At 46.0% G+C, this 144,179-nt stretch overlaps 1 protein-coding gene and 1 pseudogene across 3 annotated transcripts; both read right to left on the bottom strand.

The window, feature by feature from the left end:
- Nucleotides 1–62,855: 62,855 nt before the first annotated feature.
- LOC147096267 (butyrophilin subfamily 3 member A3-like) lies at nt 62,856–105,823 on the bottom strand. 2 transcript variants are annotated; one of them, XM_085975124.1, is made up of 9 exons: nt 105,619–105,714; nt 104,562–104,649; nt 99,047–99,394; nt 94,315–94,599; nt 82,433–82,552; nt 81,222–81,254; nt 77,975–78,001; nt 71,418–71,444; nt 62,856–64,388 (listed from the first exon to the last, which is right to left on the bottom strand). In XM_085975124.1, the coding sequence occupies exons 2-9, from the start codon at nt 104,617–104,619 to the stop codon at nt 63,865–63,867; spliced, it is 1,422 nt and encodes a 473-aa protein (XP_085831250.1). In that variant the 5' UTR covers nt 104,620–104,649; nt 105,619–105,714; the 3' UTR covers nt 62,856–63,864. The 2 variants fall into 2 exon arrangements, with proteins under 2 accessions (XP_085831250.1, XP_085831249.1); XM_085975123.1 differs by lacking the exon at nt 104,562–104,649 and having other exon boundaries at nt 105,619–105,823.
- Nucleotides 105,824–111,469: 5,646 nt separating this feature from the next.
- LOC147096266 (butyrophilin-like protein 2) lies at nt 111,470–143,958 on the bottom strand (annotated as a pseudogene). Its single transcript, XR_015074882.1, has 7 exons — nt 142,993–143,958; nt 129,248–129,351; nt 126,140–126,243; nt 122,674–122,761; nt 116,968–117,315; nt 112,494–112,781; nt 111,470–111,860 (listed from the first exon to the last, which is right to left on the bottom strand). The product of XR_015074882.1 is annotated as a butyrophilin-like protein 2 (transcript).
- Nucleotides 143,959–144,179: the final 221 nt, after the last annotated feature.

Genomic DNA, 144,179 nt, shown 5'->3' with positions numbered 1-144,179 from the left:
TATGTCTTTCCACCAGTCCTGCGGATTGTGGATGATAACTGCAGTGAAAATGCTGGTTAATCTGCAAAGCTTTACATAGTTCTTTTATAATTGCTCCAGTGAAATGCGATCCTCTGTCGCTTGAAAGCTGCATAGGTATTCCAAACCTTGGTATGATTTCTTTTAACAAGCACTTTGCTACTGTTACAGCATCATTCTTTTTACATGGGAAAGCTTCAACCCATCTTGAAAACATATCTATAATTACTAACACATACTTAAATCCTAAACATGGAGGTAATTCAATAAAATCCATTTGTAAATGTACAAAAGGGCCTGATGGATTTGGGCGGGAGGCAGCCTGTACTTTCTCTGTCTTGCCTGGATTCATTTCCTGGCAAATGGTGCACCTTTCACTAATTTGTTTTGCAATTGCCGAAATACCTGGTGCATACCATGTTTGATTAATATAGTCTGCCATCCCCCCTTTGCCCGCATGCGTGAACACATGAACGCATCGGGCAATCCATGGGAGTAAAGATTTAGGCGCCACCATGCGGCCGTCATGGTGAACCCATACCCCTTCAGGCGTTTTAAAGCAAGAATCCCTTGCCCAAGCTAACACTTCGTCCGGGTTAGCCTGTGACTGAAAGGCTAAAACATCATTAATAGAAGGTGGGTCATTATCTGATTTTTGTTGACGCAAAACAAAGGCTGAGACCATTGGCCCTGTATCTGACAGAGCGGCTGATTTAGCAGCTCTATCTGATCGCTCGTTACCCAAGGATATCTGATCCTGACTACCTATATGAGCCTGACATTTAATAACTGAAATCTTAGTGGGACACACTAGAGCCTTTAAAAGATTATTGATTTGCTCAGCATTCTCAATAGTTGATCCTGAGGAAGTTAGAAACCCCCTTAATTTCCAGATCTGTCCATAATCGTGAGCAACTCCAAAAGCATACCTGGAGTCAGTATAAATGTTAACAGTTTGATCAGTAGCCAATATACAAGCTCTGGTAAGAGCGAAGAGTTCTGCTTGTTGCGCTGAAAAGGATTGAGGTAGTGAGAGTGCCTCCACAAATCGAGTGATCATCTGATATGGCATATCCAGCCCTAGGTGATCCCTTGTCATCCCTAAAGGCTGACCCGTCTACGTAGTACGCTAAGTCACTATTGGAGATAGGAGTTTCTGATAAATTTGTTCGGGGCTTAGTCACCAATTGGGTGATCATTTCGCAGCAATGTGGAGTTCCGTCTTCTTCTGTGGGTAGCAGCGTGGCTGGATTCAAGGCCGAGCATCTTTGAATTAGGAGATTAGAGTTGGATAATAACTCAACCTCATATTTACTGCTACGGGCTGACGTTAGATGCTGAGTGGCGTATTTTGATAACAGAACTTCCACTGAATGTGGTACAAACAAAACAGTTCGGTGATTAAGCGTGATGCCTTGAGCCTGTTGTACAGTGTAATAGGCAGCAGTTAGAATTGGCAGGCATCCAGGCAGGCCGCATGCAACGGGATCCAATTGAGTAACTGTCTTTTATAGTCGTGTCTTTTCCCGTGCCTTCATAAAAAAGCAGTGCAATGCAGATTCATGTGCCAGCTGTTCTTGTAAAAGGCACATAGTACATCTATCGGTCGGAACGTGTATCTGCAGTCCCTTTTCTGAACAAATTATTGTTGCCTGCATTTTGCACAACAAGTCTCTCCCTAAAAGGTTCATGGGGGCGTCGTCTGATAACAAAAAAGCATGTTGGCCAGAAAAATTATCTGCTCGTATTTGTAACGGTTGTGACCATGTCAGAGTCTGTGAGACACCAGAAAGTCCTATGCAGGTAACATCCTTGTCAGTGCATGGAATTCCTGTAGCGTATTGTTTTGTCAATAGTGAGGTTGTGGCTCCTGTGTCGACGAGAAAAGGGACTTTCTTGCCTTGCATATTTATGGATAGATATGGCTCATCTCTAGAATTTAGTGATACTAAGGGTAACTGCAGGAGGTGGGTAACGTCTGAGACTGCGTCTCTGCGTCATGCTGAATAATTTTGCACTGGCATTCCGGATTGTCCTTCCGTAATCTGACCTCCCCAAGGATCCCCTGTTGTAAAGCCTGCTTGTGGACGAGTGTGAACCTGGGCTTGGGTATTTGTATTTACTGGGGCACCTCCCCAGCCTTGATTTTGCTGTTTGGGGAACGGGCAATTGGACTTCCAGTGTCCGATCTGACCACAGTTAAAACACGGAGAGTTTGTGCCTCTTCCGTTCCACTGGCCTCTGCCAGTCCCTCCTCTACTATTTCCTCTAAATCCGCCTCTGTTATATCCTCTACCTCGTCCCCTGTTCTGACCCTGGTAGTAAATAGTAGTCTGGGCGGTCGGGGCTGGAGAAGCTGCCTGCTCCATTAACAAAGAAATTTTACTCTGATCTTTATTCCTTTCCTGTATTCCTTTCAAGATTTGTGTCAATTCAGGAATGGTTTTATGTCTCCAGTCAAGGCAAACTAAAGTCAACGGTTCCTTAAGTTCTGTTCTGAGGCTGTTTACAAGGGCGTTAATTAAAGGGATTTGGTAATTTTAATAATTTTGTCATACCCGAATGCTGTCCCATAACTGCTTCTATTCTTTCTATATAATCCTCAACGTCTTCATCCCTTTTCTGAGTTGTCTCAATTATCTTATCTAGTGTTGATTATATTCTCCTGACTTACAGCACTGGGGTCGGGTGATTCACCAGCTGCTGCGGCTGGTTGTTGTGCTTCGTAGTCAGGAGGCGTGGCTGGTCTTCTGAACCATCCCTCATCCTCGTCATTACTGGAATGAGTCGTGGGAATGGGAGGATATTCACAAGGAGAGGCGGTAGGCTTCGGGTTTTGTCTTAAAGGCATTAGCGTAACCTTTTCTTGTTTAATCAATTTATTCATTAGATCTTTTTTTCTTATTTTTGTTCTCAATTTTGCTAGTTAATATGCTGCATTCCTTACGTTTTTCTGCTTCCCTTTTCCAGTCTGAGAAGGCAGACCAATTTACTGATTTTGCACCCCTTCTATGTGGGTCTCTGCCTGCTAGGCAGTTTTCTAGACACGTGATTCTATCTAGATTGAATGTACCATCCAAGGGGAAAGGGTGTCTGTCTTTCTTTGTCCATTTAGCCCACTTAGGTAAATCATTTGTAGATATCTGACCATAGTAGGTAAAGACATAAGAAGCGGGAGTTCCCTTTTCTGGGATCTTGCTCTGTGCAGCTCCCATCTTAGTCTGTTTGGTGTTGTTTTTTTTTTAAACTAGGCTCTCTTCTTCTAGATCGCAAGTTTCACCCCTTACCCCCTTACGATTATTACTGACTGTCCAAAGGACCACAAGTGATGAAAAATAACAAGTAATAACAACAGTCAAAGAAATGATAAGCAATGCAGCTGCCCAAACAGGCAAACAGACCAAATATACAGACATTTATCTTATACTTTAAACTAAACAAATAGTCAATTCTCAGTTTGCGTTATACGCCACTACAAACTGAGTCCTTAACGTTTAACTTATACTTTATGTGAGAGTTTTCTGTCTTAATGCTGTCAATAGTCAACAAAAAAAATGGAAAACAATAGAATCCTTATGCTTTAATGCGAGGGGCTTGAACCCTCGTAGAAGGTATCTCAACGGAGAAAAATCCTGAACCTGATAATACAGATCTTAAAAAATTACAGTGACAATTCTCAAACGATACTTTCTGCCGCGGGACTCAGCCCCGGCTCAAGGGACCCACCCTTGATCAAGGGACCCACCCTTGATACTGCAGTTTTAACTTGGTACCTTATGGGACTCAGCCCTGTCGACTTTCCTCTTGCCTTCTTTGCCCGATACTTTTTTCTTTAAAGACTTGAGTTGTCAGTATTCTCCTGCTTTCAGTGGTCAACAATAAAAGAAGCAAAAGTTACAGGATTCAACTCAAGTCTAAAACATGAGTCTTAACTAGATCGCAGTACTCCCGTCGGAAGAAACAGACCACACCAACTTAATATCTAATGAGAAATCCTTTTATGTGATAAAGCATCACTGTGGCCATTCAGGATCTGTCATTAGAGATTCACGATGCCCTTGTCCGTGACTTACCGAAAGGCAGCAAGCGATCTCGGTGGAACCTCCAAGTAACTGTCGAAGTCTCGACTCCCTAGTAAGACTCTTAAACACAAAGTATCGTTAAAGACAGGCTTTATTTGCTTGCAAGGGAAGAGTTGTGTAGACAAGGGCTACATCAGACCTCTTCAAAGTAATACAGAAATTGTAACATATTTATACAGTAAAAAGCAAAACAGGCTTTCTATGCCACATGACATAGTATTGAATCATAACTGATTACAAAGGCACAGACCTTGCGAATTATTGAAACAACGTATTCCGGGCTGCGTTAGAATAACGAACGGAAATACCTTGGGATAAGATTAACTAATCCTTTATTATGGGATCTCTCTGTTCCCTCTGTTCTCTCACTGTACCAACTGGACCCGTGGGCCAATATTTACCTTATCATGTCCTTGGCTGTTTGTTTGGTAACTGAGGCTCCTTGTTAAGCTTGTCACAGATAAGGAGTATATATGTCTCATCCCCTTGCCTTTAGTGAATCATGCTGTCGGCCATTTGAGTTTTTATTCTATGCCTAGGAAGCCATTTTGTGTCTAAGTGAGAAACTGTACTTCCACAGTACGCGCCTCTAATTTCCCATTTAATGCCATCCCCAACCTCCGCATTACTGTTTGGAGGTCTGTATACCACTCCCACTAATGTTTTCTGCCCCTTGGTATTTCTCAGTCCTACCCATACAGATTCCACATCATCAGAGCTAATATCCTTCCTTTCAATTGTGTTAATCCCCTCTTTAACCAGCAATACTACCCCACCTCCTTTTCGCCTATCTTTCCTGAATATTGAATATCCCTGGATGTTGAGTTCCAGCCTTGGTCACCCTGGAGCCATGTTTCCGTAATCCCAATCATATCATATCCGTTTACCTCTATATGCGCAGCTAATTCATCCACCTTATTACGAATGCTCCTCGCATTAAGACACAAGGCCTTCAGGCTTGTTTTTTTAACACTCTTACACCTTTTAGAATTATTATTTACTGTGGCCATGTTTAATTTAAACCCTTGGGCCTGGAAATTCAGTTGGCTGCGCACCCGTTAGCACCTTAAGAGGGCGCTAAGTGGGTCGCAAGCCACTGGCCAGGCCTCCCGCTAAATTCCATGGGACGCTAGTGGTGGCGCTAGCCGTTAGTGCTGCGCCGCTACCGATGATGTCATCGGTGTGCGCAGCGCCCCACTGACACCCTGGCCACGATATTTAGAAGCGCCCCCTGATTTAACGCTGGACTCTATGTGCGACCGGTTCAGGGGGGCCTACCTGTGGCAGTGGAGGCGCAAATTAAAGGTGTGGCGCTGCGGCACGTTGCGCGACGATATTCAGTTGCAGCGCCCCAAGAGGGATGCGGGGCGCCTCCAGTAGCGCCATGCTTCCCTTTGGGGCACTCCAACTGAATTTCCGGCGGGCGGCCGCGAATGCTTCCGGGGCGCTACTTATAGCGCCCTGGCGAGGCTGGCGCCCCAAACAGGGCGCTACTGAATTTCTAGGCCTTGATTTCTCTGACTGCCACCTTTGTTTTTCTCCTTCCTTTCTTTTGCTTCTATCCTTGTTTCCCTTTCCTTTGTCTCCCTGCTCAGGTTCCCAACCCCCTGCCATTTTAGTTTAAACCCTCCCCCAGAGCACTAGCAAACTCTCCCTCTAGGACATCAGTCCTGGTCCTGCCCAGGTGCTCACCGTCCAGTTTGAACTGGTCCCACCTCCCCCAGAACCTGTTCCAATGTCCCAGGGATTGGAATCCCTCCCCCTTGCACCATTCCTCTAGCCACATATTCAGCTGAAATATCCTTCTATTTCTACCCTGACTAGCACGTGGCACTGGTAGCAATCCTGAGATTACTACCTCTGAGGTCCTATTTTTTTAATTTACCTCCTAACTCCCTATATTCAGCTTTTAGGATCTCATCCCGTTTTTTACCTATATCGTTGGTACCTATATGCACCACAACAACTGGGTTTTCACCCTCCCCTTTCAAAATGTTCTGCAGCCGTTCTGAGACATCCTTGACCCTTGCAACATACCATCCTGGAGTCATGTTTGCAGCTGCAGAAACGCCTATCTATTCCCCTGGTGAGAGACCAGGAACTGTGAAGCTGCAAAGGGATTTGGGTGTCCATGCACATAAATCACTAAAAGCTAATGCACAGGTACAAAATGCACTCAAAAAGGCTAATGAAATGTTGGCTTTCATCTCAAGAGGGTTAGAATACAAAATGGAGGAAGTGATGCTTCATTTGTAGAGTGTTGGTCAGACCCCATCTGGAGCACTACATTGAGTTTTGGGCACTGCGCCTCAGGAAAGATATCTTGGCCTGGGGGTTGGGGTAGATCGCAGATTCACTAGAATGACACGGGGGCTTAAAGGGGTAAATTATGAGGACAGGTTGTATAAACTTCGTTTGCATTCCCTGGAGTTCAGAAGGTTGAAGGCTGATCTAATCAAGATGTTTAAAAGGATTTGGAATTCAATAGCATAGATACAGAGAAACTATTTTCTCTGGTTGAAGAATCTATGAAGACGAGGATATAATCTTAAAATAAGAGCTAGGCCATTTAGGACTGAAATCCGGAAGCAATTAGCCACACAAAGTGTATTGGAAGTCTGGAACTCTCCCCAAAAGCTTGTGATGCTCAGAAAATTTAAAATTTCAAGACCTCGTTTAATAGACTTTTGTTAGGTAAAGGTATTGAGGGATATGTGTGGTGTATGTAACCTGTTCCACCTTAAGAGAACTACCTTAAGAGATGTACTACTTTCTCTTGGCTACTGTATACTGTAATACCGGTGGTGACCACACCAGTATATAAGCGTTGTGTAGTAATTTGCTGGGCAGTCGAATAGTAAAGACCTGTTAAATGTTATTCTTGTTGTCTGTGTCCAGTGATTTAGAATAAGTATAACTGGGACAAACAGACTCAACAGTGGCGACGAGTCCGATCTTACCCTGCGGCAGTTTTACATCCACGGCAGCTTCGTCCTCAGAACGGGCGTCGAGAAGAGGCATCCACCCTCATCATCCTGCTGAGCACCACATCGCATGGGAGGCATCGAGAACCCGGATTGGAAAAGAAAAATTCTGAACACGAAGCCCTCCATCAGCGACAGGCAGCGATCATCCCTTCTACCACGGTGGTGGGTAAGCCGATCAGCGACACGAGCAGAAAGTCGGCCGCGTTGGCTGTAGAGAAGGGGAGGGAAAACGGAGGAAAAAGGGCGGAGAACTCGACCGCGGCCGGTGAAAAGGGCCGGGCTGCAATCGGGGCTGAAAGGCGCAGCGACTGGGGCAGCATTGAGGCCACGAGAACCGCGGAGAACTCGACCGCAGCCGGTGTAAAGGACCGGCCTGCAAGCGGGGCTGAGAGGCGCAACAGCAGGGGAAGCGTGAATGCCCACGGGAACCGCGGGGGAGCAAAAGCAGCGTCGGGGAAATTGAGAACCGCTGGGGAGGCGAGAACGGCAGCAGTACGGCAATCGCCATTGCAGCCAGCGGGGGAAGAAGGCAAACGCGGGAAGCCGCCATTGTAGTCGGCGGGGGAAGAAGACGAGCGCGGGAAAAACCGCCATTTTGAGAAAAAGAAAATTTTAAGAAACTTGCAAGGATGCCTAAACATGGTAACATCAATGCTTTTGATAGTGATGTCGAAGATTGGGCCACGTATGTAGAACGCATTGAGGTTTATTGTAAAGCAAATGAGGTATCAAATGATAAGAAAGCACTAACCTTATTAAACTCAATGGGTGCAAAGACGTATGGGCTATTGAAGCACCTTGTATCACCAGATAAACCGGCGGATCAGACTTTCGAGAATATTGTTACTGTCCTGAAAGATCATTTAAATCCCACGCCGCTGCTGATAGCGGAACAATTTAAATTTTATAGAAGAACGCAACACTGAATTCTTAGTTGAACTGCGTAAGCTATCAAAGTACTGTCAGTTTGGAACAGGACTAGCAGATGCGCTGAGAGATAAATTTGTGTGTGGATTGTTAAAAGAAGGAACACAAAAGTGACTGCTAGAGGAGAATGATCTTACGCTTGATAAAGCTGTCACCATTGCAGCATCGCACGAAGCCGCAGCGAGAGGCACTGTGGAAATGCAGCTAAGGTCATCGGAACTCAGCACCAATCAAATGGCTTTGGGTGCTGTAAAGTGTTATCGTTGTGGAAAGACAACGCACGATCAGAACCAGGGCTGGTTCAAAAATCAGGAATGCAGAAAATGTGGCAGGCTTGGTCACATAGCTAAAGTATGCCGGTCAGGAAAGACGACCAGCAACAAAAAGTCACCGCAGGAAAAGTGCAAAAAAGTACACAAGGTGACAGAGAGCAGTTCGGACGAACAGAAGACAGATTCAGACTCCAGCAGTAAGGAACTGGGTTGTCTAAGAGTACACAGTGTGGATAACACAGCAGACCACCAAACTATCTGGGTCACACTTCGGATAGCAGGAGTCCAAGTGAAGATGGAATTGGACACCGGATCGGCATTGACGGTCATGAATAAGCAAGATTACAAAAGGTTATTCCCACATATTCCCCTACGGGATACGGAGATTGTGTTGAAAACATACACGGGGCAAAGAGTATACCCCATCGGAAAGATAAAGGTAAAGGTGGTCCACAAGGGCAAAGAAAGCCGAGGAATGGACTTATATGTGCTACCTGAGGGAGGTCCACCACTACTGGGAGTGGATCAGGAGAATGAATATGGACTGGCATTCCTTAAAAGCACTAACGGTAGATTCCGATAAAAAAGATGTCAAACCTAAACGATTGTCCAGAATATTGGACGATGCTAAAGAGGTGTTCCAACAGGGACTGGGAACACTGAGAGGAATTACGGCAAACATCAAGGTTGAAGAACATGCAAACCCGAAATTTTTCAAAGCCAGACCGGTACCTTATGCGATACAACCTGCTGTGGAAGCTGAGCTGGAAGGGCTAGAGCGTTCAGGAGTACTGTCTAAGGTGGACTGGAGTGAGTGGGCCACGCCCATTGTTCCCGTCATGAAGCATTCATCGAGCAACAAGCCGGGGGAACCGGGGAAGGTTCGCATCTGTGGAGATTTCAAGATCACTGTTAATCCGGTGCTTCACACGGTGCAATATCCGCTTCCGCGGATTGAGGATATCTTCGCTTCGTTGTCTGGCGGGAAACACTTCACCAAGGTAGACCTGGCGCAGGCGTACTTACAGATGGAAGTTGAGGAAGAGTCACGCCAGTATCTCACGATCAACACGCATAAAGGCTTGTATCGGTATAATAGACTGGTTTTTGGAGTGGCATCGGCTCCAGCGATTTGGCAGAGGGCCATGGAGCAGGTATTACAGGGAATTCCAGGCACACAATGTTACCTGGACGATATTCTGATTACAGGAGATGATGACGAGGAGCACCTTGCAAACTTGGAACTGGTGCTCACCAGATTGAAAGAATATGGACTTCGAGTTAATCGCCAGAAATGTGAGTTCTTTCAGAAGCGGATCTCGTACTGTGGTCATGTCATTGACCAGGAGGGGCTTCATAAGTCTCCTGACAAGATCGAAGCTGTTGTGAAGGCTCCCGCTCCAGATAATGTATCCCAGTTGAGGTCGTTCCTAGGGTTGATTAACTATTACCATAAGTTTCTGCCAAATTTATCCACGGTGCTGCACCCGCTGAACGCTCTTTTGCAGAAGGGAGTACCATGGAAGTGGAGCGAGGACTGTAAGAGGGCCTTTAGCAAAAGCAAGGCATTGATCACCTCAGAGGAAGTGTTGGCTCACTTCAACCCAACGCTGCCTATTCATTTGGCTTGTGATGCTTCTCCATATGGTATTGGGGCAGTACTCTCACACAAGTTGCCAAATGGCATGGAGAGACCAGTCGCGTTCGCATCCAGATCATTGACCTCCGCTGAGCGCAACTATGCTCAGATAGATAGGGAGGCTCTCAGCCTTGTGTGGGGAGTAAAGAAGTTTAATCATTACCTGCAGGGCCAAAAGTTTACGCTACTGACAAACCACCAGCCGTTGGTATCCATTTTTAACCCTAAGAAGGGTGTTTCAGTGATGACAGCACAGAGGCTCCAGAGATGGTCCCTTTTCCTAGGGGCACATCAATATCAGATTGAATTCAAAAGGTACAAGGCAGCATGGTAATGCTGATGGGCTGTCGCGCCTGCCACTACCTACAGCGGAGGAGGCACTGACGGTTGACCCTGTTGAGCTATTTCACTCGACCATCATCGAATGTTTACCAGTCACCAATGCAAGTATTGAAAGAGAAACCAGGAACGACCCGACACTGTCCCGGGTCTACGAAATGACAGTGAAGGGATGGCCAGCACATGGTGATCCACTGTTACCGGCATTCTCAGCAAGACGAGAACAGCTGTCCGTCTGTCAAGGAACATTGATGTATGGAACAAGGGTGATTATTCCTCCTAAGTTAAGAGAGAGAGTTCTAAAGGAACTGCATGAAGGTCATCTGGGGGGAGTCAAGATGAAAAGCCTTGCTAGGGCTTATGTGTGGTGGCCGGGTATCGACCAACAGATAGAGGATCTGATGAAAAGCTGCTCAGGGTGCCAAAAAGTTCAAAATGCACCTCCGATTGCACCGCTGCATCCATGGGAATGGCCTTCAACCCCATGGCAACGAGTACATATTGACTTTGCTGGTCCATTCATGGACTCCATGTTTTTAATTGCGGTGGACGCACATTCTAAATGGCCAGAAGTGATTAAGATGACTACCACTACCTCGGAAAAGACGATCGCGGTGCTAAGAACGATATTTGCAAGAAATGGATTGCCAGAACAAATATGTTCAGACAACGGACCGCAGTTCGTGTCAGAAGAATTCCAGAAATTCATGAAGAAGAATGGGGTGAAACATTATACCTCTGCCCCATATCATCCGGCTACAAACGGGTTGGCCGAGAGATTTGTACAAACGTTCAAAAAAGCAATAAAGGCCATGAGCGAAGATCAGATTCCACTACAACACAAGGTGGACAATTTCCTACTGGCATATCGAAACGCCACTCATGCAGTGACAAATCAAAGCCCTGCCATGATGTTCTACAACAGGAGGTTGCGGTCCAGGTTGGACTTGTTAAAACCAAATGTGCGGAGGGAAGTCGAAAACAAACAGTTCCAGCATATAAACAACAAGACCACTCGGAGTTTCGAAATAGGATAACCAGTGTTAGCCCGGGACTATAAAAATGAGAAATGGCAATCTGGAACAATTCGGGCCAGACAAGGACCCCTGATGTACACGGTAGATATTGGTGAAAATGTAATACGACGTCATGCTGACCAACTTGTAGAATCGAGAACAAGGGTTGAACCCATGGTTACGGCAGAGACAACCGTGGAAGAAGTTGGTGAACCTGAAGCATCTACCTCAGACGTGAATGTACCTGATGATGTCCAATCCATAAGAGATCAACTAGATGAGTCACCCCAGCAACGAGAATCAGAGACCCCTGAAAGGCGTTATCCAACTCGGATCAGGAGGCCTCCTCAGAGACTGAACCTTTGAACTGTTTTGCATGAAGTTGTATATATATGTTATCATGTTATGTTTAAATTGGGATATACACTGTTAAGCTAAAAAGGGAGGATTGTGGTGTATGTAACCTGTTCCACCTTAAGAGAACTACCTTAAGAGATGTACTACTTTCTCTTGGCTACTGTATACTGTAATACCGGTGGTGACCACACCGGTATATAAGCGTTGTGTAGTAATTTGCTGGGCAGTTCAGCCCTGACCTTCGAATAGTAAAGACCTGTTAAATGTTATTCTTGTTGTCTATGTCCAGTGATTTAGAATAAGTATAACTGGGACACACAGACTCAACAATATGGAGCAAAGACAGTTAAAGGGAGTTGAGGTACAGATCAGCCATGATCTAACAGAATGGCGGCAAGCTCGAGGGGCTGATTGTCCTACTCCTGTTTCTATGTTGAACATTGGCTCACACTCCACAAACACGCCATTCACTGTATTTCATGCTTTAAATATTCCTGAATGAAAGAAAACATGCCAGGGAGAGAAGATCAATAGCACACACACCTGGCAATAACTATGGAGAGTTGAAACAACTTAAAATGTTGGAAACACTCAGCAGGTCAGGCAGCATCGTGGAGAGAGAAATAGAGTTAACATTTCAGGTTGATGACTTTCATCAGAACTGGAAAAAGTTGGAGAAGTAACAGATTTTTAAGCAAGTGTGGGGCAGGGGGAGGAGAGGAAAGAACAAAGGGAAAGCCTGTGATAAGATGAAAGGCAGGAGATTAAAAGACAAAAGGGATGATGGTGCAAGGCAAAAGGAGATGGTAATGGGACAAGTTAAGAAAAAAAAGATGATTCTAGATGAGGTGTAAATGGCAATGGCAGAATCATCAACAGCTGCCATGCGAGAGAAAAAAGAAAATATAGGGGCCGAGGTTATAGGCTGAAATTGTTGAACTTGATGTTGAGTCCAGAAGGCTGTAAAGTGCCTAATCGAAAGATGAGGTGCTGTTCCTTGAGCTTACGTTGAACATAAGAAATAGGAGCAGGAATAGGCCACTTGGCCCCTCAAGCCTGCTCCATCATTCAATAAGATCATGGCTGATCTAGGGCTCAAAGCCACTTTCCAGCCCGCTCCCCATAACCCTTCACGCCCTTATCTTGCAAAATGTGTCTATCTCCACTTTAAATGTATTTAATGACCCAGCCTCCTCAGCTCTCTGGGGCAGAGAATTCCACAAATTTACGACCGTCTGACAGAAGAAATTCCTCTTCATCTCAGTTCTAAAAGGGCGACCCTTTATTCTGAGACTGTGCCCCCGAGTTCTAGATTTCCCCATGAGGGGAAACATCCTCTCTGCATCTACCCTGTCGAGCCCCCTCAGTATCTTGTATGTTTTGATAAGATCACCTCTCATTCTTCTAAATTCCAATGAGTATAGGCCCAGCCTGCTCAACTTTTCCTCATAAGTCAAACCCCTCATCTCTGGAATTAACCTAGTGAAACGTCTCTGAACTGCCTCCAATGCAAGTATATCCTTCCTTAAGTAAGGAGACCAAAACTGTACGCAGTACTCAAGGTGTGGTCTCACCAATACCTTGTACAGTTGTAGCAGGATATCCCTGCTTTTATACTCCAACCCCTTGAAATAAAGGCCAACATTCCATTTGCCTTTTTGATTACTTGCTGTACCTGCATGCTAACTTTTTGTGTTTCATGCACAAGGACCTCCAGGTCCCTCTGAACTGTAGCATTTTGTAATCTCTCGCCATTTAAATAATAGTTTGCTTTTTTATTTTTCCTGCCAAAGTGGATAACCTCACACTTTCCCACATTATACTCCAACTGTCAAATGTTTGTCCACTCACCTAGCCTGTCTATATCCCTTTGCAGATTCTTTGAGTCCTCTGCACAACTTGCTTCCCCACCCATCTTTGTGTCATCCGCACACTTGGCTACATTACACTCGATCCCTTCATCCAAGTCATTAATGTAGATTGTAAATAGTTGGGGCCCCAGCACCAATCCTTGCGGCACTCCACTAGTTACCGTTTGCCAACCAGAAAATGACACATTTATCCCGACTCTCTGCTTTCTGTTAGTTAGCCAATTCTCTATCCATGCTAATATATTACCCCCAATTCTGTGAGCTCTTATGCTGTAACCTTTTATGTGGCACCTTATCGAATGCCTTCTGGAAATCCAAATACGCCACATCCACTGGCTCACCCTTGTCCACCCTGCTTGTTACCTCCTCAAAGAACTCCAGCAAAGTTGTTAAACATGATTTCCCTTTCCTAAAACCATGCTGACTCTGTTTGACTGCAGTATGTTTTTCTAAATGCCCTGCTACTGCTTCCTTAATGAAGGACTCCAGCATTTTCCCAACGACAGATGTTAGGCTAACTGGTCTATAGTTTCCTGCTTTCTGTCTCCCTCCTTTCTTAAATAGGGGTGTCACATTAGCGGTTTTCCAATCCGCTGGGACCTCTCCAGAGTCCAGGGAATTTTGGTATATTGCAACCAATGCATCCACAATCTCTGCAGCCACTTCTTTTAAGACCCTGGGATGCAGGGGAGTGGTCATCTTTTAGTCCCATTATTTTACCGAATACTATTTCCTTAGTGATAGTGATAGTCTTTAGTTCCCCACTCCCTGTGTCCCTTTGATTATCCATTATTGGGATGTTGTTCGTGTCTTCTACAGTTGAGCTTCATTGGAACAGTGTAAGAGGCAGAGGACAGAGAGGTCAGGATGGGAGTGGAGCGGAGAATTAAAGTGACAAGTGACCGGGAGCTCGGGGTCACCCTTATGGTCTGAACGGAGGTGTTCCGCAAAGCGGTCGCCCAATCTGCATTTGGTCTCCCCAATGTAGAGGAGACCGCATCGTGAGCAGTGGATACAGTATACTAAATTGCAAGAATTACAATTGTTGTGTATGTACCTTTAAGAGAGAACTGATTTTATACTGTAGTACCGGCAGTGACCACACCTGTATATAAAGCCATAGCAGGCTTCTGTACTTTCAGTTTAAGCTTACCCTCTGTTCAGTAAATACCTGTTATTACCGTTCTCCTGCAGTCCGTGTATTATTGATACGCGGACACTACACTGACGACGAGCAGGTTCGAACTCACCTGCAGTACAGCATCACCTCACGGGGATCTTTCCCTGAAAAGAAGCTTCTTGGAGGTCGAAGTCAGAGCAACGGGCGTCGACTGTGGGCAACCGCCCAGGGATCCATTGGAGTTCGGAGAATTGCAGGGGAGGCTGTGGAGAGCTGGGCTTGGCTCCCCAGTCAAGGTGTTCCAGTAAATCGTGCTGGTAGCAGGTAGTGCGCTGACCCTTCCGGACTGCGGTGGGCTCGAGCTCGATCGAGCGGCTCTGCAAAGGGGCCGTGCAGCGTCGTCGGGAGGAAAAGAGAGAGAGAGAGGGTGGAGTGCACAGGGCGCGGTCGGTGCTCAAGAACCGGGCAGCGTAGAGAAAATAAAACAAGGGGAAGGAAAAGTAAGACGCGCCAAAGCCGCAGGTCGCCGCCATTACCCTGTAGAACACTAGGAGCAGCGTGGCAGCAAGGGGAAGAAGGAAAAGCGCGGGAGGCACCATTTTATTCCATTGGGGAAGAAGGAAAAGCACGGGAGGCGCCATTTTAATCCATTGGGGAAGAAGGAAAAGCGCGGGATGCGCCATTTTAAACCACCCAAGATGCCGAAGAGTGGCAGTATCACTGCTTTCGACAACGAGGTAGAAGACTGGACCACGTATGTGGAAAGAATTGAAGTGTACTGCAAGGCAAATGAGGTGGCTGATGGAAAGGCGGCGTCGGTATTATTAAATTTGATGGGCGCGGGAACGTACGGCCTATTGCGGAATTTAATTACCCCAGCTAAACCAATGGAGAAAAGTTTTGAATAGATTGTTAATATCTTACAGGAACACCTAAACCCTACACCGCTGCTGATAGCAGAAAGATTCAAGTTCCATAAAACAAACCAGCACAAAGATGAGAGCAATGCTGACTATCTTACGGAACTACGCAAGCTATCGAAGCACTGCCAGTTCGGAGCAGGACTGGCAGACACCTTAAGGGATAAGTTTGTCTGCGGGCTCCAGAGTGAAGGAACCCAGAAACGACTACTTTCGGAAAAGGACCTGACGCTAGAACAGGCTTTCAGCGTGGCAGTATCCTACGAAGCAGCAGCACGGGGAGCTGCGGAAATACAACAGAAACCACAAGAATACAACGCTAACGAAATGGCGTATGGAGCAGAAAAGTGCTATCGCTGCGGCTGAACAACCCATGATCAGAAGGACTGCTGGTTTAAGGACAAAGTATGCAGGCAATGCGGGAAAATGGGACACATAGCAAGAGTCTGCAGGTCGGGAAAGAAAACCAACACTAAAAGAACTACTAAGGAAAAGTACAAGGAAGTAAAAAAAATGACAGACGGTAGTTCAGAATATCAGGAGAGTGATAATGACTCCGGGAGCAGGAGACTAAGTTGTCTAAAGTTACGCAACGTGATCGCAAAGGAGGATCACTGAACCATTTGGGGTCACCCTCATAATAGAAGGGCACCAATAAAGATGGAATTGGACACAGGATCAGCCCTAACTGTCATGAATCGACGAGACTATGAGCGGCTATTCTCACACATACCCTTGAAAGACACGTCCATTGTATTGAAGACATACACGGGGCAAAAAGTCTACCCCAGAGGAAAAATAAGGGTGCCAGTTAAATACAACGGCAAGGAAACACAGAAACTGTATCTATATATACTACAAGATGGAGGACCACCATTATTGGGACGTGAATGGATCCAAAAAATACAATTGGATTGGCATTCCATTCAGGCGCTAACTGTGACTGACAAAAAGGATGACGACGTCACACCTGGCCGACTGTCAAAAATTCTAACTGACGCGAAAGAGGTGTTCCAACAAGGACTTGGGACTCTAAAAGGAGTAACGGCAACGATAAAAATCGAAGATAACGCAAACCCAAATTTTTTTACGGCCAGATCGGTACCGTACGCGATCCGCCCAGCCGTTGAAGCAGAGCTGGAGAGTCTGGAGCGTTCGGGTGTGCTGTCCAAGGTGGACTGGAGCGAGTGGGCCACACCCATCATTCCTGTAATGAAGAAATCATTGAGCAGCACGCCTGGGGAGCCAAAGAAAGTTCGCATCTGTGGGGACTTCAAGGTAACTGTGAACCCAGTCCTGCACACAGTACAATATCCCTCACTATCTGGAGGGAAACGCTTTACGAAGATTGATCTGGCCCAAGCGTATCTACAAATGGAGCTGGAAGAAGCATCTAGGAAATACCTCATGATAAACACTCACAAAGGTCTTTACCAGTACAACTGACTGGTATTCGGGGTAGCATCAGCCCTGGCTATTTGGCAGAGGGCGATGGAACAAGTCCTGTAAGGGATCCCGGGGACGCAGTGTTATTTGGACGACATCCTGGTTACGGGTGAAAATGACAGTGAACACCTTGCCAACCTGGAGCAGGTGCTCACTAGATTACAAGAACATGGGCTACGAGCCAACTGCCCCAAATGCGAGTTCTTCAGGAGACAAATCTCATATTGTGGCCACATGATTGATGAGGAAGGGTTGCATAAGTCCCCAGACAAGATTGAGGCAGTAGTCAAGGCTCCAGCACCGGAAAAAGTGTCGCAACTGAGGTCGTTCCTCGGGTTGGTGAACTACTACCATAAGTTCTTGCCGAATTTATCTACAATTCTGCACCCACTGAACGCCCTGCTGCAAACTGGAGTAACATGGAAATGGAGTGATGAGTGTAAGCGTGCCTTTCAGAAATGTAAATGCCTAATCACTTCAAAAGAAGTATTGGTCCACTACAATCCAACACTACCGATTCGGTTGGCATGTGATGCGTCTCCCTACGGCATTGGAGCGGTGCTGTCACACAAATTCCTTGACGGTTCAGAGAGGCCAATAGCCTTTGCGTCGCGCTCGTTAACCTCAGTCGAGCGTCACTATGCCCAGATTGACAGGGAGGCCCTCAGCCTGGTGTGGGGGGTGAAGAAGTTCAATCACTATCTGCACGGGCAGAAATTCACCCTACTGACTGATCATCAGTCTCTGGTCTCCATTTTTAACCCAAAGAAGGGCGTTCCGGTGATGACGGCGCAACGGCTTCAAAGATGGTCACTTTTTCTAGGGGCACATCAGTACGACATAGAGTACAAGGGTACGAAACAGCATGGAAACGCTGATGGGCTGTCATGCCTACCGTTGCCTACAGTGGAGGAAGCACCTGCAGTGGACCCTGTTGAGATATTCCATTCGACCATAGTTGAATGTCTACCTGTTACAAACTCAAATATAGAGAAGGAAACCCGAAATGACCCGACACTCTCTCAAGGCGATGTATAATGATGACATACCACTACAACACAAGGTGGATAATTTCTTGTTTGCTTACCGGAATGCGACACATGCAGTCACCAACCAAGCTCCAGCCATAATGTTCTTCAACCGAAGGTTAAGATGTCACCTGGATTTGCTCAAACCAAACATAAGACGAGATGTTGAGGATAAGCAATTCCAGCACATCAATGAGAAGCCAACCAGAAGCTTCAAGATAGGGCAACCAGTCTTGGCCCGCGACTACCGAACAGAAAAATGGCAGCCAGGAACGATATGCACACAGCAGGGACCACTAATGTACACAGTGGACGTTGGAGAGAGCATCGTGAGACGCCATGCTGACCAGATTCTAGAGTCACAGGAACAAGCCAAACCCATACCACGAGCATGTGCACCTGGTAATGAACCCGAAGTACAGATTGCGTCTACCTCAGAATCAGTGGTATTGGAAGCTGACGAACCAACCAATGACAATGAGCCAGAATCGACTCCGCCGCAAGAACAGGATACTCGAGAAAGGCTCTATCCAGTCAGGATCAGGAAGCCTCCTCAAAGACTGAACTTATAAATGATTATTTCAGTTGATGTATGTAGTACAGAGAAAATTGTAATTGTAATTAGTTATTATTTAATTGTTAAATGAATGTTATGTACTTTTTATCTAAAAGGGGAGGAATTGTTGTGTATGTACCTTTAAGAGAGAACTGATTTTATACTGTAGTACCGGCAGTGGCCACACGTGTATATAAAGCCATAGCAGGCTTCTGTACTTTCTGTTTGTGGTAAACCACTGTTATTGTTGTTCACCGTTGTTGTTGTTGTTGCACACTGTTGTATCTATGCATGCCTCAGCTGGCTCCGCCCCTGGCTCCACCCACATGCCCAGGTATAAAGGTGACTGCTCTGCAGCCCCCTGCCTTCTTGGAAACCAGTCAACCACGAGAGGCATGCTCTGTTCTTTGTTAATAAAAGCCTTTTAGTTACTCTCCTAACTCTCCGTCTTTTATGAGTAATTGATAGCGCATCAATTTTATTAACAAAAACAAAATGTCGGTGTTAAGTCTGTGTGTTTCAGTTGTATTAAGATTAATTACTGACACAGACTACAAGAATAAAGTTCAACAGGTCTTTACTAGTTGGAGGTCAGGACTATACTAAATACAATATCACTACACAATACTTATATACCGGTGGTCACCACCGGTATTACGTATACAGCAGCCAGAGAAAGTAGTACATCTCTTAAGGTGGAACAGGCTTAAGTTCTCTTAAGGTGGAACAGGTTACATACACCACAGTCGGCACCAAACGCTGAGCAGCAGGCGCTGCAGCAAATGACAGCACCAAACGCTGAGCAGCAGGCGCTGCTGCATGCCCTCAGACCAACATGCCTGGACCTAGACCCTCAAGAGGCGGGTTCGTCCACCAAGTTCGCACAATGGCTGCATTGCTTCGAAGCTTACCTGGAAGCCTCAGCCTTGACACTAGATGGAAACAAACTAAAAATCCTGGCCTCCAAGGTGGGCCACCAAGTCTACACGCTCATCCAGGACGCGACTACCTACGCGGCGGCTATCGATCTGCTAAAAGGACAATACACATGCCCGGTAAATACGGTTTATGCAAGACACCTCCTGAGATCCCGCAAACAGCAGTCCGGGGAATCGGTGGAGGCATTCCTACGGGCACTACAGATACTCGACCGAGCCTGCGATTGTAAAGAGGTATCGGCCGCGACACACACGGAGGGACTTATCCGAGATGCTTTCGTTGCGGGCCTCAAGTCCGACTACTCCCGGCAGAGACTGTTGGAGAAGGGCGAAATCGACCTGAAGAATGCAGTGTCCCTCGCGCTCTCACTAGACGCGGCCCACCGGAATATGGACGCATTCTCCCCTAACCGCTCCGCACCGTGGACGCCGCAACCTTGGGTCATGGGACCGCCACCCCCGGCACCAACTGCTGCAGCGATGTCCAAGGGCCCGAAATGTTACTTTTGTGGTCAGGCAAAACACCCCAGAGCACGCTGCCCGGCGAAAAACGCTACCTGCTCTGGCTGCGGGAAGAAAGGACACTATGTCAGCGCCTGCAAAGGTAAAACCGCTAATGCCAGCAGCGCCGCGTGTGAACCGTGGGGGCAGCCATCTTGTCCGCCATCTTGGACACCTCCAGCCGCGTGGGGATCGGGATCATGGGCGCAGCCATTTTGTCCGCCATCTTGGACGCTTCCAACTCCAATCGCGGGTGACCCGGACTCAACCACCGCCTCGTCTGACGACCACAGCGACTCGCTCGACCATACGCTGGCCTCCGTGACGCTGGACCAATCTCTCCCTCACCAACTGTTCAGGTCCATGATGGACATTACGGTAAACGGCCGCGCCACTACCTGCCTTTTCGACAGCGGGAGCACGGAGAGTTTTATCCACCCCGACACGGTGCGCAGTTACTCTCTCCCGGTCCTGCCAACGCGCTATCGGATCTCTATGGCTTCCAAATCCCATTCAGCAGACGTCGGTGGCTACTGTGTAGTGACCCTTTCAGTAAGGGGCACAGAATACAAAAATTTTAAACTTCTTGTCCTGCCCCATCTCTGCGCTGCCGTTCTACTGGGGTTGGATTTTCAGTGCCACCTTAAAAGTGTCACATTAGCGTACGGCGGACCTCTCCCCCCACTCACAGTCTGCAGCCAGCAGCTTTTAAATCGCCCGCCGTGCACCATTTGCAGCCTCTCCACGCTTAAAGTCTCCCCCCCCACCTTGTTCGCTAACCTCACCCGCGACTGTAAGCCCATCGCTACCAAAAGCAGGCGGTACAGTGCCGGGGATAGGAGCTACATTAAATCCGAAGTAGCAAGACTCCTGAAGGAAGGGATTATTGAGGGTAGCACTAGCCCATGGTGAGCACAAGTGGTGGTAGTGAAGGCTGGCGAAAAACAGCGCCTAGTTATTGACTACAGCCAGACGATCAATCGCTACACCCAGTTAGATGCATACCCACTCCCCCGCATATCTGACATGGTCAATCAGATAGCACAATACCGGGTGTTCTCGACGATTGATCTGAAGTCGGCATACCACCAGCTCCCCATCAGGGCTGAGGACCGCCAGTACACAGCTTTTGAAGCTGACGGTCATCTCTACCACTTCCTCCGAGTCCCCTTCGGCGTCACCAACGGGGTTTTGGTCTTCCAAAGGGAGATGGACCGAATGGTTGACCAGAACGCGCTGCAGGCCACCTTCCCCTATCTAGACAACGTCACCATCTGCGGCCATGACCAGCAGGACCATGACGTTAACCTAGAGAAATTCCTCCGTACGGCCCAGCGGCTGAATCTAACATACAACAAGGACAAATGTATGTTTCGCATCACGCGCCTCGCCATTCTTGGCTGCGTAGTGGAGAACGGCGTCATCGGCCCCGACCCCGATAGAATGCGCCCCCTTATGGAGCTCCCCCTCCCCCACTGCCAAAAAGCACTGAAGAGATGCCTAGGGTTTTTCTCTTACTATGCTCAGTGGGTGCCCAACTATGTGGACAAAGCCAGACCCCTCATCAAGTCCACCTCCTTCCCCCTGACAGCAGAGGCATGTGCAGCCTTCACTCTCATAAAAAGAGATATTGCGAAGGCCACAATGCACGCAGTGGATGAGTCCATCCCTTTCCAAGTGGAGAGCGACGCATCCGACTTCGCCCTAGCTGCAACCCTTAACCAGGCGGGGAGACCCGTGGCCTTTTTCTCAAGGACCCTCCAGGGCCCCGAGACTCGACACTCCTCTGAAAAGGAGGCCCAGGCCATTGTGGAAGCGGTGCGACATTGGAGGCATTACCTGGCCGGAAAACGATTTACCCTGCTCACTGACCAGCGTTCAGTAGCTTTTATGTTTAATAATAAGCAGAGGGGCAAAATCAAGAACGACAAGATCTTGAGGTGGAGAATTGAACTCTCCACCTACAATTACGATATCTTGTACCGGCCCGGGAAACTCAATGAGCCCCCAGATGCCCTATCACGTGGTACATGCGCCAACGTGCAGGTTGATAGACTGCAGACCCTCCACAATGACCTCTGCCACCCGGGGGTCACCAGGTTCTTCCATTTCATCAAATCCCGTAACCTGCCCTACTCCATCGAGGAGGTCAGGACCATGACCAGGAACTGCCAAATCTGTGCCGAGTGCAAACCGCATTTTTATAGGCCAGACAGAGCAAGCCTGATCAAGGCCACTCGCCCCTTCGAGCGCCTGAGCGTCGATTTTAAAGGGCCCCTCCCCTCCTCTGACCACAACGTGTACTTCCTCAACATAATTGATGAGTACTCCCATTTCCCGTTTGCCATCCCTTGCCCAGACATGACCAGTACCACGGTCATTAAATGTCTGAATGACCTTTTTGCCTTGTTCGGCTTCCCTAGCTATATCCATAGCGACTGGGGCTCATCCTTTATGAGCGACGAACTCCGTCAGTACCTGCTCACGAGAGGTATTGCTACAAGCAGAACCACCAGCTACAACCCCCGGGGGAACGGCCAGGTGGAAAGAGAGAACGCGACGGTTTGGAAGGCCGTCCTCTTAAACTTAAAATCTAAGGGCCTTCCGACCTCTCGCTGGCAGGAGGTCCTCCCTGCTGCGCTCCACTCCATTCGGTCACTGCTTTGTACGGCCACCAATGCCACCCCCCATGAAAAAATGTTCACTTTCCCCAGGAAGTCCACATCGGGGACCTCGCTACCGACATGGCTGACGTCTCCAGGACCCGTCCTACTGCGGAAGCACGTGAGGTCCCATAAAACTGACCCCCTGGTCGAGAGGGTGAGCCTCCTCCACGCCAACCCCCAGTATGCTTACGTGGCGTACCCGGACGGGCGGGAGGACACAGTCTCCATACGAGACCTCGCACCTTCGGGTGCCCCTGAAACACTACCATTGCCATCCACCACTACCCACAACCCAACCCCTGTAGACGGCATGCCGCAGCCCCAGGACCCGTCATTGACCACCCAACCACTCAATGAGACGCCAGATTCAACGTTGGATGCTGCACCACCACCGCCGCCACCACGACGATCAGGACGGCATACAAGGCCACCTGATAGATTTACTTACACGAACCTTTAGTACACTTCACCCCGTCGGACTCAATTTCAAACAAGGGGTGAATGTGGTAAACCACTGTTATTGTTGTTCACCGTTGTTGTTGTTGTTGCACACTGTTGTATCTATGCATGCCTCAGCTGGCTCCGCCCCTGGCTCCACCCACATGCCCAGGTATAAAGGTGACTGCTCTGCAGCCCCCTGCCTTCTTGGAAACCAGTCAACCACGAGAGGCATGCTCTGTTCTTTGTTAATAAAAGCCTTTTAGTTACTCTCCTAACTCTCCGTCTTTTATGAGTAATTGATAGCGCATCACTGTTTAAGCTTACCCTCTGTTCAGTAAATACCTGTTATTATTGTTCTCCTGCAGTCCGTGTATTATTGATACGCGGACACTACAACAAGTAAATCGCTGTTTCACCTGGAAGGAGTGTTTGAGGCCCTGGACAGTGGGAAGGGAGGAGGTAAAAGGAGAGGTGTTGCTTCTCCTGTGCTTGCACGGGAAGGTGCTGTGGGAAGGGGAAGGGCTGTTGGAGGCCATAGAGGAGTGGACCAGGGTGTCACGGATGGAGTGGTCCCTTCGGAATGCTGAAAGGGGAGGGGAGGAGAAGATGCGTTTGGTGGTGGGATCATGCTGAAGGTAGCGGAAATGGCGGAGGATGATCCGTTGAATGTGAAGGCTGGTGGGGTGAAAGGTGAGGACAAAGGAAACCCTATCGTGGTTCTGGGAGGGAGGGGAAGGGGTGAGAGCAGAAGTGCGGGAAATGGAACGGACACGGTCGAGGGCCATGTCAACCACGGTAGAGGAGAATTCTCGGTTGTGGAAAAAAGACATATCGGAAGCACTAGTGTGGAAAGTGGCCTCATCAGAACAGATGCGGCGGAGACGGAAAAACTGGGAGAATGGAATAGAGTCCTTACAGGAAGCGGGGTGGGAGGAAGTGTAGTCCAGGTAGCTATGGGAGTCAGTGGGCTTATAGTGGATGTTTGTCGATAGCCTATCCCCAGAAATGGAGACACAGAAGTCGAGGAAAGGAAGGGAAGAGTCGGAGGTCGACCATGTGAAGGTGAGAAAAGGGTGAAAATTGGAAGCAAAGTGAATGAAACCTTCCATACTAGTGCTTCCGATATTTCTTCCTTTTTCCTGAACCGAGGATTCCCCTCTACCGTGGTTGACATGTGTCCGTTCCATTTCCCGCACTTCTGCTCTCAGCCCTTCCCCTCCCTCCCAGAACCACGATCGGGTTCCACTTGTCCTCACCTTTCACCCTACCAGCCTCCACATTCAATGGATCATCCTTCGCCATTTCCGCCACCTCCAGCATGATCCCACCACTAAACACATCTTCCCCTCCCCCCCTCTTCAGCATTCCGAAGTGACCGCTTGCTCCACGAAACCCTGGTCCACTCCTCTATCACCCCCAACACACCTTCCCCTTCCCACAGCACCCTCCCGTGCAAGAGCAGGAAACGCTACATTGGGGAGACCAAACGCAGGTTGGGTGACCGCTTTGCAGAACACATTCGTTCGATCCGCAAGCATGACCCCGAGCTTCCGGTCACCCGTCACTTTCACTCCACTCCCACACTGATCTCCCCGCCCTCGGCCTCTTACACTGTTCCAACGAAGATCAATGTAAGCTCGAGGAACAGCACCTCATCTTTCGATTAGGCACTTTACAGCCTCTGATCTCAACACTGAGTTCAACAATTTCAGACTATAACCTCGGCCCCTATGTTTTCTTTTTGCTCTCACATGGCAGCTGTTGATGATTCTGCCATTGCCATTTACACCTCATCTAGAATCATCTTTTGTTTCTTTACTTGTCCCATTACCATCTCCTTTTGCCTTGCACCATCATCCCTTTTGTCTTTTAATCTCGCCTGCCTTCCATCCTATTACAGACCTTCCCTTTGTTCTTTCCTGCCCCATACTTGCTTAAAAATCTGTTACTTCTCCACCTTTTTCCAGTTCTGACGAAGGGTCATCGACCTGAAACCTTAACTCTGTTTCTCTCTCCACGATGCTGCCTGAGCTGCTGAGTGTTTGCAGCATTTTCTGTTGTTTCAGATTTCCAGCATCCGCAGTATTTTGCTGTTGAACCATGGAGAGTTGTCTTCCCAGGGTCTGGGTGAGCAGAGAATCAGATGTAAGGACACCTGCAGTTAACATGCAATGTAGGACTGGTACAGCCAGAGGCAGTAACTGTCAGAAGCAGCCTCAAGTCTGTCTCTATCTGCTTCCACGTATACTGCAACACTGTTGTCATATATTTGGGATTTTATACTAGATATTTTCCCAGGTTCAATATACCCACCCTCCCATATGTGGACTTTTGTGTCCCCTACAATCCAAAGCATAGTTTTTTTCTTTCATGAATGAGAGCTAAAATAAAAGGGAATCCAAAGGTCTGGCCAAGATAAAAGGGAATCCAAAGGTCTGGCCAAGATAAAAGGGAATCCAAAGGTCTGGCCAAGATAAAAGGGAATCCAAAGGCCTGGCCAAGATAAAAGGGAATCCAAAGGTCTGGCCAAGATAAAAGGGAGTCCAAAGGTCTTTTATAGGCATATGAACAGTAGAAGGATTGCCAGAGGAGCAGTGGGGCCGATTTGGTACCAAAATAGAGAACTACTGGTGGAGGCAGAAGGCATGGCCGAGGAACTAAATGAGCACTTTGCATCGGTGTTTATCAAGGAAGAGGAGTTTGCCAAAGCTATGGTAAATGAGGAGGTTGCTGGGATACTGGATGAGGTAAAAAAAAGATAAAGAAGAGGTACTAGAAAGGCTCATGGTATTAAAGTGGATAAGTCACCCAGTCCAGATGGGATGCATCCTAGGTTGCTGAGGGAAGTAAGGGTAGGAATTGCAGAGGTGCTGGCCACAATCTTGCAAGCCTCCTTAGATACAGGGGTGGTGCCAAAGAACTGGAACATTGCAAATGTTACACCCTTGTTCAAAGAAGGGTAGAAGGATAAACCTGGCAATTATAGGCTAATCAGTTTAACATCGGTGGCGGGGAAGCTTTTAGAAACAATGGGGCCGATTTTCCCAGCCCCAAGGAGGTGGGTTTGGAGGTGGGACAGTTGGCAAAATCTGAGGGCGGGTTCGGAATCCGCCTCCAAACTGCCTCCACGCAATTTTGCCGGAGGCGGGTTTGATGGGTGCGATTTGGTCCCCACTCCATCTGTCAAGAGAGGTAGTTAAGACCCTTAAATAGTAGTTAAGGGCCTCTATAATCCTAAATAACAACAGAAAATGCTGGAAAAACTCAGCAGGCCAGGCAACATCCGTGGACAGAAATTGGAGTGACATTTCAGGTCTAACCCTTTTTCAAACTGGAAAGGAAATGAAATGGATCGAAGGCACGGCTGCGATAGAACAAAAGAAGTAAAAGAAGTAAAGGAAACATTAAGAGGTATTCAAAACCAGACGAGATGGTAATAGGACAAGTGGAGACAAAAGACAGCAAGATTAGGTGTGAAGTGTACTAGCAGAAAGAGAGACAGCTGCCATGTGGGAGAGAGAAAAAAAAAGGAAAGGGGGGGGAAGGGAAGATCCAAAATAAAGGGGTGGAAAAAAATATAAGTAAAAATGTAATAGGGGCCGAGGTTATGATCTGAAATTGTTGAACTCGATATTGAGTCCGGAAGGCTGCAAAGTGCCTAATCGGAAGATGAGGTGCTGTTCCTCGAGTTTACGTTGAGCTTCCGTGCAACAATGCAAGAGGCCAAGGACAGTGAGGTCCAAGTGGGAATGGAGCGGTGAATTAAAATGACAGGCGACCGGAAGCTTGGGGTCACCCTTACGGACTGAACGGAGGTGTTCCACAAAGCGGTCACCCAATCTGCGTTTGGTCTCCCCAATGTAGAGGAGACCGCATCGTGAGCAGCGAATACAGTATACTAGATTGCAAGAAGTACAAGTAAATCGCTGTTTCACCTGGAAGGGGTGTTTGGGGCCCTGGACAGTGGGAAGGGGGGAGGTATAGGGGCAGGTGTTACATCTCCTGCGCTTGCACGGGAAGGTGCCAGGTGAAGGGGAAGGGCTGTTGGGGGTGATAGAGGAGTGGACTCGGGTGTCTCGGAGGAAGTGGTCCCTATGGAATGCTGAAAGGGGCGGGGAGGGGAAGATGCGTTTGGTGGTGGGATCACTTTGGAGGTAGCGGAAATGGCGGAGGATGATGCGTTGGATGTGGAGGTTGGTGGGGTGAAAGGTGAGGACAAGGGGAACCCTATCGTGGTTCCGGGAGGGAGGGGCAGGGGTGAGGGCAGAAGTGCGGGAGATAGAACGGACACGGTCGAGGGCCGTGTCAACCACGGTAGAGGGGAATCCTCGGTTGCGGAAAAAGGAAGACATGTCGGAAGCACTGGTGTGGAAGGCGGCATCGTCGGAGCAGATACGGCGGAGACGGAGAAACTGGGAGAATGGAATAGAGTCCTTACAGGAGGCGGGGTGGGAGGAAGTGTAGTCCAGGTAGCTGTGGGAGTCAGAGGGCTTGTAGTGAATATTGGACGATAACCTATCCCCAGAGATGGAGACGGAGAAGTCGAGGAAGGGAAGGGAAGAGTCAGAGATGGACCATGTGAAGGCGAGGGAAGGGTGGAAATTGGAAGCAAAGTGAATGAAATTGTCCAGTTCGGTGCGAGAGCAGGAAACGGCACCGATACAGTCATCAATGTATCGGAAAAAGAGGTGAGGGAGGGGACCTGAGTAGGACTGGAACAAAGAGTGTTCCACATATCCCACGAAAAGGCAGGCATAGCTGGGACCCATGCGGGCACCCATAGCAACACCTTTGATTTGGAGGAAGTGAGTGGAGTTAAAGGAGAGGTTGTTCAATGTGAGAACAAGTTCAGCCAGGCGTGTTAAGTCTGTGAATTATTTAGTTAATTAAGACACAGACTAATGAGTAACAATAAAAACAGGTCTTTACTGGTTGGAGGTAGGGACTATACTGAATACAAGATTACTGCACAGTGCTTATACACCGGTGTGTTCACCCCCGGTATTACGTCTACAGCAGCCTGAGAAAGTAGTACATCTCTTAAGGTGGAACAGGCTTAAGCTCTCTTAAGGTGGAACAGGTGACATACACAACACTCCTCCCTTCTTAGCTTTATAGTCATCCCCCCATTTAACATAACGTAATAACATATATACATATATAACTTCACGTTTAACGTAACATATCACAGATTCAGTCTCTGCGGAAAACAGTTCACAGATTCAATCTCTGTGGTGTAGTCGGTTCACGTTACTCATTCAATAGTCCTTTCATGGATTTAACAGCTTGAACTTCCGAACTGATTTGGCTCCATTCGGAGGGACCACGTGTGTGATCTGGTAGAGGTGATAATGGTTCAGATGGGTCATCTTCTGTTTTTACTTTTCCTTTTCTGCTTCTTGGAGACTCTCTGGGCTCCATTGTCAGCTGCCACAGCTGCCAGCTGCATGCGCAGTTCCTCCTTCTCTTCCTCCTGTTTCCGTCGTAGAGCCAGCTTCTCCCGATGTTCCGTAGACTTTTGGTGCTCCTCCATGATTTCTGCACTTTGGGAGTCGAAGTTACAAGCTGGGCAGGACAGGACATCGTAATATTCGGTGTCGTCCACCAGGTCATGGTAATATTTGGTGTCGTCCTGAGCTAGACCAGTGAGAGGGTCGTCTATTTCCTCCATACCCAGCTGGACGTTAGCCAGCTCTTGTTCCAAATCCAGACATCTTTCCTGAAGAGACTTCTTCATGTGTACCTCTGCATCCAGCTTTTTCTGGGCTTTCAGCAAGTCGTTTACTAGTGACCTCATTTGTGATTTTAATACTTCAACTTCCTTTGGAGATTGATTGATCGGACTATGCAATCCCTCTACCGGAGCAGCTGTTTCAGCGGTCTGTTGTTCTACATTGACGTGAGTCAGCGTACTTTTGGCATCCAATGGCTGCTCTGTTGCAGTCGTTTCAGTCTGTGTCGTCACATCAGCCATCTCAATGACTTTTGAGAGCTCCGAACCCTTTTCCTTTGAAGATCGCAGCTCGTGTTCAAGTTTTTCCCATTTCAGAGTCTTGTCCCTCAGCATATGAAGGAGTTGGCTGACCGTTAACTCTTCTGACACCAGATTATGGCACGCACCTTCAGAACCTGAATCAGCTTTGATTCGTTCGGCCTCCTCGCGCAGATGGTTGGTGTGCTCCTGCTCCATTTTCTCCATCAGTTGCTTCTGTTGACTTTCCAGATTCTCCCACTCTGTAACAAAGAACTTTTTTATTTCATTCATCTCTTGCTCAAAACGGCGAATCATTTGTTCTAATTGCTGTTGTAGTTTGAAATGGAGTTGAGTTCGAGCCCAGTGTCCCTCAAAAATGTGCATATCAGTAGACTTGACAGACTCAGAATTCTCTGTTAAACTATGTTGTTGTTGCTCAGTGGAATTCTGTGCTGAAACTTTGTCTTTTGCACATGGGTTGGTCTTACCATCATCAGTTCTAGAGTCTGGGCTGATTATCTGCACCGAGTTCTCACTCTTTATGGCTTTTAGCGAATGCCAGTCCATATTTATGTTTCTAAACCACTCCCGGCCTAGTAGTGGTGGACCTCCCTCCGGTAGCACATATAAGTCCATTATTTGACTTCCTTCGCCCTTGTTGGCCACTGCAACCTTTATTGTCCCGATGGGGTACACTCTCTGCCCCGTGTAGGTTGTCAATATAATCTCCGTATCCTGTAGGGGAATATGTTGGAATAACCTTCTGTAATCTTTCTTATTCATGACCGACAATGCCGATCCAGTGTCCAATTCCATTTTTACTTGGACTCCTTCTATCTGAAGAGTAACCCAAATTGTCTGGAGGTCTGCACCCTTACCAACGTTGAGTACCCTTAAGCTAGCCAGTTCAATACTGCTTAAGCCAGCCAGTTCATTACTGCTAGCATCTGAATCGGACTCCTGTTCGGCCACCTTGTGTACCTTTGCGTATTTCCCTTGCGGTGACTTCTTGTTGCTGGTCTTCTTCCCTGACCTGCATACTCTAGCTATATGTCCAAGCCTACCACATGTTCTGCATTCTTGGTTTTTAAACCAACACTGGTTCTGATCATGCGTTGTCTTTCCACAACGATAACATTTGCCAGAACTCACACCCAATTTGTGTGCACTGAGCTCCGGTGACCGTAGCTGCATTACTGCCGTGCTTCTCGCTGCGGCTTCGTGTGCTGCTGCCATAGTGACCGCCTTCTCAAGCGTCAGCTCATTCTCCTCGAGCAGTCGCTTTTGTGTATCCTGTTTAAATAAACCACACACAAATTTGTCTCGTAGTGCATCTGTCAGTCCCGTTCCAAACTGGCAATATTTCGCTAATTTACGCAATTCCAGCAAATATTCAGCATTGCTTTCATGCTGTAGCTGCCTTCTGTCGTAAAATTTAAATCATTCCGCTAGCATCAGCGGCGTGGGGTTTAGGTGATCTTTCAGGACAGTAACAATCTCATCGAACGTCTTATCCGCCGGTTCATCTGGTGATAACAGGTGTTTCAATTGCCTGTATGTCTTCGCACCCATTAAATTTAATAATGTTAGAGCTTTATCTTGGTCACGAATTTTATTGGCCTTACAATAATTTTTTACTCTTTCAACATATATGGCCCAATCTTCGAGGTCACTATCAAAGGTGCTAATATTCCCGTGTTTAGGCATTGTAGATTTGCAATTTCTCAGATTTTATTTTCTTTACTTGTTATCAAAGATGGCGGCTTCCCGCTCTTGCCGTCGTCCTCTGCCCACAAAATGGCGGTTTTCCCGCGCTTGGCGGTCTTCGCCCGTCCCCCGACGCCGTCTCCCTTCAGCCCCCGAGTGCGGCCCTTATCTTCGCCGCGATCGCCCGAGTGCAGCCCTTATCAGCGGATGCGATCGATGGCCCGGCTGCGCCTCACACTCCAAAGCCCTTATCTCCCGATCGCGATCGATGGCCCGCGCTGTGCACCGCGGCTCTCGCGCCTTCAATTTCTGCAGCCGCTGCCCTTTCAGCCCGAGTGTGGCCCTTATCGGTGGTTGCGATCGATGGCCTGGCTGCGCCCCTCACTTCAAAGCGGCCCGGCCCTTATCTGCCGATCGCTATCGCCCTGTACCTCTGTCTTCCCCAGCCCTGTCTTCTACTCCGGTTCACAAGCTGATGGAGGCTTCAGGGTCCTAATGCCTGTCGCTTCCAGTGGGGTGGTGTGGTTTGAAACCTCTCTTCAACCACCGTGGAATAACTGCCGCAGGGTAAGAACCTGACTCGTCGCCAGTGTTAAGTCTGTGAATTATTTAGTTAATTAAGACACAGACTAATGAGTAACAATAAAAACAGGTCTTTACTGGTTGGAGGTAGGGACTATACTGAATACAAGATTACTGCACAGTGCTTATATACCGGTGTGTTCACCCCCGGTATTACGTCTACAGCAGCCTGAGAAAGTAGTACATCTCTTAAGGTGGAACAGGCTTAAGCTCTCTTAAGGTAGAACAGGTTACATACACAAGGCGGAGGAGGGTGGTGGTGGATGGGGAATGGTCGGGCCTCTGTTCAAGGAAGAAGCGGAGCGCCCTCAGGCCATCATGGTGGGGGATGGGGGTGTAGAGGGATTGTACGTCCATGGTGAAAAGGAAGCGGTTGGGGCCAGGAAACTGGAAACGGTTAAAGTGGCGGAGGGTGTCCGAAGAGTCGCGGATGTAGGTGGGAAGAGACTGGACAAGGGGAGAAAAGATAGAGTCGAGATAGGAAGAGATAAGTTCCGTGGGGCAAGAACAGGCTGAAACGATGTGTCTACCAGGGCAGTCCTGTTTGTGGATCTTGGGAAGGAGGTAGAAGCGGGCTGTGCGGGGTTGGGGAACTATGAGGTTGGCGGCCACGGGGGCAAGATCTCCAGAGGAGATGAGGTCAGTGACAGTCTTGGAAACGGTCGTTTGGTGTTCGGTAGTGGGGTCATGGTCGAGGTGGAGGGTGACCCCGAGCTTCCGGTCGCCTGTCATTTTAATTCACCGCCCCATTCCCACTCGGACCTCACCGTCCTTGGCCTCCTGCATTGTTCCACGGAAACTCAACGTAAACTCGAGGAACAGCACCTCATCTTCCGATTAGGCACTTTGCAGCCTTCCGGACTCAATATCGAGTTCAACAATTTCAGATCATAACCTCGGCCCCTATTACATTTTTACTTATATTTTTTTCCACCCCTTTGTTTTGGATCTTCCCTTCCCCCCCCTTTCCTTTTTTTTCTCTCTCCCACATGGCAGCTGTCTCTCTTTCTGCTAGTACACTTCACACCTAATCTTGCCGTCTTTTGTCTCCACTTGTCCTATTACCATCTCGTCTGGTTTTGAATACCTCTTAATGTCTCCTTTACTTCTTTTACTTCTTTTGTTCTATCGCAGCTGTGCCTTCGATCTATTTCATTTCCTTTCCAGTTTGAAAAAGGGTTAGACCTGAAACATCACTCTAATTTCTCTCCACGGATGTTGCCTGGCCTGCTGAGTTTTTCCAGCATTTTCTGTTGTTATTTCGGATTTCCAGCATCTGCAGTATTTTGCTATTGTACCTCTATAATCCTAATTTGACAGGCCTTCATTATTTTGCCACATTTTCAGCATGTTGCACGACCCTCCGAAACCACGCCAGCTAATCCTGGCGGGTTGACAAGTGGGTGGCCTCCTCACAGCTGCAGCTCCAGCATTAAAACAAAACTTTCATCAGGGAGCAGTTGCAGGTGGCAGAAGATTTGTTCCAAAGATCTTTCATTACTTTTAGCAGGCCTACCGAGGTCAGAAGTGCTGCAGCTTCTCTCTCTCAACTGTGGGACCTCCTTGGAAGACCCTCTCCCCGCTTGGACTGAGCGCTTCCCCAACGGAGGTATCTGCCAGCAGCATGGGACCATTTATTTCCTTTCACCATGGACCTCAGATTCAGATGAGGAGCAGCTACGGCAGCAGCAGAGTCAGGCAGCTCAGCAGCAACAGTAGCAGGAGCCCCAACCTCCTGCTCACCCACCTGATGCTGCACAGGGCAGAAGGCGCCAGCACATGGAAGCACGTCGTGCAAGGAATGCACTCATCCTGGCCAGATTTGCATAAGTTGCCCATTGTGGCACATGTGCTTGGCTCCTTCTTAACACATGATAGACAATGGACATGACTCTCTGGCCTCCTACCTGACCATGCAAGTGTCACGGAGCCCGCAATGTGGAACTGCCTTAGCCAAAATAACAGATGCCATCACGCCAACAGTTTGCCATCACCTAATTTTAATGCATTCCCACAGGGATGACATTTCTTCAATAAACAGAAACAATCACCCAATCTGCACACAGATCTGGAGGTTATATCTCTTGCCAGCTGGACCCACACAGCCTTGGTTTCTTTGGGAGGCCTCTTCCTCCCAGATGAGGGAAAGAGCACCTCCCTGCTAGCACCCGCCCCCTCAACCAGCATACCCAGCGCCTCATTCGAGAACCTCAGGGAGGCCCTTGCCTTGGAGCTGGCCATTCTTCAAGGAGCTAACAGCTTGGAGATGGTGAAGCATCGACCAAAAACCAATGAAATGAGCCAAGGCAGCAAGCAGCCATTAAATGAAGCTGGATAAGTGACGTCAGCAGAGGCGAGTTTCAGTCCCAAAACACTAATCGGCCCAGGGGAACCCACACCTCTGAAATCAATTGGCCAATTTGGGGAAAATTGCAAATGTTTCCCACTTCTCAGTGGAGGCGGGTTTGGAACCCACCCAAACTGAAACCCGCCTCCATTGGGAAAATCGTTCCCAATAATCCGGGAGAAAATTAATGGCCACTTGGACAAGCATGGATTAATAAAGGGATCTGTTAAGGGCAAATCGTGTTTGACTAACTTGATAGTTTTTTGATGAGGTAACAGAGAGGGTGGATGAGGGCAGTGCAGTCGATGTTGTGTATATGAACTTTCAAAAGGTGATATAGTACCACATATTAGGCTTGTTAGCAAAATTGAAGCCCATGGGATAAAAGGGGCAGAAGCTGCATGGATACAAAGTTGTGGTGAATGGCTATTTTTTGGATTGAAGGGAGGTATACAGCGGTGTTCCCCAAAGTTCAGTACTAGAACCACTGCTGTTTTTGATATACATTAATGACTTGGACTTGGGGGTACAGGGCACAATTTTGAAATTTGCAGATGACACGAAACTTGGAAGTGTAGTAAACAGTGAGGAAGATAGTAATAGACGTCAAGAGGACATAGGCAGGCTGGTGGAATGGGCGGACACATGGCAGAGGAAATTCAACGCAGAAAAGTGTGAGGTGGTACATTTTGGTAGGAAGAATGAGGAGATCCCATACATACTAAATGGTACAACTTTAAAGGGGGCACAAGAACAGAGAGACCTGGGGGTGTCTGTGCACAAAAATTCAAGGTGGCAGGACAGGTTAACAAAGCAGCTGATAAAGCATATGGGATCCTGGACTTTATAAATAGAGGCTGAGAGTACAAAAGCCAGGAAGTTATGCTAAATTATTATGGGGAATAAGGAAATAGCAGAAATGTTAAACAAATATTTTGTATCTGTCTTCACAGTAAAAGACACAAAAAACATACCAAAAATGGTGGGGAAACAAAGGTCTAATGAAGGTGAGGAACTTAACGTAATTAATAGAAGTGGAGAAAAAGTACTAGAGAAACTAATGGGACTAAAAGTCGATAAATCCCCTGGACCTGACGGCCTACATCCTAGGGTGCTAAAAGAGGTGGCTGAAGTTATGCTGGATGCGCTGGTTTTGATCTTCCAAAATTCCCTAGATTCTGGAATGGTCTCAGCAGATTGGAAGGTCGCAAATGTAACACCGCTATTCAAGAAAGGAGGGAGAGAAAAAACAGGGAACTATAGGCCAGTTAGCCTGACATCAGTCGTCAGGAAAATGCTGGAATCCATTGTTAAGGAAGTGGTATCAAGTCACTTAGAAAATCATAACCTGATTAGGCAGAGTTAACATCGTTTTATGAAAGGGAAATCGTGTTTGACACATTTATTAGAGTTTTTGAGGATGTAACTAGCAGGGTAGATAAAGGGGAACTAGTGGATGTAGTATATTTGGATTTCCAAAGGGCATTCGATAAGGTGCCACATAAAAGGTTATTACACAAGATTAGGGCTCATGGGGTTGGGGGTAATATAGTAGCATGGATAGAGGATTGGTTAATGGACAGAAAACAGAGAGTAGGGATAAACGGATCTTTTTCAGGTCGGCAGGCTGTAACTAGTGGGGTGCCGCAAGGATTAGTGCTGGGGCCTCAGCTATTTACAATCTATATTAATGACCTAGATGAAGGGATCGAGTGTAATGTATCCAAGTTTGCTGATGATACAAAGATAGTTGGGAAAGTAAAGGGATATAGATAGACTAAGTGAGTGGGCAGTAAGGTGGCAGATGGAGTATAATGTAGGGAAATGTGAGGTTATTCACTTTGGTAGGAAGAATAGAAAAACAGAATATTTTTTAAATGGTGAGAAACTTTCAAATGTTGGTGTTCAGAGAGATTTGGATGTCCTCATGCAAGAAACACAGAAAGCTAGCATGCAGGTACAGCAAGCAATAAGGAAGGCAAATGGCATGTCGGCCTTTATTGCAAGGGGTTGGAGTATAAGAGTAAGGAAGTCTTGCTACAATTGTACAGGGCCTTGGTGAGACCACACCTGGTGCACTGTGCACAGTTTTGGTCTCCTTATCTAAGGAAGGATATACTTGCCTTGGAGGCGGTGCAACGAAGGTTCACTAGATTGATTCCTGGGATGAGAGGGCTGTCCTACAATGAGAGATTGTGTAGAATGGGCCGATACTCTCTGGAGTTTAGAAGAATGAGAGGTGATCTCATTGAAACATACAAAATTCTGAAGGGGATTGACAGGGTAGATGCTGAGAGGTTGTTTCCCCTGGCTGGAGAGTCTAGGACTAGGGGCCACAGTCTCAGGATAAGGGGTCGGCCATTTAGGACTGAGATGAGGAGACATTTCTTCACTCAGAGGGTTGTGAATCTTTGGAATTCTCTGCCCCAGGGGGCTGTGAATGCTGAGTCTTTGAGTATATTCAAGGCTGAGATAGATAGTATTTTGGACTCTAGGGGAATTAAGGGATATGGAGATTGGGCGGGAAAGTGAAGTTAAGGTCGATGATCAGCCATGATCTTATTGAGTGGTGGAGCAGGCTCGAGGGGCCGTATGGCCTACTCCTCTTATTTATGTTCTTATGAAGCCCATCATCCTGTATGCTTTTTTAACTACTTTCTCAACCTGCCCTGTCACCTTCAATGATTTCTGCACATATACCCCCAGGTCCCTCTGTTCATGCACCCCCTTTAGAATTGTACCCTTTAGTTTGTATTGCCTGTCCTTGTTCTTCCCACCAAAATTTATCACTTCCACTTTTCTGTGTTAAATTTCATCTGCCACATGAGAGATTTGGGTGTCCTCGTGCAAGAAATTTACTAGAATGGTGCCAGGTATGAAGGATTACAGTTACGTGGAGAAACAGGAGAAGCTGCGGTGGTTCTTCTTAGCGTGGAGATGGCCAAGAGGAGATTTGATGGAGGAGTTTAAAATCATGGAGGATTTAGCTGGAGTAAATAAAGAGAAATTGTTTCCAATGGCTTAAGGGTTGATGACCAGAGGGCACAGATTTAAGGTGATTAGCAAAAGAACCAGAGGTGACACGAGGAAAAACTTTTTTACACAACGAGTGGCTAGGATTTGGAATGCATTGCCAGACAGGGCGGTGGATACAGATTCAACAGTAGCCTTCAAAAGGGAATTGGAGAAAAAATTGCAGGGATACAGGGAAAGAGCAGGAGAGTGGGACTAACTGGATCGCTCTTTGAAACAGCCGGCATAGATTCGTTAGGCCAAAAGGCCTCCTTCTGTACTGTACTATTCCATAATTCTCTGATTCTTATGAGAGCCCTTACTCTGCACATTGGCTGGTGGAATGTATCACGTGCCCTCACGAGAAACTCATTTCTTTGAAAAGAAAACTGAATTTACACTCTTACCAAACCTAAGAATCAGACTCTGAACCAACAACAGCAAAAACTTGCATTTCTATAGCGCATTTAACATAGTAAAATGTCCCACAGGAGTGTTATTGTAGTGTATGTACCTTTAAGAGAGAACTACTTTTACAGCTCCTGTATACTGTAGTACCGGCAGTGACCACACCTGTATATAAGCCCTGAGCAGGCATCTGTACTGTTAGTTTTTAGAGCAACCCTCATCCAGTAAACACCTGTTGATTGTTCCTCTGCAGTCTCTGTCGATTATTTGAAGGACACACTACCTAAAGATTCACAGATTTAACAGTTATCAAACAAAATGTGACACCGAGCCACATAAGCAGCTATTCGGGCAGATGGCAAAAGCTTGATCTAAGAGGTAGCTTTTGAAAGAGAGGTAGAGAAGCGGAGAGGTTTAGAGCGGGAATTCCAGAGCTACGGGCCTTGGCAGCTGAAGGCATGGCTGCCAATAGTGGAGTGTTTAAAATTGGGAATGCGCAAGAGGCCAGAATTGGAGGAGCGCAGATATCTCGGAGGGTTCTAGGCAATGTTCCCTTTAATTTTTGGGGGGGTATGCGGCTCCTGTAATGGGCTGCGTGGCCCATTCAAATTTCCACGCATGCATGGTTTTTCCATTCAAAAGCCGGTGAGCCGGCTGCGCGGAACCTCCAGACCGCTGTGTGGCCACGTAGCTTAAAGGGAACATTGATTGTAGGACTGAAGGAGGTTATAGATAGGGAGGGGCGAGGCTATGGAGGGATTTAAAAACAAGGATGAGAATTTTGAAATCGAGGCGCTGCTTAACCGGGAGCCAATGTAGGTCAGCGAGCACATGGGTGATGGGTGAATGTGACTTGGTGCGAGTTAGGACACAGGCAGCAGAGTTTGGAATGAACTTAAGTTTATGGAAAGTGAAAGATGGGAGGCAGGCCAGGAGTGTGTTTGAACAAGTGGCTTTATCTACACAACACAGATGAATGAACAGTAAACAGTAAAAACAGTGAATCATGATTTTTTTCTCTCTCCCTCAATACATAACATAATAGACACCACTCACTTTCTCTCTAAACATTGACTTAAAAACATAACCTTACTGTTTGTGCTGTGGATCATATCACAGCCTCAGAAGTAGCCCAGCTCTTCAGCTGATGAACACAAAACTTAAGCACTGAGCTAAGATTGTCACAGCTGTCCATCAATCCCACTACTCAAACCTGTTTTTTTATCATCTGTGTCAAGGTGGTGTGGGATGATTCTGTGGGTTTGCTGCAGAAATATGATCCAAAAACATCTTTAAAGGCATACTTTAACAAATGTCAATAAACGACTGCATCTTTCATAATGACATTAGATCAACATTTCTCTTGTCATTACTGAATGGGTAATCCAACCTGTGACAATGGCAATGATGTTTGTGGTGTGGAGATGCCGGAGTTGGACTGGGGTGGACAAATGTAAGAGGTCACACAACACCAGGTTATAGTCCAACAGCTTTATTTGAAATCACAAGCTTTCGGAGCGCTGCTCCTTCGTCAGGTGCGAGCAGCGCTCCGAAAGCTTGTGATTTCAAATAAAGCTGTTGGACTATAACCTAATGATGTTTGTGACTGACCAAAGCCGTCACATTCAATTAAACAATTAACACTGTAGGCAAAACACAAAGTACTGCAGATGCTGGAAATCAGAAAATGCTGGAAATATTCAGCAGGTCAGGCAGCATCTGTGGACAAAACTGAAGTTAGTCAACATTGCAGTTCTAGGACCCTTCCTCGGGACAGGAAGATATTACAGATGAACAGCATTTAAAAAGGAAAAGAACAAGGAAAGGGACAGGGAAATAACACACACAGGAAAAGAAACAGAATGGCCTGTGAAGTGCTTGGGTGGAGAACAAGAGATGATTAAATGACAGAAGTGATAATTGAACAAGACAAAATGAGGTACGAGAGAAATCAAAGAAATAAAATATATTTATGAGGCACAGAGAGTATGTGAATAGCTGAAGGAGGATGGGTAGAAAGGAAAACATGAAAAACCAGCAAAGCAGGGAGGGCTCCAGTGGCTTGGGAGTCTGGTGGAAGAAAAAAAAGCAGTTTGAGACCAAGGATACAGATCACCTGCCAATAGTGTTCTGACAAGGGTCCTCATCCCCATCCCTGTAAATACTGGCACACCCATCCCACATTGCCAGCACCTACAACCAGTGATAAAATGGCAGCTATAGTTAATGTCTGAAGTTGTTAAAGTCAATATTAAGGATAGAGAGCTGCAAAGAGTTTTGTGGAAAGGTAACACTTTAGACAAATCATTGTGCTTTTCTTAGTAACTCACAGTCAGCCTCCCTGGTCTCTGAACTGATAGTTTTTCTGTTTCAAAAGTACCCTTCTTGCTTGTGGGATTTTAAGCCCTTGCATGCTGATCAGAGCCATAAAAAATCCAAATCAAAAATTGAATACAGACAAAAAGTACGTTGTTATCACAGCAGTCCCATGGGGAGGGTTACACGGATTAGGAAGCATGGCCACTTCCACTTCATCAGCCCTCAAACAAGGTCCCTGGCCTGCAGATTTCATTTTGTGCCTCCACACTGGGTTTTCATTCGCTTAATCAGTACTTGCCGTTTATTTCCCCTTCCCTTCAGCCTCGCAAAGGCTCCCAATAGGTTGAAATAGTTCCCAAAGGCTCCAAATTGAAATAGTTCCCAAAGGCTCCAATATTTGCCTTCGTGTTCGGGCACTTGAAGTGTCTATAACCCTTTATCAGTTCTGATGAAGAGGACACACCCCAAATGTAGATCCGTTTCTGCTATAGATGTGGATTGATTTGTTGCGCGTTTCCCAACTTATTCTGCTTTTGTTTCAGATTTCCAGCGTCTGTATTATTGTGCATTTTCCTAACATCGACTGAACTATTGTGTGCAGTGCCACCGTGGATCAGCTCGTATGACACTTCAGAGATTGAAATGAGTGTTCCCGACCACTCTTTAAAAGAGACTGTACTTAAGCAAAGCAGCAAACTGCATTCAATGTAGATTAAAGAATACTTGACAGGTTTCATTTAATGGCCGTCCCAAGATTATATTCTTCCCTTTTACTTCCGTGTCTCTTTCTGGTCGCTCTCTTTGACTCTGATGGTTTATGTCTAAAATAACCTCTTCCTACAGTTCCCTTATACCGATAGGACCCAGTTCGAGACACTGTTAAGGTGATTAGAGACATTTTATGAAGTTGTCAAAGTTTCGCTGGACAATCTCCAGCAGGTTCCCGTTTAACTCCTTATATTAAACTGGGACCTTTCACCATCAATAAAAGCAGCCCAATCCCACTGGGAATTAAACTTCCCCTTAAACGAAAAATATTTGGGGCTCACCTCTTACTTTCCGACAATCTGATCGAAGATTTTCCACCTTTTTCCAACAGATCTGTAAGAAATAAGTACGTTTACAACAGCTAGTCCCTGAAAACTTTTACTTTCGTTTTTCATTGAGTTATATTAACGATTTGGACTTTGGAATCAAAAACTACATTTCTAAATTTGCAGAGGACACCGATTTGGGGGGGGGGGGGGGGAGGGTGTGGTCCATACTGAGGAGGACTGCAGCAGATTGCAGGAAGACATTGAGAGGCTTGCGGAATGGGCATATAAGTGGCAGATGAAGTTCAACGCAGATGGGTGTGAGGTGTTACATTTTGGTAGGAAAAATTGTGAGGTCACATATTACTTGGAAAATAATCTAAATGGGGTAGAGGAGCAGGGGAATCTCGGAGTACAAATACACAAATCACTGAGGGTATCGACACAGGCTAACAAGGCCATAAAAAAAGCAAACCAAGCCATAATTTTCCAATCCTCCCCAGATACCGGGGAGGTGCCTGAGGATTGGAAAGTGGCAAATATGACACCATTGTTCAAGAAAGGGTGTAAGGACAATCCTAGTAACTACAGGCCGGTCAGTTTAATATCAGTGGTGGGTAAAGTTTTAGAAACAGTAATCAAGGAAAAAATTAACGGGCACTTGGAGAGGTTTAAGCTAATTAAGGAGAGCCAACACGGATTTGTAAAAGGCAGATCGTGTTTGACGAATCAAATTGAATTTTTTGATGAAGTAACAGAGAGGATTGATGAAGGGAATGCAATGGATGTTGTCTACATGGATTTTCAGAAGGCGTTTGACAAAGTACCACATGGAAGGCTGGTTAACAAAATTGAGGCTCATGGAATAGGTGGGTCAGTGGCTGCTTGCATAAGTAATTGGCTTAAGGACAGAAAATAGCGAGTTGTGGTAAATGGCTGTTTTTCAGACTGGGGGATGGTAGACACTGGTGTTCCCCAAGGGTCAGTGCTGGGGCCACTACTTTTTTTGATTTATATAAATGACCTGGATATTGGAATACAGAGTAGAATTTCTAAATTTGCTGATGACACATAACTTGGGGGTGTGGCAAACAGTGAGGATGATACCAATTGACTGCAACAGGACATACAAAGGCTAGCAGAATGGGCAGACAAGTGGCAGATGGAATTTAATACAGAGAAGTGTGAGGTGATGCATTTTGGCAGAAGGAACAGGGAGAGGCAATATACACTCAATGGCACAGTTTTAAATAGTGTGCAGGGACCGAGGGGCTTGGGAGTTAATGGGCCAGAAATTCGTGACCAAATGCGTGAGTACGGTCGGGGTACTCACGCATCTGGCCGTTGGAAATGCCGGCGTTCAGCATGCTCAGCGCATGCGGGGAACGCCGGCATTTCCAGTCCTCTGAACGAAGGGGTTCATAGGCACAGCGCGTGCAACTGCACAGGCAGCGCTTGCGCAGTGAACTTCGTAGATTTCATTCATGGATTCAGTGAGGGTAAGTCCTTACAAGTTACACTTGAAAAAAGCAGGTGTAAAGTTGTTCCAAGGCTGCGGAGGAAGATATATTTTATCGTGGAGCTTCTGAAAGGCAATATTTTTGTTTGGGAAAGGGAGGGAAGTTATTTTAAGAAATTTTAAGTAAGTTTTAAAGTTTAAATTTTTTTTTTTTTTTTTTTTTTTTTTTAAACGCGTTTTCAGAATGGTAGGTAGAAGGAGCAATTGTGGCTGTGTGAATGGAATGTGAAAATGAGTGTTCTAAAATGAGTAATGTAACATTTCCAGCACTTTTAAGAAAGAAACTTTTCATCAGTAATAAGTAATTATGTATGTATGTCCACATATATTCCTTTACATATATGTATGCATGTTTTATATTCCTTTACTTATGTGTATGAATATATGTTTTTAATTATGATTTTCCAATAAGTTACTTTCTCTGAAAGTCATAATTAAATAATACATTCATACACATAAGTAAAGGAATATATACATAACACGCAAAGGAATATATACAGACATACATACTTTCAGAAGCTCCACGATAAGAAATATCTTCCTCCGCAGCCTCTGGAGCAACTGTACCCATGCTTTTTTCATGTGTAAGTTGTAAGGACTTGACCTCACTGAAAGCATGAATGAAAGCGGCGAATTTTACTGCGCACGCGTTCTGCCTCTGAACCCCTTCGTTCAGAGGACAGGAAATGCCGGTTTTCCCCGCATGCGCTGTGCATGCTGAAAACCGGCATTTCCTCCGGCCAGACGCGTAAGTACCCCGACCGTACTCGCGCATTTGGAAGGGAATTACTGGGCCAACATTTTACATGTCAATAAAATGAAAAATTTAACAATTGCACGATTTGCCCCCTCGCATCTGCGACTGAGGGTCCAAGGAGGTGCATTGCGCAAGAGGTCATCGTCGTACATATCCTCACACTGTTCCCTTTCGGGAACTGTATGAAGTGGTGGAAGGATTTATGGCCGTGATTAACGCTCATTCCGTGACCGTAACCATCTTTGAACCAGCCATTAGGGTGGTTAGTCCTATGGCGTGAGGGTTTTACGGGCTCCCACAACCCATCTGAGGGGGGTGCCACCCACACCCACGGACGCAAGTATCCCGCTGGATGTCCACCCAGAATTTATAGTTGGAGCTCCGACTCCACTTGCCGGGACTGTCTGGAGTGGGGTTCGAAACCCTACTCCTTCTGGCCCAGCGGCGGGGATGCTTACTGCTACGCAAAAGGCCCACTCCGCACAAAAGGTGACACCCATACGTTTCCTGCGCCTTTTCCCTCCCCGTGACTGGAGCCCTATGCTGCCACTTGAAAGACCAAGCTATCATCTGCCCTTTTTGCGGCGCCTTTGACTTCTCATTACCAATGATGAGCAGGCGCTGCGCCTCCACCTCCTTGAGGAGATTGCTGAGGTCATCATCAGTTCAATTGTGAGTTCTTTTAATGCCGTGAATTGTGCTCATTCCAGCCATTTCACGTTGCTAATCGGATTGGGCCTTTGGCATAGCGGTAGGATCCCCGCCGCTGGGCCAGATCAGGGTAGGGTTTCGAACCCCGCTCCAGACAGTCCCGGCAAGTGGAGTCGGAGCTCCGGCTCTAAATTCTGGGTTGACATCCAGTGGGATATTTGCGTCCGTGGGTGTGGGTGGCCCCCCCTCCTTGTATAGCTTGTGGGAGCCCGTAAAACCCTCCCGCCATAGGACTAACCGCCCTAATGGCTGGTTCAAAGATGGTTACGGTCACGGAATGAGCGTTAATCATGGTCATAAATCCTTCCACCACTTCATACAGTTCCCCAAAGGGAACAGTGTGAAGACACGTATGACGACGACATTGCTAAATAAATAAATGGAATTTAAAAAATTCTTTTAGGGCTTTTAAAAGTCTTTAAATTGCTTTAATTCTGTTTAAAACTACTTCAGATTCTTCAAAATAATGTAAACATTTTTAAAAGTTTATAAAAGTTACCAAAATCTTCAAAAAACTTCCAAAAACCTATTTAAACTGCTGCTTTGCATGTAAAAATGCTTAGCAGCTTGGTAGAAACATTGGGGGCGTGTCCTGTGAAACTGAGACCTCAAGGGGCGTGTCTCAGTTGCACAGCGCGCTACAGGCTTCGCGTGGCTGCACGCCTGGGCGGCGTGACGTCATACGCTGCCCGGGATTCTTCTTTTTGAAACACGAATTCCAGGCGTCCCTGGAGGTGATCGGCAGGCGCGTCGGGCAAGTGCAAATCGGGACCTTGCACGCGCGGCAAGCCCCGTTCACGAATTTCTGGCCCATTGTGCATAGGTCCCTGAAGGTGGCGGGACATATTGAGAGTGCTTAGCAAAGCACATGGGATCTTGAGCTTCATAAATAGAGGTATTGAGTACAAAAGTAGAGAAGTTATGCTGAACCTTTATAAAGCACTGGTTAGGCCACAACTGGAGTATTGCGTCCAGTTCTGGCCACCACACTTTAGGAAGGATGTGAAGGCCCTTGAGAGGGTGCAGAGGAGATTTACCAGAATGGTTCCGGGGATGGGGGATCTTAGCTACAAGGACAGGTTGGAGAAGCTAGATTTGTTTTCATTAGAGCAAAGGAGGTTGAGGGGTGATTTGATAGAGGTGTATAAGATTATGACGGCCTTGGATATGCTAGACGGGGAAAGGCTGTTCTCACTAGTTGATGGTACAAGGACTAGGGGACACAGATTTAAGGTTTTGGGCAAGAGATACAGGGGGGACGTGAGGAAAAACTTTTTTACGCAACGAGTGGTGATGACCTGGAACTCACTACCGACAGAAGTGGTGGAAGCAGAGACACTCAGGCCTAGAAATTCAGTGGCGCCCCATTTGGGGCGCCAGCCTTGCCAGGGCACCGGAAGTACTGCCCCAGAAGTGGTCGCGGCCGCCCGCCGCAAATTCAGTTTCAGCGCCCCAGAGGGAAGCGCAGCGCTAATCGAGGCGCCCCGCATCCCTCTTGGGGCGCTGCAACTGAAAATCGCAGCGCAACGTGCTGCAGCGCCACACGCTGCGGCATGGCGCGCTGCGGTACTGCAGGCCTTCCTTCCCTTCTTAAAGGGGAGGGGCCTGCTGCAGCGCGCTCAAAGGGCGCGAGTGCCGGCAAAAGAGCCTGGCAACGAGGAGAAGTGCCGGGCTCTTGGGACTGAAGTAAGATTTAAAAATGAGCGTAACAGGGCACGTTTAGTAGAACGCAATTGCGCAGCAAAATGTTTAAAGATGAAATGTACTAATTACTCGTATGTTTAATTGCAGAAATGACCATACCAGTTTAGAGAGATGAAACTTACAAAAAGAGACAATGACATAACCCTTTTCTGGAAAAACGAAACTCAGTAGTGGTCAAGAGAGAGAGGGTCTCGTTTCTCAGAAATCACATGACCTGATGACTCATTTCCAAGAAATCAGAGGGGCCACAGGCCCATACAGTGAAAAGTGAAACTTATGTTATTGGTTACCTTGTAGAAGTTAGGCACACCTAATTAGTGATTAATGTATAGACTTTTAAATCGATTGGACCTCTGGAGTAGGAGGTCTCGGAATATGTGTATAACTGTGTAAACCTCAAGAGATTCGGTGGAGTTGGAGCCTTGTGTTGGGACGCAAGAGCCATAGCTCCCCAGGCCTGAATAAACCATTTTTACTTCAATTATTGGGTCTGTCTTTCTTACAACAAGCCAGTGTTGTCGACTGTGTATATCACTCAGTCCACACTTTGGGGGCTTACATCAATTGGCGACGAGGATGGGATGCGCGTTCTGAACCAGACTCTCGGACAGCGTTAACCTAGGACGGGTGAGTATGTTTTAATTACCACCTGTAAAATTAGGGGTTAACTGCTGGCGAGACGTTGAGTCAGAATCGACGTATAAAAGAACTATAAAAAGAAAGACACCTTTAATTGAAGGCGGTTAAAAAGTAAACTGCAGTAGGGGTAGGGGCAGGTAGTTCCCTACCAACCTTTGGGACAGGTAGTTCCCTAAGGACCGTGAGGTGGGAAAACCTCGGTAGGGACAGGTAGTTCCCTACCAACCTTTGGGACAGGTAGTTCCCTAAGGACCGTGAGGTGGGAAAACCTCGGTAGGGACAGGTAGTTCCCTACCAACCTTTGGGACAGGTAGTTCCCTAAGGACCGTGAGGCGGGAAAACCTCGGTAGGGACAGGTAGTTCCCTACCAACCTTTGGGACAGGTAGTTCCCTAAGGACCGTGAGGCGGGAAAACCTCGGTAGGGGCAGGTAGTTCCCTACCAACCTTTGGGACAGGTAGTTCCCTAAAATCCGTGAGACGGCGAAATCTCAACAATTGAATGAATGGGTGCACCGTGGTGAGTGAATGAGATAAAACCCTACGGTCATAAAGAGGTTAGAACGGACAAGGGTGAGGTCTGTCCCCAGCACCTAGCCTGAGCTTGAATTAAGAGGACAGTAGTCCCACGTGACGGCCAGGATCAAGTAGGACGCCGGGAGCTACAGACCCCACAGTACCGAAACCTCGGAACTAAAGGTTTGGTGTGTGTCTAACGAAACGAAGTGACTAACAGAAAGCAAGAAATTAACTAAGGTGACGCTATAGGGGCGAACAACGTAGCGTACAAACCTAATTCACCAATACCGTGAATTAAGCATTAAACATAGCAGTTAGTTATGACTAAGAGGGTGGAAGAAGAATCCTCAAGGGACCTGGATTCTATAACCCGACTCCTGGAAAATAAAAAGAAACAGTGCAGAGAGCCAAAGGCTTGGTGGGGAGGAGCTAAAGAGGCAACAGATAATGTATGGAATTGAAACAGAAGGGAGAGATAAAGAAGGAAAAAGATCTAATTTGCAGGCGAACCAATTTGAAACCCCAGCAAAAAACAAACAAACAAACAAACAGGGATTTGGAAACTAGGGAAAGCTGTTGAGTCACAGATTTAAAAAGGAAGGAAAAGATAAACTTAAAGCTTTACCAACATGGAAGTTATTAGCATCTGTACCAAGACAAGTAAAACACGAGATTTGCTGAGTGAAAGGAACCTTAGACATATGCTGAAATTACAATTTGTATAAAAATGTGTGAGTGTGGATGTTTTCCTGATTAGGAATGTTTAAGAGGATTCAATATTCCTTTGTCTGAAAATCTGTCCGTTAAGAAAAAGAAATGTCTGCTGTGTGTTGTAGCTCCACCCACTTCTCTGTGTTAAAGTAAAAGCATTTAACCCCTTTGTCTTGTCGGGGATTTTGGAAGTTTAAGAAGGTGTGAATAAGATTGTGCCCTCAGAATGAAAAAAACCTATTACAATTTAAGTTAAGCTGGAGTGTAAAAACTGAGAAGAGCAACAAAAAGTTTGTTTAATGAAAGATTAAGTTTCAGTCTAAGATCTAACCTTGGAGTTATGAGGTAAATTAACCTATTAAAACCAGACTTTCATTGTGGCCACAGTGAAATTCTGGTTGATGTAAATTGGTGTAGTCCAAATTGAATAAGATAACTCAACTCCGCAAGAATATCTGATAGTGGCAGGTCCCTCTACAATATTTAATTGACTATGGTACTGGAAGCCTTATAGAAGGCGGGACTAGAGTTAAACCTTAGAAAGGTATAGGTAGGGAAGGATGAAGTAGTCTACCTAGGATACATAGTGACACAAGGGAAGAGACAAATGCCCAAAAACAGATGGGAGGGGCATTAGGACTGGCTGCGTGCTTTGATTGCTCGCAAGCTTCTAGGGATGGCAGCAGGAAGGGACCGCGCCAGAGAGGGGAGGGGGATCCGAGGATGTTTGTTGATGCATTGGTAGGGGGCCGACAGTGCAAAATGTTAATAGACACAGGAGCCACAATCTCATTGACAGACTTACCCTTGCCCCGAACGAAACTTTCAGTTAGTATAGCAGGAATCGGTGGACGAAGAATCAGGGCTTATAAGGGCGAAACAGTCTTACTAGAAATTGGATGTATAATAATACCTACCCAGTTGTGGGTATGCGAGAACACCGAAGGAACAATCCTAGGGATAGATATACTGCGAGAAGTAGGAGCTTTAGTCGACCCTAAAGCGAATGAAGTGTACTGGCCCCCAGATTATAAGTCAAACAAACAGGCAGGCCCGGGAAACAAAGTAGAAATGGCCCAGCCTATACAGGATTTGATCAAAGGGGGGTAGCCAAAGGAAAATGTGTAAACCTATATAGATAGTCGGAATGCCTTTGGGGTGGTGTCTGATTACATGATAGCGGGAGTGGGCAGGGATATATGACACCAGGAGAAGACCCGTAAGAGACAAGAATATAATCAAAGAATTAGTAGGAACCTCTCTCCTACCCAAAGAGTCCGTAATAATAAATTAAAGCACACAAGAGGATGGGCAGCTAAACGATCAACTGAGAGAGGGAATCTGACCAATGAAGCCCAAATGTTCATGTTGAGTCAAAGTGTGAAACCACAACTGTCTTTCAGTCAGGGATGTTTTTTTGGGTTGCGTGAAGTGACGCAATAATGTTTAGCTCCACCTTCAAAAGCCTGCGAAGGAGTTAACCCTTTCCACTGACAGCTGTTTGAGTTCACGAAGCAACAACTTCAGTATTACTGAATAGAATTTAAAGATATTGGACATTATTAAATTTAAGTTTCTTAATGTTAAGCTGATATTTCCCCACAGTGATAGAAGGAAAATTAGGATTTGATAAATGGAAGTTATCTTATAAACTAATTGCAGCACCGTCTCAAACGGCCGGGAGACTGCTGGGGAGGCTGTCCGGTTACCCAAAGATAAATCTGGACAGATAGTTAGAGACATGAGGCCAAAGACCAACAGATTATACGGGATCGAGAACAGGATACACGGGACGACCAGAAGGAGGTCTTTGCAATAGACAGCAAAGTGATAGCAGAAATAATACCAGCCAAACCAGGGCTAGCACCCAGATGGTCAGGACCTTATGAAGTATTAATGAATAATGACACGTGCTCATGTAGATGGGTCTGGAACGGGTAAAGGAAGGTGGAAACACTGGACCCAGTTAAAAATATATAAGAAAGACAATGAGTAAACCAGAGATGGTGCCCTTTTTGACAGAGTGAGGAGTATACTAGAAGATATAAAGAATGGGAAGGGGAGTTACTACATATATCAATGATAGGGCTGTGTATGATGATATTATATGCCATAGTTTGCATCTTCAGGTATGTCTGGGGACAGAGCCACAGAACAAGAAATGAACCAGATGTACAGCATTTTGAACTGATAAAATGTATAAGAGCAGAATAATTCTAACTGGCTGGTGACGACCAGCCCCCTTTTTGTAATTACAGGAACATTGGACGTCCGGAATGAGATGGAGCGTCCTCGCCTTGATTCTAGGGATAAATATAAGTATTGCCATTATCGAGGGGGATTAGTAATAAGGAGAACACTGGATGAGGTGTATTCTAGTGTAGCACATAGAGTTACTAAGCTTGCCATTAATATGAGTACTTTTGAGATACAAAACAAACCTGGAACTCCCTGTGGATAAAACAATTAGAGGATCCACAGGAAAAATCTATCTTACAAAGATGTAAGAAACGGGGAGTATTGGAAACGACCGGAGCAGGGTATGCGGCCGGGTTAGCAACAGTTAATAGCTTGGACATAGAAGGAGTAAACGAAGGAGTAGAAGAATTACAAGCAAAAATAGAGAAGTTACTAAAACAAGCTACTGGAAATAGCCGGCAATTGACACTGGCAGGGAAACCAAACAATAATGCAATTGTCGGGGGTGGAAGAGATAGTAGCCCCCCATGCAGAAACAATCAATACAATTATTGATAGACTTAATAATGCTTCTCGCCAAACCGATAAGGAACTAATATGTGCCACGTAGGGCTCATGGCTATTGTTGAATGCTCAGCATAACATGAGGCAAATAAATAATGAACAGATCCCTGATTGGATTACTAATAAGGATCTGGAACCTTGGATTGACACAAATAAAAGCCTATGTAAGGAATGTAAAATGGGACAAGTATACCGGGCAGGCGATTGTCTGACCCCATGGACTAAGATGATTGGCTTTGTACTGGCCATCCCACAATTCCCAGAAGGGGGACAACTCCGATACGACGTGATTAATATAGGAGAAGTACAAAGGGAAAGTGGGTTAAATATCATGATGTCCCTACCAAGGTGCTTTGGGAAAGGGATGAAGATAATAAACAGAAGAATGAAACCTAAAGGGGGGTGGTAGTGGACGGGTGCCACCACAAGGGAAGGACATGGGTGTGCACACACACCCCCACCGAGGGAGACACATCCGAGTACGGATTTACAAAAATTACCAATTGCACCCTCGAGGTTCACCCAAGGGGATACACTGGACCTGGGTAGCATCAAGGAACAATGGGACCTGTTGTGTCACCACAATTGAACAGAAATATGAATATCAAGATATGGTTTATACCATTCCCCAACCAAACCGTTGTTTTGGTCTAAAGATACCTACACAGATAGGAAAACCTGGTCATTTGATAATATGGGACTTACTAAAAAGGGTTGAAACTTATGTCATACCAGAGCCAAAGGCAATTCCTAAGTTAGAGGAAGCTTGGCAGAAGTTACGGCAGGAAACGAAGGAAATTTTAAGTACTATCATAAAATAGAAGAAGGCTTAAAGAAACAACAGAAAGACATTAGCGCAACATTAGAGGAAACTCACCCACTTCCTCATATTTTGATAATTGGGGACCAGGATGGTCGGGGACTGTGGGCGCCTCGGTGGTACAAGGCATAATGATATTCCTCTTGATTGTTATTCTGATATATTGTGTATTTTTATTTCTCCAGTGCCTTTGTGCCAGAATGAGTAAGGCCGAAATTGGTGCGGTGAAGGAAGTAGAGCCTGAGGAGGGGCAGGTAGCGATGTTAAGAATGGACAACTCCCCCGCCTCTCCAAGGCAAATGGTGTAAGATGCGATGGGAAGCCCTGAAATTATATGGGATTAATTGGGCATGGTAATTAAAGACCGGGCCGGCCAACCGTAAGATGGAGGTGGCAGAAGGAGGGTGGCAGAAGGAGGGTGGTGAATGAGGACTGGTGTGTGATGACAGTCTCGAATTGGCACGTCACACACCCCACGTGGGAATGAGGGACAGGCTTGAGCAGAAAAGCCTCAACCATTAGTGCAGGGTCTAAGGGGCCCCGGGAATGGTTACACCAGAAGGAGTGCATAAAGGAAAGACCACCCTAAAGGAAAGCCCACCGTAGAGGAAAGACCACCATACCACAGAGGGGGGAAGTCGGCCTCCCAATTGATAGGACATATACATGTATAACCTAGACTGGTAGAAGGCCAGGGAGTGCACGCTCTGGCAGACACCAGGCAGTGGACATGCATGTTGACCTGTTTTGGAACAATTGTCCAAAAGGTCAAAAGGAGGGACTGAAGTAAGATTTAAAAATGAGCGTAACAGGGCACGTTTAGTAGAACGCAATTGCGCAGCAAAATGTTTAAAGATGAAATGTACTAATTACTCGTATGTTTAATTGCAGAAATGACCATACCAGTTTAGAGAGATGAAACTTACAAAAAGAGACAATGACATAACCCTTTTCTGGAAAAACGAAACTCAGTAGTGGTCAAGAGGGAGAGGGTCTCGTTTCTCAGAAATCACATGACCTGATGACTCATTTCCAAGAAATCAGAGGGGCCACAGGCCCATACAGTGAAAAGTGAAACTTATGTTATTGGTTACCTTGTAGAAGTTAGGCACACCTAATTAGTGATTAATGTATAGACTTTTAAATCGATTGGACCTCTGGAGTAGGAGGTCTCGGAATATGTGTATAACTGTGTAAACCTCAAGAGATTCGGTGGAGTTGGAGCCTTGTGTTGGGACGCAAGAGCCATAGCTCCCCAGGCCTGAATAAACCGTTTTTACTTCAATTATTGGGTCTGTCTTTCTTACAACAAGCCAGTGTTGTCGACTGTGTATATCACTCAGTCCACACTTTGGGGGCTTACATCAGGACACAGCCAGCACTCCGCATGGGGGGGCTCAGGAGGCCAGGGACGGCGGCGCGGAGAGGTGCTGGCAGGTGGCCTGCAAAAAAAATGGCCGCCCCACACCTCAGCACCTCCACCGCCACAGGTAGGCCCCCCTGAACCGGTCGCAAATTGCGACCGGTGTTAAAGCAGGGGGTGCTACTAAATTTCACGATCGGGGTGGTAGTGGGGTGCTGCGCACACCGATGACATCATCGGTAGCGGCGCAGCGCTAACGGCTAGCGCCGCCATTAGCGTCCTGCTAAATTTAGCAGGAGGCGTGGCCAGTGGCATAAAACCCACTAAGTGCCCTCTTAGGGCGCTAACGGGTGGCGCAGCCCACTGAATTTCTAGGCCTCAATGTTTTCAAGGGGAGACTGGATAGGCACTTGAGGGAAATAAACTTGCAGGCTACGGGGATAGAGCGGGGGAATGGAACCGACTGGATGGCTCTACAGAGAGCCAGCATGGACTAGATGGGCCGATTGGCCTCCTTCTGTGCCATTATGACTCTCTGACTCTATGACACTAGGGTTTATTTCTAGAGGGATAGAATTGAAAAGTAGTGAAGTTATGCTAAACTTGTATCGAACCTTGGTTGGACCACACTTGGAGTGCTGCGTACAATTCTGGTCGCCATATTATGGAGGCACTGGAATGGGTGCAGAAAAGATTTACAAGGTTGATACCAGAAATGCGAGGGTATGCCTATCAGGAAAGGAAGAACAGGCTGGGTCTCTTCTCTCTTAAAAGGAGAAGGCTGAGGGGTGATCTAATAGAGGTCTTTACAATCATGAAAGGTTTTGATACAGAGAGAGTGTTTCCACTTGTGGGGAAGAGCAAAACTAGAGGCCATCAATATAAGATTTGGGCTTCGTTGGAACACTGTAAGAGGCCGAGGACAGAGAGGTCAGAATGGGAGTGGAGCGGCGAATTAAAGTGACAGGCAACTGGAAGCTCGGGGTCACGCTTATGGACTGAATGGAAGTGATCCACAAAGCAGTTACCCAACCTACGTTTGGTCGCCCCATCGTGAGCAGCGAATACAGTATACTAAATTGCAAGTACAAGTAAATCGCTGTTTCATCTGGAAGGAGTGTTTGTGGCCCTGGACATTGGGAAGGGAAGAGGTGAAAGGGCAGGTGTTGCATCTCCTGTGCTGGCATGGGAAGCTGCTGTGGGAAGGGGAGGGGGTGTTGGTGGTGATTGAGGAGTGGACCAGGTTGTCACGGAGGGAGCAGTGCCTTCAGAATGCTGAAAGGGGAGGTGAGGGGAAGATGTGTTTGGTGGTGGGATCACGCTGGAGGTGGCGGAAATGGCGGAGGATGATCCGTTCAATGTGGAGGCTGGTGGGGTGAAAGGTGAGGACAAGGGGAACCCTATCGTGGTTCTGGGAGGGAGGGGAAGGGGTGAGAGCAGAAGTGCGGGAAATGGAACGGACATGGTCGAGGGCCGTGTCAACCACAGTAGAGGGGAATCTTTGGTGGAGGCAAAAGGAAGACATGTCGGAAGCACTGGGGTGGAAGATGGCATCGTCAGAACAGATGCGACGGAGATGGAGAAACTGGGAGAATAGAATAGAGTCCTTACAGGAAGTGCGGTGGGAGGAAGTGTAGTCCAGGTAGCTGTGCGAGTCAGTGGGCTTATAGTGGATGTTTGTCGATACCCTATACCCAGGGTTAAGGACATCTCTTCTGGGCTGGAAAGAAACTTGGAGTGGGAGGGGGAGGATCCAGTTGTCGTGGTCCATGTTGGTACAAACGACGTAGATAGGACAAGGAAGGCGGTTCTGTTAAAGGCGTATGAGCAGCTAGGGGTCAAATTAAAAAACAGAACCTCAAGGGTAATAATCTCTGGGTTATTACCTGAGCCACGAGCGAATTTGGCTAGGATAAATAAAATTAAAGAGTTAAATGCGTGGCTCAAAGACTGGTGTGGGTGAAATGGGTTTTGCTTCTTGGGACACTGGCACCAGTACTGGGACAGGAGGGAGCTGTTCCGTTGGGACGGACTCCACTTGTCCAGTGCTGGGACTAGAGTCCTGGCGAATCATATATCTAGGGCTGTAGAGAGGGCTTTAAACTAATTAGTGGGGGGGAGATTTCTAGAGAGCAAATAATAGAAATGACAACGGAGAAGGTCATAGACTTAGGTAGCAGTGGGGGAATAAAAAAACAGAACATGTCAGGAAGGGACAGAAGGTATGGAGTAAAAGGTAAAGTAGTAAAAAGGGAAAAAACAGGAACTAAGTGTCACAAAACATATTTGAAAGTTCTTTATCTGAATGCACGTAGCATTCGTAACAAAATGAATGAGTTAACGGCACAAATAACGACATATGGGTATGATCTTGTAGCCATTACAGAAACATAGCTGCAGGGTGACCATGACTGGGAATTAAACATACCAGGTTATTTAACAATCAGGAAGGACAGGCAGGAAGGGAGGGGAGGTGGGGTGGCTATGTTAATAAAGGAAGGAATCACTATAATACAGAGAAATTATATTGGGTCAAAGGAGCAGGATAGTGAAACAATTTGGGTGGAGATAAGGAATAATAATGGGAAAAAAACACGAGTGGGTGTAGTCTATAGGCCACCGAACAGTTGCAACTCTGTTGGACGGAGTATTCATCAGGAAATAGTTGAGGCTTGTAATAAGGGAACAGCTATAATTATGGGGGATTTTAACTATCATATTAACTGGACAAATCAAATTGGGCAGAGCAGCCTTGAGGATGAGTTCATTGAGCGTATTAAGGATGGGTTTCTTGAGCAGTATGTAACTGAACCGACCAGGGGCAAGCAACCTTAGATCTGGTCCTGTGTAACAAGACAGGATTAATTAAAAATGTCCAAGTAAAGGATCCCATTGGAATGAGTGACCATAACATGGTTGAATTCCATATTCAATTAGAGGGTGAGAAGGTTGGATCTCAAACAAGCGTGCTGAGCTTGAATAAAGGAGACTATTAAGGTATGAGAGCGGAATTGATTAGAGTGGACTGGGAAAATAGATTAAAAGGGTAAGACGGTACATGATCAGTGGTGTACATTTAAGGAGTTATTTTACAACTTCCAAAAAATATATATTTCATTGAGGAAAAAAGGGTGTAAAAGAAAAGATAGCCATCCGTGGCTAAGTAAAGTAATTAAGGATAGTATCCGACTAAAAACAAGGGCATATAAGGTAGCCAAATCTAGTGGGAGGGTAGAAGATTGGGAAGTCTTTAAAAGGCAGCAAAAAATAACTAAAAGATTGATTAAGAAAGGGAAGATAGGTTATGAAAGTAAATTAGCAAAAAATATAAAAACAGATAGCAAGAGTTTCTATAGTTATATAAAAAGAAAAAAAGGGTGGCTAAAGTAAATGTTGGTCCCTTAGAGGATGAGACCGGGAAATTAATGGTGGGAAACATGGAGATGGCAAAAACGCTGAACAAATATTTTATATCAGTCTTTACAGTAGAGGACACTAAGAATATCCCAACACTGGACAAACAGGGGGCTCGAGGGGGGGGGGAGGAGCTAAATATGATTAAAATCACTAAGGAAGTGGTGCTTGGTAAAATAATGGAACTCAAGGCGGATAAATCCCCTGGACTTGATGGCTTACATCCTAGGGTCTTGAGGGAAGTGGCGTTAGGGATTGTGGATGCATTTGTAATAATTTTCCAAAACTCCCTGTTCTCAGCAATGCTCCCGGCAGATTGGAAAACTGCTAATGTAACACCCTTATTTAAAAAGGGTAGTAGGCAGAAGGCTGGAAACTATAGACCTGTTAGCCTAACATCTGTGGTTGGTAAAATGTTAGAGTCCATTATTAAGGAGACAGTAACGGGACATTTGGATAAACATAATTTAATAGGACAAACTCAGCATGGTTTCATGAAGGGGAAGTCATGTTTGACAAATTTGCTTGAGTTCTTTGAGGAAGCAACATACAAGGTGGATAAAGGGGAACCAGTGGACGTAGTGTATTTAGACTTCCAAAAGGCATTTGACAAGGTGCCACACAAAAGATTATTGCTCAAGATAAAAAAAAAAATCACAGAATTGGGGGTAATCAGACAAGGTTCTGTACAAGTTTAACATAACTTCTCTGCTTTTGAATTCTAGTCCTCTAGAAAAGAGGCCCAGTGCTTTATTTGCACTTTTATGGCTTTTTTAACCTGCATTGCTACTTTTAATGATTTGTGAATCTGTACCCTGAGATCCCTTTGCACCTCTACTCCATTTAGACTCTTATTTTCCAAGGAGTAGGTAGCCTCCTTATTCCTCCTATCAAAATGCACCACCTCACACTTATCTATATTGAAATTCATTTGTCATTTCTGCAAGTTTGTTTACAGTAGAATGAATGAACAACTTTTAGTTCATCATGTACAAACTCTATTTAATAAAAAATTACTTGTCAGAAATGACTGGGATATAAAAGAACTGCATAATACATTTACACTTCAGAAACATCACTCAGTTACACGGTTATGCATCGACAAACAATCCAAAAGCCTAAGGTGAGCTGAAAGAGGCATATCTATTCATGCAATTTGTATTAATTTTAAAGTTTTCAACGTGTTAGCCCATCCTTCATGTCACTATAGCAATGGCTGCACAAGCAGCAGGGGCAGAGGCTTTCCTATGGCGTGACGTGCTGTATTAATCACAATGCAACCAGACAACCAACAAATATAAAGTGCTGTAGTTCTTTAGTTCACAGTATTAAAAAGAATTGAACAAAAACGGGTATCCGTATTTCCAACTTCAATCACTTCCATTAATAACCGTTATCTTCTTGAACCAGCACACCCCACATGTAACATGTCAGAAATGCAGCACTTATTCACAAGTGCCGAAAAACACAGACACAATTTGCGTCACCGAATTAATAACAAAAAGCAGGAAAAGCTATGATTTAACAGAAATAAACATTCATCTTTCTTCCTGAACAGGACCAACCAATCAGACTGACGTGGAAATGTTTACTAATATGTTGATGTAAAGATGTTAATTTATGAATTTTACTTCTAATGTTTTTCTCTCAAACATTCTCCACAATATTAATCCCTGCTCTTTTCACAAAAAGTGTTGAATTATTTTAGGTACTTCCCAATTAAATAGTGGGAAACAAACTTCACTGCACTCTCAGGGATAGAAATTCGGCTCCTTTGCACCTGCCGTTAGCGCCTTGGTGGGGGGATGGGGGGGGAGCACTAATAGGGCACAAAGGGGTTATCGCCTGGCCGGGGGGGTGGGAAAGCGCCTCCTGAGAAATTCGGCGGGGTGTTGCTGAGGCGCTACCCGATAGTGACGCGCCCCCACCGGTAGCACCCCGGGCCGTTGCGATGCTGGCGATGATGTCATCGTCATGCGCCACGATCCCTTAGCGCCCCGCGGCAGAAATGCGGCTATGCCCCGGGAGGCTGCCATGGGCGGTGTCAGCACCAGCCTCTCTGGTCGCGAACCAGGCCAACCTCCGCTCGCAGGGGCAGTATTTAAAGGGGAGGTGCCGTCTGCGACCCATGCTGCCATTTTCGTTTTTTGTCCGACCTCCAGGTCAGCCCTCCGTGGTGGGCTGTGGCATGGTCCTAGCTGCCATCACACAGCCCGGCACCGTGTCTCGGCGCCAGGCTGCTGCCATGGCACCACGCCGCACTGGTGGCCTAGTGTGGGCCATTGGAGGCCCTGCAGTGTACGCAACGGCCCTCCCCTTTAACTGATGGGGAGGGGTGTTGAAACATGGCAGCACTCCACGGAGTGCTGCCGATTGTGCCCTGACATCACCTCGGTTGCCGCCCCACCCAGGAAATGGAGTGCCCAAGATTGTACTCCACTTCCTGTGCTGGGCGGTAATCCGAATTTAGCGGCCGGGGCGGTACTTGCACGCCGGGCGCTAAATATCCGGCCTTAACTCAGTTACCGCCCCTAAACGGGGTGTATCCAAATTTCGTGCCCTCAATTTTTAATCTCCTACTTCAAACATTTATACCAAATCAAAATTGTACATTATCAGTTTAATCAAAGTATTTTCTGTGACTTTCTCAATAAACAAATAGTAATTTCTTCTAAAGTATATTCCTGCAATTTTTATACATCATTACATAACTCGTGTTTCTATTAACACTCCACTAAACATTTAAGAGGAAATCGATATTTACGTTGGCACAGAAATTCGGGGCTCCACGGGTGAGTACGCATGGGGTACTCACCCGTAAGCCCAATGGAAGTGCCGGTTTCCTGCATGCACTGCACATGCGTGGGAAACCGGCACTTCCATTCCCCTGAAAGAAGGGGTTCAGAAGTCGAACGCGTGTGCAGGAGAGGCTGCGCGTGCGCATCGAACTTACGTTTTTTTTGCAGGTTTTCCCGGGAGGGTATGTCTCCAGAAGTTAGACATGTAAAAAGCAGTTGCAAGGCCTGCTTTTTACAAGGTAAGTGGTGAATTAATTCAAATTAAAACATTTTTTCCACAGGTTTATTATTTTTAAATACTTTAAAGGTAATTTTATTTTTAGCCCCGTTAGAAAATGTAATTTATTTTTTCAAAAATTTAAATTATTGTTTAAAATAGTTATTTCATGTAATTTATAGTTTATTTTAAAAATGTGATTAAAAAAATGTATTTGAAGATTTAATGATGTTTTGGGGCTTATAATATTCCTGTCAAACTTATGAATGAAGCATTCCCTGTTACCATTGGCTGTCCATGGCCCACGTGATCCCAGGGGACGCATCGAACTAACTGCGCCCCTGGGATATGCAAGCACTGCCCCCGACCCGAATTTCTGGGCCAATATTATTCCTGGAACTTGTTAGGACCATAGAACGACAAAATAAAATGGTTTGTGTTTTTCCCCTTTTTTGCTTCTCTTCCTATTACGTCCGTGAATGATTGAGACACGGACAGCAGGAGTTGAACAAAATAAGTCTTTACTGATGGAAGTCAATAGTGAAACTGAAAACAGAGGCTCACTAGCGCCTTTTATACAGGGGTGGTCACTGCCGGTACTGCAGCCTGAGACCAGTTATTCTCTTAAAGGTACATACACAACACTTCTTAAATGTCTTAATGATATTTTTTGAAAAGTCGATAAAAAGTAATAACTCCTACAAATCCTTCCCGCCTTCCCCCTCTTCAACAGCATGGTTGCATGTTTGTGTAAAGCTACTCACTTCAGTCGATCGTTCAAAATCAAATATTGAGAAATTTCAATTTTAAAATGTTTTAAGCATTTCAGACCCTCTTTAAAAGCGTTTGGACTTCAAGACCTAGTTGAAACTTGTTTAGATAAGGGGAAAATTGATTTTTGTTTCTGTTTCTTCCAAAATCATATTTGAAACTTAGGGGGGAAAAAAGTGTTTTGAAGACTCATTTTTTGTGAAAAGTTCATTAAAAATCTTTAAATTCTTCTAAGTCTCGTTGCAGCTTTGACAGGAGTTGCTCCAAGTTTCTCTTTCCCTCTTCAACGCTGTCATTAAACATACAACAAAAAATAATAAAATAAACTCTAACTCCAAATGGAGCTCAAATAAGAAAGTGAATAAAGTGGTTAAACTTCCTAAGAAGGCAGTGAGGTTTTCTATCCCCAGCCTTGGCGATGATTTGGGCTCATTTTTGGGGAAGTTGTTTCCTCTTTTTCTGCTGTCATTCCCTCCATCTCTCGCAGACTCTGAGGTCCAAACAGTGGCACAAACTTTTCCCCCTCTCTCATAACATGATTTGAATAACCCTGATGGACTCTTTCTAAAAGGGGACAACACCTGGCAAAATTTAACTGGAACTGACTGCGGGACATTCAACATCACTTTCCCCTATGTTTTTCTGGCTTAAAACAATTCTTTGAATTTTCTTTAAAATTCTTATTTTTGTTTCACTGAGGGCCTAAAACTTGTTTGCTTTAGCCTCTTTCCAGCAGCCATTGCACATGTGCTACGCCTCCACCTGTGATGTTCCAAAGTGCGGCCTCCGCTCAGTCCCTGGGAACGACTACACACATCTGGAACCTTACCCCACTCTCTGTCCCCCTCTCTCTGTCCCTCTGTTCCCCAGGTCTCATTCTCTCTCCCCCCAGTCTCTCTCTCCCTAGTCTCTCTCTCTCCCCAGTCTCTCTCTCTCTCCCCAGTCTCTCTCTCTCTCTCCCCCCAGTCTCTCTCTCCCCCCCCAGTCTCTCTCTCCCCCCCCCGTCTCTCTCTCTCCCCCGTCTCTCTCTCCCCCCCGTCTCTCTCCCCCCCCGTCTCTCTCTCTCCCCCCCCGTGTCTCTCTCCCCCCCCGTGTCTCTCTCCCCCCGTGTCTCTCTCCCCCCCGTGTCTCTCTCCCCCCCCGTGTCTCTCTCTCCCCCCGTGTCTCTCCCCCCCGTCTCTCTCTCCCCCGTCTCTCACTCTCTCGTCTCTCTCTCCCCCGTCTCTCACTCTCTCGTCTCTCTCCCCCCGTCTCTCTCTCTCTCCGTCTCTCTCCCCAGTCTCTCTCTCTCCAGTCTCTCCCCGTTTCTCTCTCTCCCCAGTCTCTCTCTCTCCATCATCGCTCTCTCTCCCGTCTCTCTCTCTCTCCACAGTCTCTCTCCCCGTCTCTCTCTCTCCGGTCTCTCCCTCTCCCCAGTCTCTCACTCTCGTCTCGCTCTCTCTTAGTCTCTCTCCCCCCCCCCCGTCTCTTTCTCTCTCGTCTCTCTCTTTCCCCAAGTCTCTCTCGCTCTCTCCCAGTAGGATTGGGATAAGGAGAAATTTCTTCACTCAGAGGGTGGTGAATCTTTGAAATTCTCTACCCCAGAGGGCTGTGGAGGCTCAGTCATTGAGTATATTCAAGACAGCGATCGATAGATTTTTGGATATTAAGGGAATCAAGGGATATGGGGACAGTGCAGGAAAGTGGAGTTGAGGTAGAAGATCTTATTGAATGGTGGAGCAGGCTCGAGGGGTAAAATGGCCTACTCCTGCTATTTCTTATGTTCTCTCTCTCTCTCCCCCCCCCCAGTCTCTCTGTCTCTCCCCCAGTCTCCCTCCTCTGATTCCCCCTCTCCCATTTTGATCCTCGATCTTCACCCCACCTGCCACCAACGGATCCCCTGACCTCTGCATGGAACCGACGAAAGCGTGGTCCAACTGGATACTGCACATGCGCGGCTCCGGTATACGCTGCCCGCTCAAAATTCAAGGGAGAAAACCAAATCCGGCATTACACAGCAACCCATCAACCATCAGAACACACACTTCAAGAGCTGCAATTGCGATCGGCTCTGAGGTCACAAGACTCACAAACGAGTCAGTCCAGATTTCCGGGGCCATTGTGTATTAGCCCCTCTCCCGCTCCAGCTGCTGTCTAGTTCGGCATTTCAAATCAACTGCGCATGAGCGCGGGGATTAGTGCGCACGCACCCACGCACCTTAAGAGGCAACAGTGCCCCCAAGATATAAAACTGAAAATGTGGGGCCAGCAAGATAACCACCCTGCTTGAAGACGTGGTGAGGTGATTTATGTAGACCCCACTCCAGGATCCATTTGGATTTGTCTCCCGGAATGGTATGGGTTTCCTGCAGGATGCACACCACATGCTTCCCTTCCCGAAGAACTAAAAAGTTGTTGAATCTGTGGCAGGCCTCTCTGCTGCCATTAATGTTGAGGCTGGCTATGACTATCTTCATGACAAAAGCAGAGTGCAACCTCGGCCAAAACATCAATAATATGAGGAGCCCAGCACAGCCCATCCCAGTCAACATCCTCGCCCGTGGCCAAGGTTTTGATGGCGTGCAGATGGACTGGATGAGCAATGCCAGCTCTGACCAATGGTCGATGGCCAGCTACATCTTGTTGCAGCAATAACAGGTACTTCCAAGAAACTCCTGGAGTTCCTCAATGGGGATGATGGGGGACTTGGTCGGGGGCACGAGGGAATCCACTGCCTCACTGGCGATGGACTCTAAATTGTCCCTGGTGCCCACCGAGTTGCCATCTTCCTCCATGTCACTGCCGACTGAGACCGAACCACCCACCGTGGAGAGTGCCGCTACTGGATCGGGCATTCAAACCGGCTCTACTATGCTGCGTTAGTTTAGCTCAGTACTGGGCGTCTAGATTAGCCTCACTATTTAGTCTCGCATATGAATTATGACCACCTGAGTGAGGTACTGGAGGACTGGTGCTGCCCTTGGATTCAACCAGCATAAGTCACTGCTTTGAGAAGGGAGAAAGTGGAAGAACAATGTGTCCCTCCCCACCTCCAGCGCAGCCCATGCAAAAAAACAGCATTGTTTATGTACTTCCAGAGTTATCTACATAGCGCTTCATGTGTATCCCTGAACCTTGTGTGACCTTTATGTACCTTGACTGACCCTGCTATATAAACCTTGTAGTGATTATAAAAACTTAAGGGAGGATTTTCCCCCCAAATTCCCACCTGAAAACGAGCAGTCCTGAGGCAGAGTGTGCAGGAAAATCAGATGGGGAGGCCTCCCATCAAATCTCCACTAACATTTTCTCTGCTCCCACTGCTGCGGATGGCAGACAGCTACCCATCTGCCCCGCTGCATGTAAATCAATAGAGGGCGAGGCCTAGGAATCCAGACAATTTCCTTCATTCCCACATCTGCTGCCAATGGAGGGAGGAGGAGGAGGCCGGATGGAAGTGGTCGGGGGACTGTGGTGGCAACAGACATCATGATTGAGTTTCTTGATGCCAAGTACGAGATATAGCCACCTCTCCCTCTTTCAAATCTTCTGAGTGCTATTTTTTTTCCAACTGGCTCACTAATTGGCAATTCTAAATATTAATCTGAAACATTTAGCAGACTTCTGCCCCCTTGATGCGCCATCAATTACTCAAAAGACTGAGGTTGAGCGAGTAACAATCAGGCTTTTATTAACTAAAGAATGAAGGTCTTGTCTCGAGTGGTCGACCCGTCCAGAATACTAAGGGACTGGGAGGTAGTCACTTATATACCTGGAATAGTGGGAGGAGTCAGCCGAGGCATGTCCAGACCTGTACCTAGTGGAATACACATACAGACACAGACAGGTTATAACAGTGGTTTACCACACCCCTTTAACACTGGCCGCACCTATTTCAGTTGCGGCAACAGATGTCCCACTACAGAAGCTCAATATTTCCCAATCCCACAGCACCAGAGTCCCAGTGGAAGGGCGGAGATAACGCTGGGAGTTGACTACACCCAAGAAAATGGGACAGGGTCAGTGTGTGGTTTGACCAGCGTGCAAAAGTCCCACTCACCGTCGTGATCCCACACTTGAGGAAAATCTCTCGCCAACGTTCTTGTACAGTGCTACATCGCCATTATGGTGGCCAACAATCTGAGGAGTGAACTGTAGATCTGATTCTGTGCTGACAGACACAAGTGACATCAACAGACTACAAACTAATTGAAGACCCAAGGTCTCAGGTTACAGGGACGCTTTTATAATCTGGTAGCAGATGGGTGGCAAATCCATCACTTACCAGAGCCTGATGTTCTCTTGGCTTATCAGTGGTTTAAAGGGGTGAAACCTTCACTTCCCATTCTGTATCTGATAAAATATGGGATCTTTAATCTGTTATTCGTTTTTTATTTTATATCAAACACAAACATGGAGTGGGCTGCCCTGCTGAGAACTGAATTTACATTATTTAAAGCTCATACAATCAGAAGGTATTTTATTAAAGGGTAGATTCCAGCAAACTCCCACAATAATTGTCAGAGTCACCCAGCAGCATTTTAGATATTTTATAAAATCTTTTCTTAAAAGGGCAAATTAACTTTTTAATATTTACATATTTGACAGGTTCCTTTGACTGTTGAACTGGAAAGTATTTTGGAGAAACCTCGAGGCCAGAGACCTTTTAAAGAACTAATGCTGCACTGGGCAGATTCTCAGCCATTTGTTACGATGAGCCGTATAGAAAAAAGGATAAACTTTCTCCGTGAATTCGTTCCCAGTGAAAGTGCAGAGGTAAGACGTTGTGTTCGCACTGTAGAATGAAACTATCCCAGACTCATAACTGAGATAAACTCCAATCTTCCTGGGAATCTCACTGGCAGGGATATCTGATTGATTTGCGAAGTTTGCCTGAAATTGATCCTCAATCTGCCCGATGGTCCAGAATCCATTCCCCGGTATCAGTTTCATCTCTGTCTTCCTCTCCACAGACTCTGTGGCCACTCCCAGAGTCCAGTGCCGATTCCCCGCCACCTCCACCTCCCAGTAGTGACTCCCCGATGTGAATCCCTCTGATCCCAGCACAGATTCCCAGGCTGTAAACCTCTCCTCATTGTCAGGGAGACTCCTCGCTGTCGGGGTCAATTTCACCTTCTTCAGATCCTTAGACACCTCAAGCCATGGATTTGCTGTTTCTGTATCCAGGGTTACAGAGACTGGGAAGAAAAGGGCAGAATTAAAACTGAAGTACAGGTTCTGAGGCTAGATTAAAACAATCAACTGTAAATGCCAAATGAAGCAAGAGGACTTGTAGCAAGAATCACAACTCGGAGAACAACTACTTACACCTCTGTAGCACTCCTGGCTGACACAAAGATGCCTGAAAGCACTTTACAGAGAGGCAGCAAATAGGGAGCGGCAGGGTTTCAACAGGAAGCCTTTTAGGAGGGATTTTAAAGTAGGGAGGGACGTGTCAGAGTGGACAGATTTAGAGAGAGTTCCAAAGGGAAGGGGTGTGGTGGATGAAAGAGCTGGTAATACATTTTAATTTGTGAAGAGTGGGGAAAGCAAGGCTCAGGTGGATAAAACTGCAAATTAGGGTATTAGCAGTAGTGGAGTGGATGTAGAAGTATAAGTGGTCAATGCAAAAGAAATGGTAAAGTAATAGAAAGCAAAAAGTTCTGACAAAAGTTATCAACTTGGAATGTGAAGCCTGCCATCCTTTCTTCACAACTGCTGCCTGGCCTGAGTATTTTCAGCATTTTCTGTTTTTATTGATCGTAAAAAATTATTGATCTAGCGATCCAAAACCAAACATCCATGAAGCATCAGCAGCAAAATCGTATACCATCACACTCTGTAACCTCATGGCCCAACATAGCCCTCATTCCACCATCAAGCCAGAAGACCAACCCTGATTCAATAGAAAAAGTGTAGAAGGGCGAGCCAAGAACGGCACCAGCATATCTTCGAATGAGACAACATCCTTGTCAAGCTACAATACAGGGCTACCTGCGCGCTAAATACCAAAAGCAGTAGGCTGCAGATAGGGCTAAGCAGTCCTATAACCAACAGATCAGAACAAAGTTCTGTAGTGCTACCATATCCGGTTAATAATGGTGGTGGTCGATCAAGTGATGGACACTCCATGAGCATCCTCAACTGTGGTGGAGCCCTGCAGATGAGTGCAAGAGACAAGGCTGAAGTATTTGAAAGCCTCTTTAGTCAATAGTGCAGAGTAGACAAGCCTACTCTACCTTCTTTCAAGATCCCCACCATCATAAATGGCAGCATCCAGCCAAATCAGCTTAGCCCCCCCAACCAAACTATTCCAGTATGACACTGGCACCTGCTAGGCAATATGAAAAATTGCCCAGGTATGTCAAACCCATAAAAAGGAGAAATCTTACCTGGCTAATAATCATTATATTTGGCTCCTCCTAATCATCAGTAAACTAAAGAGTGAGTAATCAAGCAACATCTACTCAGCTTGGGTTGTGCCAGAACCAGTCAGGTCCAGACTATGTCACAGCTTTGATACAAGCCTGGACAAGCGTTGCATGCAGAGGAAAGAGTAACTGTGGTCAACATCAAGACAGCACTTGATCAAATATGGCAAGGATCCCAAGTAAAACTGAAGTCAATGGGGATCATAGAGAAACCCCTCAGAGGCTAGAGTCATGCCTGATGCAAAGGAAGATGGTTGTGGTTGTTGGAGCCCTATTATCTTAGCTCCAGGTAATCACTGCCAAGGTTTACATAGAAACATAGAAGATAGGAGCAGGAGTAGGCCATTCGGCACCTCGAGCCTGCTCCGCCATTCAATGAGATCATGGCTGATCATCCAAGCTCAGTAGCCTGTCCCTACCTTCTTCCCACATCCCTTGATCCCTTTAGCCTTAAGAAATATATCGAACTCCTTGAATATATTTAATGAATTGGCCTCTACTGCCTTCTGTGGTAGAGAATTCCACAGGTTCACCACGCTCTGGGTGAAGAAATACCTCATCTCTGTCCTAAATGGCTTACCCCTATCTTTAGACTGTAACCCCTGGTTCTGGACTCCCCGGCCATCGGGAACATCCTTCCTGCATCTAGCCTGTCTAGTCCTATTAGAATTTTATAAGTTTCAATGAGATCCCCTCTCATTCTTCTAAACTCCAGCGAGTATAAGCCCAATCGACCCAAACTCTCCTCATACGTCATTCCTGCCATCCCAGGTATCAGTCTGGTGAATCTTCACTGCACTCCCTCCATGGCAAGAACATCCTTCCTCAGATAAGGCGACCAAAACTGCACACAATACTCAAGGTGTGGTCTCACCAAGGCCCTGTACAACTGCAGCAAGACATCCTTGCTCCTGTACTCAAACCCTCTCACTATGAAGGCCAGCATACCATTTGCCTTCTTACCCGCCTGCTGCACCTGCATGCTTACCTTCAGCGACTGGTGCACAAGGACACCCAGGTCTTGTTGCACTTCCCCTTCTCCCAATCTATTGCCGTTCAGATAATAATCTGCCTTCCTGTTTTTGCCACCAAAGTGGATAACCTCACATTTATCCATATTATACTGCATCTGCCATGCAACTGCCCAATCACCCAACCTGTCCAAATCATACTGGAGTTTCTCGGCATCCTCCTCACAGCACCCACGCCCACCCAGCTTTGTGTCGTCTGCAAACTTGGAGATATTACATCTAGTTCCCTCATCTAGATCATTAATATATATTGTGAATAGCTGGGGTCCTAGCACCGATCCCTGCGGTGCCCCACTAGTCACTGCCTGCCACTCGGAAAAAGACCCGTTTATTCCAACTCTGCTTCCTGTCTGCCAACCAGTTCTCTATCCAAGTCAGTACCTTGCCCCCAATCCTTTGTGCTTTAACTTTACACGCCAATCTCTTATGTGGGACCTTATCGAAAGCCTTCTGAAAGTCCAAATACACCACATCTACTGGTTCTCCCTTATCTATTCTACCAGTTACATCCTCAAAAAATTCTAGATTAGTCAAGCATGATTTACCTTTTGTAAATCCAGGTTGACCTTATCCGATCCTGTCACTGTTTTCCAAGTGCTCTGCTATTACATCTTTTATAATGGACTTTAGCATTTTCCCCACTACCGATGTCAGGCTTACCAGTCTATAATTCCCCGTTTTCTCTCTACCACCTTTTTTGAATAGTGGGATAACATTAGCTACCCTCCAATCCATGGGAACTGTTCCAGAGTCTATAGAATTTTGGAAGATGACCAGCAATGCATCTACTATTTCTAGGGCTACTTCCTTAAGTACCCTAGGATGTAGATTATCAGGCCCTGGAGATTTATCGGCCTTCAGTCCCGTCAATTTCCCTAACACCATTTCCCTACAAATACTGATTTCATTCAGTTCCTCCCTCTCATTAGACCCTATGTTCCCCGACATCTCTGGGAGGTTATTTGTGTCCTCCTTTGTGAAGACAGAACCAAAGTATGTATTTAATTGGTCTGCCATTTCTTTGTTCCCCATTATAAATTCCCCTGATTCTGAGTGCAAGGGACCTACGCTTGACTTCGCCAATCTTTTTCTCTTCACATATCTATAAAAGCTTTTACAGTCAGTTTTTATGTTCCTGAAAGCTTACTCTCATACTCTATTTTCCCCCTTTTAATTAATCTCTTTGTCCTCCTTTGCTGAATCCTAAACTGCCCCCAATCCTCAGGTTTGTCAGGGCAGCATCCGTGGCCCAACTATCTTGAGCTGTTTCATCAGTGACATTCCATCCATCATATGTTCAGGAGCAGGCCTATTCACTTAATATTCAACAAGGTTCAGCTCCATTCACAACTCCTCCAACAATGAAACAGCCCCTGCCAGCCTACAGCAGGAGCTGGACAACATCCAGACTTGGGCTGACACATGGCAACCACTGTCAACATCCTGGGGGTCAACGTTTACCAGAAGCTTAACTGGACCAGTCATATCAACAATGTGGCCACAAGAAAACTATTTCCTCTGGCAAGTGGGTCGATAGCCAGAGGTCATAGATTTAAAATAATTGGCAAAAGAACTAGAGGGGAAATGAAGATAAATGTCTCCACACAGAGGGCTGTTGAGATCTGGAATGCACTACCTGAAAAGCTGGTGGAATCAGATTCTATGGGAACTTTTAAAAGGCAATTGGACATGTACTTGAAGAGGACTGATTTACAGGGTTATGGTGAAAAAGCTGGGGTGTGGGAGTAAATTGGACAGCTCTTTCAAAGAGCCGAATGGCCTCCTGTGCAGTAAGATTCCATGATTCTAAGAGTAGGGAATAGACTACCTACTCTGTAATGGGAGGCTCAACTCCTCACCTCAAGCCTTTACCATCTATAAGCTCAAGATAGGAGTGTCATGAAATATTCATCACTCAGCTGGATGGGTACAGTTGCAGCACTATAGAAGCTAGACACCATCCAGGACAGGCCACTTGACAGCCTCCTCCATCACCGGTCCATGCTGACTGCAATCATTACTATCTACAGGATGCACTGCAGCAATGTGCCAAGCTTACTTTGGCAGCACATCCCAGACCCATGAACTCTACCACCAAGAAAGACAGGGGCAACAAGTTCAAGGGAACACCAATTACCTTGAAGTTCCCCTCCAAGTCACACGCCATCTTGACTTGACACGCCATGTACCAATGTTCCTTCATTTTCGCTGAGTCAATATTCTGGAATTCCCTATCTAACACCATAGTGGGTCACCATCAGCACAAGGACTGCAGCAGTTCAAGGAGAATACCTATCAGCACCTTCTATGGGAAACTAAGGATGGGCAATAAACACCGAATTGCCCAAATCCCAAATATTTGAAAAAACAGAATGGATGTTGGAAAGGAAAATCAACTTGAGTTCAAGCAGTCACAAAGATTCTGCACCTCTAACCTGAGCCTGAGGGGTAGCTGAAGAGACTGATGGAGTCAAACATGGAGGGTGGCAAGCATAAATGTTGGCAAGAATTCAAGAGGATGGCTTCAGATTTGGTGGCATTATTTGGGAGGAAATTTGACCTCATCCAAATCTTAACGTTGGATGGATAGTTGTATAATACATCAACAGTCTGGGATTGATGGATGAGATGAAGGGAAAGCTGGATGTTATTAGCATACTTGTAGAAGCCAACCTCACACTTCCAGATGATGTCACTGATGGATAACATATAAATAATGAAGACGTAAGGACCAAAGTTGGAGTTCTGCCTAAACCACATGTGACCATGAGGATCTAGGAGAGGATGCAAGAGCATATTTTCTGCTTACGTACTCCCAGTGCATGCCAGGAGCGTATATTGTCAAATTGTGCACTCAAAGCCCAGGATATTCTGCCCATGAATCTTAATTTCCACAGAAGTGGAACGCAAGAACATAAATAGGAGTGGGAGTAGGCCTTTCGCCCTTTGAGCCTGTTCCGCCATTCAATAACATCACGGCTGATCGCCACCTCAACTCCACTTTCCCGCCCTATCCCCATATCCCTTGATTCCCTTAGTATTCAAAAATCTGTCGATCGCTCTCTTGAATATACTCAACGACTGAGCATCCACAGCCCTCTGGGGTAGAAAATTCCAAAGATTCACAAACCATTGAGAATATATTTCAACTCATCTCAGTCCTAAATGGCCAATCCCTTATTCTGAGACTGTGACCTCTAGTTCTAGTCTCCCCAGCCAGGGGAAACATCCTCCCAGCATCTAGCCTGTCAAGCACCGTAACAATTTTGTATGTTTCAATGAGATCGCCTCTCATTCTTCTAAACTCTAGGAAATATAGGCCGAGTCTACTCAATCTCTCCTCATAGGACAATCCCTTCATCTCAGGACTCGGTCTAGTGAACTCCCTCTAAGGCAAGCACATCCTTCCTTAGGTAAGGAGACCAAAACTGTACACAGTACTCCAGGTGTGGTCTCACCAAGGTCTATATAATTGCAGTAAGACTTCTTTACTCTTATACTCCAATCCCTTTGTAATAAAGGCTAACATACCATTTGCTTTCCTAAATGCTTGCTGTACCTGCAGGTTAACATTGTGATTTGTGTACAAGGACACCCAGGTTCCTCTGAATACCAACATTTCCCAGTCTCTCACCTTTAAAAAAAATACTCTGCTTCAAAAGAGAGATACATTGTTGATGTCAACTCCATGCTCACCGATGAGAGGAAATGGGATGCTCAGGAGTTGAGACATAAGGGGATTGAGGGAGCTGATTAATGAATTGAGAAATTTACCCACGATGTCTGTCTCAACAGGTATGAGTGGGATCTGGAGAGAGCAGTGCCATGGAGATGGACTGCAGTCAACAAATGTTGGTGGGAGATAGAGAGCTTATTCTGTTAAAAGCAGGTCAAGGAGGATGAGGAGAAGTGAGCCATTTTCACAATTGCATATGATGTCGCCTGTGACTTTGATTTGCTAAGTCTCAATGCGGTGAGTGGGTGGAAGTTGAATTGGAGGGTCACAAACAGGGAGTGATAGGAGAGATGGGATCCTACTTGCGAGGCATAATACATTCCCGGTCTTTGATAAAGCAATGTTTGGAGATAGATTGGTAGTTGGAGAAAATGGAGGAGTTAAAGATGGGTGTTTTGTGAAGGGATGATAGTAATTTGCAAGATGATGAGAACAATACGGGAAATATCAGTGAGTATGGAGCTGAAAAGAGGAAATTGGATGCTCAGGAGCTGGGACATAAGGGGCTTGAGGGAGCTGATAGACGAATTGAGTATAAGGATGGTTGGGTGGGAGATGGGAAGAAACTGCAGAATGCAGTATGGCTGGAAACTTAATCAGGAAAAGGGTAGCAGAGAGGATGGAAGAGGCTGTTGTGTGGATGGCCTTGATTTTCACCCAAAGAAATCAATTAATTTTGCACATTTAAGAGCTGGTTTTCAGAGTTCACACTGCTGGCTAGGAGGGTCACCCAGCAGCCAGGCACATTGGAAAACTGTAAGCATGCTGCCCTCGACTTGTCATCCATTCCAATTAATGGATAGAAAATCATGGGCCGTGCACCTGCTATTTCCAAATGTGTACTGCTAATGTTTGAGGCTCTCAGGCAGCAGCATGAACTCAGAAAATTATCCAGAGTGAAGGTGGAGAGTGACAAGAGGAGGTCTCTTCAAACACAGTTCCATGTACTATAGTGATTATGATCAAGGGAGTAGATCAGTTACAGTCAAATTTATGTAAATGTTTATTACATTAACTTGCAGATCTTACCTTCACACTCACAAATCTTCTTCCACTCTGAAAACAGAAATAATAAACCAATTAGACTGGAGAAGTTTTCATGGGGTATCAGCATGCAAATAATTCCATAGGAAAAAAAATTCACGATGATTGTAAATTGGAAGACATAGGCCCCGAAATTACTGGGACCCTGGCAATACAAAGCTGCCATTGTGTGGGTGGGCAAGGGAGGAATCTGGATCATAATCTGGGTACATTGGATTGCTCACCCTTTTCATGACCCATTCAAAATTTCATGGCAATTGGACCAGATGCTTTTTGCGTCCGACTCCTGTATGGGAGCACAAAGAGGTGGGCTGACATCACCAGCCAGAGATCCTGGCAATTGCACTCAACATTATCTACCACTGCACACTAGCCTGCCAGGACTTGGTCCCAGGGGAAGTGGGCCTGTTTTGCTTATTAAGACAGTCTGGGAAATGCAAATTTAAAAGTCAGTGCATGAATTTCAATGTCTGTGTTAACAATTTCCTGCTGGTGAAAATTGATTTTGGGCAAGCTCAGCTGAACTGGGAGAAGTTTAACATGTCTTCACATAATGATTGCAACATAGTAACATGTATGTGCAATTGCACACACAAATACACGTTGTACAAAAGGGCTGAATAATTACACTAATTATGAGTATGTAAAATTGCCCTCACTGCAAAATCTTCAATGTTTTCAGAATATAGACTGAAAAGGAAACATTTCATAGAATGTTACAGCACAAAAAGAGGCCATTCAGCCAATCATACTTGTGCTGGCTCTTCAAAAGAGCGACCCAATGTTCCACTTGGGGTACAGTAGCATCGTGGTGATGTTACTGGACTAGTAATCCAGTGGCCTGGACTAATGGTCCGGAGACAGGAGTTCCAATCCCAACACGGCAACTGGGTTAAATATATCTGGAACTAAAAACCTAGCATCAGTAATGGTGACTAAAACTATCGATTGTCTAAAAACCCATCTGGTTCACTAATGTCCTTTAGGGAAGGAATTCTGCCGTCCTTACCTGGCCTGGTCTACATGTGACTCTAGACCCACAGCAATGTGGTTGACTCTTAACTGCCCTCTGAAATGGCTTAGCATGCCACTCAGTTGTACCAAACCACTACGACAAAGTCACTGTGAGAGTAACTTTACCGTGGACTGCAGCGATTCAAGAAGGTGGCTCACCACCACCTTCTCGAGGGCAATTAGGGATGGGCAATAAATGCCTTGCCAGCGATACCCACATCCTGTGAATGAATTAAAAAAAACCCTGCCCAGTCAACCCTGCAAAGTTCTCACTAACATCTGGGGACTCATTCTCACAGGATCATACCTTTCAGTCAATAGCCCAGACTCCTCCATCACCATCCCATGGTATGTCCTATGACCAGAGGTAGAAGGACAGTGATATACAATTGGGAGGGAGTGGGCCTGGGAGTCCTCAACATTAGACCCAGACCCCAAGAAGTCTCATGGCATCAGGTCAAGGAAACCTCCTGCTGATTACCAGCTACTGCCCTCGCTCAGCTGATGAATCAGTACTCCTCCGTGTTGAACACCACTTGGAAGAAGCACTGAAGGTAGCAAGGGCACAGAATGTACTCTGGGTGGAGGACTTCAATGGCAAGAGTGGCTTGGTAGTACCAATACTGACCAAGCTGGCAGAGTCCTGAAGGACATAGCTGCCAGACTGGGCCTGCGGCAGGTGAGAGAACCAACATGAGGGAAAAACTACTTGACCTCGTCCTCACCAATCTACCTGTCGCAGATGCATCTGTCTGTGGCAGCATTGGTAGGAGTGCCCACCGTACAGTCCTTGTGGAGAGGAATTCAGTCTTCCCACTGAGGACATCCTCCATCGTGTTGTGCAGCACTACCACCGTGCTAAATGATTCAGAACAGATCTAGTAGCTCAAAACTGGGCATCCATGAGGTGCTGTGGCCATCAGCAGCAGAATTGTATTCCACCATAATCTGTAACCTCATGGCCTGGCATATTCCTCACTCTACCATTACCGTCAAGCTGAGGAACCAATCTTGGTTCAATGAGGAGTGTCGAAGAGCACGCCAGGAGTACCTAAGAATGAGGTACCAACCTGGTAAATCTACAACACAGAACTACATGAATACTAAAAACAGCGGAAGTAGCATGCTATAGACAGAGCTAAGTGATCCCACAACCAACGGATCAGGTCAAAGCTCTGCAGTTCTGCCGCATCCAGTCGTGAATGGTAGGGACAATTAAACAACCAACGGGAGGAGGAGGCTCCATGAACATCCCCATTCTCCATGATGGCGTAGCCCTGCATGTGAGTGCAAAAGACAAGGCTGAAGCGTTTGCAAAGTGCCAAGTGGATGATCCATCTCGGCCTCCTCCCGAGGTCCACACCATCACAGAAGCCAGTCATCAGCCAATTCGATTCACTCCACATGATATCAAGAAACGGCTGAGTGCACTTGGTACAGCAAAGGCTATGGGTCCTGACAACATCCCAGCTGTAGTACTGAAGACTTGTGCTCCAGAACTAGCCGTGCCTCTAGCCAAGCTGTTCCAGAACAGCTACAACACTGGCATCTACCCGACAAAGTGGAAAATTACCCAGGTATCTCCTGACCACAAAAAGAATTCCCGAGGTATCTCCTGACCACAAAAAGGACAAATCTAATCTGGCCAATTACCGCCCCATCAGTCTACTCTCAATCATCAGCAAAGTGATGTAACGTGTCGTCGACAGTGCTATCAAGCGGTACTTATCGATAACCTGCTTACCGATGCTCAGTTTGGGTGCCGCCAGGACCACTCAGCTCCATACCTCATTACAGCCTCGGTCCAAACATGGATAAAAGAGCTGAATTCCAGAGGTGAGGGGAGAGTGACTGCCCTTGACATCAAGGCAGCATTTCACCAGTGTGGCATCAAAGAGCGCTAGTAAAATTGAAGTCAATGTGAATCAGGGGGAAAACTCTCCACTGGCTGGAGTCATACCTACCACAAAGGAGAATGGTTGTGGATGTTCGAGGCCAATCATCTCAGCCCCAGGACACTGCTGCAGGAGTTCCTCAGGGCAGTATCCTAGGCCTAACCATCTTCAGCTGCTTTATCAATGATCATCCTTCCATCATAAGGTCAGAAGTGAGGATGTTTGTTGATGATTGCACAGTGTTCAGTTCCATTCACAACTCCTCAAATAATGAAGCAGTCCGTGCCAGCGTGCAGCAAGACCTGGACAACATTCAGGCTTTGGCTGATAAGTGGCAAGTCGAATCCCCCACCATAAACATCCTGGGGGTCAATATTACACTATTGACCAGAAATGTAACTGGAATAGCCATGGCTACAACAGCAGGTCAGAGGCTGGGTATTCTGCGGTGAGTGACTCACCTAACTCCCCAAAGCCTTTCCACCATCTACAGGGCACAAGCCAGAAGTGTGATGGAATACTCTCCACTTGCCTGGATGAGTGCAGCTCCAACAACACTCAAGAAGCTTGACACCATCTAGGACAAAGCAGCCGGCTTGATTGACACCCAATCCACCACCTTAAACATTCACTCCCTCCACCACCAGCGCACCTTATCTGCAGTGTGTACCATCTACACGAACTCTGTAGATGGTACAAGCACTGCAACAACTCACCAAGGCTTCTGCGACAGCACCTCCCAAACCCGTGACCTCTACCACCTAGAAGGACAAGGACAGCAGGCGCATTGGAACACCACCATCTCCAAGTACCCCTCCAAGTCTCACACACCACCCTAACTTGGAAATATATTGCTATTCATTCATCATCGTTGGGTCAAAATCCTGGAACTCCCTCCCCAACAGCACTGTGTACCTTCACCACACTGACTGCAGTGGTTCAAGGTGGCAGCTCACCACCACCTTCTCAAGGGCAACTAGGGATGGGCAATAAATGCTGGCCTGGCCAGCGACAACCACATCCCATGAATGAATTTTTTTTTAAACTCCCCAACTCTTTCAAATTTTCCTTTTCAGGTATATATCTAATTCACTTTTGAAAGTTACTATTGAATCTGCTTCCGACGCCTTTGCAGGCAGTGCATTCGAGATCATAACAACTCACTGCATACAAAAATTTCTCCTCATCTCCCCTCTGGTTATTATGCCAATTGCAAATCTGTGTCCTCTGGTTACTAACTCCCCTGCGGGTGGAAACAGTTTTCCGTTATTCACTCTATCAAAACCCTTCATAATCTTAAACATCTCTATTAAATCTCCCCTTAATTTTCTCTGCTCTAAGGAGGACAATCCTAGCCTCCCATCTCTCCACATAACTGAAGTCCCTCATCTCTGGTAACCAGTGAAGATTTAGCATAACTTCCTTGCTTTTGTACTCATTAGCCTAGAAATTGGGTTCTGGCGCAGCGACGGCTTTAGCGCCGGAAGTTAGTGCCGGAGCTATGTCGCGCTGGTCGGGCCCAAAATTCAGTACTTCTGCGCCCAAACGGCTGCCGGCGCTGCTGAAAGCTGTTAGCGCCTGAAAACTGGCGCTATGCGCTGAATTTCGGCGCTATCCCGGCGCTGCGGCGCCCGCTGCGGTGCGGCACGTTCGGGAAGTGCAGGCCTCCTCCTTCCCTTAAGGAGGAGCTGCCTGCACCCGGCCGCGGCCCGCGATAATCTTATTAAAAATGAGCCCGGCACCTCGGACAAGTGCCGGGCTTGCTTATGTTCCGGGGGGGGGGGGGGGGGGGGGAAGTCCGGGGAGTGAGCTGCGGCCAGGCGGGCGGCGGGGAAAGCGGCCGGCCGCCGCGGGGCCTTTAATGCGCCGGCGCAAACTTGTGCAAGGCACCTCTGCCAGAACGTTGCTTGCGGCTGCCACGGGCGAGGCGGCCGCAAGTCAATTTCCCAGTTCGGGCGTGTTACTATGGCAACCGGGACGCTGCGCACACCGATGACGTCATCGGTGCCGGCGCAGCGCTACCGGTCTACCGCGGCGGAAGGGCCCCAGGCAATTTAGGCGCCGGCGCCAATTGCAGCGCTAGGCCCTCTAGCGCCGCAAAATCGGCGCTAAGGGCACTGAATTTCTAGGCCAATGTCTCTACTTAGAAAGCGAAGGATTCCATATGCTTTTTTAACAGCATTATCAACTTGTCCTGCCACCTTCAAAGATTTGAACAGGCAATCCTCTATATTTATTATCTAATACTAGTCAAGCCCCTGAGGCATTGCACATGGGGAGTCGAGACCAAGTGTAGCATTCAGGTCAAGGAGGATGGCCGGGGGGGGAAGAATGTGGCGAGTTACACCTGCCCTCGTCTCGGTTTGGGGGCGGTGGGGGGTGGGAAAGGGAGAGGAGCAGGGCTGAACTCGACCTTTCCTCTACAGGCGTAATTGATATTACAGGTATATATTGACTCCTTTATTATGCATTTTCCCCATTGAGATAGTATGCCATAGGATTTTTTAATGCATTTTAAATGGAATATTGCAACCCACTCCGTGATTTTACGATATAATAGATGGGCTCCATGTCACAATTTCGCAAAGGGTGAATTCTAATCTGAATCCTGTCACTGGGACTGAACAAAATGTAGCCGATTTCCCAGACTTAGGGAAGGACCAATGAAAATAGTCTGACCATGGGGTGAAATACCGGTTTAAGCAAAATCATTAGTACAACCTTGACGGCTGTGTGAAAAGGCAGTAAAGCTTTGTAGTCAGATGATACAAAGCACAGTAGCAATGGGCCAGAATTTGCTGTGAAAATAACGGTGAGGCTAATGGTGCTCCCCATTATTTATGGGTAAACGGTACAGCCACTTCAGGTGAGGAGCAGCTGCGCTGTTAATGTGAATATCCAAAAGTTGCTGTCCGAGTTGCGTCGCTCGCTGATAGCTGCGCAAAACGGCATCTCGCCCTTAGCCTCCTTTTTTTTTAAATAAAAGGAACTTGCTGTATTTGCCCATTAAACTCACCACAGAAAGTGAAGTCTTGTCATTATCAGTGCAAGTACCCTTTAACGTGATAATTGTTGATGACTGACGATCGACCTTTCTGGCACCGAAAATTAATATTACAAGTGTGGAGTCTCATTCCTTCAGGTTTTGAATTTTTCGAGGATGTTTTAAAAAATGTCGACTTTTAAATTTTGTTTTTTCTTTTCCTTTCTGTCTCTCTTTTCTCTCTCTCTTCATCCAATCTTTCTTTCCCTCTCTTTATTTCTCTTTCTGCACATGACTTGGCATTGAGCTCGCCCCTTTAATTTACCCTCCTTGTCAGTCTTTCCTGTGTTTATTTCCCCAATCCTTAAATCTCAGTGGTAAAGAAGATTGACTGTTTGTCCCACTGCTCACTCAGGTCCCAGATGCTCTGTTATCAGCTGGCACATTCAGCAATTTTGTGGGCAAAAAATATTTGAGCTGAAGGGTGCAGGGGCAAGTCTAACTATGCCTTGCGACAGCAAATTCTGACCCTGTATTTCTCATCAGGTTAAAGGAGTTGTTCGTGCAGCAGATGCATCAGTGAATACAACTGGTGCTACAACTTACCAGGTGCATTAATATAGAACAGTTTACGTAAAAGAACATCATACCTGATTCAACAAGAGATTTCCACTGGTCTAAAAAATAAAAGAAATACTGTAAAGACACTTTATTAATCTGATTGTCACAAACATTAAAATATTGATACATTCCCCGCATTTCTAATGGTTTGAGCATTGAAATTTTAGCATGTAGTTATTAGCCTTGGCTCAGTGGTAGCATTCTCACCTCCGAGTCAGAGACTTGAGTACATATTCGAGACTTTATTTCAATGCCAGTACTGAAGGAGTGCTGCACTGTCAGAGTTGCCGTCTTTCAGGTGAGGCATTAAACCAAGGTCCCATCTGCCCTTTCAAGTGGACGTAAAAGATCCCACGACACTATTTCGAAGAAGAACATGGGAGTTCTCCCAATGTCCTGGTCAATATTTATCCCTCAACCAACATCACCAGGACAGTTTAATTGCCCATTTAACTCAGTGCTGTGTGGAAATTGGCTGCCACGTTTCCTACATTAGAACAGTGGCTACACTTCAGAAATACCTTGTTTGTAAAGCGCTTTGGTACATCCTGAAGTCTATCCCTTACCCACCGTGATAATGGCTGGCATCTTTTAGCTATTGTCCTAATGATTGGCTGCATTGAGATGCCTGTTTCAGTTATTCTCAACATTTAATTACACAACCCCCAAATTCCCTCCGGGGTTCCAGCGGAAAAACAGCAGGGACCCGGTTGTGCCGGAGGCTGGTATGCTGAGTGAGATCTTGCATAGCTGCCTCCAGATGAGCCGACATCGACCCCACCGAGGGGTTTGGGTACAGGAGAAGTGGCTGGATCCCTGAAGAAATGGTAATTTTTAAAAATATATTGGGTCGATTCCCTTGACCAGGGGGCCAAAGTAGAAATGGTTGGAATCTCATGCAATAGGGAGGGGAGGGGGGCAGCAGGGGCATGGGCAATACTGAGTAGCTTCTTAAAAGTCGTAGAGTTATACAGCACAGAAAGAGGCCCTTCGGTCCATCGTGTCCGCGCCAGCCAGCAAGCCCTGTCTATTCTAATCCCATTTTCCAGCACTTGGTCCGTAGCCTTGTATGCTATGGCGTTTCAAGTGCTCATCTAAATGCTTCTTGAATGTTATGAGGGTTCCTGCCTCTGCCACCCTTTCAGGCAGTGAGTTCCAGATTCCAACCACCCTCTGGGTGAAAAAGTTTTTCCTCAAATCCCCTCTAAACCTCCTGCACCTTACCTTGAAACTATGCCCCCTGGTTATTGACCCCTCAACTAAGGGGAAAAGTTCCTTTCTATCTACGCCCCTCATAATTTTGTACACCTCAATCAGGTCCCCCCCCTCAGCCTTCTCTGCTCCAAGGAAAACAACCCCAGCCTGTCCAGTCTCTCTTCATAGCTGAAGCACTCCAGCCCAGGTAACATCCTGGTGAATCTCCTCTGCACCCTCTCCAATGCAATCACATCCTTCCTATAGTGTGGCGACCAGAACTGCACACAGTATTCCAGCTGTGACCTAACTAGTGTTTTGTACAGCTCCATCATAACCTCCCTGCTCTTATATTCTATGCCTCGGCTAATGAAGGCAAGTATCCCATATGCCTTTTTAACCACCTTATCTACCTGTCCTGCTGCCTTCAGGGATCTATGTACATGCACATCAAGGTCCCTCTGATCCTCTGTCCTTCCTAGGGTCCTACCATTCATTGTGTATTCCTTTGCCTTGTTAGTCCTCCCAAAATGCATCACCTCACACTTTTCAGGGTTAAATTCCATTTGCCACTGTTCTGCCATATGGAGTAAACCAAAATGGCATCTATGATGGTGAGGACCTTGGGGAAATGCCGAGTAGGATCATCCACTTGGTGCTTCTGGATGGAAATACTTGCATACAATTCAGCCTTGTATCATTCAGTCACTTGCTGCCTCCACCATGGTTAAGGATGGGTATTTTCTTCCTCCATTCATTGCCTGATTGTCCACCATCACCATTCTTGACTGGATGTTTTGGGCTACAGAGCTTTGCTCTGATCAGTTGGTTATGGGAAGATTTATTTCTGTCTATAACCTGCTGCTTTTGGTGTTTAGCATGCAGGTAGCCCTGTGTTGTAGCTTCACCAGGTTGGTGCCCCATTATAAGGTGTGCCTGCTGCTGCTCCTGGTATGTCTTTCTACAATCCCTATTGCACCAGTGTTCGTCGCTCGGCTTGATGGTGATGAAGGAGTGAGGGATATACCTCGCCATAAGGTTACAGATTGTGGTGGTCAACAGTTATGCTGCTATTGACGGCCCATAGCACCTTTATAGATGGCCAGTTTTGGCCTGCCAGACCTCTCCTTAGCCTGTCCACTTAGAATGGTGGTAGTACCACACTACATGATGGAGGGTGTGTAGATGAGACTTTGTCTTCATAAGGACCGTGAGGTGGTCTGTCTACTAATGTTATCGTGAACAGATGTGTCACAATCGGTGGTTGGTGAGGACAGAGTCAAGTCGATTATTTCCTCATATTGGTTCCCTCACCAGCTGACACAGGCCTAGTCTGGCAGCGGTGCCCTTCAGGGTTCATCCAGCTCGGTCAGTGCTGGAACTACCAAGCCACTCTTAGTGGTGGACACTACAGCCAATGTTCCTGCTAAACTGCACGGGCACACAGTCATCTGCAAGGTCCCGTGCAGGCTGCTCATCGGCTTTTACATTGTTGGTACCAAGCACGCGCAAAAATGTGAATGGTTCTAGGCTTGATGTAATAAAAGTCTCTTCTCCCTGCTGGCTATTGTAGTTCTACATGAAATGAGCTTGTGCCAGTCAATCTAGTTTCTAGTGGATGTGATTGTACAGTAGTATGTGCTCATGGTTCTGGACAAGTTATATGGTCAATGTAAATCAGAATGGTCAAAAGGATTAGTGGTGCGGGAAATAGAACTGGGACACTGGTACAGCAGGGTGTTCTTTTCAATTTTGAAACAAGGTGCATTGTTGTATCAGTGTGTGTTAAATGTGTTAATGTTCAAATATGCAAGAGGTATAGGTTGAAATATTTTAGGTAACTAGAAGTTATTCATCATTTAAAAAAATGTATTTGTAACCTGTTTTTTGCAGTTATATATTTATATCAGATGGAAGATTATGCAAAGGTACTGCTCAGAAGGTGAATTATGCACAAAATAATATTTAAAGAGTCAGTTTAATAGCCATTATTTAGCAGTATAGCTGTGCCATCCATACATCTTAATACCAAAGCCCAACATTCTTCGCCGTATTGCAGATACTTCAATGTTAAACCCTTACCGAATTGTTTGATAGACTGGTCAAGTTCTAGTCCTGGAAAAATTCAACAAACATAAATTGTAGTTACAATCAAACAATAGCTTATGTAATTAGATAAGCTTTCACTTACAAACATGAATAAATAGGATTAATTTCCATTTTTAAAAAATCATGCACTTTCTTCTGTACACCATACAGCCACTTCTATCATCTTTAGGTGTTTAAGTGATGGACCGTGCTACAGTTCACGTGATGCTATATTGTGTAATTGGTTTAGTCCTAGGGAGGATTAAGTGGGAGGTGGATGTACAAATTGAACAAAATATTTTGAAGATATTGAAGAAAAATTAAGAGCAAAGATATCCCCACACGGAAAAGAATTAAAATAGCACGATCGAGACCAAAACTATAGTGGCTGAGTTTTTAAATATACAAGGAAACACAAACTGTCCTGGGCAGGAAAGTTGGGTGGGTTGACTTCAGTCGGTAGCTATTGTGTGTTGCCCAATGGCCAGCCAGAGAATCCCTGTGGGATGTAAAGATAGAATCATGGAACTTTACGGCACAGAAGGAGGCCATTCGACCCATCGTGTCATACATCAGAAAGGAAATAGAGGGTGTGTGCCCTTCATTGGAAGGTAATAACACTGAAGGGGAAAAAAATAAGTTAGCAGGAATGAAACCTGACATGTTGACGGGACTTCTGTTTTCTGCATAGATGCTGCCTCACCCACTTAGTATTTCCAGATTTTTTCTGGTTTGTTTTCTACATTTAAGTCTGATTCTGAATTATCCTTTCTCACAACTTGCTGAAGGAAATGTTAAAAGGCACATTTCCTGTAGCACATGAATAATCACAATTATTCAATGGGCAGCTTAACTGCACAAACCTAACTGTATGAAAGATTTATTTTTAATAAATATTGAAGAGTCTTCCAGTCAGCCGACAAGTGGAAATGTAAGTATTTGCATATATTTCACTTAGAATCATAGAATGGTTCCAGCACAGATAGAGGCCACTCGGCCCATCGAGTCTGTGCCGGCTCTCTGCAAGAGCACCTCAGCGAGTCCCACTCCCCCGCCCTTTCCCCACAGCCCTGCAAATCTTTTTCCTTCTATGTTATTTTTTCTTCCAAATTTAACGTGAGAATAAAAAAACCTGGTTCTCTTTCCACATTTCTGTTGAATCCTGAATCTATATTCTCCATTGTCACTTTAGACTGAGACCGTACCTTTGATGCATCTATGTTGTTTCACAGTCCGAAAGATCCCCGTAGCAAAAGTTACTATTAGAAGACAGAGGAGCACAGATAGAAACACCAGCCAGCCTGAGACAGTCGGGAAGAAATCGTCTGCAAAATAAATGTCACCGAGTTAGATAATATTAGCTGTAACATATTTCACAGAAATCATTCTTTTCAAATGCCCAATATTAGCAAAACAGTTCAACGTTTCTGGCCCCCAGGTTAAAGACTACGGTTTCCGCCGGGTGAGTGGGCAGTTCAAACCGCCCAGGTTACTTACCTGTTCTCGAGCCCCTCCGATCCCACCAACCACCATTTTTGCACCAGCTTCTTAATGTGAGACTAATCCACCCGCCCAAAGCTGGCGGGGCCCTTCTTTAAAAATGCGGATCAGGGTCCAATAGCACTATTGCACCTGGCCAAGCTGAGCCAAGTCAGAAGAGGACAGGGATGTGAAGAGGCCTTGAAAGGCAAGTTATTCACTTATCTTTGTGGGGCTGGGAGGAGCAGGTATGCTCCTCCAGGTCCCACAAGGAAAGTTTAGGTCCCCCTACCCCAGACTCCCTGACCTCCACCCTTTCCCCACACCTACCTGCCTGCAGGTGGGCAGCCGTAGGTTGTCCAATTTTCCACAGGCCGGCTGCCGCTTCCTGACCATTCCAGGCAGGAAGTGGACTGGTAGCATATTAATGAGGTCCGGGAGTTAAAATAGCCCTGGCCTGATTTCTGCAGCAGCAGGTGAGTTTCCAACTGTTTTAAACCTGCCCAGAGTTAAACTCTACTTCACAAGAACACTAGAAATAAGAGCAGGAGTAGGCCAGTCAGCCCCTCCAGCCTGCTCCACCATTCAAGATCATGGCTGATCTTCTACCTCATCTCCACTTTCCTGCACTATCCCCATATCCCTTGGTTCCCTTAATATCCAAAAATCTATCGATCTCTGTCTTGAATATACTCGACGACTGAGGGGGAAGGCCGATTTTAATAGGATAAGGCAGGATCTGGCCAAAATGGACTGGGATCAGCTACTTGTAGGAAAATCCGCATCGGAGCAATGGGAGGCTTTCAGAAGGGAGATTGAGATCATACAAGGGCAACATGTTCCCATAAAGGTCAAGAGTGGTTCCAAAAACCACAGGGAACCGTGGATGTCAGGGGATATACGGGAATGGATTAGGAAAAAAAGGAGGGCTTTTGGTAGATACAAAAGGCTAAAGACGGAGGAAGCCCTAGAGGAGTACAAAAGGTGCAGGGGGATACTTAAAAAAGAAATTAGGAGATCAAGGAGGGGCCATGAAATAACACTGGCGAGCAAAATAAAGGAAAATCCGAAGATGTTTTATAAGTATATTAAGGGTAAAAGGATAACTAGGGAAAAAATAGGGCCCATTAGGGACAAAAGTGGCAATCTGTGTGTGGAGCCGGAAGATGTAGGAGGGGTTCTAAATGAATTTTTTGCATCTGTTTTCACTATGGAGAAGGACGATGTAGACATAGAAATAGGGCGGGGGGACTGTGATATGCTCGAACATATTAACATCGAGAGGGAGGAGGTATTGGCGGTTTTAGCTGGCCTAAAAATGGATAAATCCCCAGGCCCGGATGAAATGTACCCCAGGCTGCTGTGTGAGGCAAAGGAGGAGATTGCGGGGGCTCTAACACATATATTCAGGACCTCTCTGGCCACAGGGGATGTGCCAGAGGACTGGAGAACCGCTAATGTAGTACCATTATTCAAGAAGGGTAGTAGGGAAAAACCGGGGAACTACAGGCCAGTGAGCCTAACATCAGTGGTAGGAAAATTACTGGAAAAAATCCTGAGGGACAAAATTTGTCTCCACTTGGAGAGGCAAGGATTAATCAGGGATAGTCAACATGGCTTTGTCAAGGGAAGATCATGTCTGACTAATTTGATTGAATTTTTTGAGGGGGTGACTAGGTGTGTGGATGAGGGTAACGCAGTGGATGTGGTATACATGGATTTCAGTAAGGCCTTCGATAAAGTCCCGCACAGGAGACTGGTCAAGAAGGTAAGAGCCCATGGAATCCAGGGTGCCTTGGCACATTGGATACAAAACTGGCTTAGTGGCAGAAGGCAGAGGGTGATGGTCGAAGGTTGTTTTTGTGACTGGAAGCCTGTGGCCAGTGGGGTACCACAGGGATCGGTGCTGGGTCCCTTGCTGTTTGTGGTCTACATTAATGACTTGGATATGAATGTAAAGGGTATGATCAGTAAATTCGCGGATGATACTAAAATTGGTAGGGTGGTAAATAGCGAGGAGGGTAGCCTCAGTCTGCAGAACGATATAGATGGGTTGGTCAGATGGGCGGAACAGTGGCAAATGGAATTTAACCCGGAAAAGTGCGAGGTGATGCACTTTGGGGGGTCTAACAAGGCAAGGGAATACACAATGAAGGGAAAGACCCTAGGCAAGACGGAGGGTCAGAGGGATCTGGGTGTGCAGGTACACAGATCCCTGAAGGCGGCGGAACAGGTGGATAAGGTGGTAAAAAAGGCATATGGGATACTTGCCTTCATTAGCCGAGGCATAGAATATAAGAGCAAGGAGGTTATGATGGAGCTGTATAAAACACTGGTTAGGCCACAGCTGGAATACTGTGTGCAGTTCTGGTCGCCACACTACAGGAAAGATGTGATCGCGTTAGAGAGGGTGCAGAGGAGGTTCACCAGGATGTTACCAGGGCTGGAGCGCTTCAGCTATGAAGAGAGACTGGGCAGATTGGGTTTGTTTTCCTTGGAGCAGAGGAGGCTGAGGGGGGACATGATTGAGGTGTACAAAATTGTGAGGGGCATAGATAGGATGGATGCTGAGGAGCTTTTCCCCTTAGTAGAGGGGTCAATAACTAGGGGGCATAGATTCAAGGTAAAGGGCGGGAGGTTTAGAGGGGATTTGAGAAAGAACTTTTTCACCCAGAGGGTGGTTGGAGTCTGGAACTCACTGCCTGAAAGGGTTGTGGAGGCAGAAACCCTCACAACATTTAAGAAGCATTTGGATGAGCATTTGAAATGCCATAGCATACAAGGCTATGGGCCAAATGCTGGAATATGGGATTAGATTAGACAGGGCTTGATGGCCGGCATGGACACGATGGGCCGAAGGGCCTCTATCCGTGCTGTATTACTCTATGACTCTATGAGCCTCCACAGTCCTCTGGGGTAGAGAATTCCACTGCCCACTAGGATTTTGACAGCTGAGGCCTTCAAACAGTAACTTTAAATGAAAATATTAAAGCATACAAAAAAAAATTAATTGACTAAACTTCAATTTTATTGTGAAATGTGTTCAAATCCCACTGAGAATTTGAATTCAGTTCATTTTACGGTAAAATTTCATTTCATTTTTTTTCAAACAGTAAAAGTGGCCATGAAGCAGTCAGATTGTCATAAAAACCCAATTATTTCACTAATGTCCTTTAGGGAAGGAAACCTGCCATCTTGATCTGGCCGAACAGTTGCAACTCTGTTGGACGGAGTATCAATCAGGAAATAGTTGAGGCTTGTAATAAGGGAGCATCTATAATTATGGGGGATTTTAACTATCATATTAATTGGACAAATCAAATTGGGCAGGGCTGCCTTGAGGATGAGTTCATTGAGTGTATTAGGGATGGGTTTCTTGAGCAGTATGTAACTGAACCGACCAGGGGGCAAGCAACCTTAGATCTGGTCCTGTGTAACGAGACAGGATTAATTTAAAATGTCCTAGTAAAGGATCCCCTTGGAATGAGTGACCATAACATGGTTGAATTCCATATTCAATTAGAGGGTGAGAAGGTTGGATCTCAAACAAGCGTGCTAAGCTTGAATAAAGGAGACTATGAAGGTATGAGAGCGGAATTGAGTAGAGTGGATTGGGAAAATAGATTAAAGGGTAAGACGATACATGATCAGTGGTGTACATTTAAGGAGTTATTTTACAACTTCCAAAATAAAAATATTCCACTGAGAAGAAAAGGGTGTAAAAGAAAAGACAGCCATCCGTGGCTAAGTAAAGAAATTAAGGATAGTATTCGACTAAAAACAAGGGCATATAAGGTAGCCAAATCTAGTGGGAGGATAGAGGATTGGGAAAACTTTAAAAGACAGCAAAAAATAACAAAAAGATTGATTAAGAAAGGGAAGATAGATTATGAAAGTAAATTAGCAAAAAATATAAAAACAGATAGTAAGAGTTTTTATAATTATATAAAAAGTAAAAAGGGTGGCTAAAGTAAATGTTGGTCCCTTAGAGGATGAGACCGGGAAATTAATGGTGGGAAATATGGAGATGGCAAAAACACTGAATGAATATTTTGTATCAGCCTTTACAGTAGAAGACACTAAGAATATCCCAACACTGGACAAACAGGGGGCTATGGGGGGGGGAGGAGCTAAACACGATCAAAATCACTAAGGAAGTGGTACTCGGTAAAATAATGGGACTCAAGGCGGATACATCACCTGGACCTGATGGCTTACATCCTAGGGTCTTGAGGGAAGTGGCGGTAGGGGTTGTGGATGCATTGGTAATAATTTTCCAAAACTCCCTGGACTCAGCAAAGGTCCCGGCACACTGGAAAACTGCTAATGTGACGCCCTTATTTAAAAAGGGCAGTAGACAGAAGGCTGGAATCTATAGACCGGTTAGCCTAACATCTGTGGTAGGTAAAATATTGGAGTCCATTATTAAGGAGACAGTAACAGGACATTTGGATAATCATAATTTAATAGGACAAAGTCAGCATGGTTTTATGAAGGGGAAGTCATGTTTGACAAATTTGCTGGAGTTCTTTGAGGAAGTAACATATAGGGTCGATAAAGGGGAACCAGTGGACGTAGTGTATTTAGACTTCCAAAAGGCATTTGACAAGGTGCCACACAAAAGATTATTGCTTAAGATAAAAAATCACAGGATTGGGGGTAATATTCTGGCATGGATAGAGGATTGGCTATCTAACAGAAGGCAGAGAGTTGGGATAAATGGTTTATTCTCGGACTGGCAATCAGTAACTAGTGGTGTTCCACAGGGGTCAGTGCTGGGTCCCCAACTCTTTACAATCTATATTAACGATTTGGAGGAGGGGACCGAGTGTAACATATCAAAGTTTGCAGATGATGCTAAGATGGGAGGGAAAGTAGTGAGTGAGGAGGACATAAAAAACCTGCAAGGGGACATAGACAGGCTAAGTAAGTGGGCAGAGATTTGGCAGATGGAATACAATACTGGAAAGTGTGAGGTTATGCACTTTGGCAGGAAAAATCGTGGAGCAAGTTATTATCTTAATGGCAAGAAACTGGAAAGTACTGAAGTACAAAGGGATCTGGGGGTCCTGGTGCACGAAACTCAAAAGGTTAGTATGCAGGTGCAGCAAGTGATTAAGAAGGCCAATGGAATGTTGGTGTTCATTGCTAGGGGGATAGAATATAAAAATAGGGAGGTATTCCTTCAGTTGTACAAGGTATTGGTGAGACTGCACCTGGAATACTGCATACAGTTTTGGTGTCCATACTTAAGAAAAGACATACTTGCTCTCGAGTCAGTACAAAGAAGGTTCACTCGGTTAATCCCGGGGATGAGGGGACGGACATACGAGGAGAGGTTGAGTAGATTGGGACTCTACTCATTGGAGTTCAGAAGAATGAGAGGCGATCTTATTGAAACATATAAGATTGTGAAGGGGTTGGATCGGGTGGATGCGGGGAGGATGTTCCCGATGATGGGTGAAACTAGAACTAGGGGGCATAGTCTTAGAATAAGGGGCTGCTCTTTCAAAACTGAGATGAGGAGGAACTACTTCACTCAGAGGGTGGTAGGTCCATGGAATATGCTGCCCCAAAAAGCTGTAGAAGCTACATCATTACATAAATTTAAAACAGAAATAGACAGTTTCCTAGAAGTAAAGGGAATTAAGGGTTATGGGGAGCGGGCAGGAATTTGGACATGAGTCTAGGTTCGGATCGGTCATGGCCCTGTGGGTAGCGGAGCGGGGCCGTGTAGCCTGATCCTGCTCCTATTTCGTGTGTCGAATTCTGTTAGATTCAGGAGATGGTTCTGTGATAGTAGATTGGCGGTTAGGATCAGATCAGCCATGATCTTATTGAATGGCGGAGCAGGCTCGAGGGGCCGATTGGCCTACTCCTGCTCCTATTTCTTATGTTCTTATGTATATGTGACTCCAGTTCTACACCAACAGGTTGACTTTTAACTGCCCTCTAAAATGGCCTAGCAAGCCACTCAGTTTTAGCAAACAGCTACAAAGAACTGCAGTGATTTTTTTAAATATATATTCGTTCCTGGGATGTGGCGTCGCTGGCAAAGCCAGCATTTATTCCCCATCCCTAATTGCCCTCGAGAAGGTGGTGGTGAGCCTCCGTCTTGAACCACTGCAGTCCGTGTGGTGAAGACACTCCCACAGTGCTGTTAGGGAGTGAGTTCCAGGATTTTGACCCAGCGACGATGAAGTAACGGCGTTATATTTCCAAGTCAGGATGGTGTGTGACTTGGAGGGGAATTTAGAGGTGATGGTGTTCTCATGCGCCTGCTGCCCTTGGTGGTAGAGGTCGTGGGTTTGGGAGGTGCTGCCGAAGAAGTCTTGGCGAGTTGCTGCAGTGCATCTTGTAGATGGTACACCCTGCAGCCACGGTACGCCGGTGGCGGAGGGAGTGAATGTTTAAGATGGTGGACAGGGAAGCACCACCTTCATTTTTAAAGCTCCAGTGCAGCTTGTGCACTCGAGTGAAGCGAGCCTCTCACTCCCCCAGCATCAGGTTGCTGCTCACAGTACATTTCAAGCGCTTGGCCTCTGCACCTGACTTTCCACTTCCACCCATGCTCAGCATGTGCTTATGACCAGGAGCAGAAAATCTCTCCTGTCCTACTTAACCCTACAGTGTAATGAAGATTACAGCATCTTTACAGAGCAAGAAAGAAAAGAAAAATTTCAGATACATACCGACAGAAACAAATGCAACACAAGTGAACACTGAAGAGGAGAATTTTGCAAATAAAATACATAAAATGAAGAATATAAATTAGAAAGGTAAAAAGTGCAGTGTTTTTAAACAGCCCTGTTGGAGAAAAAGAAAGATGATCAATATTTAATCTGTTGCTGGAACAAATAAACAAAGCCTGCTTTAAGCACCAACATGTAACAGTAAGTTAAGATTATAATCTCCAGAAGCCAGAGGTACTTGGGAAGAACTCACAAGAAAATAAACAACATCACTTCCATGGGGGCAAAGTTTTTAAAAAATAATTCTGTCTTTGGCTGTAACAGTCCACCCCACTTGGCTATTTCTGGTCCTGGTGGGATAGACCCAGGAAGCACGGCAAATGGCACAATTGCCCACCCACTTTGTAAGAAGTCGCAATAATTTACAGTTCTGAAGATTAATTTTTTTGATTAAAGAATCCCTGGGCGTTGTGCTTTTAAATTTCATGGGATAAAAATGGCTGTCATACCACATGGCCGAAGACAAAGGGGCTTGGAATGCAGCTTTCTGTGTCTGGAAGTAAGGTTCAATGGAGACAAAATGTTACCACAGGACAATGCTTTGTTTACAAAGCAATTGAATGCTATTAGCATTTGTTTGTATATCGAGTGGATACATCTAAACTGCAGAAGAGACTTTTGTATCTTGAATGGGATCCGTTTAAGAATTGAACGGGTCTAAATCACCTAGCATTCTGGACAATAAAGCAGTTGTATTTCCCTTTTGTTTCAGCCCAGGGAGCTCCGGAAGACACATTAACCCAGTCCAACCACTCTGAGTTAGCCAATCACAGCTTTCTCTTGTGTATTGGACCCTTTGTGCGGGGACTTTTGCACACAGCCCTTGCAGGGCAGAACGGCAGGAGCTCACCAGGTATAAAGATAGCTGCTGAGAAGCTATCTCTCTCTCTCTCTTTTTACTTCGCTGGACCACAGGTGAGCAGGGTGTTCTGACTCCTCAACAAGACAACCCAGCAGGAGTTTGGGGTGGTGATTTGAGGGTAATTGCTAAGATTGTTTAAGTAACATTGTAGTCATTGTATCCCTCGTTTTTGCCGTCTGTACCCCCTTGTTATACACTTTTACTGCAATTACTGTGTTCATGTGGTATAGTTTATTCCTTTGATTGTAGTTTTAGGTAATAAAACTTGATTTTTCTCTCATCCAAACCACTTGTCCATTTTAATATCATTAATTATACGTTCCTCCACTCAGAACTGAAGGAGGGGTAGCGATTCGAAACTGCTGTTTGGGAATTGGTCAGAGCTCAGAGGCAAAGGCTGCTGGCCAGCTAAATTACCATAAACCAGTTAAAAGAAGCCCCCGCTTACACCTTTATGTAAATGATTCCAGTCCTGGGATATGGAATAGTCTACGTCAGTAAGTCCCACCAGGCCACATTTTCGGCAGTGAACCAATAACCAGGAATTTCAGGACCAACTTGTTTACAAAAATATACTGGGGTAAATCAATCATCAAGTGCAATTAATACCAAAGACTGTTCCCACAATAACTGTAACATGAGAATAGGAGGATAGAGCAGATGAATGCGTGGCTAAAGAGTTGGTGCAGGAGGGAGGGCTTTAGTTTCCTGGATCACTGGGCCTGCTTCTGGGGAAGGTGGGACTTGTACAAGTCGGATGGGTTGCACCTGAACCAGAACGGGACAAATATCCTTGTGGGGAGGTTTGCTAGCACCGTTCGGGGGGGTTTAAACTAAAATGGCAGGGGGTTGGGAACCTGAGCAGGGAGACAGAGGAAAGGGCAACAGGGATAAAAGCAAAAGATAGGAAGGAGAAAAACAAAAGTGGCAGTCAGAGAAATCAACGGTTTAAATCAAACGTGGCCACAGTAAATAATAATTCTAATAGGTCTAAGAGCGTTAAAAAAACAAGCCTGAAGGCTTGTCTTAATGCGAGGAGCATTTGTAATAAGGTGGACGAATTGGCTGCGCAAATAAAGGTAAACGAATATGATTTGGTTGGGATTACGGAAACGTGGCTCAAGGATGGCCAAGACTGGGATCTCAACATCCAGGGGTATTCGATATTCAGGAAAGATAGGCAAAAAGGAAAGGGAGGTGGGGTAGCATTACTGGTTAAAGAAGGGATTAATACAATTGTAATGAAGGATATTAGCTCTGATGATGTGGAATCTGTATGGGTAGAATTGAGAAATACTAAGGGGAAAAAAACATTAGTGGGAGTGGTATATAGACCTCCAAACAGTAAGGCGGAGGTTGGGGATGGCATTAAAAGGGAAATTAAAGAAGCGTGCAATAAGGGCACAGCAGTCATCATGGGTGACTTTAATCTACATATAGATTGGGCCAACCAAATTAGTAACAATACTGTGGAGGAGGAATTCCTGGAGTGTTTACGGGATGGTTTCCTGGACCAATATGTCGAGGAACCAACCAGAGATCAGGCCATCTTAGACTGGGTATTATGTAACGACAAAGGATTAATTAGCAATCTTGTTGTACGAGGCCCCTTGGGTCAGAGCGATCATAATATGATCGAATTCTTCATTAAGATGGAGAATGAAGTAGTTGACTCAGAGGCAAGGGTCCTCAATTTAAATAAAGGAAACTACGATGGTCTGAGGAGCGAGTTGGGTAGGATTGAATGAGGAATGGCACTCAAAGGGTTGACGGTGGATAGGCAATGGCAAACATTCAAAGACCGAATGGATGAGCTACAGAATTTGTTCATCCCAGTTTGGCATAAAAATAAAACAAAAAAGGTGACTCAACCGTGGCTAACAAGGGAAATTAGGGATAGCATAAGATCCAAGGGGAGGACATATAAATTGGCCAGCAAAAGCAATAATCCTGAGGATTGGGAGCAGTTTAGGATTCAACAAAGGAGGACAAAGGGGTTAATTAAGAAGGGGAAAATAGAATATGAGAGTAAGCTTGCAGGGAACATAAAAACTGACTGTAAAAGCTTTTATAGATATGTGAAGAGAAAAAGATTGGTGAAGTCAAGTGTACGTCCCTTGCAGTCAGAATCAGGGGAATTTATAATGGGAAACAAAGAAATGGCAGACCAACTAAATACATATTTTGGTTCTGTCTTCACAAAGGAGGACACAAATAACCTCCCAGAGATGCCAGGGAACATAGGGTCTGATGAAAGGGTGGAACTGAAAGAAATCAGTATTTGTAGGGAAATGGTGTTAGGAAAATTGATGGGACTGAAGGCCGATAAATCCCCAGGGCCTGATAATCTACATCCCAGGGTACTTGAGGAAGTGGCCCTAGAAATAGTAGATGCATTGCTGGTCATCTTCCAGAACTCAATAGACTCTGGAACAGTACCCATGGATTGGAGGGTAGCTAATGTTACCCCACTATTCAAAAAAGGTGGTAGAGAAAAAGCGGGGAATTATAGACCGGTAAGCCTGACATCGGTAGTGGGGAAAATGCTAGAGTCTATTATAAAAGATGTAATAGCAGAGCACTTGGAAAGCAGTGACAGGATCGGACAAAGTCAACATGGATTTACAAAAGGTAAATCATGCTTGACTAATCTACTGGAATTTTTTGAGGATGTAACTGGTAAAATAGATAAGGGAGAACCAGTGGATGTGGTGTATTTGGACTTTCAGAAGGCTTTTGATAAGGTCCCACATAAGAGATTAGCGTGCAAAATTAAGGCACATGGGATTGGGGGCAAGGTATTGACTTGGATAGAGAACTGGTTGGCGGACAGAAAGCAAAGAGTTGGAATAAACAGGTCGTTTTCCGAGTGGCAGGCAGTGACTAGTGGGGTACCGCAAGGATCGGTCCTAGGACCCCAGCTGTTCACAATATCTATTAATGATCTGGACGAGGGAATTGGATGTAATATCTCCAAATTTGCAGACGACACAAAGCTGGGTGGGAGGGTAAGCTGTGAGGAGGATGTCGTGAAACTCCAATACGATTTGGACAGGTTGTGTGATTGGGCAGAAACATGGCAAATGCACTATAATGTGGATAAATGTGAGGTTATCCACTTTGGTGGCAAAAACAGGAAGGCAGATTATTATTTGAATGGCAATAGATTGGGAGAAGGGGAAGTGCAAAGAGACCTGGGTGTTCTTGTGCACCAGTCGCTGAAGGTAAGCATTAAGAAGGCAAATGGTATGTTGGCCTTCGTAGCAAGAGGGTTCGAGTACAGGAACAAGGATGTCTTGCTACAGTTGTACAGGGCCTTGGTGAGACCGCACCTTGAGTATTGTGTGCAGTTTTGGTCGCCTTACCTGAGGAAGGACGTTCTTGCCATGGAAGGAGTGCAGCGAAGATTCACCGGGCTGATACCTGGGATGGCAGGAATGACATATGAGGAGAGATTGTGTCGATTGGGCTTATACTCACTGGAGTTTCGAAGATTGAGAGGGAATCTTATCGAAACCTATAAAATTCTGTCAGGCCTGGACAGACTAGATGCAGGAAGGATGTTTCTGATGGCCGGGGAGTCCAGAACCAGGGGTCATAGTCTAAGGATAAGGGGTAGGACATTTAGGACTGAAATGAGGAGGAATTTCTTCACCCAGAGAGTGGTGAACCTGTGGAATTCTCTGCCACAGAGGGCGGTGGGGGCCAGTTCATTAAATATATTCAAGAAAGAGTTGGATATATTTCTTAAGGCTAAAGGGATCAAGGGATATGGGGAGAAGGCAGGGACAGGGTACTGAATTTGGATGATCAGCCATGATCTCATTGAATGGCGGAGCAGGCTCGAAGGGCCGAATGGCCTACTCCTATCTTCTATGTTCCTATCTTGGAACGCAGTTAGTTTACCATCAGACCCGGTTTGATGTATGGCAGAATTGAAATTGCAAATCATTCGCTATTCTCTTTAATTAACTTCATTTTATAATTTACAGACCTGATATCTGAATAGTTGCTTCTTGTTCTTTTTTCAACAGTTTGTTCTGTATGAGACACTTGAACCTGTTTGTTGAATCTCTTGTTACAGCCACGTTGCTCTGGACAGTTACAAGACCTTTAGAGTCCTGGTGGTAACTTATTTCAGACGGTGCTGTTAAGTTCTGTCCATCTCCACCAGTCCACAGTATCTCTGGCTCAGGGTACCATCCATTAGATTCACACACAAGCTGAATTCCATTTTTACTGTATCCCTCTATCTGGATCCAGTGCTCACGTCCCAAACCTACAAAGATCAACAAACATATTTAGAAATAACATTTATTATTAACAAGGCTTCCTTTAACCCATGGGAAATATTAATTTACTGTTATTGAGTGATAATATGATCAGGATATTTCTGTGATGTGACTCCAATAGGATATGAACAAAAATTCTTCTCAAAATATGTTCTTGTCAGAGGTGATTAATGAATGTAAATGAGATATCAGTTGTAGACTAAGTTATGACCACTTGGATGCGGTACCAGAGGGCACCAGGTACCCATGGAATTGTAGCCCAGCTGGGAATCAATGCCTTCAGGAAGGGCGGCAAGAGGAGAAACGATTGTAGGCAAAGATTGGTGAGAAAAAGTATGTATGACTGACAAATTAATCGTAAATATACCTGGCAGCAGAGAGCATGTGAAGGCCCTATTCAGGGAAATTTAAAAGGAAAAATAACTTTCAAAAAAGGAGTATTGATAAGAGAGTGGATTCAGTAAGAAAAGAACAAAACGTTTCAAAAGGAGCAGGAAAAAATTAATTGGACCTAACAAGTCTGTCCTTTTTTGTCTTTTCTTTCTCCAGAAAAACTTCATTTGCCATTCCTGGAAAAATATCTCACAAGTTTATTACAAAAAGAGTTCTTTTGAATTTTCCCTTTTTATTCCCAGCTTCCTATTTTTAAATGAGTGTCCCCGGGATCAATTTTGTCAATACGTTTCACAATCTTGAATACTTCAATTAAGTTATTTCTGAAATTTAAAAAAAACTGCAAAAGCTGGAAAAATCTGAATTGAAAATGGAAACTCTGGACATACAGAGCAGGCCATTCTTGAAAATCAGGAAATATGCAGGAAGTGCTGTGTACTCAGATGTTCTGCTTCGGCACTGAAGATACCCAGCGCACACATGCAGATACAGCAAGCAATTAGGAAGGCACATGGTATGTTGGTCTTTATTGCAAGGGGGATGGAGTATCAGAGTGAGGAAGTCTTGCTGCAATTATATTGGGCTTTGTTGAGACCACACCCGGAGTACTGTGAACAGTTTTGGCCTCCTTACCCAAGGAAGGATATACTTGTCTTTGAGGCGGTGCAACAAAGGTTCACTAGATTGATTCCTGGGATGAGAGGGCTGTCCTATGAAGGAAGATTGAGTAGAATGGGCCTATATTCTCTGGAGTTTAGAAGAATGAGAGGTGATCTCATTAAAATGTATAAAATGCTCAGAAGGCTTGACAAGGTAGATGCCGAGAGGCTGTTTCCCCTGGCTGGAGTGTCTAGAACGAGGGGGCATAGTTTTAGGATAAGGGGGCGGTCATTTAGGACGGAGATGAGAAATGTCTTCACTCAGAGGGTTGTGAATCTTTGGAATTCTCTACCCCAAAGGGCTGTAGATGCTCAGTCGTTCAGTATATCCATGGCCGAGATAGATTTTTGGACACTAAGGGAATCAAGGGATATGGGGATCGGACAGGAACATGGAGTTAAGGTAAAAGATCAGCCATGATCTTATTGAATGGCAGAGCTGGCTCGAAGGGCCATAGGCTTACTCTTGCTCCTATTTCTTACGTTATCAGGAAATTGCACATGCCCAGCCACTGATTTTTTGTCCACTAGTGTTGCTGGATGAAGCCGGGCTGGGGTGCTATTTCCCAGTACGCACTCAAGGCATCTGCCAGGAATGCCAAATTGGGAAATCTCCCCAATATATTTCTGTTAGCCAAGTGAAAAGGCATTTGAAGGACAAACGGGGAGGTCAACATAACTGCTGTTCTGTAAAAAGAAAAATTCTCACTTCCTTAACCTTACCTCACAACTGAATTGGTGGAATCATCTTTGCTGCTTGCCTCAATATCCTCTATGGGATTAATATCCTCCAATGGTTGGATGACCAGAACTGCATACAGTACTCCAAATGAGATCGAACCAGTGTCTTATATAGCAGCAATATAACCTCTTTGACTTGTACTCTATCCTACTGCAAATGGAACCCTTATTGTCTTTTCCCCACAGCCAAGCATTGGGCTGATGGATTTGTAGGTAAATCTACAATAAACCCTAGGTGAACACTTCCATTTAAAAACATGGGCCCTGAAATTCCTGGAGCCTCACTCCATTGCCAGAATATGGTGGGTCAGGACTTCTAACCACCAGAATGACCTGGTATTGACCTCACCCCAAATCCAGGGGAAGGAGTCCTTTACATAAAGGAGACAGGCACCGCACCATTCACAACAGTCCTTGGGCATCTGCCCGGGGGAAGAGGCAGGAATTTTGGGCAACATCTTGCCACCCCCTCAAGCAATTAGGCTAAAGACAGTTTTAAGAGTAACCATTTAGCTGCAGCAATTTTCCTAATGGTAATTAATCGGAAAAGTATTAAGCCAACTCCATTTTGGTATAGTAAACCTACCTGCTTCATGTAGGCATATTTTCCCCTGCTACAGGAAAAACGGAACTAGCAGAATTTCTACTGAAGGATATCTTCCTACCAATCCCACCTCTTCAATGATGTCAGAATAGAAAGGAGATGCATGCCCCCATCCAATCACAATTTTGCAATGTAAAAAAGGCAGGGCAGGAAGAAGAGGAAGACCAGATGGGGAAGCTCACTTCTTCCTCTTCCAGTTGGTCTAGAACCAATAAAACAAATCCTGGAAACACAGTCTTCCAAGGATGAGTTGTAAAAACAGAAATACATTAACTCCACCACAGTACAAAACAGAGCAAACGTCATCTACACCAGGTGGGGAGGGAGGCTAAGATTGTTCATGGATGGCACTGGGTGCATCCCAGAAGACAGCGTGCAGGAAGCAAACACTCAAGAAATGTAATGATTCTCAACTGACTGCTCCAACTGGCTCCAGCACTAATTTACATGAAGGGGCTGGAGTTAGGATGGTGATAACTTCAGATGTGAAAAACTTAATTGGGTGTCTAAACCTTTCCACCAATGATACAGGCCTATCAAGACCAGGATTTGTGCAGTTGAAAACCCAGTCAAGGAGCATGGATTTGCCAGCATCAATGGTATTGAAATAGGTGAACACCTGGTAAAGAAATGCACTCCCTCTGTGCCATCACACGGGACGCAAGTTCAACGGGTGAAGCGGCAGGTCACCGTGAAGGAAGCTAAGATGAAGCAAGAGACTTTTCACTACCTCCTTGGTGACCAATATCTCTAAAAATGGGGCCAACCAGTTAGCCACCGCACTGCAATTTGTGATCAGGAGGCTCAAGTACACTCACTGCAGGATCCAATTGAGCTTATCTCCTCTAGCAGTGTGAGTTTCTTGCAGGGAACATACCAAGTACTTCTTTCAGGACTGAGGAACTCTGAAAGCTGCACTGGTGTTGCCTGCTGCCGTGGATATTTAGGCCGACGATGATCATGGTCATGTCAAATGTTTAAATGCCGCCAACATCACCACTGACTGAATGGCTAAAACCACTATACAACCACCATTCATTCAGTGTCTGATGAAGAGCCTTTCCAACCAGCAAAGCGCAAAGGTGTATTGATAAAGTTATTCCCTTTTTCATTTAATCTTGGATTACAAAGAACCTTAAAACAAGCTCAAAAGAAGACATTTACTCTCTGATTCTTTCATTAGTCAGCCTGTAGGGTATACCACAATACTTATTTTTAAAGATTAAAAACAAGTGAAACAGCCATGAGCAGAATATGAAGATTAAGTATATGGAGGATAAACCACATTCAAAGACAACACTGAATGCAGCTAACCTAACTTGCTTTCTAATTCCTCATTTTCTTGGATAATGATAGCATACGCTAGGATAAAACCAGTAATGATGGTCGTGAATTCTGTGTGATGAAATTACAGGAAACTTTCGATTAACCGGCCACAAAATAACTGGAACGCTCTATCCACCGGCAAAATTCAGGAGTCAGTTCAGATAACTTTTTTTACTTTTAGTTACTTTTTTTACTCCATTTGTGGCTGTGCAAGCATGTAGCTGAAGCTGTTTCTAAGCTACAGAGACGCTTGCAACTTGTGCCGATTGTTTTGAAGCTGTGAGCAACAGGGTTTGTTGCTTTATACGGAGCTCTGAGCTCCGTATCTTTTACTATAGCGTTCGGTTATCCGGCATTGTTGATGGACCAGCACCAGGTCAGTCCCGTCCGTGCCGGATACCAGAAAGTTTCCTGTACTTTAACTTAATGAATATCTTCAATTTGACTGGATTTAGTAGTTCTCCTTAATTAAATAATTAGAAACAAATGCCCTTAATTCGAAGATCCCTCAGTTTCTGTCCTTTTGAATACTCTTATTGAACCAGTCTGTGCTGAAAGTATTTTCTTTATGAAATGTATAGTGCACAAAAATAACAGGGAATGAAGATTTTTTTTTAAAAAAGCACTTGAATTTTGACCAAAAAATTAGTTTAAAAAACATGTTGTTTTCCCAATGTTATTAGCGTGTAAGTAGTAGATGTGTTCACTAACCTCCAACTTTCAGCTCGATCACAGTTTCTTCAAAATCTGCTCCATCATCAACTGAACATATGTATTTCCCCTCATCAAACACCCGTGTGTTCTTTATTCGAAGAGAAACGTTTCCTTTGGTCAGTTCATCTTTAAACAGTTCAGTCCTTCCCCTGTAATCATGATCCTGAGCAGCAGTATCATCTTCTCCGTTTCTGTACATGTGTACTGCTAAACCAAGGTCTGATTTAAGCCATCGCACCACCATGTTGCTGACGGATAAATCTGGCACAAGCTGACATTCCAACAGAACATCTTCACCCACAATGGCTACAACAGGATGAGTTGGTCCGGTAACACTGAATTTACCTGTTGAATTATTGGGGATGAAATTACTTCACTTAAGGAAATGTCTTAATTCTTAAATTTAAAAATAAGTGTTGTCATTAGAATCCCCTTTTAAACAACTATAAATAAATGTCCTTAATTTGAACAGAACATAAAATCTATTACTCTATGTAGCTGTTGGAAGAAAAAGTTTTTAAAAATCTTTTTTGGAAAAGAGACTGAGCTCAATAAATAAATATTTCTAATTTAATACCAAACAAATTATTAAATCGGGGAGCTCTCTATAGTTTTTTCATTCATATTTTCTGTGCATGTCTAAGTATATTAGGAGAGAAAGGGAGAAGAACAAACTTGTATTTATATCGCTCCTGATCACATAGAAACATAGAAGATAGGAGCAGGAGTAGGCCATTCGGCCCTTCGAGCCTGCTCCGCCATTCAATTAGATCATGGCTGATCATCCAAATTCAGTACCCTGTCCCTGCCTTCTCCCCAGATCCCTTTAGCCTTAAGAAATATGTCCAACTCTTTCTTGAATATATTTAATGAACTGGCCTCCACCGCCCTCTGTGGCAGAGAATTCCACAGGTTCACCGCTCTCTGGGTGAAGAAATTCCTCCTCATTTCAGTCCTAAATGGCTTACCCCTTATCCTTTGACTATGACCCCTGGTTCTGGACTCCCCGGCCATCAGAAACATCCTTCCTGCATCTAGTCTGTCCAGGCCTGACAGAATTTTATAGGTTTCGATGAGATCCCCTCTCAATCTTCTAAACTCCAGTGAGTATAAGCCCAATCGACACAATCTCTCCTCATACGTCATTCCTGCCATCCCAGGTATCAGTCTGGTGAATCTTCGCTGCACTCCCTCCATGGCAAGAACGTCCTTCCTCAGGTAAGGCGACCAAAACTGCACACAATACTCAAGGTGCGGTCTCACCAAGGCCCTGTACAACTGTAGCAAGACATCCTTGTTCCTGTACTCGAACCCTCTTGCTACGAAGGCCAACATATCATTTGCCTTCTTAACCGCCTGCTGCACCTGCATGCTTACCTTCAGCGACTGGTGCACAACACCACCCAGGTCTCTTTGCACTTCCCCTTCTCCCAATCTATTGCCATTCAAATAATAATCTGCCTTCCTGTTTTTGCCACCAAAGTGGATAACCTCACATTTATCCACATTATAGTGCATTTGCCATGTTTCTGCCCAATCACCCAACCCGTCCAAATCGTACAGGAGTTTCACGACATCCCCCTCACAGTTTACCCTCCCACCCAGCTTTGTGTCGTCTGCAAATTTGGAGATATTACATCCAATTCCCTCATCCAGATCATTAATATATATTGTGAACAGCTGGGGTCCTAGGACCGATCCTTGCGGTACCCCACTAGTCACTGCCTGCCACTCGGAAAACGACCTGTTTATTCCAACTCTTGGTTTTCTGTCCGCCAACCAGTTCTCTCAGGATATTGAAACCAGTGGATTGCTTTTGAAGTGCTCAACAGCCAGCGACTGTAAGCATGCGTGGCAGAAAACAAGTTCCAACAACAGCAAAATGAATGAATGACCAGGTAAACTGTTTTTGGTGATGTTAGTTGAGAGTGACATGTAAGCCAGAACATCAGGAAAACGCCCTGCTTTTGTCTGAATAGTGTCATGAGGTCTGAGGCAGACAGGATCTCAGTTAATGTCTGATCTGAAAGATGGCATCCCTGACTGTGTAGGACTCCTTACATTGTGTCAGCCTAGATTATATGCTCAAGCACAGTTAAAGGGAAAGTACAGCTATTAAATTAATCTATAATCCTTTAATGTTACAGGGAGAGATATTATGCACACTTACGTCTTTTAGTTGTCTCTTGTTATGTTCAGCTATTGGTTATTAGGAAAGATAGAGTGCAGAATTAAAGTGCAAAATGAAGACTAAACAACATGTGAGTGAAGTTGAGGGAGAGAAGGGAACTTGGTGACAGTGGAACAGGAACGTGATTAACAACATATGTGGGCATAAGAAAAGACTTTCAGAAGAGTGGAACAAATATGTAAACAGCAGATCTCCAATGGCATTGCTCACAGTGAATAAGCAGATATACTGTTTTATCCCACGTAACATCAAATAGATCATCAGGGCCATAGATTTACAGTGAGTGAATAAATCAAATTGCACTTGTTTTGTGGGAGCAGTGGTCATATTTTTAGCTCAATTTCCATGACTATGTCCATAATTACAGAGAAACTATGAATTAGTAGCCTTGCTTACTATTAAGTGTCCTTAATGAACCTTGCCCAATGATTACTTAACAGCAATTAGAGTTATAGGGTCACACGCCTATACTTCAGCACAATAATACATTGTGTTCTAGACTGTCAGTCGCTACCATAAGTGGTCCAAGCATCTTAATTTTATGGGAATGAACTTCAACTGTTTTATAACTATTCATACAATAGCGGGTAACAATGCAACTCCTTGCGATATGGACCACATCTCTGTGTCTATCGCATATGCATTTCTTCAATCTGACAGCAGACCGAGTCAATTCTAGGCAAGGTATTTATCTGCTTTATTCCAAAGTAAGGCAAACATACAGAACAATAATTGTGATCAGATTCACTTAATTCAAATCGATAGAACTTATCTCCGTGTGATCACATGAATAAATAATGAATGCACTATGCTGCGCTCTTCAGTGAGTTGTCTTACTTAACTTAATCACAATAGTCCCTCTGCATTCTGTTCTACAGTCTAGGCCAGAATCTCCTGTCCCTGCAATCTCCTCTTATTATAGCTTTTTGCTATCAGACTGCCTGTGCAGTCTGGTTTCCAAAAGCCTTTTTTTCCCCTCTGTCTCTCCTCTTAAAAGTTTCACTCCAGCATTAGATTTTAGTCAAATTGGTAGCTCCATCTCGCCCTCCCCCTTAAGAATTCAGTCCGCCAGGTTAACTTGACAATGATGTCTGCTAAGTTCAAATGAATAGAAGAGGATTGCCATAGCAACAACTAACTTTCATTCGATACGATAGCAAAATACTGCTATGCTGGAAATCCGAAAAAACAACAGAAAACGCTGGAAAAACTCAGCAGGCCAGGCAACATCCGTGGAGAGAGAAACAGAGTCAGTGATTCGGGTCGAAACCCTTCGTCAGAACTGAGAAAAAAAGCAGGAAATGAAACAGATTAAAAGGTAAGTTTGGGGGAGGGGATGAAAGAACAAAAGGGAAGGTCTGAGAGGTGAAGAGACATTAAGAGATATTCAAGGCGAGACGAGATGGTAATAGGACAGGTAAAGAAACGAAGGATGGCTCTAGGTGAAGTGTGAAATGCGCTGGCAGAGTGAGAGACAGCTGCCATGTGGGAGAGAAAAAAAGGAAAAGGCACAAACCAAAAGTGTGGGAAAAAAATATATAAAAATATGATAGGGGCCGAGGTTATGATCTGAAATTGTTGAACTCGATATTGAGTCCGGAATGCTGTAAAGTGCCTAATCAGAAGATGAGGTGCTGTTCCTCGAGCTTACACTGAGCTTCCGTGGAACAATGCAAGAGGCCGCAGACGGTGAGGTCCGAGTGGGAATGGAGCGGTGAATTGAAATGACAGGCGACCGGAAGCTCGGGGTCACCTTTACAGACTGAACGGAGGTGTTCCGCAAAGCGGTCACCCAATCTGCATTTGGTCTCCCCAATGTAGAGGAGACCGCATCGTGAGCAGCGAATACAGTATACTAGATTGCAAGAAGTACAAGTAAATCACTGTTTCACCTGGAAGGGGTGTTTGGGGCCCTGGACAGTGGGAAGGGGGGAGGTATAAGGGCAGGTGTTGCATCTCCTGCACTTGCACGGGAAGGTGCCGGGCGAAGGGGAAGGGGTGCTGGGGGTGATAGAGAAGTAGACTAGGGTGTCTCGGAGAGGGCGGTCCCTAAGGAATGCTGAAAGGGGAGGGGAGGGGAGGGGAAGATGCGTTTGGTGGTGGGATCACGTTGGAGGTGGCGGAAATGGCGGAGGATGATCCGTTGAATGTGGAGAAAGGTGAGGACAAGGGGAACCCTATCGTGTTTCCAGGAGGGAGGGGCAGGGGTGAGGGCAGAAGTGCAGGAGATAGAACGGACACGGTCGAGGGCCGTGTCAACCACGGTAGAGTGGAATCCTCGGTTGAGGAAAAAGGAAGACACGTCGGAAGCACTGGTGTGGAAGGTGGCATCGTCTAAGCAGATGCAACGGAGAAACTGGGAGAATGGAATAGAGTCCTTACAGGAGGCGGGGTGGGAGGAAATGTAGTCCAGGTAGCTGTGGGCTTGTAGTGAATGTTGGTCAATAACCTATCCCCAGAGATGGAGACGGAGAAGTCGAGGAAGGGAAGGGAAGAGTCGGAGATGGACCAAGTGAAGGTGAGGGAAGGGTGGAAATTAGAGGCAAAGTGAATTAAATTGTCTAGTTCAGGGCAAGAGCAGGAAACGGCACTGATACAGTCATCAATGTACTGGAAAAAGAGGTGAGGGAGGGGACCCGAGTAGGACTGGAACAAAGAAAGAGTGTTCAACACATCCCACGAAAAGGCAGGCATAGCTAGGACCCATGCGGGTACCCATAGCAACACCTTTAATTTGGAGGAAAAGAGTGGAGTCAAAGGAGAAGTTGTTCAATGTGAGAACAAGTTCAGCCAGGCGGAGGAGGGTGGTGGTGGTGGATGGGGACTGGTTGGGTTGTCTGAAAGATGATGGTTTAGATCCTCTATCTGAAACCTAATTTACACCCACCAGCCCTGCTGGCCTGTGATTTAACTCTTTGTTGAGAGCTAGATTTCGCTCAATACCAGCATTTTCTACATATAGTACACTAATGTTCTCATCTCCCCCCTCCCCCTCCTTGCAGTCTGAAACCTTGAAACATGATAATTCCCGTAATATTATTAAAAATGGTACTTCATTGCAAGCACGTCAGACTTTGTGCATTTGTTACACCTGCAAAACAATCTTAAGATGCTGGTTTCTCCTGAACTGCCTTTCTAACCTCCAGATAGATGAGCAAAGACTCCTGACCAAGCAACAGCTAAATTCTGAAACCGTTTATGTTTACTTAATAATTAGTCTTTGCAATCTTGAGACACTTCCACCTTCACAGCAGAATACTATGTTGTGCATTGCATATTATCAATAAATATAATTAAATGAATAAATGTTAATATTCTTACCATATACAGAGAACAAAATCCCAAGGAGTAAAAGCACAATGAGGTGAGTTTCTTCCATCTTTGTGATATCTTAGCAGAATAACCATCCCTGATACACAGAAAATCGATACAGTTCTTATTATGTGTCATAAATCTTATGCTATACCTGCAGTATTGACATACCATTGTTAAACAGGCTGTGTGGCACTTCTACCAATTTTCTGGTGAAATGTAAAACTCTGACGCCACAGATTTACCCCTTTTTATGGCCAAATAAACTCTACTATGAAATCAGTTCAATAACTCTGTGAAAACATTCCTAGTTTTGCAGATTAATAGAATTCTGCTTTCAGATGCTTGACTTTACGGATTATTACAGTTATTTCGTCACACAAGAGAAAATATGTTTTTTTAAAACAGCACGAGTATCCTTTTAATTGAGAACCCAAGGTGAAGGCAGCATAAGGAGATATTAGGACAGGTGAGCAAAAGCTTGGTCGAAGAGGCAGGTTTTGAGGTACATCTCGAAAGGAGGAGAGGAAGTTGGAGAGGTTCAGGAAGGGAATTCCCGAGCTTAGGGCCCAGGCAGCTGAAGGCACGGCCGCTGGAGTAATGAAAATCCGGGGATGTTCAATAGTAGGGTGGTTTTAGTAGAGCCTCTTGGATTAAAGGTTTATTTCAAGAGAGGAGATAGCGCAACTATCTACAGGGTCTGAACTCTTTGATTTTAAATGTAAACTCCCAGCGGGCGCGGTTTCATTTAATGGCCGTCGCAAGATTATATTCCTCCCTTTCACTTCCGTGTCTCTCTCTGGTCGCTCTCTCTGACTCTAACGGTTTATGTCTAAAATGACCTCTTCCTACAGTTCCCTTATATACTGATATAAGGACCCAGTTCGAGACACTGTTAAGGTGATTAGAGACATTTTATGAAGTTTTCAACGTTTCGCTGGACAATCTCCAGCAGGTTCCCGTTCAACGCCTTGTATTAAATTGGGACCTTTCACCATTAATAAAAACAGCCCAATCCCACTGGGAATGAAACCTTTCCCTGAAATGAAAAATATTTGGGGCTCACCTCTTACTTTCCGACAATCTGATCGAAGATTTTCCGCCTTTGTCCACCAGGTCTGTGAGCCGTAAACACGTTCGCAGCACCTCGTCCCTGAAAACATTTACTTTCGTTTTTCATTGAGTAACAGTCACTGGTTCCTCACAAGTGGTGCTTGGCTGGTCTCGTGTGTCATCGCACGAAAGTTGCTCAACGATAATCCCCAGAGAATTAATAATTTGTCACTTCAACACATGTATTTAATTAATAAAGTGAAGACTGTGTGAATATGTTTCACGACAGTACCATAGTTATTTTCTGAGCTACGTTCTGCACTTTTGAATTCCAACCCTTTGACTGGGCTGAGGCCTGTCTTGGGTAAAAACATAAGAACCATTTGTCACACCAGAACATTGTGCCTCAACCATTGACTCTGGAAGCGAATTCCACAGCCTCACAACTCTTGTGTAAAGAAGTTTATCTTGCCTCGTTCGAAATCTCTTACATTTAATCATGCATCTATAGCCCCTTGTTCTTGATCCCTTAACCACTGGAAATAGTCTGATGAAAGGTCATCGACCTGAAACATTAACTCTGTTTCTCTTTCCACAGATGCTGCCTGATCTGCTGATTATTTCCAGCATTTTCTGTTTTTATTTCAGATTTCCAGCATCTGTAGTATTTTGCTTTTGGAAATAGTCTGCTATCCAGCCATAAACTGCTTTGTGTCTGAATAGGATGAGCCCCAATACAAAGGGCACAGTTAGACTGGGCTTGACACTGATCAGGAATGCACCTATCTTGCTTGATTTCCTGTCACACTACTGTTTTTTTTCTTACTTATTCTCAGGACATGGGTATCACTGGCAAGTGATTTATTGTCCATTCCTAGTTGACCTGAGAAGATGGTGGTGGACCTTCTTGAACCACTGGTAACAGTTTGATACAACTGAGTGGCTGGCTTGACCATTTCAAGTGAACCATGGGACTGGAATCACTTGTAGGCCAGTGATTATTAGCTAGAAACCACAAGCACATAACAATCTCTGCTGCACACACCTTGTAAGTATTATCTCTGGGTCCTCCACAGTGGGGAGGGAACTACAAGAGCGGAAAAGAGGAGCCCTTCCTTCCCATGGCAATCTACATGCTTTATTCCGCTCAAACAAAGTATCTTCCTTTTAGCTTCTTTCAAGGATTCTTTCGATGACCTTCTGCCATTTTTGCATTTCATGTTTTTGTCTCACACAGAAAAGTCACAGAACATGTTCATGAATTGTTCATTCAAGGAATCTTCTGCTGGCACAAGTCCAATTTCCTCCCTTCATTGAAATTGCTACATTTCTCACAGAAAAAGACATGAGGGACATTAGACTTTGGGATTTTGGCCCAAGATCGAGTGGATCCCGGTGTTATACTGGTTACAGCCAGTCATTGGGCTGTCTGAAAAGGGCTTCTGACAATAACCTGTCAGCAGCTCCCACCAGTCACCATCTGATTCCACTATGAGCTTCACCCATTACCCACCTTTCTCCTTCACTAGAGCTGGTTTCTCCATTATGACCATTCTCCACACTGAGGCACTCTGATTCCCATTTTATAGTCTCAGTGTAAGTTGTCCCTCAATTTGATCTCCTATTTAAATAAAGCAATAAACAGGACTCCAGACCAAGCACCTCCTTCTCCAACCGCCTGATTTCAGACCTCTTTGCATACTCTTGACAGATGAGGCGGTCATGAGCCTTGTCCACATTCAACCAGAGCCTCAAGGTGGAGATACCTCACTTCTTCCTTCTCCAATGGACCCAGAAGTGATGGAACGACTCCCGGAACCATTGGTCCTCAGAAGCAAGTTGTTGACGTGCCAGTACGTGGACCTCACTTGCACATGGAGTAGAACAAGCTCCATCCACAGCAGGTAGTGATATGAGCACGGCACCGGCCGCGTGGAAGTTGATGGAATGCAGGAGACGTGCGCCCAGGAAATGCAATGGCGGTGAATTCTGGTCCACCCTCCTCCAGTCCCACGAAAGTGAAGGTGACGGAGTCGGGATGGAGGCTTCATCAGACATCCACCAAGCCGAAGGACCGGACCAGGTCCCTCAACTTCTCCATTGATGACCGGCTCTATGGAAGACCAGAGTGGTCCCGGGCCTCGAGGGTGCAGATAAAATCCACTCCCGAGGATTATGCATTTGCTAGCTTCGATGGAGTCAAGGTAAGTGGACACTTCTTCAAAAAAGCGTACTTGCTGAGCACTGGCCTGGGGTCTGTACACATTCAATAAGTGAAGGAGCACATCCCCAAGGCAAACAGCGAGATGGAGCAAGCGACCTGGCACCAGCTCCCTGACCCCTAAGATGTCCAGTTGAAAATGTGGTGCCACCCCACTTGAAGTCATGGCAAATTGAGACATGTAGACCCCCCTCTCCACTCCAGGATTACATTTGGCTTTGTCTCCCAGAGTGGTGTGGGTTTCCTGAAGGAAGCACACAGCATACTTCCCTTCCCGAAGGATGGAGCAGTTGCTAAATCTGCAGTGGGCCTCTCTGCTGCCATTAATGTTGAGGCTGGCTATGGCTATCTTCCGGACAAAAGCCGAGTGCAACCTTGGCCAAAACACCAATAATGTGACGGGGGAGTGGGGCCACTACCTGACCCCTGCACCCTCAGGCAGCCCAGTGAGGAGATGCTTCAGCTACCACAGCTCAAACTAGTCAACATCCTCGCCCATGCGCAAGATCTTGATGGTGGCGGGACGGACTGGATGAGCAACGCCAGCTCTGACCAATGGTCGGCAGCCAGCTGAACCTTGTTGCAGTGATAATGGATCCCCCAAGGAAATTCCTGGAATTGCTCAATGGGGATGAGGGGGAATTGGTTGGGGGAACTAGGGAATCCACCGCCTCACTGGCGATAGTCTCCAAATCATCCCCAGTGCCCGCCACCAATTCGCCATGCCCCTCCAGGTCACTGCCGCTTGCGACCGACCCACCCACTGTATAGAGGGCAGCTAGCGGTTTGGGTGCTCTAACTGGCCCTATCTCTGCAATCATGCCAGCCCAGGATCCTCAGCAGGGAAGTCCTCCCTAGGCTCCTCTGAGGGATCTGGGTCAGAGGGTGGTAGCAGTCCGGGCCCCTCCCCCGCCTCCAAACATTGTAATTCAGGTCCTGGGCTGTATGCCAAAACCAGGAGCAAGACAATCCCAAGCACCACCAAGGCGCCCAGCACCACGGCCAGAGATGGGGAAAGGTTGCCCTTCCCTTCCCCACCACAATCAACTAACCCAGTAGGTGGGGTAATTTTACTTACATCGTCGAGCAGTTCCTGCACGATGTCGGGTGGCAACAGGCTTAATGGCACCCAGGATGGCGAACGTGGTGACAAGTGGCGGTATGTTCTCATGATCCGTGGCCTACCCACCCCACCACATGGGCAGGGCTTCTCCCCCCGGGACCTGCCTCCAGATGCTCCTTCTTCCTCCGCACCTTCCTTCCACGAGGACACTCCAACCCCATCCTGGTCGAGGCCATGTGGTGGGTGCCTCCACCATCGACCATGCAGTCTTCCCCTCTGGCGCGGGGGCAGGGACAGGTTCCTGGGGAAGGAGCGGTCCTCTGCAGCCTTAGCTGTTTTGGTACGCTGGGCGCCAGGGCAGTTTCTGCAGAAATGCCCCACCTCCTCACAGGCTTGGCACCGCACACCGTCCGAGGTCCAGAAGGCGCAGTAGGTAAAATTGAAGTCAGTGGGAATCGGGGGGGTGGGGGTACTCTCCATTGGCCGGAGTAATACTTAGCACAAAGGAAAATGGTTGTGTTGGTTGGAGGTCAATCATCTCAGCCCCAGGACATCACTGCAGGAGTTCCTCAGAGCAGTGTCCTAGACCCAACCATCTTCAGCTGCTTCATCAATGACGTTCCCTCCATCACGTGAGGATGTTTGCTGATGATTGCACAGTGTTCAGTTCCATTCACAACTCCTCAGATAATGAAGTAGTCCATGCCCGCATGCAGCAAGACTTGGACAACATTCAGGCTTGGGCCGATAAGTGGCAAGTAACATTCGCTCCACACAAGTGCCAGGCAATGACTATCTCCAAGCGAGTGTTTAAACACCCGTCCTTGAAATTCTACAGCATTGCCGAATCCCCCACCATCAACATCCTGGGGGTCACCATTGACCAGAAACTTAACTCGACCAGCCACATAAATATTGTGGCAACAAGAGCGAGTCAGAGGGACCTTGGTGTGCATGTACATAGATCCCTGAAGGCAGCAGAACAGGTGGATAAGGTGGTTAAAAAGGCATATGGGATACTTGCCTTCATTAGCCAAGGCATAGAATATAAGAGCAGGGAGGTTATGATGGAGCTGTACAAAACGCTGGTTAGGCCACAGCTGGAATACTGTGTGCAGTTCTGGTCGCTACACTATAAGAAGGATGTGATTGCTTTGGAGAGGGTGCAGAGGAGATTCACCAGGATGTTACCTGGGCTGGAGCGCTTCAGCTATGAAGAAAGACTGGACAGGCTGGGGTTGTTTTCCTTGGAGCACAGAAGGCTGAGGGGGGACCTGATTGAGGTGTACAAAATTATGAGGGGCATAGATAGGGTAGATAGAAAGGAACTTTTTCCCCTTAGTAGAGGGGTCAATAACAAGGGGGCATAGATTCAAGGTAAGGGGCAGGAAGTTTAGAGGGGATTTGAGGAAGAACTTTTTCACCCAGAGGGTGGTTGGAATCTGGAACTCACTGCCTGAAAGGGTGGCTGAGGCAGGAACCCTCACAACATTCAAGAAGCATTTGGATGAGCACTTGAAATGCCATAGCATACAAGGCTACGGACCAAATGCAGGAAAATGGGATTAGATTAGACAGGGCTTGATGGCCGGCGTGGATGCGATGGGCCGAAGGGCCTCTTTCTGTGCTGTATAACTCTATGACTATGACTCTGAGTCAGAGGCTGGGTATTCTGTGGCGAGTGTCTCACCTCCTGACTCTCCAAAGCCTTTCCACCATCTACAAGGCACAAGTCAGGAGTGTGATGGAATACTTTCCACTTGCCTGGATGATTGCAGCTCCAACAACACTCAAGAAGCTCAACACCATCCAGGACAAAGCAACCTGCTTGATTGGTACTCCATCCAGCACCTTAACCATTCACTCCCTCCACCACCGGCGCACAAGATGTACTGCAGCAACTCGCCAAGGCTTCTTCAGCAGCAGCTCCCTGACACGCAACCTCTATCACCTAGAAGGACAAGGGCAGCAGGCGCATGGGAACACCATCACCTGCAAGTTCCCCTCCAAGTCACACACCATCCTGACTTGGAAATATATCGCAGATCCTTCATCGTCGTTGGGTCAAAATCCTGGAACTCCCTCCCTAACAGCACTGTGGGAGTACATTCACTACATGGACTGCAGCGGTTCAAGAAGGCAGCTCATCATCACTTCTCAAGGACAATTAGGGACAGGCAATAAATGCCAGCGACGCCCACATCCCAGGAATGAATTTTAAAAAAGGTGATTCCCCGGGTGCTGGATGTAGAAATCATGCACTGTTTCCTCTTGTCGGGCCACCTGGTTAAATAGCTGGCGACAGAAGGAGAGGAGGTGATGGAGGCTCGTCTCTCTGAGGATTGGAAGATTATGGCCAGTACTTCCGCAACTTCCACCTTTACTTCCCTCAGCATTGTAGGATGCATCCCATCTGGTCCTGGTGACTAATCTACATTAAATACAGCCAGCCTTTCTAGTAGCTTACAATAATATTCAAATCTTTTCTTCAGTCATATTGAAGTAAGCCCCCAAAGTGCGGACCAAGTGATATACAAGGTCGACGTCACCGGCTTGTTGTAAGAAAGACAGACCAACTAATTGAAGTCACAACGGTTTATTCAGACCTGGGGAGAACCTTTCAGATCGCTGTCTGAATCCGACTCCACCGATATCCTAGCAACGTTCACAATTATACATAAATCAAACCCCTGCCCTAGGGGCGGGTGCAAAGCTTATCAGCATATACAGAGTTATAGCTAAATGGCAATTATAAACCATAACATTTAATCCTTCCTGCCGCCTACAAACTCGCAGTTCTGTTATCAGTTGGTCCTGTCACTTTCTGTGACTGGGGCCTCATCTTAATTGCTTTACAACCGTCAGTTTGTTTTCTGGTCAGGTGGTTTGCTCGTTACATGTTTTCTTAAGATAACAGTCCTCGTTCAATCTCTGCAAAGCCCAGACTTTTGGCCTTGTCTCTGGGTTACTTCTGCAAAGCAAGCACATCCTGATTAGGCCCACCATACTTTGATGTAATGGAACAACAAACAAATTCTTAGATATGTTATCTTGTATATGTGCTGCCTCACCGGGCCGAGCAGACATCCTCCCCAATCTTCCCACAAGTTGCTCTGCAGTTTAATTTCTCAGCATTTGAAGTCACTTAATCATGTTTTTAAAGCTTAGCTGGGTAAATGCAATATACAGACCCATATATCGTTTAACTCAGGGTATGAATTAACTCATTACCTCCACCTTGTACATTGGTGCCACATTATACATATTCTAACATAAAAATTAAAGTACAATAGTAATTTGGTTACTTCAATACAAAACCACAATACCCAGTGTTCTTGCCCCTAATCTCTATCCAGTGATCACTGTTGGAATATGGACATGTGGACATTGGGTGAGGACACATCAGGCTCATCTGCAGTGTCGCAGATAGTCCACGAGCTTGCCAACTTTCTAGGTTCAAATATGAAAAACTGCCCCTTGGGCCTGGTCCACAGGAGGACCAGTGCTTGTGGATCCACACCCAGTCTGAGTTAGTGCCTTCAGGAGAGGAGAAATTTAGTTAGGATTTTTTAAAATATAAAACGATTTCTAAGTTCTCACATACCTGATATCTGGAGATGGGCCTCTCGTTTTTTGTTCAATAACCAGTTTTGCATGAAACATAAAAACTTGTTTACAGAATCACTTGTTACATCAATATGATGACTCTGGACAGCAATGAGGCCTCTGGAGTCCTTTATGAATTCTGTTTCAGGCTGTGCGGTCACATCTTGTCCATTCCCATCCACCCACCATAGCTCTGGCTCAGGATACCATCCATCAGATTTACGCACAACTCGAACTCCTTGTTTGTTGTTTTCCTCCAGGTGAATCCAAGGCCGGTGTCCAAAACCTGCAATTAGGATCAAAAATATTACTCATTTTTATTGTTAAATGTGCAATTGCAACAATCTACAATAATTTTAGTCTGTTAAAGTTAATATAGGACAACCTATTCCTCCATTGACTGACCCAAGTATTAAAATCAGTGGGGGTAATTTTAACTTCGCCGATCGTGTAAAACAGACAATATTGGATTGGCCTCATGATGTGACAAACTCTTCTTCCACCACCACGTCTGTGCCTTCTCTTTCAGGCAGGAGCAGTCTGTCTGTGAATCTGAATCAGACCACTTTTCCTGTCTCCAGCACTCTCAATCATTCTGGGCTCCTTCATCTTGCCTTCACTCAATCTCTTCATCAACAACTGCTGCAATATCACCATTTTCTGTTTCTTTAAATTTATTTCCCTCTCAGCATTGCTGATCATCTTCCAAAATTCGCTGGAATCTGGAACTGTACCCATGGATTGGAGGGTAGCTAATGTTACCCCACTATTCAAAAAGGGTGGTAAAGAGAAAGCGGGAAATTACAGATCGGTAAGCCTGACATCGGTAGTGGGGAAAATGCTAGAGTCCATTATAAAGGATGTAATAGCTGAGCACTTGGAAAGCAGTGACAGGATCGGACAAAGTCAGCATGGGTTTACAGAAGGTAAATCGTGCTTGACTAATCCACTGGAATTTTTTGAGGATGTAACTGGGAAAATAGATAAGGGAGAACCAGTAGATGTGGTGTATTTGGACTTTCAAAAGGCTTTCGATAAGGTCCCGCATAAGAGATTAGCGTGTAAAGTTAAGGCACATGGGATTGGGGGCAAGGTATTGACTTGGATAGAGAACTGGTTGGCGGACAGAAAGCAGAGAGTAGGAATTAACGGGTCTTTTTCCGAGTGGCAGGCAGTGACTAGTGGGGTACCGCAGGGATCGGTCCTTGGACCCCAGCTATTCACAATATACATTAATGATCTAGATAAGGGAACTAGATGTAATATCTCCAAGTTTGCAGATGACACAAAGCTGGGTGGGCGTGTGTGCTGCGAGGAGGATACCGAGAAACTCCAGGATGATTTGGACAGGTTGGGTGATTGGGCAGAAGCGTGGCAGATGCAATATAACGTGGATAAATGCGAGGTTATCCACTTTGGTGTCAAAAACAGAAAGGCAGTCTATTATCTGAATGGCAATAGATTGGGAGAAGGGGCAGTGCAACGAGACCTGGGTGTCCTTGTGCACCAGTCGCTGAAGGTAAGCATGCAGGTGCAGCAGGCGGTGAAGAAGGCAAATGGTATGTTGGCCTTCATAGCGAAAGGGTTTGAGTACAGGAGCAAGGATGTCCTGCTGCAGTTGTACAGGGCCTTGGTTAGACGACACCTTGAGTACTGTGTGCAGTTTTGGTCACCTTATCGGAGGAAGGATGTTCTTGCCATGGAAGGAGTTCAGCGAAGATTCACAAGGCTGATCCCTGGGATGGCAGGAATGACGTATGAGGAGAGATTGTGTCGATTGGGCTTATACTCGCTGGAGTTTAGAAGAATGAGAGGGGATCTCATCGAAACTTATAAAATTCTGACAGGTCTGGACAAACTAGATGCAGGTAGAATGTTCCCGATGGTCAGAGAGTCCAGAACCAGGGGTCACAGTCTAAGGATAAGGGGTAAGCCATTTAGGACAGAGATGAGGAAGAATTTCTTCACCCAGAGTGGTGAACCTGTGGAATTCTCTACCACAGAAGGCGGTTGAGGCCAAGTCTTTAAATATATTCAAGAAGGAGTTAGATATATTTCTTAGAGCTAAAGGTATCAAGGGATACGGGGAGAAGGCAGGTACGGGGTACTGAGTTTGGATGATCAGCCATGATCTCATCGAATGGCGGAGCAGGCTCGAGGGGCCGAATGGCCTACTGCTCCTATCTTCTATGTTTCACTTGTAGCTTTCTGTTCCATTCCAGATACCATCAAACACACCAAGAAAGAGGCCACTGATGTTGTCTGGCAGAAGGGCCTCTGACAGGCTGAGGCTGAACATCAATTGTCTGACGACTCCCCCCATCTAACTACAGACCATGACCCCACGACCAAACACCATATCATAATCTCCCAGTGTTACCAAATTCATCCCTTCCAGAGACCTCCCTCCCCCACCCCATCATGCTTCCAATCTTATTGTTCCCCAACCCTGCAGCCAGTTTCCAATTCCTCCCCAAGATACACAAATAGCAGTGTCTTGGCAGATGGATTATTGAAGCTTGCTGCTGTCCCACTAGACCAATATCCTCTGACCTTAACTCTTGTCCAGTCTGTACCCACCTACATCTGTGACTCTTCAGATACCCTCTGCCACTGACGATTTCACGTTTTCCGCCAATCATTTCCTTTTACAGGAAACTTTCTGGTATCCGGCACTGACGGGACCGAGCTGGTGCCGGTCGATCAACACTGCTGGAAAAACGAGCGCTAATGTTAAAACATACGGAGCTTCTGAGCTCCGTCTGAAGCAACAAACCCTGTTGCTCAGCAACAGCTTCAATACAGTCGGCGCAGCTTGCAAGCGTCTCTGTAGCTAAGCAACAGCTTCAGTTAGACGCTTGCAGAGCCAGGACTGGAGAAAAAAAGCAACGAAAAGTAAAAAAACTTATCTGAGCCGACTCCTGAATTTTGCCGGTGGATAGAGCATTCTCCTCCGGTTAAACAAAAGTTTCCTGTACAATGCACAGTCCCTCAACATCTCCATCCCTCACCAGGTATGACTCCAATCACAGGAGAGTTATCAGCTTATCCGCATTGGCTTCAGTTTTACTAGGGCTCCTTGGTGCCACACTTGGCCGAATGCTGCCTTATGTCAAGGGCACTCACTCTCATCTCACCTGTGGAATTCATGTTGACGACTCCTTCCATCAATTTACTGATGATTGGAAGCAGGCCGATAGGGTAGTAATTGGCCAAGTTGGATATGTCCTGCTTTTTGTGCACAGGACATACCTGGGCAATTTTCCACATTGTCGATTGTCCACAATCGAATACAGATAGGAAACCGGCATTGTGGGCCACACTTTAGCCAGGGTATTGTCCTGGTAAAGAAGTATACCCATGTCATGGAGGTTGACTTTTCATGGGGTGTAAGTCAAGAGGAAGTACAGGAATTTCTGGCATCACCTCTTCAAAGTTGGCACCAGTAACTTGTGGACACACAAAGCATCTTCCCCCTTTCCATTGGAATTTTGCTTTGTCTGCAAAATGAGGCAGAGATGCCTCAGTAATGCCATACAAGGCCCATGAATTTCCACCCCATTATATTTAAAACATGAACTGTGCAACTGAATTATATTAACGGAGTGATTAGCGACACAGTGTGAATACTTCTGGTTTTCAGTCGACCCAATGACATAACCCTTCTGTACATGAACCAGGCCACCTGATGACATCTTTCTCTGTACATGGACAAAAGGTTTCCACTGGTGACATCATGCCAGTTCATGGGGTCACATATTTGAATGGGCTTAAAAGTGAATTGCTCTGTAGGCCTGGTGTTGTCTGAATTCGGGAATGTTAGCATGTGCGTTGTCTGAACTCGGGAATGTTAACGCTGTGCGTTGTCTGAACTCGGGAATGTTAACGCTGTGCATTGTCTGAACTCGGGAGTGTTAGCGCTGTGCATTGTCTGAACTCGGGTGTGTTAGCGCTGTGTGTTGTCTGAACTCAGGAATGTTAGCGCTGTGCATTGTCTGAACTCGGGAGTGTTAGTGCGGTGCGTTGTCTGAACTCGGGAGTGTTAGCACTGTGCGCTGTCTGAACTCTGAAGGATTATGCCTGCACTGTCACTAGACATTGGTATCTCTGCATAGTCGAGCAGAGCTTGAAGTAGTCACTGCCTGCCTGGAGCATGAGTACCACTGGCTGGATCAAATGCCAGGCAGAATGCTGGGTGAGTGGTGTCCAATTACACCCCCCACTTCACTGTGTTGTCTGTACACTAGGGGACATGACCTTATTTTAATTGCAGAGTGGTATATATTTCCAGTCTGTGCCCATTTTGAATTATTAGCAAAAATCTTGAATTTTCCAGTAAATTGTTTGTGGTTTTCATTTTCAAATAACCTGGAGCTTGCTAATTGTCATTTATGATTTTAAAAGATGCTGCAATTTGAATATTGTGCCTCATACCCATCACACATTAGTAGTTTCCAACTAGAGGGACTAACCTCCAACTCGTAGATCTATCACTGCTTCCGCATGGTATGTTTTGGAGTCAATAAAACACGTGTAGCTCCCTTCATCTGATGCTTTTATCTTCCTCAGTTTGAGAGAGGCATTTCCACGGGGAAACTCATCTTTAAAAAGTTACGTCCTCCCTTGATAAGCTTTGTCCTGCACATCAGTTCGATCCTGTCCACCGATGTATAAATGTACTGGCGAAGCAGAGTCTGATGTCAACCATCGAACCTCCAGGTTATCCAGAGATATATCTGGTACCAGTTGGCACTCTAATACAACATCTTCACCAACTGTGACTATGATGGGATAGTCTGGTACAAGCACACGGAATCTCTCTGGTAAAATATAACATTTTAAACAGCGTCAACACTCTTACTGAAGGAACAAATTTAATCTTCAGGGAGATATTTTAAAGGAAACAAATAAAATTCAATTTTTAGTGTGACTAATTCTTCCAAAAATCATTAATCTGGAAAATAAATTTGCAATAAAAGGGACAGAACTTTATAAAAACAATAACTGTTCCCTCTTGTATTATTTACACATTTACTAGCTCACTAAATACAGTGTATATAAATAGGTAGCAGTGATAAAAGGGTAATCTGACCATTAATCTCAGACTTACACTCAGGTAGAATGGTACAATGGTGGAAGTTAGTTAAACTCCCTCTCTTAGGATATTTGGGTTTGAGGAAGCTGGGAAGGCGGCGGCGAGAGATTGTTTAAAATTTTTCGTAATTTTAGTAGCCATTTTGTGAGTAACAAGAAGAAATGAATCATGAATAGGATCCTGGCGGTTTCAGGCAGCATGAAACTGCTAAATGATCAGCCATGATCTCATTAAATGGTGGAGCAGGCTTGAGGGGCTGAATGGCCTACTCCTGCTCCTATCTTCTATGTTTCTATGATTTGCACCGGGGGAAAACAACAAGTCACGATTTTCTCATCACCTAATGCAACAACCCAACTCCAGCGATTTCTGGGTAACTCAGTTAGTGTTTACACTTCTACTTAACATGGAAGAAATTCCAGGTGGTGGCACTGACTCTGAAGCAATTCCCAGGCACAAGAAGCAGTATATTCAGCTCCATTACTGGTATTCCGAGCAGACTTTTTGAATGAGACATTCAGCTGACTTGTTTCCAGATTAATGTGTTCCTCAGTTTTGCTTCTAATTCTGAACAAACAGCTTCTCCGTATACACTTCAATTTTCTTTAAACCCACTTTTAAGCTGATTTTTGCTACATTCGAGGCTGACTTCAGTACTTGAGCTGACACTTCAGTGCAGTACTCAGGGAGTGTTGTATTGTTGGAGCTGCTGCCTTTTTGATGAGACATTAAACCGAAGCCCAGTCTGTCTGCCTGTTGGTGGGTGTAAAGGATCCCGTGACACTATTTAAAGAAGAATCGTGAATTCTCCCAGTGTCCTGGCCAACATTCCTCCCTCAACTCACACCAAGAACAGATTATCTGGTCAATTAACACATTTACTGTTTCTGTGACCTTACTGTGTACAAATCGGCTGCCACATTTGCCTACATTGTTGGGTTTGTTTTCTCCAGAAAAGAGAAATTGGTTCATTTAACTGAAGTGTACAAGATTATGAAGAGAATTTTTAAACTGGTTGGTCCTGATTAAATCATTCAACATACTGAAGACTTTAATACTCAGGACAGAAATGTGGATTTAGGAGTACAAGGAAAGGCAGGTGGAACTTTTTCACCCTTGGAGTGAGAGAGCCGGGGCAATAATGAGAAAGAAAAACTACAAATGATGGAAATCTGAAACAACAGAACATGCTGGAAATACGCAGCAGGTCCATCAGCATCGACGAAGAGAAAGGACAAGCTCAGGTGCTGTGTGTGTATACCCGTTGTCATGGCCTTCCCTAATAACTCACTCCACATAGAGTTGTGTAAGAAGAAGCTAGTGAACGCCATTGAAGCAGACTGTATAATGGCTTCAAGAGACATTTCTGGAGAGGGATCAGAGTGAGGGATGCATAGGAACATAAGAACATGAGAAATAGGAGCAGGAGTCGGCCATTTGGCCCCTCGAGCCTGCTCCGCCATTTAATGAGATCATGGCTGATCTGATCTTGGGCTCAGCTCCATTTCTCTGCCCGCTCCCCATAACCCATCACTCCCGTATTGTTCAACAATCTGTCTATCTCCACCTTAAATATATTCAATGACCCAGCCTCCACAGCTCCCTGGGGCAGAGAATTCCACAGATTTACGACCCTCCGAGAGAAGAAATTCCTCCTCATCTCAGTTTTAAATGGGCGACCCCCTTATTCTGAAACTATGCCCCCTAGTTCTAGATTCCCCCAGGAGGGGAAACATCTTCTCTGCATCTACCTTGTCGAGCCCCCTCAGTATCTTATGTTTCAGTAAGATCACCTCTCATTCTTCTAAACTCCAATAAGTATAGGCCCAGCCTGCTCAACCTTTCTTCATAAGTCAATCCCTTCATCTCAGGAATCAACCTCGTGAACCTTCTCTGAACTGCCTCCAATGCAAGTATATCCCTCCTTAAATAAAGAGACCAAAACTGTACGCAGTACTCCAAGTGTGGTCTCACCAACACCCTGTACAGTTGTAGCAGGATTTTCCTGCTTTTATACTCCAGCCCCCTTGCAATAAAGGCCAACATTCAATCTGCCTTCCTGATTACTTGCTGTACCTGCATGCTAACTTTTTGTGTTTCATGTACAAGGACCCCCAGGTCCCTCTGTACTGCAGCATTTTGTAATCTCTCCCCATTTAAATAATAATTTGCTTTTTTCTTTTTCTTACCAAAGTGGATAACCTCACACTTTCCCACTTTATACTCCATCTGCCAAATGTTTACCCACTCACTTAGCCTGTCTATATCCCGTTGCAGATTCTGTGTGTCCTCTTCACAACTTGCATTCCCACCTATCTTTGTATCGTCAGCAAATTTAGCTACATTACACTCGGTCCCTTCATCCAAGTCATTCATATAGATTGTAAATAGTTGAGGCCCCAGCATTGATCCCTGTGGCACCCCACTAGTTACAGTTTGCCAACCGGAAAATGACCCATTTATCCCGACTCTCTGCTTTCTGTTAGTTAGTCAATCCTCTATCCATGCTAATATATTACCCCCAACCCCGTGACCTCTTACCTTGTGCAGTAACCTTTTATGTGGCACCTTATCGAATGCCTTCTGGAAATCCAAATACACCACATCCACTGATTCCCCTTTATCCACCCTGCTCGTTACATCCTCAAAGAACTCCAGCAAATTTGTCAAACATGATTTCCCTTTCATAAAACCATGCTTGACTGTATTATGATTTTCTAAATGTCCTGCTACTGCTTCCTTAATAATGGACTCCAGCATTTCCCCAATGACAGATGTTATGCTAACTGGTCTATAGTTTCCTGTTTTCTGTCTCCCTCCCTTCTTAAATAGGGGCATTACATTTGCAGTTTTCCAATCGCTGGGACATCTCCAGAATCCAGGGAATTTTGGTAGATTGCAACCAATGCATCCACTGTCTCTGCAGCCACTTCTTTTAAGACCCTACGATGCAGGCCATCAGGTCCAGGGGACCTGTCCACCTTTAGTCCCATTATTTTACCGAGTACTTTTTCTTTAGTGATAGTGATTGTTTTAAGTTCTCCCCCCTCCCTATAGCCCCTTGATGATGTGTTATTGGGATGGTTTTTGTGTCTTCTACCGTAAAGACTGATACAAAATATTTGTTCAAAGTCTCTGCCATTTCCCTGTTCTCCATTATTAATTGCCCAGTCTCATCCTCTAAGGGACCAACATTTACTTTAGCTACTCTCTTCCTTTTTATATACCTGTAGAAGCTCTTACTATCTGTTTTTAAATTTTTGCTATTTTACTCTCATAATCCATCTTATCTCGATTATTTTTTAGTCACCCTTTGCTGGTTTTAAAAAAGTTCCCAATCCTCTGGCCTTCCACTAATCTTGGCAACATTGTAAGCCTTTGTTTTCAATTTGATACCATCCTTTACTTCCTCAGTCAAGCACGGATGGTTCTCCCTCCTCTAAGTCTTTCCTTCTCGCTGGAATATATATTTTTTGAGTTATGAAATATCTCCTTAAATGTCTGCCATTGCTTATCAACCATCTTACCCTTTAATCTATTTTCCCAGTCCACTTTAGCCAACTCTGCCTTCATACATTTGTAATTGCCTTTATTTAAGATCAGGACACTGGTTTGAGACCCAACTTTCTCACCCTCCAATTGAATTTGAAATTCAACCATGCTATGATCACTCTTTCCTAGAGAATCCTTTACTACGAGATCATTTATTAATCCTGTCTCATTACACAGTACCAGATCTAAGATAGCCTGTTCCCTGGTTGGTTCCACAATGTATTGTTCTAGGAAACCATCCCGGATACAGTCTATGAACTCTTCCTCGAGGCCAATTTGATTTGTCCAATCAATATGAAGATTAAAATCGCCCATGATTATTGCTGTACCTTTCTTACAAGCCTCCATTATTTCTTGATTTATACTCTGTCCAACGGTGTAATTACTGTTGGGGGCCTATAGACTACGCCCACCAGTGACTTCTTTCCTTTATTATTTCTTACCTCCACCCAAACTGATTCTACATCTTGCCCTTCTGAGCCAATATCATTTCTCACTTCTGCACTGATCTCACCCTTTATTAACATAGCTACCCCACCTCCTTTTCCTTTCTGTCTATCCTTCTGAAATGTCAAATACCCCTGAATATTCAGTTCCCAGCCTTGGTCACATTGCAACCATATCTCTGTAATGGCTATCAGATCATACCCATTTATATCTATTTGTGCCATCAACTCATCTATCTTCTTATGAATGCTGCGTGCATTCAGATAAAGAGCTTTTAATTTTGTCTTTTTACTATTTTTCCGTGCTTTGACCCCACTTTCTGATGCACTCTTATTGTTATACGTTCTGTCCCTTCCTGTCACACTCTGGTTACCCCCATCGCTACTCTGCTCTATTGCCTTCTCCTTTCTCTTTGACTTTTTAAATTCCCGCTCACCTGAGCCCTCTCCCCCACTATTTAGTTTAAAGCCCTCTCTACAGCCCTAGTTATTTGATTCGCCAGGACACTAGTCCCAGCATGGTTCAAGTGAAGCCCGTCCCAACGGAACAGCTCCCTTTTACCCCAGTACTGGTGCCAATACCCCATGAATCTAAACCCATTTCTCCCACACCAGTCTGAGCCACACGTTCATCTCTCTGATCTTATTTACCCTATGCAAATTTGCTCGTGGCTCAGGTAGTAATCCAGAGATTATTACCTTTAGTTCTGCTTTTTAATTAAGCCCCTAGCTGCTCATACTCCCTCAGCAGAAACACTTTCTCTGTTCTACCTATGTCATTGGTACCTATGTGGACCACAACAACTGGATCTTTCCCCTCCCACTCCAAGTTCCTCTCCAGCCCAGAGGAGATGTCCTTAACCCTGGCACCGGGCAGGCAACACAGCCTTCGGGACTCACGCTCTGGCTGCAGAGAACAGTATAGGTGTAGGTGGGTTTCATCCATGAAAAAGGGCCCTTGTTTGGGCCTAATGGCCTTTTCCGGTTTGCGAAATCTCCGACTATAAATGAGCTAAGTGGATGAAGATACTGACACCTTGTTTTGTAACAAGTGTAAGATTTACATTAACCATTCCATTCCTTACCCAACATTACAGGATGAAGACCAAGTAGGAACACAAAACTAAAGCATCTTCCTTTCATCTTTGTAAAGAACTGGTTGAAGTTTTTCACCTGAAAAGATAATTTCTTGTTATATTTCTTAATTTCAGTGCTGTAGCAATGCCTCTTAAGTGTATTAACGCATTCTTTGAATTCCGTTCTCTGCTCTTATAACTGAGGCGTAACCCATTTAAAATAAGTCAGTTAACACTTCTATCAAATAATGGAGAGTGGAATTTCAGTCAAACGCCTTAAGCATTTGTATGACAATACCCCACTGCATAATTTCAGGGTTGACATTAGTTACTTGTGCCTTGTTCATGTTTTTGAATAAGTTTGGTTTTCCCTAAATATTCTAATTCAAAAGTTATGCAGTTTACAGACTTCCTTGTTTTAGAAAAGAAGGCACATTCCTCAGCAAGATGATTCTGCAGAGAAACACTGAACGAGAAAGAGGTCCAAGAGTATTACAGTGGATAAAGCTGTGAAATCATCATCACTGTGTTAAACTGCAGCAAAAAGTCTGATAACCTAAAAATTGTTGCCCTTCAGAAGGTACAGAAAAAAACAACAAAAACGATTCCAGGCATCAGGAATTTAGACTGTGAGGAAAGGTCGGAGAAGTTGTGAAGTTGTTTCCTTTGGAATTGGGGAGACTTTGGAGGTGATGTCATTTCATTTTACAGGATTAAAATGGAAATTGATAAAACTGATTGAGACAATTTGCTCAATATAGTGAAAAATTCAAATACTGAGAGCATAGGTTAGAATTAGAAAGTTAGGAGTAGAAAGCAAAGTCACTCTGGACCACTTCATTCACAGGTTAATCCAGAGAATGAGAATTCAAATCCCACCATGGCAGTTTGAGAATTTTGATTTTTTTCTTGTCTCAGTAATATAGCAAAACTGTTAGAGGGAGGCTTTAGGACATCATTACAAACTGCTGCTGCTGTCCCAGCCTCTTTCAGTCTCATACTGGTCTAATATTGCTGCAGCGAGGACAGATGCTCAAAACAGTCAACACTAAACCCACTCCTGTGATGGCCCAACAAGTTTATTCAGTCATCATACAAACCAGAACCATCCTAAGTTTGATCCCTGGCCTGTAATGTGTTAATTGATCTTAGCCAGGACAAGGACCAAAGTACTACAATTGGCCTCACTGCCCCTAGGTAAGGAGGAGAAAGATCAGCCAAATCTACCATTCCTGATCTTTATCATTATGCTGGAAGTGCACAGGCTAGGGACAAGATCAGGCTTGGCTGTGATACCTGTATGGCAAATAGCCTGCCAGCATTCACGGTCAAGGGTTACACATGAATAATGGCCACTGGGATGAGATACTGGAGGGTGACTGGCACCAACACAACCATTTCAAGGAAAGGAGAAAATAAACAATTACATCTCAACAACACTGGATCAAACAGGTGGTAATGAAAGTAGGAGAAGCTGGAAGTAGAACTGGATTTCTCAAGCACATTCTGCCCTATTTGTCAGCTAAGTGTTCTCGAAAGCCTACGTCTGTCTAGTCATCGCAAGAATCCTCCTCAATCGCCTTCTCCCAGTGGCTGAAGAGCTCCTCCCAGAGTCGCAATGCGAATTCCACCCTCTAAGGGGCACAATGGACATGATCTTCACTGCGCATCAACTACAAGAGAAATGCAGGGAACAGCACCAACCGCTGTACATGGCCTTCTTTGACCTCACAAAGGCCTTCGACACCGTCAACCGCGAGGGATTATGGAGTGTCCTCCTCAAATTCGTCTGCCCTCAATAGTTTGTCACCATCCTCCGTCTGCTTCACGACAAGATGCAAGCCATGATCCTGACCAACGGATCCACCACAGACCCAATTCACATACGGACTGGGCTCAAGCAAGGCTGTGTCATCGCACTAACACTCTTCTTGATCTTCCTGGCTGCAATCTCTCACCCTCAGTAAGCTCCCCGCTGGAGTGGAGCCAAGCTACAGAACAAACGGGAAACTGTTCAACCTCCGTCGCCTCCAGTCCAGATCAAAGGTCGTCCCATCCTCTGTCACCGAATTACAGTATGCAGACAACACTTGCGTCTGCGCACACTCTGAGGTCGAACTCCAAACCATCGTCAACACCTTCACCGAAGCGTACGAGAGCATAGGCCTTACACTAAACATCCGTAAGACAAAGGTCCTCTACCAACCTGCCCCCACCACACAGTACTGCTCCCCGATTATCAAAATCCATGACGAGGCCTTGGGCAACGTGGACCACTTTCCATACCTCGGGAGCCTACTGTCAACAAGGGCAGACGTCGATGACGAAGTCCAACACCGCCCTCAGTCGCCTGAGGAAGAGAGTGTTTGAAGACCAGGACCTCAAACCCGGCACCAAGCTCATAGTCTACAGAGCAGTAATGATTCCCACCCTCCTGTATGCTTCAGAGACATGGACCATGTACAGCAGGCACCTCAAATCACTGGAGAGGTACCACCAACGCTGTCTCCGCAAGATCCTGCAAATCCATTGGCAAGATAGGTGCACCAACATCAGTGTTCTCGCTCAGGCCAACATCCCCAGCATCAAAGCTTTGACCCTGCTCGATCAGCTCCGATGGACTGGCCACATCTTCCGCATGCCAGATACGAGACTCCCAAAACAAGCGCTCTACTCGGAGCTCCGACGTGGCAAGAGAGCCCCAGGTGGGCAGAGGAGACGCTTCAAGAACACCCTCAAAGCCTCCTTGAAAAAGTGCAACATCCCCACCGACACCTGGGAATCCCTGGCACAGACTGCACAAAGTGGAGGAGAAGCATCCAGTAAGGCGCCGAATACCTCGAGTCTCTTGGCAGGGAGCAAGCAGAAGCCAAGCGCAAACAGTGGAAGGAGCACACGTCAACCCAAGCACTTCACCCACCTGCCCCTTCAACCACCGTCTACCCCGCCTGTGACAGAGACTGTAGGTCCCACATTGGACTCATCAATCACCTGAGAACTCATTTTTAATGTGGAAGCAAGTCGTCCTTGGTTCCGAGGGACTGCCTAAGAAGAACGGGGTGCTGCGGCCCATTTAACAGGAAATCTCACTTCCTTCTGAATTCAATCCAATCGAAAGCCACGCAGCCCAGGGGAGCAGGGAATTCCTGCACATTAGAGTTTGAAAGTCGCTGCTGGAAACATATAAACCCCAGTATCCGGTCAGGAAGACCAGAGGAGGCAACGATTCCCTTCTCGTCTACCCCTGCAGAAGCCCCCGCCTCTTCCCATTATCCTGAATGGGGCCGCCTGCTCCCCCTGGTCAGGTAAAGAATCGAAGATTCTCCCCGGGACCTGCCCTCAAGGGCCTGTAGGGCGGGACTGAGTAGCGGATTTCACGCTCACTGATCCCCGGTGATAAATCCGAAAGTGAACCCTTTATCCCAGTGATTCTCACCAACTCCCGGTGTGGTGAAATATTCCGGAGCCCACTGACCTGTCCAACACTTTGAGCAGCCGCTTTCCTTCTCACTGGGACTCTCCTTACCCAGAACTTGCTGCCGGCACCTTGTCCCCGCTCATCTTCGGTGAGTTTGTAACCTGTGCACAAGAACAATTTGTAATAAGCGGGATCAGAGCGGGCCACTCTCTTTAATGTGGAGTTAATGGACACACAACAGGAACAGCAGCCGCTCGGGGGAGAAAGAAAAGTAATTTTAAATTCCACAAAATGGATACAATAATGGGCGGGACCGAGAGCGTCAAACTCTGCGAGGGATTGGTAGGTACATCGGTATAACTGCAACTCATTGAGATACCTGCAGCTCCAAGTTGCCTTTTCTTAATGAAACTATAAGGAGACACTGAGTCAGTTAACACTTCTACTCAAATAATGGAGAGTGGAATTTCAGACAAACTCCTTAAGCATTTGAGCGACAATATCCCACTGCATAATTTCAGGGTTGACATTTGTTACTTGTGCCTTGTGCATGTTTTTGAATAAGTTTGTTTTTTTACCTAAAACATTCTAATTAAAAAGTTATAGTTTACAGACTTTCTTGTTTTAGAAAAGTAGGCACATTCCTCAGCAAAATGATTCTCATAAATACTGCACAGAAACACTGAACGAGAAAGAGGTCCAGGAGTATTACACTGGATAAAGCTGTGAAATCATCATCATTGTTTTAAACTGCAGGAAAAAGGCTGATAACAAATATTGTTGCCCTTTAGAAGGTACAGAAAAAACAACAAAAACGATTCCAGGCATCAGGAATTTACACTGTGAGGAAAGGTCGGAGAAGTTGTGGAGTTGTTTCCTTTGGAAATGGGGAGACTTTGAGGTGATGTCATTTCATTTTACAGGATTAAAATGGAAATTGATGAAACTCATTGAGACAATTTGCTCAATATAGTGAAAAATCCAAACACCGAGAGCACAGGTTAGAATTAGAAAGTTAGGAGTAGAAAGCAAAGTCACTCTGGACCACTTCATTCACAGGTTAAGAGTGTTGTGGAATAAGTACCAGAGAAGGGGGTACAGTGATGTCATGGTTAGGATATTGGCCTCGTAATCCAGAAGTTTGGACCAATAATCCAGGGAATGAGAATTCAAATCTCACCATGGCAGTTTGAGAATTTGAATTCATGTTTTGTTAAACTGTGGAAATAAAAAGCTGACATAAGTAAAAGTGAACAGGAAGCTGTCGGCTTGTTGTAAAAACCCAACTGATTCACTAATGTCCCCGGGGAGGAGACCAGCCTCCTTACCAGATCTGGTCTATATGCAGCTCCAATCCCACATCAATGCCAACAGCCAACACATCCCAAGAATGCATAAATTAAAAAAGGCAAATTGAAGTGAACTATAAATGGGATCAAGGGATAAATAGATGTATTTCTGAAGGATACGGTGAGAAGGTGGATAGGTGGTGTTGATCTCTGAGAAAAGGATGGGCTTGTTGCACCTGATGTACTTTTCCTTACTCCTGATGGTACAAAATTCCTTCATTTCTCCCTGTCCCTCTTTTTCCCCTGAAAGGATTTGTCAGGCATTCGGATCGGGTTTTTGGTCACATGTACTGTCTGAGACACTTGTGCAATGCCCCGATTATTCATCCCCGATTCCACCAGCTTCATGTGAGCCAAGTCCTGTCCTTCTCCCTCCATAATGCACCTCATCCCCCAACACCCCTCCACTTGTCTCAGTAATATAGCAAAACTGTTAGAGGGAGGCGTTAGGACATCATTACAAGCTGCTGCTGCTGTCCCAGCCTCTCTCAGTCTCATACTGGTCTAATATTGCTCGTGCAAGGACAGATGCTCAAAACAGTCAACACTAAACCCACTCCTGTGATGCCCAACAAGTTTATCCAGTAATCATACAAACCAGAAAAGCTTGATCCCTGGCCTGTAATGTGTTAACTGATCTTAGCCAGGACAAGGACCAAAGTACTACAATTGGCCTCACTGCCCCTAGGTAAGGAGGAGAAAGATCAGCCAAATCTACCATTCCTGATCTTTATCATTATGCCGGAAGTGTACACAGAACAGAACACAGAAACCCCACAGTGCAGATAGAGGCCATTTCGGCCCATCGAGCCTGTACCGACACATATCCCACCCGATCCCCGTAACCCCTACACCAACACATATCCCACCCTATCCCGTAGCCCCACGTATTTAATCCCCCTAACACTAAGGGTCAATTTATCATAGCCAATCAACCTAACCCGCACATCTTTGGACTGTGGGAGGAAACCGGAGCACCCGGAGGAAACCCACGCAAACACGGGGAGAATGTGCAAACTCCACACAGTCACCCGAGGCCGGATTCGAACCCGGGTCCCTGGCGCTGTGAGGCAACAGTGCTAACCACTATGCCACCGTGCTGCCCAGTGTACAGGCTGGGGACAAAATCAGGCTTGGCTGTGATGCCTGTGTGGCCAAATAGCCTGCCAGCATTCAAGGTCAAGGGTTACACATGAATAATGGCCACTTGGATGAGATACTGGTGACTGGCACCAACACAACCATTTCAAGGAAAGGAGAAAATAAACAATTACATCTCAACAACACTGGATCAAACAGGTGGTAATGAAAGTAGGAGAAGCTGGAAGAACGGGATTTCTGAAGCAAATTCTGCCCTATTTCTCAGCTATTTCAGTGTTCTTGAAATCCTACATCTGTCCAGTAATGGGGTGCTGCGGCCCATTTAACAGAAAATCTCACTTCCTTCTGGACTCATTCCAATCGAAAGCCCCGCAGCCCAGGGAATTCCTGCACATTAGAGTTTGAAAGTCGCTGCTGGAAACATATAAACCCCAGTATCCGGTCAGGAAGACCAGAGGAGGCAACGATTCCCTTCTCGTCTACCCCTAGAGAAGCCCCGCCTCTTCCCATATCCTGAATGGGGCCGCCTGCTCCCCCTGGTCAGGTAAAGAACCGAAGATTCTCCCCCGGGACCCGCCCTCAAGGGCCTGTAGGGCGGGACTGAGTAGCGGATTTCACGCTCACTGATCCCCGGTGATAAATCCGAAAGTGAACCCTTTATCCCAGTGATTCTCACCAACTCCCGGTGTGGTGAAATATTCCGGAGCCCACTGACCTGTCCAACACTTTGAGCAGCCGCTTTCCTTCTCACTGGGACTCTCCTTACCCAGAACTTGCTGCCGGCACCTTGTCCCCGCTCATCTTCGGTGAGTTTGTAACCTGTGCACAGGAACAATTTGTAATAAGCGGGATCAGAGCGGGCCACTCTCTTTAATGTGGAGTTAATGGACACACAACAGGAACAGCAGCCGCGCGGGGACTGGAGTGCATAATTAGTTTAGACAACCAAATTTTAATTTGATTGGTGAAGGGTTATTTAAAGGGTTATTGGATTTTTGTTAGTTTATTTGTTAATTTGTTTTGGTTGCAAAAAAGAGGAGGAACAGCAGCCGCTCGGGGGAGAAAGGAATGTAAGTTCCACAAAATGGATACAATAATGGGCGGGACCGAGAGAGTGAAACTGTGCAAGGGATTGGTGGGTGCTTCGGTATAACTGCAACTCATTGAGGTATCTGCAGCTCCAAGTTGCCTTTTCAGAATGAAACTATCAGGAGACACTGAGTCATCAAACGAAAAACCAAACATAAGTGTCCCCTTTTTAGAGGGGCGCAACTAACAACTGAAGCAAAAACGAATTAACTCAAATTGGCCCAGAAATTCGGGTCTCCACGGGTGAGTACGCACGGGGAACTCACGCGTAGGCCCAACGAAAGTGCCGGTTTCATGCATGCACTGTGCATGCGCCGGAAAACCGGCACTTCTGTTCCCCTGAAAGAAGGGGTTCAGAGGTGGAACACGTGCGCCGGAGAGGCAGTGTGTGCGCATCGAACTTATGTTTTTTTTTGCAGGTTTCTCCGGGAGGGTAAGTCTCCAGGAGTTCCACATGTAAAAAGCAGGCGCAAGGCCTGCTTTTAACAAGGTAAGTGGTGAATTAATTAAAATTAAAACATTTTTTCCACAGGTTTATTATTTATAAGTACTTTAAAGAAAGGTAAGTTTATTTTTAGCCCCGTTAGAAAATGTAATTAATTTTTTCAAAAATTTAAATTATTGTTTAGTTATTTCATGTAATTTATAGTTTATTTTTAAAATGTAATTTTTTTTTTACAATTTGAGGTTTTAGTGATGTTTTGGGGCTTATAGTATTTATATTGTTTTGACAGCTCTTCCTGTCAAACTTATGAATGAAGCATTCCCTGCTACCATTGGCTCTCCATGGTCCACGTGATCCCAGGGGACGCATCGAACTGACTGCGCCCCTGGGATACACAAGCACTGTGCGCCGGCAGTTGGAGGAGGCCCAGGATCGGAATCCCATGCGAGCCTACAGCTCAACGGCCAGCGCGCTAGGTAATTGCAGGTCGGGGGCTTGCACCCGCGGGAAACCACCGACCCGAATTTCTGGGCCAATATTATTTGCTTTATCCATCATGCCCTCCAGTCCCTGCGGTGCCCACCGGTCTCTGAAGGCCTCAACATGAGAATTAGGAGCAGGAGTAGGCCATACGTACTGCCCCTCGAGCCTGCTCTGCCATTCAATAAGATCATGGCTGATCCTCGACCTCAACTCCACTTTCCCACATCCTGTGATTCCTCTGGAGTCCAAAAATCTATCGCTCTCAGCCTTGAATATATTCAAGGACTCCGCATCCACAGCACTTTGGAGCAGAGAATTCCACAGATTCACAACCCTCTGAGTGAAGAAATTCCTCACCTCAGTCTTAAATGGGCGACCCCTTATCTTGAAACTATGCCCCCTCGTTCTAGACTCTCCAGCTAGGGGAAACAATCTTTCAGTATTTATCCTGTCAATTCCGCACAGAATATGTTATATGTTTCAATGAGATTCTCCAAAACTCCAGAGAGTATAGGCTCAATCTCTTCTCATCGGACAACCCTCTCATCCCAGGAATCAATCTATTGAACCTTTGTTTTTTTTATTCGTTTATGGGATGTGGGCGTCGCTGGCAAGGCCAGCATTTATTGCCGATCTCTAGTTGCCCCTGAGAAGGTGGTGGTGAGCCACCTTCTTGAACTGCTGCAGTCCGTGTGTTGAAGGTACTCCCATAGTGCTCAGGGAGGGTTCCAGGATTTTGACGCAGCAACGATGAAGGATCGGTGATATACTTCTAAGTCAGGATGGTGTATGAATTAGAGGGAAACTTGGAGGTGGTGGTGTTCCCATGCACCAGCTGCCCTTGTCCTAGGTGGCAGAGGTCGTGGGTTTGGGAGGTGCTGCCGAAGAAGCCTTGGCAAGTTGCTGCAGTGCATCGAGTAGATGGTACACACTGCAGCCACGGTGGAGGGAATAAATGTTTAAGGTGGTGGTGGTGGTGAATGGGTGCCAATCAAGTGGGCTGCTTTGACTTGGATGGTGTCGAGCATTCCATCACACCCCTTACTTGTGCATTGTAGATGGTGGAAAGGCTTTGGGGAGTCAGGAGGTGAGACTATCGCTGCAGAATACCTAGCCTCTGGCCTGCTCTTGTTGCCACAGTAGTAATGTGGCTGGTACAGTTAAGTTTCTGGTCAATGGTGACCCCCAGGATGTTGATGGTGGGGGATTCGGCAATGGTAATGCCAAGGGGCGGTGATTATACTTTCGCTTGTTGGAGATAGTCATTGCCTGGCACTTCTGTGGCGCGAATGTTACCTGCCACTTATCAGCCCAAGCCTGAACGTCATCCATATCATGTTGCATGTGGGCATGGACTGCTTCATTATCTGAGGAGTTGTGAATGGCGCTGAACACTGTGCAGTCATCACCGAACATCCCCATTTCTGATCTTATGTTGGAGGGAAGGTCGTTGATGAAGCAGCTGAAGATGGTTGGGCCTAGGACACTGCCCTTAGGAACTCCTGTAGCGATGTCCTGGGTCTGTGATGATTGACCTTCGCCCACCACAACCATCTTCCTTTGTGCTAGGTATGACTCCAGCCAGTGGAGAGTTTCTCCCCCCCCCCGCCCCGATTCCCATTGACTTCAGTTTTACTGGGGTTCCTTGATGCCACACTCGGTCAAATGCTGCCTTGATATCTAGGGCAGTCATTCTCACCTCACCTCTAGAATTCAGCTCCTTTGTCCATGCTTGGACCAAGGCTGTAATGAAGTCGGGAGCCGAGTGGTCTTGGCGGTACCCAAACTGGGCATCAGTGAGCAGGTTATTGGTGAGTAAGTGCTGCTTGATAGCACTGTTGATGACACCTTCCATCACTTTGCTGATGATTGAGAGTTGGATGATGGGGCGGTAATTGGCTGGATTGGATTTGTCCTGCTTTTTGTGGACAGGACAAACTTTGGCAGTTTTCCAGATTGTCGGATAGATGCCAGTGTTGTAGCTGTACTGGAACAGCTTGGCTAGAGGCGCAGCTAGTTCTGGCGCACAAGTCTTCAGCATGATAGCAGGGATGTTGTTGGGGCCCACAGCCTTTGCTGTATGCAGTGCGCTCAGCCGTTTCTTGATATCACGTGGAGTGAATCGAATTGGATGAAGACTGGCTTCTGTGATAGTGGGGACCTCAGGAGTAGGCCAATATGGATCATCCACTTGGCACTTCTGGCAGAAGATGGTTGTAAACACTTCAGTCTTCTGTTTTGCACTCACGTGCTGGGTCCTGTAAGCATACACAGACACTTAATTCTTAATTTTAATTTTGATATATATTGAAATGCTTTGCCAGGCCAAAAGTTTCTTTCAAAGTGAAATAAAGTTGCTGCTGATAAGGGACATGGGATTTGCTTTGATAGACAACAGAGATAAACAAAGCTCCTTAGTTTTGCAGACACGGTATCTCTGATGATTTTTCGGAGGTTAAAGGGGAGAAGTCAAACCGTTGACGTTTTGAAATGCAGATTACGACGTAACCCATGGACCGCAACCAAGTGGTTTTCTGCCACTTTTGTAAACTTTAGGAGTGAATGAACAATTTTGGGCTGTGATAAGGACAACTAATGGATAGCCACACAGGATGTGTGAGTATGAACGTTTGACTGCTCAAACAACTCAGACCAACATTAAAGGAACATTTCACTATCTCTGAATGATTGATTTACTGAAAAGGGCAAGGAAAGCTGTATAAAACACAATGGCTAAAGAATATCGGCACTGCAGTCAGAAGAAGGTGGTTTGGTCAGTCATTTCGCCTACGAGGATCAGGTTGCAGTCGGAAGGAGGGGCCTGGCCAGTCTTTTTGCTTACGAGGACCTACAATCAATGCTGGACCGATCATCGGCGGGAGGTTGTTTGTATGATTTCCTGTAATATTATTGGTGGACTGCTCGAATACTGGTTGGGGTTTAGACTCTGCCTTAGGAACAATAAAAGGTTAAAGACAGAACCCGTGTGTCTGGTGTAATTTCTCATAAGTCTCGAGTCCGAACTCTATAACCTGTTGGACGGGGCGAGGGGTAATTCTGCACATCTTACAGCTCCACCATCATTGAGGATGGGGATAGTCATGGATCCTCCTCCTCCTGTTAGTTGTTTAATGTTCCACCACCATTCACGACTGGATGTGGCAGGACTGCAGAGCTTTGATCCGATCCGTTGATTGTGGGATCGCTTAGCCCTGTCTATAGCATGCTGCTTCCGCTTTTTAGCATGCATGTAGTCCTGTGTTGCAGCTTCCCCAGGTTGGCACCTGGTGCTGTTCCTGGCATGCTCTTCTACACTCCTTATTGAACCAGGGTTGGTCCCCTGGCTTGATGGTAATGGTAGAGTGAGGGATATGCCGGGCCATGAGGTTACAGATTGTGGTAAAATACAATTCTGCTGCTGATTGCCCTCAGCGCCTCATGGATGTTCCGTTTGGAGCTGTTAGATTTGTTCTGAATCTATCCCATTTAGCATGGTGGTAGTGCCACACAAAACGTGTAAGGGTATCTTCAGTGTGAAGACGGGACTTCGTCTCCACAATGACTGTGCGGTGGTCACTGCTACAGATGTTCGTGTGTCATGGACAGATGCATCTGTGACAGGTAGACTTGTGAGGACGAGGTCAAGTAGGTTTTTCCCTCGTGTTGTTTCACCACCTGTCTCCGGCCCAGAGTGGCAGCTATGTCATTCGGTCAGCTCGGTCAGTAGTGGTGCAACCGAGCCACGCTTGGTGATGGACATTGAAGTCCCCCACCCAGAGTACATTCTGTGCCCTTGCTACTCTCAGTGCTTCTTCCAAGTGGTGTTCAACATGGAGGAGTACTGATTCATCAGCTGAGGGAGGGCGGTAGGTGGTAATCAGCAGGAGGTTTCCTTGCCCATGTTTGACCTGAAGCCGTGAGACTTCATGGGGTCCAGGGTCAATGTTGAGGACTCCCAGGGCCACTCCTTCCTGACTGTATACCACTGTGCCGCCACCCCTGGTGGGTGTGTCCTGTCCCACCCAGGGATGGTGATGGAGGAGTTTGGGACATTTGCTGAAAGGTATGATTGTGTGAGTATGACTATGTCAGGCTTGATAGCTCTCCCAATTTTGGCACAAGTCCCCAGATGTTGGTGAAGAGGACTTTGCAGGGTCAACTGGGCTGGGTGCACCGTTGCCATGTCCGTAGCCGGTGCCGAGTGGTTCGTCCGGTTTCATTTTTTTTAATTGTGTTTCATAGCAGTTTGTTACAACTGAGTGACATGCTAGGCCATTTCAGAGAGCAGTTAGGAGTCAACCACATTTTTGTGGGTCTGAAGTCACATATAGGCCAGACCTGGTGTTCCTAAAGGACATTAGTGAACCAGATGGGTTTTTACGACAATCCGATAGTTTCATGTTACTAGCTTCCAGATTTATTTAATTAAATGAATTTAAATTCCCCAGCTGCTGTGGTGGGATTTGAACTCACATCTCCGGATCATTAGTCCAGGGGCTCGGGATTACTGGCCCACTAACATTACCACTATGCTACCGTTCCCATTGTTGCACCACCTCTAAGGCAAGTATAATCTTCCTTAACTAAGGCGACCAGAACTGTGCGCAGTGCTCCAGGTGTGGCCTCACCAAGGCCCTGTACAATTGTAGCGAGACTTCCTTACTCTTATACTCCAACCCCCTTGCAATAAAGGCCAACATGCCATTTGCCTTCCTAACTGCTGTACCTGCATGCTGACTCTGTTGTGTTTCTTGTACTAGGACACCTACATCTCTATGGACACCAATATTTAATAGTTTCTCACCATTTAAAAAATATTCTGTTTTTCTATTCTTCCTACCAAAGTGAATAACCTCGCATTTCTCCACACTATACTCCATCTGCCACCTTATTGCCCACTCACTTAACCTGTCTATATCCTTTTGCAGGCTCTTTGCGTCCTCCTCACATCTTACTTTTCCACTTAGCTTTGTATTGTCAGCAAACATGGATACATTTCTCTACAGACGCCTGAAGGCCGAGGTCCAACAAAAAACTTGCGACTAAAAGAACAGATGGTGGGTGGAGAAAGCGCAGGAGATCCAGCAGCTAGCTGACAGCCACGACGTGTGTGGATTCTTTAGCGCAGTCAAGACCACCTACGGCCCAAGCACCCAAGGTCCTACCCCACTGCGGGCCAAGAACGGAGAGGTACTCATCAAGGACAGAGAGGCAGTCAGTGCCCCCACTGGAAGGAGCACTTCGAAGATCTCCTTAACCGTGACTCTGTCTTCGATGAGTGTCCTCGACTCCATCCCGCAGCATGCTACCCACCACCACCTCAGCACAACCCCAGCCCGACATGAGGTTGAAAAGGCTATCCGGCAACTGAAGAACAACAAGGCCTCAGGAGCAGATGGAATCCCCACCGAGGCACTAAAGCATAGCGGAGAAGCACTATTGGCGCGAATACATGAACTAATTTCTCTTATTTGGAAGGAGGAGAGCATGCCAGGGGATCTCAGAGATGCCGTAATCGTGACCATCTTCAAGAAAGGTGACAAGTCCGATTGCGGTAATTACAGAGGAGTTTCCCTGCTGTCCGCCACAGGGAAAGCCATCGCAAGAATCTTCCTCAATCGCCTTCTCCCAGTGGCTGAAGAGCTCCTCCCAGAGTCGCAATGCGGATTCCGCCCACTAAGGGGCACAATGGACATGATCTTCACCGCGCGTCAATTACAAGAGAAATGCAGGGAACAGCACCAACTGCTGTACGTGGCCTTCTTTGACCTCACAAAGGCCTTCGACACTGTCAACCATGAGGGATTATGGAGTGTCCTCCTCAAATTCGTCTGCCCTCAAAAGTTTGTCACCATCCTCCGCCTGCTTCACGACAACATGCAAGCCGTGATCCTGACCAACGGATCCACCACAGACCCAATTCACATAAAGACCTGGGTCAAGGGAGGCTGTGTCATCGCACCAATGCTCTTCTCGATCTTCCTTGCTGCAATGCTCCATCTCACCCTCAGTAAGCTCCCTGCTGGAGTGGAGCTAATCTACAGAACAAACGGGAAACTGTAAAACCTCCGTCACCTCCAGTCCAGATCCAAGGTCGTCCCATATCCACTGTCGTCGAATTACAGTATGCAGATGATGCTTGCGTCTGCGCACACTTGGAGGTCGAACTCCAAACCATTGTCAACACTTTCACCAAAGCGTACGAGAGCATGGGCCTTACACTAAACATCCGTAAGACAAAGGTCCTCTACCAACCTGCCCCCACCACACAGTACTGCCCCCTGATTATCAAAATCCACGACGAGGCCTTGGACATTTTCCATACCTCGGGAGCCTACTGTCAACAAGGGCAGACATCGACAACGAAGTCCAACACCGCCTTCAGTGTGCCAGTGCAGCCTTCGGTCGCCTGAGGAAGAGAGCGTTTGAAGAGCAGGACCTCGAACCCGGCATCAAGCTCATGGTCTACAGAGCAGCAGTGATACCCACCCTCCTGTATGCCTCAGAGACATGGACCATGTACAGCAGGCACCTCAAAGCACTGGAGAGGTACCACCAACGCTGCCTCTGCAAGATCCTGCAAATCCATTGGCAGGATAGCCATACCAACATCAGTGTTCTCGCTCAGGCCAACATCCCCAGCATCGAAGCTCTGACCACGTTCAATCAGCTCCGATGGACGGGCCACAGCATCCACATGTCCGATACGAGACTCCCAAAACAAGCGCTCTAGTTGGAGCTCCGACACGGCAAGTGAGCCGCAGGTGGGCAAAGGAAACGCTTCAAGGACACCCTCAAAGCCTCCTTGAAAAAGTGCAACATCCCCACCAACACCTGGAAACCCTGACACAGACCACACAAAGTGGAGGGAAGGTGCCGAACACCTCCAAGCGCAAACAGTGGAAGGAGCGCACATCAACCCAAGCACCCCACCCACCCGCCCCTTCAACCACCGTCTGTGACAGAGACTGAAGGTCCGGCATTGGACTAATCAGTCACCTGAGAACTCATTTTTAGCATGGAACCAAGTCATCCTCGGTTCTGAGGGTCTGCCGAAGAGAGAGATTTCGCTCGGTCCCTTCATCTAAGTCATTAATATAGATTGTAAATAGCTGAGGCCCACGTACTGATCCTGTGACACCCCACTAATTACAAGCTGCCAAACTGAAAATGACCCGTTTATCCCTACTCTCTGTTTCCTGTCTGTTAACCAATCCTCAATCCATGTTAATATATTACCCCCCAACCCCATGTTCCCTTATCTTGCTTAACAACCTTTTATGTGGCATATTATCAAATGCCTTTTGGAAATACTTTTCTCAATTTCCTCCAGATCCGCTGCTGATTATGACGTCACTTTGTGATTTTACTCTGGGTTTGTTCACTGTCGCTGGGCCCCTTTTAAACTGAGCCAGTTCCTGCTCTTTTACTCTGGGGTTGTGCTGTCACTGGGCCCCTTTTAAACTGAGCCGGTTCCTGCTCTTTTACTCTGTCGGGCTGTGCTGTCACTGGGCCCCTTTTAAACTGAGCCGGTTCCTGCTCTTTTACTCTGTGGGGCTGTGCTGTCACTGGGCCCCTTTTCAACTGAGCCGGTTCCCACTCTTTCACTCTGCGGGGCTGTGCTGTCACTGGGCTCCTTTTAAACTGAGCCAGTTCCCACTCTTTTACTCTGTCGGGCTGTGCTGTCACTGGGCCCCTTTTAAACTGAGCCGGTTCCCACTCTTTCACTCTGCGGGGCTGTGCTGTCACTGGGCTCCTTTTAAACTGAGCCAGTTCCTGCTCTTTTACTCTGTGGGGCTGTGCTGTCACTGGGCCCCTTTTCAAACTGAGCCAGTTCCCATTCTTTTACTCTGTGGGGCTGTGCTGTCACTGGGCCCCTTTTAAACTGAGCCAGTTCTCATTCTTTTACTCTGTGGGGCTGTGCTGTCGCTGGGCCCCTTTTAAACTGAGCCGGTTCCTGCTCTTTTACTCTGTGGCTGTGCTGTCACTGGGCTCCTTTTAAACTGAGCCGGTTCCTGCTCTTTTACTCTGGGGCTGTGCTGTCACTGGGCCCCTTTTAAACTGAGCCAGTTCCTGCTCTTTTACTCTGTGGGGCTGTGCTGTCACTGGGCCCCTTTTAAACTGAGCCAGTTCCCGCTCTTTCACTCTGTGGGGCTCTGCTGTCGCGGGCCCCTTTTCAAACTGAGCCAGTTCCCATTCTTTTACTCTGCGGGGCTGTGCTGTCGCTGGGCCCCTTTTCAAACTGAGCCAGTTCCCGCTCTTTTACTCTGTGGGGCTCTGCTGTCGCTGGTCTCCTTTTAAACTGTGCCAGTTCCCACTCTTTTACTCTGCGGGGCTGTGCTGTCACTGGGCCCCTTTTAAACTGAGCCGGTTCCCTCTCTTTTACTCTGTGGGCTGTGCTGTCGCTGGGCTCCTTTTAAACTGAGCCGGTTCCCTCTCTTTTACTCTGTGGGGCTGTGCTGTCGCTGGGCCCCTTTTAAACTGAGCCAGCTTCCACGCTTTTACTCTGTGGGGCTGTGCTGTCACTGGGCCCCTTTTAAACTGAGCCAGGTTCCATTCTTTTACTCTGTGGGCTGTGCTGTCACTGGGCTCCTTTTAAACTGAGCCGGTTCCCACTCTTTTACTCTGTGGGGCGGTGGTGTTGCTGGGCCCCTTTTAAACTGAGCCGGTTCCCACTCTTTTACTCGGTGGGCTGTGCTGTCACTGGGCTCCTTTTAAACTGAGCTGGTTCCCACTCTTTTACTCTGTGGGGCTGTGCTGTCACTGGGCTCCTTTTAAACTGAGCCGGTTCCCACTATTTTACTCGGTGGGCTGTGCTGTCGCTGGGCCCCTTTTAAACTGAGCTGGTTCCCACTCTTTTACTCTGTGGGGCTGTGCTGTCGCTGGGCTCCTTTTAAACTGAGCCAGTTCCCACTCTTTTACTCTGTGGGGCTGTGCTGTCGCTGGGCCCCTTTTAAACTGAGCTGGTTCCCACTCTTTTACTCTGTGGGGCTGTGCTGTCGCTGGGCTCCTTTTAAACTGAGCCAGTTCCCACTCTTTTACTCTGTGGGGCTGTGCTGTCACTGGGCCCCTTTTAAACTGAGCCAGCTTCCACGCTTTTACTCTGTGGGGCTGTGCTGTCACTGGGCCCCTTTTAAACTGAGCCAGTTCCCACTCTTTTACTCTGTGGGGCTGTGCTGTCACTGGGCCCCTTTTAAACTGAGCCAGCTTCCACGCTTTTACTCTGTGGGCTGTGCTGTCACTGGGCCCCTTTTAAACTGAGCCAGCTTCCACGCTTTTACTCTGTGGGGCTGTGCTGTCACTGGGCTCCTTTTAAACTGAGCCGGTTCCTGCTATTTTACTCTGTGGGGCTGTGCTGTCGCCGGGCCCCTTTTAAACTGAGCCGGTTCCTGCTCTTTCACTCTGTGGGGCTGTGCTGTCACTGGGCCCCTTTTCAACTGAGCTGGTTCCCACTCTTACTCTGTGGGGCTGTGCTGTCGCTGGGCTCCTTTTAAACTGAGCCGGTTCCCTCTCTTTTACTCTGTGGGGCTGTGCTGTCGCTGGGCCCCTTTTAAACTGAGCCAGTTCCCACTCTTTTACTCTGTGGGGCTGTGCTGCCACTGGGCTCCTTTTAAACTGAGCCGGTTCCTGCTCTTTTACTCTGTGGGGCTGTGCTGTCGCTGGGCTCCTTTTAAACTGAGCCAGTTCCCATTGTTTTATTCTGTGGGGCTGTGCTGTCACTGGGCCCCTTTTAAACTGAGCCGGTTCCTGCTATTTTACTCTGTGGGGCTGTGCTGTCACTGGGCCCCTTTTAAACTGAGCCGGTTCCTGCTATTTTACTCTGTGGGGCTGTGCTGTCACTGGGCCCTTTTAAACTGAGCCGGTTCCTGCTCTTTTACTCTGATAAATCTTATTTGTTCCACTCACACCCACCGTACCAGACACACCCACACACTCACAACATGGGACTGTAACTGGATTGTAATGCACGTCTCAGGAGAATATTAAACTTGGGCACCACAGAAATAATTACAATGTAAATGTCAAGATCATGGCAACTCATTCCCTGGAGGGTGCAGGTATTCCCGGGATTCTGTAGATATTGTGGGAAGCCGATTCTTCTTAGGCAGTCCCTCGGAACCGAGGATGACTTGCTTCCACATTAAAAATGGGTTCTCAGGTGGCTGGTTAGTCCAATGCGGGACCTACAGTCTCTGTCACAGATGGGGCAGACGGTGGTTGAAGGGGCGGGTGGGTGGTGCTTGGGTTGACGTGCGCTCCTTGCACTGCCTGCGCTTGCTCCCAGCGAAGAGACTCGAGGTGTTCGGCGCCTTCCCAGATGCTTCTCCTCCACTTTGCAGTCTTGGGCCAGGGATTCCCAGGTGTCGGTGGGGATGTTACACTTTTTCAAGGAGGCTTTGAGGATGTCCTTGAAGCATTTCCTCTGCCCATCTGGGGCTCTCGTGCTATGCCTTATAGAGCGCTTGTTTTGGGAGTCTCGTATCGGGCATGCGGACAATGTGACCCATCCATCGGAGCTGATTGAGCGTGTTCAAAGCTTCGATGCTGGGGATGTTGGCCTGAGCAAGAACACTGACGTTGCGCCTATCCTGCCAATGGATTTGCAGGATCTTGCGGAGGCAGCATTGGTGGTACCTCTCCAGTGCTTTGAGGTGCCTGCTGTACATGGTCCATGTCTCTGAGGCATACAGGAGGGCGGGTATCACTGCTGCTCTGTAGACCATGAGCTTAGTGCTGGGTTTGAGGTCCTGGTCTTCAAACACTCTCTTCCTCAGGCGACCGAAGGCTGCACTGGCACACTGAAGGCGGTGTTGGACTTCGTTGTCGACGTCTGCCCTTGTTGACAGTAGGCTCCCGAGGTATGGAAAGTGGCCCATGTTGTCCAAGGCCTTGTCATGGATTTTGATAATCGGGGAGCAGCACTGTGCGGTGGGGGCAGGTTGGTAGAGGACCTTTGTCTTACAGATATTTAGTGTAAGGCCTATGCTCTCGTACGCTTCGGTGAAGGTATTGACGATGGTTTGGAGTTCGACATCCGAGTGAGCGCAGATTACTTCAGTGACAACAACTGATCCGTCCCGGAATAGACAAAACAATGGATTGGTTTAAATCTGTTCAGAATTATCGGGCAAATGTTGCATTAATTTCAAAATTCTCATTTGTGACTGTGCACTTTCACTGAACTAAACTAAAATATAATCCCTCACCTTCAAAAATATCAGTGTGTCATTTTGCTCCATCTGTCATTAAGAACTTTTCCTGAACAGAATTTAAATTCTCTTGAATCTCTCAAAGATTTTTTTCCATTATTTCTAGGCTCCTCCTCTCTTGTTCCCTGTGATCTCTGATTAAAGGCTGCTTTTTTCACTGAGAATCTGGTGCATTTTAGCGAACTCGGATGTGATGCGGGTCTGCAGACTGCTCGATTGTTCCTACCAAATGAAATGTGAAAAATAATGGCCCGGAATTTGCGGTCGGCATGACAGCGAACAGGCAGCATTCGCCGTCATTCCGCCTTTGAAACTGACCGCAACTTCGGGATTTGTTGCATGCCTGAAGTTGCGGTCAGTCATTGACAGCTCCCAAACAGGCTGTGCTGTGCCCCCGACTCCTCCACCGAGCCGGCAATCTGTGTAATCAGCCAAATCATTGAAACAGACAAAAACCTCGGCTCTTCTGCAGTAAGTTCATTGTTAAATTCTCCACTAAACGTTAGACCCAAAGGGATTAGGTATAACTGGGGTTTACATAAGAACATAAGAAGTAGGAGCAGGAGTAGGCCATACGGGCCCGCTCCGCCATTCAATAGGATCATGGCTGATCCGAACCTAGACGCACGTCCACTTCCCTGCCCGCTCCCCGTAACCCCTAATTCCCTTATCAGCTAGGAAATTGTCTATCTCCGTTTTAAATTTATTTAATGTCGCAGCTTCCACAGCTCTCTGAGGTAGCAAACTCCATCGATTTACTACCCTCTGAGTGAAGAAGTTTCTCCTCATCTCAGTTTTGAAAGGGCAGCCCCTTATTCTAAGATTATGCCCCCTAGTTCTAGTCTCACCCATCAGTGGAAACATCCTCCCCGCATCCACCCGATCAAGCCCCCTCTCAATCTTATATGTTTCGATAAGATCGCCTCTCATTCTTCTGAACTCCAATGAGTAGAGGCCCAACCTACTCAACCTTTCCTCATAAGTCAACCCCCTCATCTCCGGAATCAACCGCTAAACAAATGATAAGGGCCTGGAAAACTCATTTTAATTTTGTGCAGTGTGAAATTTGTCCATTTTAATAAATATTAAAATTTTTAAGAAGTTTTTCAAAAGAATACAGTATTTTTTTTAAGTTTATCTTTATTTCAGGTTTGCCTCTTCACCATGTGAAAGCCCCAATCTTTCTTTTGCTCTCACTATTTTAAAAAGTTATAATTTTAAGCGCTTACTCACTGCCTTCTTCGTGGTCTGTGAGAATTCTGCCTTTTGATCAGCTGCTTAGACAGCTTGTTGTCACAGCAGTGCGAACAAGGGAATCCCCACTACAGTTCAACGAATTGAACTGAAGGTCAGAAAACACGAGCTTCTCAATTCCAAGATCCTTGTGCAAAGCATACTTCGGGGCCAACAGCGAACACCTTCACTTCGCTGCTGACTACGAATTCCGGGCTTTTTCTGCAATAAAAACAAAAAAATAAAATAAAATTTCAAAAATCAACACGGAGATTTACCCTAATTTGGGAAATCAGCTGTTTCTGCCATCGCTCCGTTTCTTGAACCGCCGATTTCTTCTCTGTGAGAGAATCTAAGGAAGATTTCAGCTGACCCTGGGATTGGGAGAGAAAATCACAGAATAAAAGTGTGAGACTGTGGCGGATTGCCACCTAAACTGGCGCAATCCACTTTTCCGTCCGTGGACAATAAATCGGGCACCTTGCCTTTAAGAAGCATGCTGCCTTTAAGGCATGACAAAGGAGCGGGCGTCGCCCTCAGTGTGTACTCAAAGGCGTCGCCCTCATTCAGTTTTTAGGGTTTAGCAGAGAGAGGAGCTGAGGCAGCCATCTCTCAAGAGAATGTAATAAAAGCCATGTGTTCCTCAGATCGGTTCGGCCTCCATTCGTGTTCCGCGGCAGCCGCAACATTGGTGACCCCGACGCTCAGAACGTATTCCGAGCACTGCAATGGCGGACACGAACGCAGTTTCCGTAAAACTGCCGGAGTTTTGGGAAAACCAGCCCGAAGCCTGGTTCCTCCAAGCTGAGTCCCGATTCCGGCTGCGACACATCACCACAGATGGGACGAAGTATGACTACCTCGTCGCATCACTCGGTAGCTCCACAGTCATGAAGGTCTGGATAGCGCTGCAGAACTCACCAGAGGAGGGCAAGTATGCACATCTTAAGGCCGCGCTCCTTAAAAAATTTACGACCTCAACATACCAGCGAAACTGCCGCCTCCTCGACCTTCCAGGCCTCGGTGACGCCTCACCATCAGACTTCCTCTCCCACATGTTCTCACTCACCGACGAGAGCCCACCCGGGTCCCTCTTCCGCACGCTGTTCATCCGCCAGCTACCTCCCAGCATCCGCCCAGCGATCGTGGCGTCCGGCCTCACGGACCTAGAAGCCCTGGCCGACGAG

Source organism: Somniosus microcephalus, unplaced genomic scaffold, assembly GCF_052327205.1.
Source record: "Somniosus microcephalus isolate GS21.2 unplaced genomic scaffold, FLI_Smic_1.0 unresolved_chr1, whole genome shotgun sequence".
Lineage (NCBI taxonomy): Eukaryota > Metazoa > Chordata > Chondrichthyes > Squaliformes > Somniosidae > Somniosus > Somniosus microcephalus.
The sequence above is the reverse complement of the archived record's forward strand: the minus strand, read 5'-3'. Positions and strand labels throughout refer to the sequence as shown.

Bases quoted from the DNA above. Each gene is read 5' to 3' on its own strand.
- LOC147096267 (XM_085975123.1), bottom strand. From the start codon at position 105,715: ATGTTTTCAGGGACGAGGTGCTGCGAACGTGTTTACGGCTCACAGACC. The intron at 81,255-82,432 runs GTACGGTCTCAG...GAATTTTTCCAG, and splicing joins ACAACATAGATGCATCAAAG to GACTAGAACTTGACCAGTCT. The intron at 78,002-81,221 runs GTAAGGGTTTAA...TTTATTTTTTAG, and splicing joins CCAGTCTATCAAACAATTCG to ACCAGTGGAAATCTCTTGTT.